Genomic DNA, 126,534 nt, shown 5'->3' with positions numbered 1-126,534 from the left:
CCATTAAAAGTAATGGTAAATCCTTTCAAATCATTAAAAAGCTTCCTCCTCTTTCAAACGTAACTACTTCAGCTTACTTTCAGCTAGAGACACCATTCAACCTTTAAAATGTTCACAAGACATTCAGCTATTCCCAAATGATTCAGCTTTTTCAAATGTTTAGCCAATTTTGAATTATGACAGTTTGAAATACATTAAAATGTTTGCTCCTTCTTGATTTTTATGAATGAGCAGCAAGCAGAGTGGCACACTCTGCTTGCTGCTCTTTTTCTGATATTCAACTAATTTGTCAAACAAATTCCTCTAACGTTCATATAGTTTAACTTACAGAAACAAGTTATACCTTAAAATGTAGGAAAAATTGTCCTCTTTCAGCCAATGTAACTACTAAAGAGCTCACATTTACAGATTTTCAGCTATGAGCCTTGAAGCGAGAGCAGCCTTTCAAATTCTCTCACTAACTTCAATGGAGAGGTGAGTAAAATCAGTCAGAGAAAGCAAGAAGGAACAAGATTTTGAAACTGCCGATAGAGTCGTATTTCTGACCGCACAGACATATAAAGGACATCTGTGGTTTCGGCAGAGTCTTGGGTCTCGGAAAATATCCTTATATTTTGGATTGGACGTATAGGTTTGCGTCTAGGTCAACTTGTTTGAGGTGTGGATGCTAGGTAAATGTTCGTTTTTCTCTGCCTAGCTCGTTAGCTATCACAGCTGCGCCATCACCGTGGCAACCAAACAAACAAGCACCAGGAAAGCAAAAGGAACACGTTTTTGAAACTGCAGGTAGAGTCGTATTTCTGACTGCACAGACATATAAAGAATATCTCTGGTTTCGGCAGAGTCTTGGGTCTCGGAAAATATCCTTATATTTTGGATTGGACGTACAGTTTTGCGTCTAGGTTATCTTGTTTGAGGTGTGGATTCTAGCTACATTTCTCTTATTCTATGCCCTCAGCGCGTTAGCAATCATAGCTGCACCATCACCGTAACGACAGACACGCACCACTCAGTCTCTCACACAGGTGATTGGTACGTTTACTTGACCATGAGAAACACGATTACTAGCAATTGTCGGTTTATGCCAATAATAGGATTACTCCGTTTACATGTGTAATTAGTTATGCGATTACTCAATAAACGCGTCTTCTTTTTTATTAATCGTTGTATGCTCCACGGCCAAAACTTGCACCATCATCCTTCTGCAACAAAGTATCGCAGTCTCTTCCTGTATCGGCTCTACTGCTGTATGTTCCATTCCATCAACACATTGAATCCTACTAAGAAAGCCGAGTAAACACACTCAATGGTAGGCTACATCTGCTACTGCTATTACTATCCCAACTATAATTTCATCTGTTAAAACGATAATATTCTTGTTACGACTAGCTAGCCTACTTCTTCTTCTGTTTAACAGTTCAGCTTTCAGCTTCTCCCACATTGTAGGCTATTTTAGCTCTTTAGCTCTCAGCCAATTAAATGGATGGTCCGATGAGAATGAGTGGTGAGTTGGTGAACTGTCCTGGTGAGTTGCTATCATTTAGCAACGCAGCAACGATCTCTGGAGCTAGTCTACGAACAGCAGTGCACATATAAAAAAATGTTTTACTGTCAGTGAATAGCACCGAGTGAAAGTCAACGTTTTCTATCTGGTGACAGTGATCATTCAGGGCCTGACATTAAATTTTTGAGGCACTTGTCCTTTGGACAAGTAGCCCTACATTTACGTTTCACTTTTCCATGCACAAAAGTCACGTCCGGGTAAAGATTGTGCCTTTGACCAACGAAGATGAGCTGTAATATTATACAAATGATAACAATTGAGGTGTTATACAAAATGTATTTGTTACATTAAACATTTACACAATTTTTGCAGAATGAAACACTTTCTGTTATGTACTGTATTGCAGCTTCGTCCCAATATCTACAGACCGTGCAGCTAATTTAATGCTCAACACTTGAACGGGGGCTTATTACTTGAAAGAGGAATTACTGCGTCTTCTCAGTTACACTATCAGGGCTTGGAAATACTGTGACTTGCAAAAGTAGGCAAATGGCTAGTAGAACATAACATTTCATAATAATTTCAGTCAATCAAACAGCTGCAAGACCCAGTGAAATGTTATACAGCTAGCAAACTATCATTAACTAGCATTGCTAACGACATTGGCTAACTCAACTTCGGTAGGCTATCCTCAGTATTTGCAAGCTGGCCAGTGCAAGTACAGTAACATGGCATTTTATTTTGTTTGTCCAGTGGGGCAGGTACATTTCTCTGCCCTACAAAAATCATGTCGTTAGCTGTAGTTCAGATAAGTAGACTAGTACTACCGGTAAACTTATCTAGAAAGAAGACATCATGCTAGCTATGGGCTAGCTATGGGCTAACTTGCCAGTCCCACCTAGAAATCCCCCCAAGATCATCCCTAATTAAATACAGACATCCCAACCTGCAGAGACTCATTTCCGGGAGATGGGGGGGGGGGGTTGGCTTCTCCCCCCCAACCCCCCCCCCCCCCCCCCCCCCCCCCCCCCCCCCCCCCCGGGACGCAATCCGCAGGCATGATGTACCCCCTCAACCAGCACGTACACCCCCCCCCCGGGACGCAATCAGGACGCGCGATATGCACCTGTTTCGACCATAAATGACCATTGCACAGTCTCGCACTTGCTCTAATTACAAATTGTATAGTATTGTATTGAGATTGTATAGCATTTCCGGGCGTCCGGGAGCCGCTATTGAAATGCACACCTTGAGGACAGATTCCACAGATTTTACAGACTCCCAGAACTTCCGGAGCTAAATATTTTCCTCGACGTTGTAAACACATTTCCGATTAGATGTCCCATGTTTTGATGGTACTAGCAGAGACCATATTAGACATTCTCTGGTACTAGCCTAGTGTTTATTTCTAATCGATTTCAATGGTCTCTAAGCAGGCTTTGGTCGGTCGTCTCCCCAACGTGACGTCATGCAATGCATTGTGGGGGAAAGAAGAATCATTGCAAAATGTAGCTACTTTTTCGTATTATATTCCGTTTTGTGACACCCAACAACATCAAATACAATGGATAACAGTTTAAATGTTTATTACCAACAAGCAAATAGCGCAAATTCGTTGGAAAAATTAACCTGCCATATGGCCTTTAAATTTAAATATGTGGTCTATCTATACTAAGGGTACATAAACTAGCAATACTAAGTGGAATTAGAATTAAAATAAACTATACAATAAAATATAAAATAAAATATAAGTTGCTGTAATTTACAATATAAAAATACAAAAAATACAAATATTTCAAAAAATACAAATGTGCAAGACACAATTTTGTAATGCAGTGCAAAATGCAATGTGTTTTAAGACATGACGTCATTAAAGTCAGTGTGAACCCTTGGCCTTGTTGAAGAGGCCAACCGCGGAAGGGAAGAAACTGTTTTTGTGGCGTGAGGTTTTGGTCCTGATGGACCGCAGCCTTCTGCCGGAGGGGAGGGACTGAGTGTCCAGAGTGGGAGAAGTCGGCCACAATCTTCCTCACTCGCCTCAGGGTCCTCAAGGTGTGCAGGTCCTCGAGGGAAGGCAGATTGCAGCTAATCACCTTCTCAGCAGTGTGGAGCCTGCTGAGAGGGAAGGCAGCCTGCAGCCTGCTCTTGTCCTTGGCAGTGGCAGCAGCGTACCAGATGGTGATGGAGGAGGTGAGGATGGACTCAATGATGGCTGTGTAGAAGTGCACCATCATTGTCTTTGGCAGGTTGAATTTCTTCAGCTGCCCTAGGAAGTACATCCTCTGTTGTGCTTTCTTGGTGAGGGAGCTGATGTTCAGTTCCCATTTGAGGTCCTGGGAGAGGATAGTGCCCAGGAAGCGGAAGGACTCTACAGTGTTGACTGTGGAGTCACACAGGGTGATGGGGGTGAGTGGGACTGTATTCTTCCTGAAGTCCACAACCATCTCCACTGTCTTAAGAGCATTGAGCTCTAGGTTGTTCTGGCTGCACCAGGTCACCAGGTTGGCCGCTTCCCACCTATAATCAGACTCGTCTCCACCAGAGATGAGCCCAATGAGGGTGGTGTCGTCCGCAAACTTCAGGAGTTTGACAGACGGATGACTAGAGGTGCAGCTGTTGGTGTACAGGGAGAAGAGCACAGGGGAAAGGACGCAGCCCTGGGGTGATCCGGTGCTGATCGACCGGGAGTCAGAGACTTGTGTTCCAAGCTTACATTTACATTTAGTAATTTAGCAGACGCTCTTATCCAGAGCGACTTACAGTAAGTACAGGGACATTCCCCCCGAAGCAAGTAGGGTGAAGTGCCTTGCCCAAGGACACAACGTCATTTGGCACGGCTGGGAATCGAACTGGCAACCTTCATATTACTAGCCCGACTCCCTCACCACTCAGCCATCTGACTCCAGCTTAACGCACTGCTTCCTGTCAGACAGGAAGTCTGTGATCCACCTGCAGGTGGAATCAGGCACGTTAAGCTGGGAGAGCTTGTCCTGAAGCAGGGCGGGAATGATGGTATTGAAGGCAGAGCTCAAGTCCACAAAGAGGATCCTGGCATAGAATGCTGGGGAGTCCAGGTGCTGTAGGGTGAAATGGAGGGCAATGTTAACTGCATCGTCCACAGACCTGTTGGCTCTGTAGGCAAACTGCAGAGGGTCCAGTAGAGGGTCTGTGATGGATTTAAGGTGTGCCAGCACCAGGCACTCGAAAGACTTCATTACCACAGAGGTTCAGGGCGATGGGTCTGTAGTCATTATGTCCTGTTGGCCTTGGGTTTTTGGGCACAGGGATGATGGTGGAGGACTTGAGACAGGCTGGCACATGGCATGTCTCAAGGGAGGTGTTAAAGATGTAGGTAAACACCGAAGACAGCTGGTCAGCGCAGTGCTTGAGGGTGGCTGGAGAGACAGAGTCCGGCCCAGTTGCTTTCCGGGAATTCTGCCTCTTGAAAAGTCTGTTAACTTCACCCTCCTGAATGGAGAGAGGTGTCACTGTAGGTGGGGGGAGGCCTCCTGGGTGGGAAGGGGTAGTTCAGGACTGTCCAATTGTCTTTCAAATCTGCAGTAGAACTCATTCAGGTCGTTGGCCAGGCGGGAGTCGTTAGTGGAGTGGGTGGCTCTGGACTTGAAGTTGGTAATCTGCCTGAGCCCTCTCCAGACAGAAGCAGAGTCGTTTGCAGAGAATTGGTGTTTTAGTCTCTCTGTGTACAGTCATTTAGCCTCCCTCACAGCCTTGCTAAACCTGTTCTTCGACTCCTTGAAACTGTCTCTGTCCCCACTCCTACACACGGCCTCTTTCTCGGACCTCAACCTTCTGAGTTTAGCTGTAAACCAGGGTTTGTCGTTGTTGTAGCTCACCCTGGTGCGTGTTGGTATACAGCAGTCTTCACAGAAGCTGATGTATGATGTCACAGCCTCTGTGAGCTCATCATACATCAAACATAGCTGCATCCTTCTTCTTTAACTAAGTATGAGTTGTTTGATGTTTCTGATTTCATTTCAGGTAAGGTTAGTAGCCTAAGTCGATATTTTTGACGCTTTGCTAACTATACAACTTTTATTTTCCTGTAACGATTAGGTAATAGTCTCATAGCGTAGAGATAACCATTTACAGGAATAAATGTTTATAACAAAATTAAATATATCACATCCCAAATGCAGTAATGATGGACTCACCTGCCATTAGGCTAGCCTATTGTTTGTTGGTTAAAGGGGTCATTGATTGCGAAACCGATTTTACCTTGTCATAGTTGAATAACGACAGTTCAGTGGGTAAAATGGACATACAGTGAACGTCCATTGACACCTCTTTCCTATCTAAATCTCACAACTTGAAACTGCAGCTGTAAAACGATCGGTTTCGAAAAAGAGGAATTTGTGACGTCACAAATTCCGCATCACCTTTGTCACGTCCCAAAATTTACATACAGACCAGCCCTCTGGTGTTCTGGCCCAGGATCTCAGACACTAGTTTAGCTGCGCGCTGCTCTGTTTACTTCCACGCGAACAACAAAGGAGAAAGTTTGAACGTTTTTAAAGGGGTGATTGACTGGGTTTTTGGGGGGTATTTCACACTGTTCCTTAAGGTCTCCGAATAGGGTATGTAACATTGGTTGGGCTGAAAATGGCACGGGTGCTGTTCTATGCCCCCCGATACATCCAGTGAAATTAGGGTTGGGGGGGGGGGGGGAGAAGCCACCTCCCGGAAATGAGTCTGCAGGTTGGGATGTCTGAACATGCATATTTATTTGAATGAAACACAGTCAGGAACATGAAATAACGTTAGCCCCATTGACAATAAACTAGGCAAAATAATCACACATTCTACTTATGCTCTTGCGTTAGCAAGCTAAACTAGTTTACATGCCTACAGTCTAGGTGTTTTCGCTATCTAGCTGTTCTTGCATTCCTTGCAAATCAGCGTTAATAAAAAGCAGATGAGCTACAGTCTAGCTAACATTGACTAGACGGGCAAGGCTGATGTTTGTCTAGCGTAGAAGATCCCTGTGCAGTTCGACCCTCGACACATTTGCACGAACCATTTAACCAAGGACGGTTTTAAAAACCTGGGACAATGTAAAGCAGGATTTGCTATGAAGCTGTAAAGGAGGTACGTTCCGACCTTACGTTCATCACAACCGCAAGCTGTAGTATGATTTTGTCGGTAACAGTTATTAGCAATGCTAACGTATCCTGTATCTAGCACCTGCCTTTCTCCAGTTCTTTCAAATAGATAATCTAGACAGGCGTTAGCAATAGGCTAGACTGCTATTCTTTTTCTTGCAATTTTTTCGGAAGCTTCCCTTCTAATGCCGACTACAGCTAGTCTAGCTCTAGTCTTGCTAAGTAAGGTAGAGCTATGTTCAGAGGCGTTGTTAGACATAAAACTGTACTGGGGCAATCTTGCTGCGCACAATGCACTACTAGGCTATATAAACTCCCCTTGGACCACTATACAACAGTTGAGGGACGCAAGTTTGATATCACCTTTGGCAGGGACATCAATTGTTAATGCGAGCACGCGCATTTTTTTCACATTCATTTGGGAGCAAATAGTGTGTTTTTGAGCTTCATGTAATAATGTTTTTATGTTTTAGTCAAAATAAGATGATCTTTAGGTCTCATTTAGAAACTATCTCTAGTTTTGTAATGTTTTCTTAGCCTACCTCAATTCTGACTTGTGTGCCGCGTCCGACACCTGGACTTCTGTGTGCGTGCTGCAGTGGCTCTTCGGCCTGACATGGAATTCTGCATGCATCGGTTTGTGTTTTCGGTTAAAGACTTTTACAAGCCCTGATTGGGATTATCACTCTAAATGAATGCACTGACTAATAAAGTAAATTGTTAAAACTCAAACTTTAGATTTGTCTGGGGCACAGCAGATTTATACTGGGGCACGTGCCCCAGTAAAAAGGGTCTAACGACGCCCATGGCTATGTTGATGTGTTTAGAAACGTATTTAGCCTTCTACCAATGCTAGATACAGGAGACGTTAGCATTGCGAATAGGCTAACTGTTAGTTACTTACAGCTTGCGTTTGTGATGAGCATACGGTTGGAACAGCACCTCTTTTCAGCAACAGCGGCTTAGCAAATCCTTCTTTAAATTGTCCAAGGTTTTCATTCAAAAAGTCTTTGGTGAAATAGTTCGAGCAAATGAATAATTGAGTGTCGAACTTCACAGGGATCTTCTCATAGAAAAACATCAGCCATGCCCGTCGAGTGTCTGGTTCCTTGGGAAGATTATGAAAAGTGTCAGCATTCCCAGTAGCCTGGAACACTGCATTTACGATGGTCCATTTTCAAGTTACATACCCTATTCGGAGACCTTAACCCTTGTGTTCTCCTCGGGTCGTTCTGACCCATCAGTCATTGTGACCCACCGTCGTATTGCGACAACTTTACCGCATACAAAAACAAAGTGAAGCATTTTCTTTTAACCGTCGGGCTGTCTCAGACCCCCCACATTGCGAAGGTTAAAAGAAAAGTATTTTTATTTGTTTTTGTATTGGGTAAAATTGGGTAAACACAATGATGGTTCGTTATGAACCTTTGGGTCATGTGACCCGAAGGCAGCACGAGGGTTAAGGAACAGTGTGAAATACCCAAAAAACCCAGTCAATGACCCCTTTAAGTGGGTCTAGTAAGATTGACCTGGAGCAAAACCTTAAAAAGTGTATATATTGAACACTGACTGTAGTGGAAATCTGCACAGATTTTTCAACTGCTTAGTGCACCATAAGGTGGCCCTGAACCATCCCGAAGACTGCATCCAGCTAATTCCCCCATGCCATTCTGACATTTGTGAAGGCATGTGTGCAGGCATACTGTCATAGTGGTTTGCCACGCAAACACAATTCTCAGACTAGGTATGGCATTTGCTGGATCTGAGCTGTTAATTTCTATAGCCAGCCCCCTCACCCCTAGGCCCTAGTCTTTGAAACTATGGTTACTGTAAAAGTGCCTTTTTTAGGGAATTATCTTCCTTCCTGTTCACTTGTTTGTATGAGCAATCATGGAAAGGCTGAGTATATTTGCTATAGTGCGCAAATTATCGGTGGAATCCTCATACGTAGGATAGAATTGTATATTCAGGCTCATGGAAGGCTCAACACATCCCAAGTGACCACAAGATTAAAAAAAATCATTACTGCAATTTGTTATCATATTGGTCACATGTTAAAGGCATTCCCAGCTGTTCACTGTCTGTTGAGTAACTGTAAAAAAAAAAAACCTAAACAGACACGTTTTAAACGGTAAACCCTCTTGATTTAATTGATTGTACAGCCTTTTTCACAATCACAAAACAGTACAGAAATTTTAGGGTCTATTGGTTATCCACTGTATTATCTTATTCCTGTCTCAGTCTTAATAAACTAAGCAACTTAAGAGAGGACTTGACACAGTCACAATTATGAAGATTATCTTTCAAGGAACCCCCTCACACACACTTCTCTTTTTTATAATTCTCCGTCCCTTTTTGTATCTTTGATCGGGTGGCTTTTGTATTAACATTTTCGGTTTGTTAACACAATTGTGCACAGTTAGTATGATGAGGAATACATTAGGAAGTCCATACCCAATACTATTCCATTCAACCTATTCTGTATATCCATACTTTTTGGTGTTTGATTACCGTCTTTGTGTCATTCAAATCTTTGTCTTTTAGGACATGCTTAACTTGACTTCCCATAACCAAATACCTTTGGACTTAGTTGGAGATGCATATTATAAATGTATTATTAATTAGTATTAAAGTAGCACATCCAGTGCTGTTGTTTAGATACAGGTAAAACTATTTTTATATATGCAGAAGTTATGTTATCATATGCAAGGGCTTAATCCTGTAGGATATATAAATCAGCAAAACAACTAAAACCACTTGATCATTTTTGTATCTCTGTATCAAGTCTTCACATTTTGAATGTGAAGACTTCTATAATATCTTATTTGTGATAATAACATGTTACTGTTTGACATATTAATGGAATGTGCAGCTGACCACCCATCATATGAATGTGGAAAAATAGCCTTCACTGACACATTTTTAAAAGACAGGGGTGTTGCATTTTTGCAAAAAAAAAATCCCCAGTTGCATTCCGCCTGGTTACCATAATTTAATTATTTCACAATTTGCAGTCATATAAAACAGAATTATCAGAAAGCTGATGAAAAAAGGACCTGTTTTGTAGAAGTAGACAAGCTAAATAAATCAGCACCTGCATTTGGAATGGTCTCTTCCACTATTCTGCAAGCCTTCCCTGAATGAGTCATCCAGCTCTTCTCTTATTGGATAAGACCATTCCATCCCAAGGGATTGCCTTGCAGAGGCAGAAGGGCCTTGCTTCCATTCACAGAAACATTGGTATGCGAGCCTACAATTTCATTCACATAAAAGGCAAAATTATATTTGCCTCTTTTTATAACCAGATTTATGAAAGGTGCTTTTCATCTCTCTTTCTCTTTTTGCCTTTGTTTCTGAGGAGAAAGCAGACGTGCTTCCCTTTTTTTCTCTGTATCTGCCAGGCAAGAAGGAGAGATGTTGGGAGGGACTGCAGTGCGAAATCTGTAGCAGGATGCGAGGCAATGCTTATGAATGACTGTCAGTCCTACACGATCCTGGGGAAATTTTACATGAATGGCTTTTGGCTTAATGCAGCCGTACAGAGGCTTTCACTGTTGTTTTGATGAGACTGTGTCTGGTTGCTGTTCTGTGCTGCTGCTGCTGTGTGTTCAGTCAACTGCATGTGACTCATGTTCACGTTGTGTTTTTGCGTTAAGTAATTATTCACTAAGATAATTCAGGACAACTAGCTTGGTTTCTGTGGAAAGCTGAGAAAGAGTACATCAGAGATGCGTGGTATGATTTATTTGTTTCATAATGGATGGAAATTAGGTTGAGGGACATTTGACAAACAGACTAAACCAGAGATCTATTGTTTGATGTTTGAATTGCTCATTATAAAATGTGAACTGTTAAAGCAGAACACATACATGTATTATCTAGGTACATTTCTGAAAAACAAGTCTAAATGAAGGGCCATGCATAGTTAAAAAAAAAAAAAATAGCTGTGATAATGAAGATTCTTTTGTATTTAATATAAACATTTGTCATAATTCGCTTTAAATTTATTGACCAGAATTGACCATTTCAGTGTTCCTAATTTAATAGCATGGTACTTTAACCAGTAATATCATGTAGGCACTGAATCAACCAAATCTGTTGTACTAAAGAGAAACAGAAATATGACAGATAGTAGGCTATGCTTATCCATTTTATTCATCCATCTAATAGATACATAAGACCATTTGATCCACTTTGAATTTCATTTTGCCGTTCATAGAAACATATATTGTAGATCTTAGTTGTGATAAAGACTTAATTAGATAATTATATGTTTATTATATTTTTAATCTGATTATTTTGCAGGGGTATTCTTTCCTGTTTCACACCGATGGCAGAATTTTTAAAAGAGTAGCATTCCTGTAGTGAAAAGGAAATATCAGTCTGGGAAATTTAAAATTGATTGGTTATAGTGGGAGGATTTTATTTCCAACAGGAAGTGATTTGCAGTGTTCAGTGAGCCTTTTGTTGTGAAGGTTTTCTCAGATCTGTGAGTCATGCTGTAGCTGGGAGCCGGCACGCAACAGTCAGAGAGCGTTTGCGCGCGCTCGCTTGCAGTGTCCTCCATCAACATACCTCACTCTTTCTCTCTTTCTTTTTGTCTGGAGCTTGATCTCGATCTGGATCTCATCTTTGGAACCTAGCAAGAATCCTGGCTGCTTACGATACCTTTTTTTGTCTTTTCATCCATATTATGGCTTGGCTTTCTTTCAGTTTCTTTTCCACCAGTGGATTCTATTACTGCCTTGAATCCCCCTTACGACAGCCCCAGCGACAGCAGAAGAAGCAGGAGCAGCAGCCCGCCTCTAGTGTATCTTCAACAGAATTATAGTCGCCCTGGCCTGTGATTGTTACTAGGCGTTTGCTGCGTCTCCACTATGTTGAAGGAGAGGCTAGCTGTTTGGGCGCTTCATCTGCCAGTGTGTTTGTAAGGGCAGGCAACAAGGAGAAGGAAAAGGGTATGCTTCACCGTACCAAATACAACCGCTTCAGGAATGAGTCAGTGACATCCGTAGATGAGCTTATCCACGACCTTTCCATGAACCCCAAGTTCTCGGCTGCCCCCACATCCTCTGCAGAGCCCCCCTACTCCCCCCAGGCTGAGGTGCTCTCCCCAACCACTACCGCCTCTGAACCCGAGGATGGAGGCACCACCCTCTGCACCTTCATCAACAAGGTGTCCAACCTGAAATTCACCAATTCAGGCAGCCTGCTGAACATCAAGGGCCTCCCATCTGCTGTCAAGGACCTGGCTGTGTCCAAGTTCCAGGGGGGTGGGGGTTCCAGCTCTGGTTCTGGCAACTCTGGCCACAGTGTGTCAGCAGCTGCCTCGGGTGGCAGTTTCCTCTGCAGCTCGGCCTTCTCTGGACCTCCCTGCTCCCAGTCCCATCAGGAGCCAGGCAACATGAGCAGCAGCGGGAAGAAGGGCAGGCTGGAGGAGCTCCAGCAGGGAGGGGAGGACTGGAACCCTGGGGGCAATGGTAGAGGTAATGGACTGGTGAACAAGCCCTCCAGAGGATGGCTACACTCTAGTGAGAAGATCTCTGGACCCGGCGTGACATACATTGTAAAGGTGGGTCTCTTTTCTGTTTATTTTTTCTTTCTTTCTCTCCCCATTTCTCTATTTTCCCCTCAATGACTGATCCAAGCTGCGTGAAAAAGAAGACACTGTAGTTCGGTGCCACATCGCGTCGTGCCCTTGTGTGGGTGTCGATATGCAAGGGCTTTAGGTGGAGAGGAGGAACCAGAAAATAAACATTGAATAATTCAGGAAACAGGGAAGGTCATCATCTGAAAAAAAGCCTGCAAGAGAGAGAAGCCTTTGATGGCATAACAAAAAAACAGCTCTCTAACATGCACCCAAGGCTTCCATTACAGTACAGTTAGCATCATTTCCAATTTGGCTCATTGCCTTCCTTGTTACATTGTGTCATCTTCCATATCTTGCCAAGGGTATATATTAAAAAAAACACATTGTGTTTATTGAAAACTGATTGCAGCTTTGCCTCTTGTAGTGATAAAAGGCAATGCCTGACATGCAGTAAAAAGCTTGTCTCCATCTTGACTCAAAACCAGATCAATGCTAGTGTATGAAATGCCCAACCAATAAAACATAGAAAAACTTGTAGGCTGAACCAAGTGATACACAACTGTAGTAACAATAAAATAGAATGACAATTTAATCATGGTGCGGTTGAAACTATCTGCAATGGAATGGAACCCAATGCAATCGTAATTTAATAGTAAAACATTGAACCACAACAAGCAGTTAACATTTCTTTCACACAGACACAGACAATCTGTCAGAGAATTTCTGTGAATGGGATTTTAGAGACACAAAAAAAAAAAAAATTGTTTGTAATTTGTTTGTTCGTGTGTAATGTTGGGAAAGTAATGTATACAGTATTTACTGTAAAGCCTTCTGATGTAGCAGTTTACTGATATCACATAGGGGAAATAGGGCAGGTCCACAATCTTGTTACTCCATTAACAGTTTGGTTCTGGGGGCCTGAGTATGGTGCAACCCATTCAGTCAATACAGCGAAAGTGGTCACACAGAGAGGGTGGAAATGCGTCTGTCCTTCAGCTTTCCTATGGCCTGTGTTTGTATCGAGTTCAGCGTGCAATTGTGCTTGCAGCACTTTTAATTAATGTGCTCACACCATGCACTATTAGTTTAAGGGGACAATGATTGACAGTGACAGCATTTTCTCTCACACTCATCCTACACAGTCCCACTGTTGCTGCCAAAGCCTAAATGCCTATTTCTCTTAAATTCCTCTTTCTAATCTGACCTGCTGCACTTGATGAAGGACTGTGAGGTAGACTTGAAATGAAAGTGTACACATTCCTAAAGCTAATAAGCTATTGTTCTTTCATTTTGGGAAGCCGTTTGGGAACAATCGCAAATTCTGCACCATTGTTTATATTTTTCCATAGGGACTGTGTATGAGGTGTGTGAACCTACTGTCTGCAACACATAGATTACTAAAACCATTCATCATTTTCCATACTTCCTTTCCTTTTCCATAGAGATCCATGTTTCTCTCACTCTGACCGAGTGTTTGATTGTCTAAATGTGTACACACTCAAAGGACTATTCCCTCTGTCCATTATTGCCACAGAAGTGTTCCTAGTTAGATACTGGTCACTTAGCATACTGATTATTGATCAACCATCTCTGTATTCGCCATAGATTTGAAACTTGGATGCCATGATGATTCTGTGTTGAATCTACCATCTTACATTGAAGATGTGTTTGTCCACAATACACTAAATGTGTAAATCATACAGCACAGTTTTGTGTGGTCTGGTCTGGGGTAAGACAAAGGGAGGGCCATAATCTTTAAATACAGATAAGAGATGTAAACACCACAAGAGAGGAACCCTGCGAAATGAGAATATATTTGTCACTGACTGTATTGTGTGATAATCTGGGTTCTGGGTGAATGCACTTCACAAATTTGAATTAATTCAAATTTAAGATTAATTTGGACTGACAAAAAGTTATGTGTTGATTATGACATATCTTGCAATCTCTCAAGTTGATCTGTCCCTAATGTGTATAGGTATCCTTCTACTATTTATGGTATTCAGCTGGTTCACACTAGCCTGGTCCTAACCAGACTCTCGTACATTTAATTTGTACCGAGTTTGGCCTCGCTCCATTGACAAGCGTTGACTTCCTTGTAGGCGGGTACACTGGTGAAGTTTAAAACTATTGGATCTGCCCAGAGCCACTCTGATCTGCCATAACCAATCGCTAGCGTTCGCCTTAGCCAATTCCTTCACCACTACTGTAACAGAGCTAGCTGCCGTAGCTGGAAAATCAAACTGTTCCCGAACCCCGTGGGGAGGAGGGCCACAACATCATGGCCACCAACAAAACTCAAACTTGTTCTTGCTCTGGCTTTAGCTTATGGATAGTCGGCAGCGTTGCCACAACGGACCGAATGGCTTTGTTCGCATCTTTCTCCGCCGCCATTACGGAACTACAACACAAACTAGCGCACGACAGCCACTCCCTCTGCTCGCTGATTGGCCGGTAGAAAATTAACCGGAGACATCTGTCTTACTTACCTCATGGCCAGACCAAGTACAGAAGCAAAATCAAAATTGAGCGGAAGTACGTACGAGGGCAGAGCCAGGCTAGGTTCACACTTGATAGGCAAACAAATACACATTAAGTGTTTAGCGCTTTTATCAATCAAATACATAGTATGTTTTTTTAACCATGGCACTGTAGTCCATCCATACTTGTCTGTTGGAGAAGTCTGAATGTTCTGCTCCTTTATACACTTTCAACTTTCAATAGTGTTTGCGAGTAAAGAAGACCTCATTAAGTACAAATATTTTATCCAAAGTGCATATAAAAATAAAAGTACACCTTCACAGCTCTTTGTGATGGTGTGTCAATTTCTCTGTCTCGTACAAAGGCTAAATATATACAACATCCAGGGGTGTCTCAAATTGTTTTGTCTCAAATTGTTGTGTCTCAAATCCTGTTGTTTGTCCTGTTTGGTTTCTGCCACATTCTGAGTCTGACTGAAGACAAGGGAAACTCATAATTTTTTAAAATAAGGACAAACTGTTCCCTGCTAGTGATATTAGTCAGAGGAGGTGCTGTACTGTATGTGGGTGGATGGATGGATGCTCTACAGCATGGGATACAGAGACAATCTTAAATTAGACCCGGCTGAACAAACAGGTGTGCATCGGTTCAAATTCAATTTACCAGACCACAAGTCCAAAATCTGCTGTATCTAAGTTTGATGGAGCATGGCATGTAGGCATGGCCTGACATAGCCCACAGTATAGAGTTGCAGCAGGATTAGGACAAAGATGTCTTTCGAAGTCTGGCGTTCAATGCATGAGCCAACCAAGTTATGCTTAGCTAACAAATATTATGCATATGTTGTTCAAACCTATTTATATATTTGATTGCTTCCTTGTGTAATATAAATCTAAGGTAACACTTCATATTACAGGAGAGAGCTTTACTATAACCACATAAGAGTTGTGCTCAAAGGGGTGCTTGGTGGCACATAGAAAATTACAGTGTTTAATAACAGGCTGTTCCACAATGTAATATCATGTTAATTGGTAATAGAAGTAGTAAGTAATAAGTTGTTCATATTCTAACATTGGTTATTACTAGTGCACAGTGCCCGTGATGCAGTTGGTGATTAAGATGTCAGTGAAACCGTGATACAATTGGTGGCAAACATACAGATTCCTGGAGTTTTGGATAGATAGTGCAGTGCCCATGATGCAGCTTGTGATGACAGTTCTACTCAGTGGTTTTGGTACCTATATTTATCAGATCACAATTGAAATTCAAGTCATCTCTGAAGGACTTGTTCAACCTCCACATCTATTCTAGTCAAATTGCCAATGCTGTGGTAGCCTACATTCATGCATATTATTATTTAGCCTTCATTTGTCTGCTGTTTCCTACATTATAAATTGCTTATGTTATGTTGACTATACTACAGTATAGTCAATAGTATTCTCTATTAAATTGTCTTACCACCACAAACCTCTAAACATTTCATTAATAACAGAAGTCATTACATGCACAATGGTTGAGCCAGTTGTCATGATTGTAGGCCTAATTCACCATACAGCACTTTTACATTTGCAATGCGCTGGCAGTTTTGACAACAGTAAACCAATTAATTTAGTATATCCACTTTATATTGTTGTTCTGTTCGCTAGCCAGCCCCTTTGAAAGTAGCTGAATATCGGTTGTAAAAGTGAATTTGCTTCTAAATAACTAAACAGAATTTCCCCTATTTTCTTTACCATGCTTAGTTTCATTTCATTGGGTGTGCTTTGCCTTCGGCAAGGGCACAACCTTTGTTCTCTCACATATATATTTATTTATTATTATTATTTATTTTCGCCCCCCTAAGGATCAGTCAATATTTGGACTACATACACAACGGCGGTGTCAAAAGGTTCGTCTTGGTAGCGATTGCGTTGGTTGTATTTTTATTTACGTTCCGTTGCATGGTTTAAGTAGAAATTGCGTTTTTGTGGCGAAAAGTGAAGCTAACGGTGGCTAATTTGCTAGCCACAGTCACTGACGTTACTAACGTCACTACGTCACGAAAACACGCGTGACTACCTGTAGCAGAACAGTCGTTTCGCATCTGTTAACTTGGGGGATAGCTAGGCTAACTATAGCTTTACTGCAAGGCAGCTGCAGAAACGCCACAGGTAAAGAGGCCAGGGTGATAACTATTTACTCATTTTACTTTGTGATGTGAAACACAATTGTGAAATGTAATGTACAATATTAGCTGATATTATTAAGGAAGTAGTCCCACATCTACTTTCGGAAACGGTAGTCTACTATTTCACTGAAGCATTAGCATCATGACATTAGCCTCTGTTGCCCGGGCAACACATACTACAGTGGTCTATGATGCATCTGTTTTCAATCGTTAAAATAAACATTCCTCACAAATACATTTTCGTTGTAGGATTTATTATGACATTACATTACAAGTAAACGATTTGTTGGTGACATTATCATTACCTGTGGTTTCAAACCAGTGTTGCTCACTGCAATGCTGTAGCCTACGCGAGACACACTACAAAAACATCTACACAGCTGTTTAGGAAGTCAAACGGCGACAGAACATGTTCGGCACTCCCCTTACTTAAATCAAGTCTTTCAATAGGTGAAACTATCTGACTACTAACCTGAACTTCATTGCCACAGCCTAAACTTTGTCAATCTGTTCAAGAAAATAATTTGTAAAAATTAATAATTAATTTCAGCCTAAACCGTACAACGGAACGTTAAATCGAATTCAACCAACGCAATCGCTACCAAGACGAACACAGCAGTAGTCTAGTACTGTACTGTAGTAGAATTTACCGGGGCAGCTTCTCCACACAGGGCTATATCACATTTTGCGTTGTTACTGACAATGATCGCTACCAGTGAGCTTTTTTATGAATGAGCGATTTTCCACTAAATAAATGTCAAGCTTATTTACGTTTTTGGGGGCATATTTTCAGTTAGCAGATGGTACTGTTTGAATCGCGATTCCATCTTCTACTGCCGGTAACGTCGTAGAATAATCTTCAAAGGGGGTTCTTTATTCATGAATGAATGCAATATGAGTAGGCTACATGCCTGCAATATCACGAGAAGGGAAAACTTAAAAGGACGTTTAAGTCATAGAGATTAGGTACATTTTTACACCGGTCTGCCAAATGTATTCGTTGATTCAGCTATGAGGCTGCCTCTTGCAGGGGAAATGAGAAGACATCATATTTCATTCTACACTTCACTTGTATTTTGAGTTGTAAATAATCAATCAGAAAACAAAAGAATACGCTCACACGTCGAATTGATAGGCTCCCAATTTGATAGGAGCTCTGAAAAAGAGCAGTTCTGAGAATCAAAAAAAGATGCTTTTAAATCTATGTAATCTTTATAAATTATAAGTAGGCCCTAAGCATTTTTATATAAAATATACCAAATATCAGTTGTAAAAATGTCATAAAAAAACGGACCCCTGTGCAACTGACGCAAGCAAGCAAGCACACCCTACAATTTCCCCAGAAATTGTACCCTCTCTAGTTTTACTTTGTGATGTGAAACACAATTATGAAATGTAATGTACAATATTAGCTGATATTATTAAGGAAGTAGGCCCACATCTACTTTTGGAAACGGTAGTCTACTATTTCACTGAAGCATTAGCATCATGACATTAGCCTCTGTTGCCCGGGCAACACATACTACAGTGGTCTATGATGCATCTGTTTTCAATCTTTAAAATAAACATTCCTCACAAATACATTTTCGTTGTAGGATTTATTATGACATTACATTACAAGTAAACGATTTGTGGGTGAAATTATCATTACCTGTGGTTTCAAACCAGTGTTGCTCACTGCAACGCTGTAGCCTACACGAGACACTACAAAAACATCTACACAGCTGTAGGAAGTCAAACGGCGACAGAACATGTTCGGCACTCCCCTTACTTAAATCAAAAGTCTATCTAACTGCTAACCTTAACTTCATTGCCACAGCCTAAACTTTGTCAATCTGTTCATGAAAATAATTAATTTCAGCCTAAACCGTACAACGGAACGTTAAATCCAATTCAACCAACGCAATCACTACCAAGACGAACACAGCAGTAGTCTACTGTACCGTAGTAGTACAATTTACCGGGGCAGCTTCTCCACACAGGGATAGCGCACTTTGCGTTGTTACTGTTGTTACTTAATGATCGCTACCAGTGAGCTTTTCATGAAAGCGATTTTCCACTAAATAAATGTCAAGCTTATTTACGTTTTTAGGGGCATATTTTCAGTTAGAAGATGGTACTGTTTAAATCGCGATTCAATCTTCTACTGCCGGTACTGTAACGTCGTAGAATAATCTTCAAAGGGGGTTCTTTATTCATGAATGAATGCAATGAGTAGGCTAAATGCATGAAAATATCACGAGAAGGGAATAACTTAAAAGGACGTTTACGTCATAGAGATTAGGTCCATTTTTACACCGGTCTGCCAAATTTATTCGTTTTGATTCAACGATGAGGATGCCTTTTGCAGGGGAAATTAGAAGATCTATTTCATTCTACACTTCACTCGTATTTTCAGTTGTAAATGAGCAGCAAAAAAAATGCTTTTAAATCTATGTAGTCTTTATAAATAATAAGTATGCATTTTTATATAAAATATACAGAAATATCAGTTCAGTCATTCAAAAACGGACCCCTGTGCAACCGACGCAAGCAAGCACACCCTACAATTTCCCCAGAAATTGTACCCTCTCTAGTTGCAAATGCCGTTGTTAATCCCATTAGGTCAATCACAGTAGCCTACTGCACTCCGTTGGATTATAAAAAGGACACCTGCAAAATATTAACTTTGCAGAGTGGCCGGTTCTTGAGTTGAGACATTCGTAGGAAACTCGCTGCAGACCAGAGGACCCATCAGAGTGAAGGGGCTGTGACGCGAAGAGAGCAAGCCAAGCTGTGGCAATGTTTTTTTATTTTTTATTATTTGATGTCGAAATGCTTATCCAATCAACGTCAATCGCGGCACTGCACTCTGTTGGGTTATAAAGAGGACACATGCAGAATATGAATTTGTTCACACACACAGATTCCTGGCATTATTGGAAAGATACAATACAACGCCATTGTAATGTAAAGTGTAACCATACGGTCAGAAACCTGGATGCTTGACCATAACAGAGATACTGGGATGTAAACAAAAGATCGATTGCACTGAAATGTTCAATTCAGTTTTAGGATGTCTAAACCACGGAACAAGTCGGGAACACGAGTTGAAGATTTTAAAACTTAGAGAATGACTTAGGCAGCAGGAAAGGGAGCAATATTTTGATACTAAGGTGGTGAAGATTGGGACTGAATCATCAATTTATAGACCCTTGGGCACAAATGTTTGATGGGACCCTAGCCAAATTGGTTTGGTGGTCAGGCTTTTTTTCCTTCTTTAATAAATCCGACATAGCATACTGGACACAGAATAGCTCTTATTAATTTTCAGAATCAGAATGGGATTTATTCGCCATGAAAGTTTGCACAGACAAGGAATTTGCTTTGGCATACAATAAACATATAGGAACCTTAAATTTAAATATGTGGTCTATCTATACTAAGGGTACATAAACTAGCAAAACTAAGTGGAATTAGAATTAAAATAAAATATACAATAAAATAAAATATAAGTTGCCGTAATTTACAATATAAAAATACAAATATTACAAAAAATACATATGTGCAAGATACAATTTTGTAATGCAGTGCAAAATGCAATGTGTTTTAAGACATGAAGTCATTAAAGTCAGTGTGAACCCTTGGCCTTGTTGAAGAGGCCATCCGCGGAAGGGTTTTTGTGGCGTGAGGTTTTGGTCCTGATGGACCGCAGCCTTCTGCCGGAGGGGAGGGACTGAAACAGGGAGTGTCCAGGGTGGGAGGAGTCGGCCACAATCTTCCTCGCTCGCCTCAGGGTCCTCGAGGTGTGCAGGTCCTCGAGGGTAGGAAGATTGCAGCCAATCACCTTCTCAGCAGTGCGGATGATACGCTGCAGCCTGCTCTTGTCCTTGGCAGTGGCGGCAGCGTACCAGATGGTGATGGAGGAGGTGAGGATGGACTCAATGATGGCTGTGTAGAAGTGCACCATCATTGTCTTTGGCAGGTTGAATTTCTTCAGCTGCCATAGGAAGTACATCCTCTGTTGTGCTTTCTTGGTGAGGGAGCTGATGTTCAGTTCCCACTTGAGGTCCTGGGAGAGGATAGTGCCCAGGAAGCGGAAGGACTCCACAGTGTTGACTGGGGAGTCTCACAGGGTGATAGGGGTGAGTGGGGCTGTATTCTTCCTGAAGTCCACAACCATCTCCACTGTCTTGAGAGAATTGAGGTCTAGGTTGTTCTGGCTGCACCAGGTCACCAGGTTGTCCGCTTCCCACCTATAATCAGACTCGTCTCCACCAGATTTGAGCCCAATGAGGGTGGTGGAGTTTGACGGACGGATGACTGGAGGTGCAGCTGTTGGTGTACAGGGAGAAGAGCAGAGGGGAAAGGACGCAGCCCTGGGGTGATCCTGTGCTGATCGACCGGGAGTCAGAGACTTGTGTTCCCAGCTTAACGCACTGCTTCCTGTCAGACAGGAAGTCTGTGATCCACCTGCAGGTGGAATCAGGCACGTTAAGCTGGGAGAGCTTGTCCTGAAGCAGGGCGGGGATGATGGTATTGAAGGCAGAGCTGAAGTCCACAAACAGGATCTTGGCGTAGGATGCTGGGGAGTCCAGGTGCTGTAGGGTGAAGTGGAGGGCCATGTTAACTGCATCGTCCACAGACCTGTTGGCTCTGTAGGCAAACTGCAGGGGGTCCAGTAGTGAGCTGGCGAGCACATGTTGAGCCTCATTGATGCTAGCCTGTGGAGGCATGTAGACGCCGACCAGAATGAATGATGCAAACTCACGTGGTGAGTAAAAAGGTCTACAGTTAATAAAAGATGATTCCAGATCAGGAGAACAGTGCTGCAGAATCACTGTCACATCTTCACACCAGCCACTGTTAATGTAAAAACAAATACCACCGCCATTCGTTTTGCCAGAAAGCAGCGAGTCACGATCCGCTCTCAGCAGTTTAAAACCTGTTAGCTGTAGCGTAGAGTCTGGGATCAGTTCACTCAGCCATGTCTCCGTAAAGCACAAAACGGAAGATGAATGGAAGTCTCTGTTTTTCCACACCAGTACCTGAAGTGCGTCCAGTTTGTTGCTCAGCGTACGCACGTTGGAGAGAAATATCCCCATTAACGCTGTGCATGCCCCGCGCTGGCGGAGGCGCACCAATGCTCCGGCTTGTTTACCTCTCCTACGACGTTTCGCTGCTAGGACAAAGCCGAGGGTGGCTTTGACTATAATTCCCACTAATTCTGCCGCTGGAAGCAGAAAAGTGGGAAATAAATCCACAGGAGTTGTAGTCCTGATGTTTAGAAGTACTTCTCTTGTTAGAGAACCCCGGAAATCTTGGCAGAACACTAAATTAATAGACGAAACTAGACAAAAAAATCGCGCACCCAACGACCGCGGCTGCCATCATCGGCGCCATCTTGGATTTTGGAGGGCACTGTACCTCATTGGAAAATGTAGTAAAAAGTAACCATTGAAAGTAACTGTTACAATACCATGGCTAGCCTTTAGCCTATGTCAGACGGACATTCGTCCTGATATTACTGATGTACAGCTCAGTGCTAATACAGTGGAAACTTAGATCCTCTTCCTCCATACACCTGTCTGTCCCCTCTGCCCGTCTCACCATCATGGGGAGTAGAGCATTCAGCCGCTCCGCTCCCCGTCTCTGGAACTCACTACCACCCCAACTCTAATATTGATTAATTCCCCCATTTCAAATCACAACTCAAAACACCTCTTTACTACTGCCTATTCCACGTAAGGTAATTTGCACTGCTTCCTTCTGTTGTTTTTAATGTTGTTATATTTCAAATTTTTCTGCTGCTTTTAATGTTTTTTACATACCTCTGGACGGTGTCCTTGAGTGCCGAGAAAGGCGCCTTGGAAAATAAAATTGATTATTGGGTGTGCTCAAGCCTTTGGCGAGAGGCGAAGCCGCTTCGCGGCTTGGCCACCAATAACACATTATTTAGGCACTTATTAAGGCGTGGCTGCCGGATTTGGAGTGAATGAGTTTCTGTAGAGACTCGAAGGGGCTGAGAGGAGAATTGAGGCGGAATAGGAAGATGGGAACTGCGGGCCCACTCTGATTGGTCTTGCTGCGTTTCAGAGAGAAAATGAGTGTGTTGGGGGAGTGTAGGGTGATGTCAGAGACGCATGGGTGAGCAGAAGGGTCGAAAGTGGAGGAGGTGGACATGAATTCTGAGCACCTCAGAAAGCCGAAGAAAGCCAGGAGGAACATAGCCTCCAGGGTGGAGTCAGTGGAAGGGGAGGAGTAGCCAGACCGCAGTGTGGTGATGCAGGTGGCTAGTAGGTCGGCAGTGAGGGGGAGTCGTGCAGAGGGAGAGCGGGGTTCCAGGCGCTTCAGACCCTTCATGAGAAGGGAGGTCTGGCTGTTGGGAGAGACGAGAGAGAGAGAGTCGGCAATGGTGTTGTGGTGACCGGGGATGTGAGCGGCTCTGATTATGAACTGATGTGTGACTGAAAGCCAGGTGAGGCGACGGATGAAGGGCATGGCGGTGATGGAGTCTGATCGGCCTTTGTTGATCCAGGAGACGACAGCAGTGTTGTCGGAGTGGATGAGGATGGATTGGCGTGACCATTCATGGCCCCAGAGGAGGGCGGCGATGATGATGGGGTAGACCTCGTGAAGTGCAGATGAGAGGGCCAGTGAGGGAGAAGGGCAGGAAGGGAACTCAGAAGGCCATGGGGAGGAGAACCAGCGGCCGTTATAATAGCAGCCGAAACCAGAAGAGGGGGCGGCGTCAGTGAAGAGCTGCATGTCGTTGGGGTTGGATACAAGATCGTTATAAAAGAAAGTGATGCCGTTCCAGTGGGAAAGGAGATGATGCCAGAGCTCCAACTCCATGAGACAGGAAGCGTCCAATGTGATGGAGCGACTGTACGGATGAAGCCAGGAGGAGGAGGTGGGAAATGAAGGAGCGGCCTTGGGGGATGATGCAGAGGGCGTAGTTCAGATGGCCGAGAAGGGAGAGGAGTTGGCGCAGTTGGGGGTGATCAGGTAATTGGAAAGAAGGAGCGTGATGCGGTCCAGTTTGTCGGTGGGGAGTGAAGCTTTGAAAGCCACGGAGTCCAGTGTGATACATAGGAACTCCAGTGTTGTAGCTGGCCCTTCTGTCTTTTCCAGGGAGAGGGGGACACCCAGTTGTGAGAACACCGTGGTGAGAGCGTGGAGGCCTTGCGCCGGTGGGGATGAAGGGGGGCCGATGGTGAGGAAGTCGTCCAGGAGATGGACTAAGAAGGGAACCTTGGACTCATTGAGGAGGATCCAGCAGAGTGCTTCGGAGAGGCAGTCGAATAAGCGTGGGCTGCTTTTGCAGCCGAATGCCAGTCGGACGGCAAAGTAGTAGGAATCCTCCCAGCAGACCCCAAAGAAAGCCCAGTAGTCTGGGTGGATGGGAAGGACCTTGAAGGCGGTCGTGATGTCGGCCTTCGCCAGCCAGGCGCCGCGGCCGGCCAGGCGGATGGCGTGGTCGATGGTGGTGTAAGCCAGGGAGTAGTCCGGGCTGGGGATCAAGCTGTTTATGCTGGGGACGGGGCCGCGACGGGGAGCAGAGAGGTCGATCACAAGCCTCTGCTTGCCCGAGTACTTCCGGGTGGCGACGCCGATGGGGCTCACCCGGTAGACAGGGAACGGGGGAGAGGCGAACGGGCCAATCATGAAGCCCCGAGACACCTCCTTGGCCAACAGGGCAGAGACCACGGCGGGGGCCTCGAGCGCCGAGCGGAGGTTTGGGCAGGCAAACGAGCAAGCAGGCAAGGACACCAGGCCGGGGGAGAAGCCTAGGACCAAGCCGGAGGGAGCAGGAGGAACCGCACAGCGGCGGGGTCGGGGTGGCGGCGGAGGGCCGCAGCCAGGGCAGGGACGACGATGGGGGTGGACAAATGGGCAGACAGTCAGGGGGCCGGCCGGGGGGGTCAAGGGAGCAGGAGGAGCGGGAGTGGGCCCCACCGCAGAAGGAGCAGACGTGGAGGCTCCGGCAGGACGACAAGGAGCAAGACCCGGCGTTGAAATTATTGCAGATCATGCGCCCCTTCTGCATCAGGATGGGGCGGCCCCGGCGGTCGGTGCCCGCAGGGCCGGACATGAGGGGCTGGACGTGGTAGGTGTAGAAGCCGGAGCCCCCGAACTGCAGGGCGAGCTGCAGGACCGAGGTGAGGTAGTCGTCCAGCTCCGCACGGCGCCCGGGAAAGGAGGAGCAGACGACGTCCCGGTACAGGGAGAAGGCGTAGGCAAACTCCGCAGGTGTGAGCTCCCGGCGCCGGGCGGGGTCGGGGTGACGGAACAAGACGGGGCCGCAGGTCCCGTCAATGGTACGGGGGGCGGAAACCTGGGAGGGGAGGAGAAGGTCAGCCAGGTCCACATAGTTACCCAGCAGGATGGCGGCCCGGAGGGCAGAAGACATGGGGGAAGGCCGGGAGGCAGAGGGGGCCGCGAGGCGGACCGGGGGAGGCGCCGTGGCCAGCGTGAAGGGAGGGGCGGGCAGGGGACCGGCAGGAAGGGCAGCAGCCAGGGCGGGGGGGGCGGCCGGAGCGGAGCCATCTGCAGAGGAAAGAACAGAACACACAGTCAGGGGAGCAGGGCCCGGAGCAGGCGCGGCCAGGACTAGGCACGCAGGGGCAGGCACGGGGCAGGGGGGCGCCATAGAGGCGAGGAACGCCGCAAACAGCCCAGGAAGGTCGGCAAGGGCGGGAGCCGGGGCAGAGGAGGCGGAGAGGCGGGACAGGGGAAAGAGGGACGCGGGCAAGGCAGGGGGCAGGAAGGCGCCGGCCGCGACCCCACGCCCGGCAGCGGGAGAGGACCGGTGCGGGGAGGCGGGCGAGGCAGGAGGCCGGGAGCCGCGGGGCTCGGCAGCCGGCAGCCGGAGAGGGGCGGAGCGGGGAGGCGGGCGAGGCAGGGGGCCGCGGGGCGCAGTCCAGCGCCCGGCAGCAGGAGAGGGGCGGAGCGGGGAGGCGCGCCGGCCCACGGACTCCCCGAAACAGAGGGCGAACAGCCTGGCCTTCGGATCGGACCGGCTGCAACGCAGCCCCCGAGCCCGGAGGAGGCGCTGCAGGCCGGCGACGGTCCAATCGGAGGGCAGCTCCGGGAGGCCGGGGCGAGGGACTGCGGGGCGGAGCCAGGCGGAGCAGGAGACGAGGAGCGGCGCGAAGAGCCGGCGGAGGAGGAGAAGCGGGGCCCCCCGTGGTCGCGAGAGGTGAGGCCGGGAAGGCTGAGGAGAGGGCGAGGAGGAGAAACCGGGGCAGGTGCAGGCAGGTGCAGGCAGCCGCCGAGACCGGGAGGGACGCCTGGAGCGATCCCTGCAGGGAGGCGAACAGCCGGAGCCGGGAGAACGGGTGAGCCGGACCGCAGCGGAGCGGGAGCAGCAGAGGCGGCGGCAACGAAGCAGGTGGCAGTCGGCAGGCAGAACAGCAGCAGGGTGCACGAAAAGTCGAATGACAAAAACATGCTAGCACAAGGATCAGAGCAACGGAAGACACTTTATACAAGCCTCGTAATTGATACCGGGAGTTTGGTCGCATTCTTCCGTGCTTTCGCTAGGCTGATGCGTATGAAGTTGATTGGAGTTGGTGCGCATTCTTCCGTGCTTTTGCGATTTGCTTGATTGGAGTATAGGAGGAGTCTTGGTGCGCTATCTTCCTCCCGAACTTTAGTTAGTTAATCTAACTCCCTTTGATGCATGGAGCAGCCATCTCTTATTGTAAGTAAGACTTAAAAGCACATTTCATACAAGAATTGTAGCTCAAGGTGTTTTACATAGAGATTTAATAACAATAATACACGTGATAAAAGTAATAATTAAAATGGAAAATCTATAAAAACAATATAACTAATAAAAGTAGTAAAACCCTTCTGAGATAAAATTACTTAAATGCTTCGGTAAAAAGGTAGGTTTTAAGCAGTCTTTTAAAAATGTCTAGCGTGTTTGCTTCCCTAATATTTATGGGTAATTTGTTCCATAGTTTTGAGGCGTATTGGCAAAGGCCGAATCACCAATCTTCTTATGACTGCTTCTGGTGACCTCTAATAGGCCTGCATTTGATGATCGCAGTGTTCTAGCTGGTGTGTAGTTTATAAGGGAGTTAGCAATCTAGCTAGGTCCTTGTCCGTGTAGAGCTTTGTATGTGAGGAAAAGGACCTTAAAGTCAATTCTGAAGGTAACGGGGAGCCAGTGTAAAGTAGCTAGGACAGGACTAATGTGTTCTCTCCTTTTAGTTTTGGTTAATAATCTAGCTGCAGAATTTTGAATGAGCTGTAGTCTTTCAGTGGTTTTCTTGGGAAGACCAGTGAAAAGTGCGTTACAGTAGTCCAGCCGGCTGGATATAAAAGCATGAATTAACTTCTCTGCATCATTTTGGTTTATGAATGGTCGTACCTTTGCTATATTCCTCAGGTGAAAGAAAGCTGTTTTGGTCACTTTATTAATGTGAGAGTTGAAATTCAAATCTGAGTCCAGGATTACACCGAGACTCGTCAACTCTGGTTTAAGACAGGGGGTTAGGCCTCCAAGATTCTTAATAAGCATCTCTCTTTTGGATTTGGGGCCACATAGTAGGACTTCGGTTTTGTCTTCATTTAATTTAAGAAAGTTATCATTCATCCATTTGTTTATTGCCAACAGGCAGTTGGTAATGGAATTGATGGCCGTTGCATCGTTGGGTTCAGTGGAAATATATAGTTGTGTGTCATCCGCATAGCTATGGAAATCTATGTTATGTTCTCTGATTATGTCGCCGAGTGGTAACATATAAAGAGAAAAAAGTAATGGACCTAAGCAGCTTCCTTGAGCAACCCCGTAGCAGTTCTCATGTTTCTTGGACCTATGGTCACCTAAACTAACATAAAACTTCCTTCCTGTGATATATGATTTCATCCAGTTCAATACACTATCCGTGAACCCAATAAGCTTTTCCAGTCTATTGACATTTAGTCATTTAGCAGACGCTCTTATCCAGAGCGACTTACAGTAAGTACAGGGACATTCCCCCGAGGCAAGTAGGGTGAAGTGCCTTGCCCAAGGACACAACATCAGTTGGCATGACCGGGAATCAAACTGGCAACCTTCGGATTACTAGCCCGATTCCCTCACCGCTCAGCCACCTGACTCTATTGATTAGGATGTCGTGATCAATTGTATCAAATGCTGCACTGAGATCTAACAGGATAAGGATAGAGACTTTATTTGCATCAGAGTTTAGTCTGAGGTCGCTAATTATTTTGGTGAGAGCAGTTTCAGTACTGTGATATTTCCTGAAACCTGACTGCGAGACTTCCAGGATGTTATTTTCTTCAAGAAAATAATTTAATTGGACTAAAACTATCTTTTCCAGTACTTTACTAATAAATGGAAGGTTTGATATTGGTCTGTAATTTGCAAGTAGACAATTTTGGTTTCTTTAATAGTGGCTTTACAACAGCTGTTTTGAAGGCGTCTGGGAAGACGCCAGTTCTAAGGGATGTGTTTATAATCTCTAGCACCGGACCTGAGACACTATCAAACACTCGCTTAAAGAATGTTGTGGGTATAGGATCAATATCTGAGGTTGTGGAGTTACATTCGCTGACAATTTTGGAAAGTTCACTAAGTGTGATACAGGTAAATGTGCTCATGGTTATGTTGCAGAATCTACTGATGTCAGTTGCGACCCCACTATTAATAATACTAGCTCTGATCAAAGTTATTTTGTTCTTGAAGAACAAAGCAAGCTCTTCACATTTAAAACTGCTGAGGATGGAGGTGGGGCAGGGACAGTGTTTAGCAGCTGGTCAATGGTGGAGAAAAGAACTCTGGAATTTCTGGCATTTTCTGTAATAATGTTGGAGAAATATTCTCTCCTTGCTAGACGGATGGTTTTGTTATAGGTGGTTAGTGTATCTTTGTAGATATTGTAGTGGATAGTGATCTTTGTTTTCCTCCATTTTCTCTCTGCTGCACAGCAATTTATTTTCGTTTCACTAAAAAATGTATTTCTCAGCCATGGGGATGTTCTGCTTGTGCACTTCTTTTTGGTTTTCAGTGGTGCAACAGAGTCTAACACAGATAATAGTGCATCATTGAGGTTCTCTACCATTTCATTCAGAGAGCAATCATGATTAGTCGGCTCATATAGAGCAAATTGTTCAGAAAATGTCATCATAGCTGTATCGTCTAAAAATCGTCTATGGACTAAGAATTCTTTTTTGTTTTTTTTGTTGCATCCTCCACATTTTTTTGATATCCTAGAAACTTGGTGAAAGCTGTAATCGGGCGTACACGCTTCTATCAAAGTTGCTGTTGCCGTGTCATTGTTTAGCCAGGTTTCTGTTAGACAGATGCAGTCTAAGTTGTTTTCTGTGACCAGATCATTAACTAGAAATGTTTTGTTATTTAGTGATCTAACATTTAGAAGGGCCAGTTTCATCTGTGGGGTATTAACAGATAAAACAGGGGTAGATAAATCTGTTGGAAGAATATGGATAGTTCTGTGACTTCTAACACTAGTTTCAGGTTTGTAACCATGCATTTTACCATGCCATTTTCTGTTTGTGATGATGACCAGTATGTCTAATGAAATAGCATGGTGGCTGTCCTAGCGTAGCTTTTCTTTGGGAAAGTCTATGTCAATGAGCTGTTCCATCACAAGGGAATTCATCCGGGGGGTGCAGATCTGTGCAGGGCCCATGTCCTTGCAGGAGGCTTGTGAGGTTGGTTAGGTACCTCAGACTTTCCGAGAAGGATCTTGGCCCTTTTCAATCGGCGTTCCTGTCTGTAGCCTACTTCTGTTCTTCTGTGTACTTTTGAAGGATCATCAGTCGCAGCCCAAGTACTGTTCCAATTCAAAGTCAGCATCTAGCCAAGTACAGTCCGAATACCTGGAAGTGTCCTTGGTCCACTGTCAGGCCCGACCTTAAATTCCTGAGATATCTATGCGTGCTAGCAGGAAACTTCCTGGTTACTAGGTAGGAAGTTTTGTATTTAGGCCCATTTAAACCAATTTATTCTACTCTACGATTTGAAGCTTTCACTCGTTTCCTGCTAGCACGCGTAGATATCTCAGGAATTTAAGGTCGGCATAGCAACCGACGCATCCTTGCATCGAACGGCATTGTGACGTCAGATAGGACAGTTTTTGGCACTAGGACAGTTTTTGGCCTGACACCACCCGTTTTATTAAGGACGCATCGGGAGGTGACTTGTGTGGACTTGGACAGGTAAGTATCCCAGGCTGCATTTCATACCAACCAGCACCAATAATGGCTGAGGAGGAAACTCACAACTATATAGCAGTTATAATTTGGGAAATACTGTGGTTGTGTCACAGAATGTAGTTTTAAGCAGTGATGGGCAAGCTACTTGATATGTGTAGTGAGCTCAGCTACTAGCTACTCTACAATAAATTCAGCTTCACGACACAGAAGCTACCACTCGTAAAAATGTAGCAAGCTAAGTTTCAAAAATCTGTAAAAAGTAGCTTGATACATTAGTAGCTACTTTCAGTAAAAAAAACTGCATGCCAAGTCAATGCAATTTTAGTGATCAACACAATTGTCAGTCAGATAAAGGCTAAAATATGTTAAGATTTATTTATTGAACAATAGCCTAATACACAATGCTAATACACAATTGCTGTTATCTAGTCAGACTGGCCACGCAGGCGCTGTGTGAGTGGAGATGAGACGATGACAGCCCTCGCTGTACTCAGCTCTCGTGAAATCGGTTGTAACGTGAACTGCAGAATGTGAGATGCTTTTCAGTGCTTTGTCAACACAATAATCCACCAACTTTGTGTGATCAGAAATGTCCAGGAGAAATTAGCTTTCGAGGACGCTACTGCGCTACTTGATCAATAAAAGTGTCAGGGTGTGAGGTGGGGTAGGACCCAAATGCAAGGGAGTTGCGAGGCAATGCGATAAACAGAGGTTTAATTTCAGAAAACGGGACACAGATAGGGTACTCACACAGACAGGTAGTAGTAGGACAAGACAAAGACACAAAACAGAAACCTACAGTTAGGTCCATAAATATTTGGACATTGACACAATTTTCATCATTTTGGCTCTGTATACCACCACAATGGATTTGAAATGAAACAATCAAGATGTGCTTTAAGTGCAGACTTTCAGCTTTAATTTCAGGGTATTTACATCCAAATGGTGTAGGAATTACAACACATTTTATATGTGCCCCCCCCCCCCCCTTTTTAAGGGACCAAAAATAATTGGACAAACTAACATCATCATAAATCTAATTGTCACTTTTAATACTTGGTTGCAAATTCTTTGCAGTCAATGACAGCCTGAAGTCTAGAACCCATAGACATCACCAGACGCTGGGTTTTGTCCCTGGTGATGCTCTGCCAGGCCTCTACTGCAACTGTCTTCAGTTCCTGCTTGTTCTTGGGGCATTTTCCCTTCAGTTTTGTCTTTAGCAAGTGAAATGCATGCTCAATTGGATTTAGGTCAGGTGATTGACTTGGCCATTGCAGAACATTCCACTTCTTTGCCTTAAAAAACTCTTTGGTTGCTTTCGCAGTATGCTTCGGGTCATTGTCCATCTGCATTGTGAAGCGCCGTCCTATGAGTTCTGAAGCATTTGGCTGAATCTGAGCAGATAATATTGCCAGAAACACTTCAGAATTCATCCTACTGCTTTTGTCAGCAGTCACATCATCGATAAATACAAGGGAACCAGTTCCATTGGCAGCCATACATGCCCACGCCATAACACTACCTCCACCATGCTTCACTGATGAGGTGGTATGCTTTGGATCATGAGCAGTTCCTTCCCTTCTCCATACTCTTCTCTTCCCATCATTCTGGTACAAGTTGATCTCGGTCTCATCTGTCCATAGGATGTTGTTCCAGAACTGTACAGGGTCTTTTAGATGTTTTTTGGCAAACTCTAATCTGGTCTTCCTGTTTTTGAGACTCACCAATGGTTTACATCTTGTGGTGAACCCTCTGTATTTACTCTGGTGAAGTCTTCTCTTAATTTTTGACTTTGACACAGATACGCCTACCTCCTGGAGAGTGTTCTTGATCTGGCCAACTGTTGTGAAGGGGTTTTTCTTCACCAGGGAAAGAATTCTTCTGTCATCCACCACAGTTGTTTTCCGTGGTCTTCCGGGTCTTTTGGTGTTGCTGAGCTCACAAGTGCGTTATTTCTTTTTAAGAATGTACCAAACAGTTGATTTGGCCACACCTAATGTTTTTGCTATCTCTCTGATAGGTTTGTTTTGATTTTTCAGCCTAACGATGGCTTGCTTCACTGATGGTGACAGCTCTTTGGACTTCATATTGAGAGTTGACAGCAACAGATTCCAAACACAAATACCATACTTGAAATGAACTCTAGACCTTTTATCTGCTCCTTGTCAATGAAATAACGAACTCCCATGAGGGAATAACATACACCTGGCCATGGAACAGCTGAGCAGCCAATTGTCCAATTACTTTTGTCCCTTAAAAAGGGGGGGGCCACATATAAAATGTATTGTAATTCCTACACCGTTCACCTGATTTGGATGTAAATACCCTGAAATTAAAGCTGGAAGTCTGCACTTAAAGCACATCTTGATTGTTTCATTTCAAATCCATTGTGGTGGTATACAGAGCCAAAATGATGAAAATTGTGTCAATGTCCAAATATTTATGGACCTAACTGTAAATACACAGAACCAAACGACACACAGGTGGACACAATGAAGCTAACGAGACAGGTGAAGACAATGACAGGGAAACACTAGGGCAGGGCAAAAAACTGAAACCGGGGGGGCACAGCTGTGGCCGTGACAGTACCCCCCTCTCAAGGGACGTCACCGGACGTCCCACAAGGCCGGGCAGGGGGTCGAAGCAGGTCCGGAGGACGACCCGGAGGCAGGGCAGAGGGTCGGGGCAGGTCCGGCGGTCGGCCCGGAGGCAGGGCAGAGGGCCGGGGCAGGTCTGGGGGTCGACCCGTAGGCTACTAGCTACTCTACAATAAATTCTTGTCCCTGTTTATACTTGTTGTCTCCACCTTTGTTTTGTGAATCCTGCCTCCTTCTGTCTCCTTGCACTTACATTTACATTCCCCCGAGGCAAGTAAGGTGAAGTGCCTTGCCTTGCCCAAGGACACAACGTCATTTTGCATGGCCAGGAATCAAACCATCAACCTTCTGATTACGAGCCCATTCTCTAACCGCTCAGCCACCTGACTCCCAAGTGTGTCCTCCCTACACCTTGTTACATACTGCAAATGTTTACTCCTCGACAGGTCTGCAAACGCCTTTGTAAACCGAGATTTGTTAAAACGTTTGTTAACCGAGACCGTAGGTGTATTATGGGACCTTTGATCAAAGACGTCCGCTTCCAAAGTTTACAAACCTAAAAAAATAACACAAATACTTTATTTGAACAGAACAACTCTCTGGCTGAGATATCACAGAAATTAACTTTTTATGACAATTTAGGCTACTTTGTTGCCGAGCAGATGCCACGTTGTTAAGGTCAATTGCTACATCTCCAAGGCAACCGCTTGTTGCTAGGTCCTTAAAAACGTTTATTTACCTCCGCGAACTTTCAGGAGCTATACAAACGGATTTATTAACTTTTGAAAACGTCTTCTATAGGAACAGTGTATTGGTCCAATTCTTACACTAGTACAGGGGTACTCAATTAGAAACCCAAAAGGTCCACTAACCAAATTTCCATTCAGTCCAGGGTCCGGAACAATTATCTTTTATTTTTCTGTTCCTTACCTCAGAGTTCTGGGAGTAATTTTGTTCAAAGTGTCCATGATTTGTGTCATAGTGACCATAGCCGCAGGAACATAGGATATTTTATCAGGGGGGTGCTGCTGGGGGGGGGGTTCTTAATTTTGCGGGGCGGTAGGGATGGACTGGGAGTAAAAATAGGTCATGCATATTCTGTTTGATGTGATGCTAGTTCGTGAGAACGCTAGGATACTAAATGCGAGCGCGCGTAGCACGCAACACCATTTTTTTTGCCTTTATTTGAGCACAAAGTAGTTTTTTGAGCTTTATGTAAAATGAACATAGACGTTTTTCAATTGGTAAAACCTTGTCTAGTGAAGGTGATGTCTTTTTGTCTCAATGTTTCAGCCCCACCCTTACGTTTCTTAGCCTGGTTTTCCATTGTTATTCTTCTCCCGGTGCTCCCGATGGCCAGTCCGCTACTGCGGGGCTGGGCTGTGCCACGGTGGTGAATTTTAAAGTCATATCATTGGAAATTCTCGCGCTGTCAGGGGGTGCTACAGCACTCCTAGTTCCCACGGCCATGATAGTGACGTTTCACATTAGCTACCACTATTGACAAGGGCAACCGTCTCATTAAACACATCGGTTTTGTGCGCCCCACCGGCAGCACAAATGCATACTTCTCTGAAATTAGGTATTTTTGGATTTGGATTTTCGCCGGGTTTAGAGCACGCCATGTTTTTCGCTAAGGAAGAAACAGGTACTGTTAGCAAATCGATTATCCTGCGTTGTTGCGAATGACACACACAACCTGACCCACAGAGGTTGCAACCAACTTTCAGTGAGTGAGTTGTCATGGTGATTACAGTTATTAAAGCTCCTGATTGAACCTTTGTATTGGACAAGTAAGATAGAAACCACATTTAGTTGGAACAAAAAGATGTGCCGGTTAAAATGGAAACGTTCCGTCAAAATGAATTAATTCCATAATAATATATCGGTTATAGGTCCGGGTCCGGATAGTGAACCGCCTGGGTCCGGAACCGGACCGCGGTCCGCCAATTAGTGACCCCTGCACTAGTATATAAGAAACACAGATATTTCTTCCTTTATATAGAAGTTATAGTTCTTGTAGTGGATTTGATCAGTGAATCCTTTCTGCAGCAGAAGTCCATGCGGGAAGTCAGCTGGTGTATAACGATGTTAAACCAAGTTTGACACCCCACTTTGTTGTTTCCCACCACAAATCAATTAGCCTATGGTCTGGGTATAGGCTATTATTAAAAAAATACAATAGCCATTTACATTTAGCAGACGCTCTTATCCAGAGCAACTTACAGTAAGTACAGGGATATTCCCCCCGAGGCAAGTAGGGTGAAGTGCCTTGCCCAAGGACACAACGTTGTTTGGCACAGCCGGGAATCGAACCAACAAGTTTCTGATTTATAGCCAGACTCCCTAACCGCTAACCCCCCAGGGGGTCAGATGAAATTGAATTTGAAATTTGAAATTGAATTTGTTTGTGCCTGACTATAATGTACTACAGCACTTTTAACCCACATAGCCTAACATAAATCCCATGGCATCTATCTAATAATGCCAGGAATCCCAGTGTGTCTCTGTGTGATTTTATAATGACAAGGGCATTCTTAGGGCAACTAGTGTCCCATGGTTATCTCAAGAACAGGCACTGTGCAGAGTTCGAATTTTGCAGGTGTCCATTTCAGAACCCAAGGACGTGCAAGTCCCACGTTTCACATTGTTTGCATAAGCACTTCCACATCCACCCAAAAAAAATCACCGGCAGGAACATTTTCAGCCATGTTCAGCTGGCACTAAATAAAGCGTTAAGCTGCACTGTAGTACATGTAAAACTGTGAAGATTAAATGATGTGTATTGCTCGGATGAGTGGTTAGTGAAAATTAAAAAGTCCTATAAAGTGCGTCACTTTCTATGACAAACTCAATAAAGACAAGCGAACTCAGCAAAAGATTGTGAATGGCAATCATACAGCCAGGTGAGCCGGGTTTCCTTTTGGGATGAAATGCTGGATAACTAACTAAGACAAAGACAATTTTTTAAGTGGATACTTTATTTCAGTATAGCTGGAAAGTTATTAGCTACAATTGCTGCTGAGTAGACTACACAAACAACTTACTATGGTTTTGCCTGATTTCCATTGCCTTAGGCATCAAACAAGGATTTACAGTTTTGTACATTTGCCCACTGACAAAGAAATGATGATAGTAGGTTTATTTGAACGGTGAGAGACAGAATAACAACAACAACATACAGAAAAATGCATGTCAAATGTTTTATAAATTGATTTGCATTTTAATGAGTGAAATAAGTATTTGACCTCCTCAATCAGAAATATTTCTGTCTTCTAGGTGTCTTTTATACAGGTAACAAACTGAGATTAGGAGCACTCCCTAAGTGTGTGCTCCTAATCCCACCTCGTTACCTGTATAAAAGACACCTGTCCACAGAAGCAATCAATCAGATTCCAAACTCTCCACCATTGACAAGACCAAAGAGCTGTCCAAGGATGTCAGGGACAAGATTGTAGACCTACACAAGGCTGGAATGGGCTACAAGACCATCGCCAAGCAGCTTGGTGAGAAGGTGACAATAGTGATGGGGGAAATTAAGCTTTCCGAAGCAACAAGCTATTTGAAACTATTGTGTCAAAAAAGTATCGCTTTTTCGAAGCGTTCGATACGTCTTCTCCATAGGGACATCTGCTGTTCATTTAATGGTATGGCGACTGTATCGAGAGATCTAAGGAATCGAGTGACTTCAAGTCCTCGAAACGTTAGTCTCACAATCGTCATTAATTTGATAAATAAAGGTTATGTGACAAATGTTTCGATGTGCAAGTGTCCAAAATATGTTATCATATATCTTGTTGTATTATAAACAACAAGATACTTTGCTATTTTGCTACTTTACGTTCATAAAATTTATTTTTAGGTTCTTATAGTAATTACACCAACAGCTAAGAGTATGGCCTTGTGGTAAGAGCGCTGCCCCTCAGTCCGACACAGTGAGATCGAATCCTCGCATCCCGTTTTAGTGGAAGTATATGCTAAATGAATACATTATTATATGATAATGTAGGCTAGCGGTTAAGGTTTTGGAACATGCTTTTGCAACCGGGAAAGGGATGGCCACATTTGAAGGTTGGTAAAACTAGAGAAAGATGTATGTGCTTGTGTACACTTACTCTCTCACATCTCACATCTGTATCTATCTCTGTCTATATAGCTCTGTCAATCTATATCTCTGGCTCTGTCAATGAATGTATTCTATAGCGTCCGTAAATAGGCCTATGTCTCCTCTCTATAACCTACGAATATTAGTGATTTCTGATGTCTTTTAAGCGTTTGAATAAAACGCTGTTTGTCTCAGCTGCTTCGACCCTTCGACAGGTGATCATGTGGTTTTTGCCCATTTGAAGCCACGTTCGACACGTTTGTGTCTGTACCAATTGTTTAGAAAGGTCGATACCGCTTTGTGAGCACGGCTTTGAGCGTAACATCACTAGGTGACAACAGTTGGTGCAATTATTCGCAAATGGAAGAAACACAAAATAAATGTCAATCTCCCTTGGTCTGGGGCGCCATGCAAGATGTCACCTTGTGGAGTTGCAATAATCATGAGAACGGTGAGGAATCAGCCCAGAACTACACGGGAGGATCTTGTCAATGATCTCAAGGCAGCTGGGACCATGGTCCCACCAAGTCTCCAAGAAAACAATTGGTAACACACTACGCCGTGAAGGACTGAAATCCTGCAGCGCCCGCAAGGTCCCCCTGCTCAAGAAAGCACATGTACAGGCCCATCTGAAGTTTGCCAATGAACATCTGAATGATTCAGAGGAGAACTGGGTGAAAGTGTTGTGGTCAGATGAGACCCAAATCGAGCTCTTTAGCATCAACTCAACTCGCCGTGTTTGGAGGAGGAGGAATGCTGCCTATGACCCCAAGAACACCATCCCCACCATCAAACACAGAGGTGGAAACATTATGCTTTGGGGGAGTTTTTCTGTTAACCCTCGTGCTGCCTTCGGGTCACATGACCCAAAGGTTCATAACGAACCATTGTTGTGTTTACCCAATTTTACCCAATACAAAAACAAATAAAAATAATTTTCTTTTAACCATTCCAATGTGGGGGGTCTGAGACAGCCCGACAGTTAAAAGAAAATGCTTCACTTTGTTTTTGTATGAGGTAAATTTGTCGCAATACGACGGTGGGTCACAATGACTGATGGGTCAGAATGACCCGAAGATAACACAAGGGTTAAGGGGACAGGACAACTTCACCGCATCAAAGGGACGATGCACAGGGCCATGTACCGTCAAATCTTGGGTGAGAACCTCCTTCCGTCAGCCAGGTCATTGAAAATGGGTCGTGGATCGGTATTCCAGCATGACAATGACCCAAAACACATGGCCAAGACAACAAAGGAGTGGCTCAAGAAGAAGCACATTAAGGTCCTGGAGTGGCCTAGTCAGTCTCCAGACCAGGTTCTGCAACCAAATATCAGTGAGGGGTGGCAATAATTGTGTCCAGACACATAATGCCCATGTATTATTTCCAATAATACCCATGTATTATTTCACTATTGGAAGTGTTTATTGTTTGTCTTTACTTTACTTTTGTTCAGTAACCTTCGACATCTTATAAAAATATTATGGTTATACAAAATCGTTTTTTTGCATTTATTTTAAGATATTTTGTACTTAAAGTTCAGGGGTGCCAATAATTTTGACCAGGCCTGTGTACAGATATTCCTTCCTTTATACAGAAGGTGGATACAGGTTATACAGTGGATTTGTTCAACGAATAAGCGATGGGCGTTTTCATTCCTGTAGGAGACTCAAATCTTTTGATTCTTTTCACCAAAAAGATTTGTTCACTGATTCGCAAACGACATTCTGAAGATTCTCTTGTTTGCGAACGAGATCCAGTGATTCTCTCATTCCTATTTGCGAGCGAGAATCAGTGATTCACCTTCGCGAACAACATCTGGTTGTTCTTGTTCTGAACAAACAAACCTGAAGAACTGGCGGAAACTGTTTTAAACTGCTTCCTACTTTCTTTTAATTCCTTCAATCCGCCAAAAGCATAATTAGGCAGAGACTCCAACAAACAAATCTTTTTGGGGGAGGATTCAGTTCACTTTAAAGATTTGTTCAAAAATAACATATCATTCATGAACGACCCAGTACTACAGTGAATCCTCTCTGCAGCCAAAGTCCAGTCCATAGATAGATCTATAATTGCCGGAATCTCTGTGTTTGTCTGTGTGCCACCGAATCAACTGCGCAAACGGGCATACGACAGGAACAATGTTTTTACAAATTTAGCCTCTTCAGTTTGTTATTGGGGTCTTACAGTATGTGAATGCGATACAGAAAATACAATAGTTTTTACTGCATTGCATAGCACAATGGAACAAAATACAAATGTTAATAGCAAACACCTCTTAGGCATAACTGTACATGCAGCGCTGTATGGTGAATTATGCCTACAATTATGACAACTGGCTCAACCTTTATACATGTAATGACTTATGTAATGAACTAAATGTATAGATGATTGTGAGGGAAAGACAATTTAACAGAGAGCAAATATAATACATTTGGATCAACATGACATCATCAACTGTCATGCTGCATACAATTGTAGGCTACATAATCATTTGCATGAATGTACCAGAGCATTGGCAATTTGTTTAAAAGAATGATAAATTGCTTTATTATCTGCATGCGTGACTAGATGATGTGAATGTTGAACAAGTACTTTTGAGAATTTTAATTGTGATCAAAAAAATGTAGGTATCAAAACCACTGAGAACTAACTGTCGTCATCAGCTGCATCACGGACACTGTGTTGATCAATTCATGTTTTTTGCTTCCATCCTTGAGGCGACTTGTCTTCAATGATAAATGGCAATTTTGTGTTGTTAGTGATGAATCAAGTACAGGGGAAAATAAAATAAAATATTTTGATCATTTTCATCACCACCATTTTCAATTCACATGCATTTTCATAACCTTCATTTTTTTTTTTTACTTCCACTCCTCATATTCAGTTGCATTGTTTATGGAAAATATCTTAGAAATGGCCAACTTCCGGATTGATGCCATGCCGTGTAGACACTAGGCAATTTCTTCACCAGTGGACATTTGTGATCTAACTGTTAGCAATTTTCTTCTTTTAGTATTTGGGTTGCATTGAAGTCCTTCGATCAATGAGATCCTTGGATTTCAACACAAGATCACAAATAACAAGGTAAGCTTGCCTTTTCTGTATGTTTAGACAATTAATTATATGAAGCTGTCCAGTTCTACTGTGGTTATTTATTGGGTAACAGGCTGATGTGGAAGAGCCTGAGAGGCAGAGTGCGTCTGTGAGTATGTGTGTGTCACATTCAGTTTTCCACTTGGCTTCCTGGAGTCAGCGGCGTTAACATTAGCCCTGGACCACACAGCACTAGAGTTCATTGACCATAGAGAGAGTTGGGTCTCACCTCTTGTGCTATTATTAGACAGTGACAGTTGATGTTTACTTCACCTAAGGAAGACAGTGTTGAAAAAAGAATTGTCTGTTTTACGGAACAAGAGTAACTGTGCTGTGGGGGGATACCCCTTCCCACTCCAAAATATGGATTATATTTTCATGTTATTTCCTGACCTGAACATAAAGACTCACCCTGGATATTTCCCCTTTATTGATAACACGCCATACTGTGTTGCTGTTGCTATATAGCTGCACGTTTTTCTCTGTCGCCATCCACGAGTCTCGGCCTACTACTCCCACCGTCCTTCTCCAGGCTGTTGCTATGCACAAGGAATGATGCTCATCTGAGGCAGAAAGTCAAGGGCAGAGTACACCCATTCTGTAATATCCCTAGCTCTTATTTTAACCTGCCCAAGACGGTCTGTAGGTATAGTATGTGCAATGGCTGTGGTGGCTGTTCTGAGCCCCTCCCCTACCCCACCCCCCCAGGGAGGCCATCAGTCTGGTGTGTGAGGCGGTTCCTGGAACCAAAGGAGCGCTGCGCAAGAGAAAGGTACCCATGACACATCTCTGATAAAAGGGGGGTTGTGGGTAGGGTGGGGGGTACCTAATACGGGGGGGGGGGGGGGGGGTGAATGCAAGTGTGAGAGAGATGCCTAAACAGAAGTAGAGGATGAGATAGTCAGAATGAGAGACAGAAAGAATCACTATTTTTTTTTAAATCACTCATTATATAGAAGGAAGAGAATGTGTGCGAGAAGTAAAAAAATTAATAATAATAAATAAATAAAGGATAAGAGAAAGAGTGTGTCCTTTCAGCAAGAGAGAAAAATTGAGAGGAAGTGAGGGAGGGAGAGAGGTGTAGGACTGTGTGAGCGTAGGCGTAGCTTCAGCCCACGATTCACACTGCACGCTCAGTGACTCATGTAGTGCAGAATATAGCTAATCAGACAGAGAGAGAAAGAGAGAGACAGAAAAAAATAAAGATCTGGATAGGGATGTGGAGGTCTGGATTGAGAGAAGCCTCTGTTTGATGATTTTGTGTTGGACCATGGTTTGTGAAGATTTTGATCTCTATTAACACCCTCAGGGAGAGAAGAAAATAAAATGGTTAGGTGACATGTGTAATTGTAATAACCAATGAGTGGGATTAACATTTTTTACGGATGCCATGGATTTGAGTTGATTCTTTAAATCTTAATAGTTCAACTCATTTTCAGTATACTCACAGTTCCAGTGTTAATTGCATAATTTCTATGCACTCTTTTCTCTCTGTCCCTGCCCACACCGTACACCTCTGCCCCCGCCAATACCCTACATCCCTTACCCTACCCATACCCTACACCCCTACCTCTTCCCATACCCTATACCCCTATCTCTGCCCCATATCCTATAGCTCTGACCCTACCCTTGCCCTACACCCCTACCTCTGACCTTACCCATACCCTTACCTCTGCCCATACCCTACTGTGCACCTCTGACCCTGCCCATATCCTACACCACTGATCCTTGCCACTATCCCTGCCCTACATCTCTGCTCCACTTATAACTCTAACCTTGTCTCTGCCCACGCTCCCCAGCCGCCATCCAAAGTGCTGTCCAATATCCTAGGAAAGAGCAACCTGCAGTTTTCTGGCATGAGCATCAACCTCAACATCTCCACTAACAGTCTCAACCTGATGACCCTTGACTCCAAACAGGTCAGCTAAGTGACTCACTGACTCATCGATTCACTCACTAATACTTAAGTAATGCTTAACCCTCGTGCTGCCTTCGGGTCACATGACCCAAAGGTTCATAACAAACCATCGTTGTGTTTACCCAATTTTACCCAATATAAAAACAAATACAAATAATTTTCTTTTAACCATTCCAATGTGGGGGGTCTGAGACAGCCCGACAGTTAAAAGAAAATGCTTCACTTTGTTTTTGTATGAGGTAAATTTGTCGCAATACGACGGTGGGTCACAATGACTGATGGGTCAGAATGACCCGAAGATAACAAAAGGGTTAAGTCACATTTAATATAATGTATTACACTACGGTTTATTGTAGTAGTAGTAGTAGTAGTAGTAGTTTATTTTACAGATGACTGAAGAGCAGTTAATTGTGTACTTGTGAATTATTTGTGTTTTGTGAACTGTGTATTTTTAAGTGTCAGTTAAATGAATACTTTCTATAAATGGTCAATATTTTAAATAGTTCATTGGTTATGTGTTTTTGTTAAAGAACCTCCAGTACATGGTATTGATTAGGTTATGATGTAATAAAATGATTCTTAAATTAAGCTTTACTCCTACTTTAAATTCGTTTTCTAAAGTGTTTCAAATGTACATATTTCAAAACATAGTTCAAATTAGGGGTCGACCGATATGCGTTTTTCAGGACCGATGCCGATACCGATTATTACAGATCAAGTAGACTGATAACTGATATTTTGAACCGATATATATATATATATGTTTAGTTTAAAAATGAAAATTAATGTCAAAATTAAGAATAAAAAGGCCTCTGACAAATACTCTCTTTAAATTATTTTAACCATATCTTTAATTCTGAGAACTGTTAATAATAACAACATTAATATTATTCATAATCATAATAAATATAGCTGCAAGCACCGATGCGGGTTCCTCCGCAAAATGGGAAAATATTATAAACATGTACACTGTTGAAGATGGAGAGTTGGACAACAAGAGGGCAAAACTACTTCATGTTTGGCCAACAACAATAGGCTGAATGGGGATTTGAACTCATGAGCATAAGGTTACAAAGTCAGTCTCTCTATCCTCTCTGATACACAACAACTGTTGAGATTGTATGAGTAGAAAGGGCAGAGTATTAGCTTTGGTCAGCTTTGGGACAAAGGTTAAGAAATGGTTGACATTTCAAGGTAAAATTGCATAAAATTGCATAAAATTGCACATGGTACATCAGAATTATGTCACCTTGAAGCCAATAAGGTTTGAAAAACCATCAGTCAAAATTATATTTGATTTATTGACACAAAGATATTGAGGCAATGTGGACATTTACATAAATACACCCCTTTCAGACATTTTGTACTGCATTTCTCATTCCATTTCATCCTATATAAAGACACATCTGCCTGGCCCGCACACTATCCCCATCCATGCTATTTCCCTTTCTCCCAGCGCAGGTCACGCCAAAGGAGAAATGCTGCAGCAGCCGCATGAGGTTTAGATGCAGTCCAAAAATTGCCTCCCACAATCAAAACATATTAACCACAACTCTGTTTCCAAACTTTCTCAAAGATCACTTGAAAACCACAGCTATTGACTCTCTTAGTAGACCTCTTTCCATAACCTCAGTCAATCCACAATCAAGAATAACCTCGTTGGCAAATTGGCTAGGCCATAGCCTACAATCAGCTCCTTGCGAGTAGTGATGTGTCGTTCGTGAACGATTCGTTCATTTTGAACGAATCCTTACAAGGACTCGCGAGTAACGAGTCCTCTCAAAGAGTGATTCGTTCATTTTCTCGTGGCCGTGCATCGGGACTGTTGCAAAGGCTCGTCCAAGTAAACAGAAATGATTCGTTCATTTCCCGACTCGGTCTTCGGGTACGAGTCTTTGGATAATTTTCCACGTGACCTGCATAGGCTCTGTAGTTGTAGCAAGAGGAAACGCTAGAGGGAACAATTCGTTCATTTCCCGACTCGGTCTTTCTACGAGTCTTTGGATCATTTTTTCATGTGACCCGCATTGTATTTTTTAGTAGAGGAAACAGTTTCCTCATTCCCTTTCGCGTGGCCACTGTTTTAGTAAGACGTGAATGATATTCGCTCAAGTCATCATACTGACTGGTTTTGTTATTTTCACTTTACATTTACACTTACAGTTTAGTGCAGTGTAATTGTTTGCCGTGATAATTAAATGCTAGTTTGATAATAAATGACCAAATCATATAAACTGTCATGATACATTATTTTAATGCAGGAATTTCTTTTAAAATAGTATCTGCTGGTGCACATGTCATGCACTAACCTACATGAGAATATGATACGTGTTTGCAGTGGACGGATAGCTCCCCCGCTATTTTCCACAAGTGTTTTTTGACATGCCGCACTGCATGCTGGGTACCCAAGAGCGCTGGCGCTGATTATCTACTTGTGCTCCGACTGCGTGATATGACGAGATGCTAGTGACGCGCTAAGGTCTCGGAGTCTCCTGCATTAACAAGTTCTGCCCGATTAGCAAGCTATTTTTACTAATGTTTTGTTAGCGATTAAATGGTAATGCAAGCTAGCTAAAACAATGTTAGTTAGCTTGGCTAAACTGGTTTTCATAGCAACGGAAATCAACAAATCAGATCAGTCGAACTTTATTCAGAAAGGGGGGGATGGCGCGAACATTAAAAGTGTAGGGTACAGTAAAAGTGAAATGGAACGTCTTTCTGCCTTGAAGCTGCGTGCGCATCATCATCAAGACCTCATCTATATGTAAAGATAACATCCAAGCTAACAATTTCGCCAAATCTGACTGCAGCTTTGTATACCATTTGTACTGTGTTATGGTTGTTTGAGTTAAAAAACTTGCTAAATGAATTAAATGTCTGTTAAATGTCAAATCCAACTATAAATGTATAAAAGAGTTTCAATCAAATCTAAATTCTTTTTAAACCTAGAGGTTTAAAAGGCTTTGCCTAAACTGACATGCACCAACTCGAAGCACTGAGTTTCAGCATCCATTTATACATTTAGTCTCTATTTTTTACTCTACTCTTAAGGCATGACTATGTTTAACCCTTGTGTTATCTTCGGGTCATTCTGACCCATCAGTCATTGTGACCCACCGTCGTATTGCGACAACTTTACTGCATACAAAAACAAAGTGAAGCATTTTCTTTTAACCGTTGGGCTGTCTCAGACCGCCCACATTGCAAAGGTTAAATGAAAAATATTTTTATTTGTTTTTGTATTGGGTAACATTGGCTAAACACAACGATGGTTTGTTATGAACCTTTGGGTCATGTGACCCGAAGGCAGCACAAGGGTTAACTTAATGTCTGCACCTCTCTGTCACCAACTGTCTCTGGAGTGGGGGTGGGGGCTTCACAGGGTGTCTGCGGGTATAAACAAGTTAAATGTAAGACTTTTTAAGACCTTTTAATACCACTTCCAAATGAAATTAAAGACCAAACTTATGATGGAAATACAATTCAAAAGTGGAAATATACAGTAATCTTTCCAAGTAAACACTGATGTCTGTTCAATATGAACAGTATGGTAAAATGACAATAATCGGTTGAGTTTAAGAACATTGACTAAATGTGTGTAATGCGAAAGGATAACACAAAATGTAATTGCTGTCCTAAATTATATTTTTTATTACATTACGGTGGAAATGGTGGAGCAGAAAGTAGCAATTCCATGAATCCCATGGAAACAAAGGCAAATGTGTGAGATGTACTGATGTGGAGCACAAATCATCCAAGAAGCACTAATTCTCTTGAGTGTTTTTCATTCAGATGAATAATCATTGGATTCAGGTCAAAAGTCTATCACTTGAACTGATTTCATCACTTAAGACACTCAAAGTCAGAAGCTTGGCATGCTGGGACATGGAAAGGATTAAACATTCAGACTTTCATCAAGGTAGAAAATGTTGGTTTGTCCTTTTTCATCAATGTCCTCAAAAAAGCAATCTGCAGAGCCAGTAGACACAGTAGTCTGTGGGGTGACTGTCTGTCTCTGGAGCACGTGCAGGCAGGGCAGGCAGGGCAGGCCAGCTGGATGAAGCTGTCCTGGGGTCAGAGCTGAAGAGAAGCTGTCCAGCTAAAGAGGGGTAGTCCAGCAAGGAGTCTGTGTTGCTCTCAGCATCCTCTGTTGCACTCTGTTGAGCAGGCCTCTGCATGACCCTCCAGACCTGTCAAAGTGAAGAAAGGGTCCATGTCAGTTGTGAAAAATGAAGCTTTTCCCATCTACACTTGATACAGACTTCATTTTTGACTGTGAAATGCAGTGGCATTACTTGAACTTGAATCCAAATGTGTTGACCTGATGGAGACCCATGCAAAGTCACTCAAAACACAGGTTCGATTCCTGGCTCTGGCAAGAGTATTTAGCTCTAAACTGGTCAATATACACATCTGACCAAAGACCAGCTCGACCTTTGCCTGTAATCAGTGATTCTGACTGCCAGAGACCTTTAAATAGGCTGACTGAGTGAAACTAGCCTGGCTAACGTAGGTCGCTTTCTCAGGCAAATGACGAAGGAAACAGGATTGCTTTGAAAAATCCTATACTGGCTATCTTCAGCAGGCTATTGTCTACAAAAAGCAGTCCTCCCTGACGTTTTTGGAGTAGAATTGAGTGAAATACAGTCACTGCCAGTGAGCGAACCAAGTCTACCCTTACAAAAAAGAAGTATACTATTATCATGTTACTTAAAGTATACTAGCAGTGTACTTATTTATATACTATTTTTGTACTTATTTATATACTATTTTTGTACTTATTTATATACTATTTTTGTACTAAGTAAACTGAATTGGCCCACTTTTTAGGTCATTTAGTACACTTTAAAGTACACTTATGGTGTATTTCAAGGTTTACTTTTGAATACTGTAAAGTAGCCTGTGTAGTGCACTTTCAGTTCATCAAGTATACTTCCTTAAGTACTTCAAAGTATACTTTGGAATACTCTAAAGTAGCCTGTGTAGTGCACTTTCAGTTCGTAAAGTATACTTCCTAAAGGACTTAAAAGTATACATTGGAATACTCTAAAGTAACCTGTGTAGTGCACTTTCAGTTCATGAAGTATACTTCCTAAAGAGCCTCAAAGTATACTTTGCAATACTTTCATGTGCACTTTCAATTAATGTAAGTACTTCAAGAAGTAAACTTAATAAATGTAATTTTACTATTACTTACTAATATATTATAATGTTTTGAGCCCCTCAAACGCCTCAGATTATAAGTCACTTAGCAAGAACGGGGACCCTTGCAAAGTTACACTGCAGATTCTTAGCTGAAAGAAGCTATTCACTGCGCAAGCGTTAAAAGAATCCAGCTCTTCTTATGAAACGTAATAGTCATTTAACTCATGGTTACAATGGTAAACCACCACAACAATGACTACGCAACAAAACACTACATTCTAAGCAGACACATTTAAAAAACTAAATTGATGAAGTTAAATTTGTATTTCGAACAAACGGCAAATTTATCAGCACATTTTAACACTATTTACCGCCTTTCATCATGGGAATTGACCAGCCAATGAGCCACGCTATCTTCATTTTTGCACGTCGTTATTTCGTTCTTCAGTCAGATTGACAGTATAACCTTCAAATGCATAATGCAACCCTTCTGTCTGCTTCTTTCTCAAGGAGCTTTTTCGTTTTTTCCATTAATACTCCAATTGATAATTATTAGTATAAGATTGTAGGGCTTCAGAATGTTTTGGCAGTAATTAAGGTTACAGCTTCAGTACCAAAAAAGATTCAATGTGCAATGCATAATAGATTTTCATAGACATCAATAATTAGAATGAGATGGATCTAACCTGTAATGTACTTTTAAATTATTTTTGACTGTTTTTGCTGTATAATAATAGAAAACGTACATCCTACTCCAGAAGAAATGTATACCATTTTCTGTTTCTAAGCATACTTCTTAAAAGTATATCAAAAGTGAACTATTTTCAAAGCATACTTAAAAGTACATCAAAAGTGAACTATTTTCTAAGTATACTTCTTACAAAAGTGAACTATTTTCAAAGCATACTTAAAAGTATATCAAAAGTGAATTATTTTATAAGCATACTTAAAAGTATATCAAAAGTGAATTATTTTATAAGCATACTTCTTAAAAGTACATCAAAAGTGAACTATTTTCTAAGTATACTTCTTACAAAAGTGAACTATTTTCAAAGCATACTTAAAAGTATATCAAAAGTGAATTATTTTCTAAGTATACTCCTTAAAAGTATATCAAAAGTGAACTATTTTCAAAGCATACTTAAAAGTATATCAAAAGTGAACTATTTTCTAAGTATACTTCTTAAAAGTATATCAAAAATGAACTATTTTCTAAGCATACTTCTTAAAAGAATATCAAAAGTGAACTAAAAGTGTACTATCCATATTTTAGTATACAGTATACTTTAATATACTTCTTTTTTGTAAGGGTAACTCTGAGGCTAACGTCAAAACAATGCACTCACTCAAATTGCTTTTCCACAAATCACAAAAATAATAGGACCATCTGGCTAAAAGCACAATTCCCACATCTCTTGAGGCTGCCCTGCCCTTTTCGGGGGTAGAATTTATCGAACTGTAAATAAAATGGTGAACATGATGCAACCAAAACATGGCTGCCGCCTAAGCCTATGCGGTCTCCCTGGCGTCCGAACTCACTCCAATTACAAAGACTTTCACGACCCAAATCAAAATTCTGAGCCTACAGGTCTGTGGGGAATCGCTTTTTCTCCGAAAGGCTGCCCTAGAATTTGCCGAGATGCAAAATGATTCACTAATTATAAACACAAAGGGGAAAAGCTAGCTACTTTTCGAGTTCGGTTTTCCGTCACTTCAAACTCACAATCTAAAAGGTCTAAAAGTGCTCAAACCTTCACCATCATTGAAGAGTAGTGTACTTTCACGAACCCAATCATTGATTCTATCTTAAAATGTGTAAAAACAGGTGACATGACTTACCGAACGTGGCTGCCTCCAACACGGCTATCAGGCGATTCCAGTTGAAAACAACAATGGCCCCCGAAAAAGAATTTATATTTGTAATGGCGAGCTGCGATTGGAAGCAAAATGAAACAGGAACTAAAAACCGAGGGTGGGGGCTTGGTCAGCACACAATTTTCAGAAAGCATGTGTGTGTGTATCGCCATGCTCGCGCTTGTGTCAAGTAGGGTGACCACCTGTCCCGCTTTGCGCTGTATCGCACAGCATTTTCAATATGTGACGTGCGGGGCATGGGGTGATAATGCTGTGTGACACAACGCAAAGCGCGACAGGTGGTCATCCTAGTGTCAAGTGGCAGGATGAGTCTGAGAATTTGGAGCATGTGCGCTATGGAGCAATTCAATTGAATTAAATTATATATTGACATATCAAGGTGAAATTGCGTGTGGTACTTCAGAATGATGTCATCTTGAAGGCACAAAGGTTTGAAAAACCATCAGTCAAAATTATATTTGATTTATTAACACAAAGATATTGTGGCAATGTGGACATTTACATAAATACACTTCTTTCAGCCATTTTGTATTGCATTCCTTATTCAATTTAACCCTATAGAAAGACATGTGTTCTACAAATCTGTAACAATTTTCAAGTTGATTGGATCTATGGTTCATGAGAAGAAGGGTTTTGAAGGTTGTACCAAATGTTGACAGTACAGCAAAATCTATCATGGCGGACCTTATGGGTTCTTGAGGCTTTGTTGCTCCCCATGAGAAATAAGGCATGTATACCAATTTTCAGGCATTTTGGAATAATGGGGCGCTGGGGAAATCACGTACACTTTGGGCGTGGCTTATAGCGCCACCTATGGGCGTACATGGGCCATTAGCGGTCTGGGAGTAGTGAGTGACCTGTTGTATCATTGGGCCAAATTAGAAAAAATCGTGTCAAGGACTTTTTGAGCTATTGGGCCATTTAGCGGAGAAAAATAAGAATAAGAATACTAACAAAAACAATAGGTTTCCTCCTACCGGAGGAACCCTAATAAGTTCAGGGAGCATCCACCAGCATTCTGTAAACATTTTGTAAAACTTAAAGAAGTAAATTTAAACCACTTTATCGGCAAATCGGTTTTGAAAATGACCGATAACCATAAAAATGCTTAATAACGGCTCAGATCATCGGCGTGGTCGACCCCTATTACAAACATTTTCCTTCAAAACATTCTTTGTGCTTTCACATGCACTTCATAATAAGAAACAATTAGAGCAGTGGGCCAACTAGGTACTTTTGATTTTTATGGGTGTTTTTATTAAAGCTATTATGTGTAATTCAAGAGGTTAGCAGTTAGCAAGCTAGCATTGAAAGCATAGAGCCATCCCTCGCTTTGGAGGTGTGTCTAAAGCCACGCCTCCTCTATCACACATACATAAACATGTCCAAACATGTCCAAACTACATGATCTAAATACTTAATTACATTAACAGTAGAAGTGCAGAGCAGAGGTCATTAGACCCCAGTGAAGATATAAAATGTTTTATCCTTGCACTTGATCAAATTCCAGGACCTTGCTTTCTTGACTTTTCCTAAATATGTGTGTATATCACAAGTAGGGGAAAACCTTGCCCGGGGTGCCAAATGTGCTAGGACCGCCAATGTGCACAAGTCTGTCATTCAGACAAAGATTATATAGCCTAAATAAGATATGGAATAGTAAAATATGTATAGTTTATATATGGACTATAATCATGTGCTAAATGATGACAACTATTTTAGTGAACTCTATGAAGTGCATTAGCTTCACATGGGCGTTTGTGTGTTGACTGCTAAACGCAATTCTTATGTCATGACATAGTGGAAGAAATAATTGTAATCGTAAAATGCTAATATGTTTTGTAAAGTGGATAAACATAACTAATAAATACATTTTGCATATTGACACATGAGCGAAACCAATCATATTATATGATAGTTTGCAACTATTTTGCAAATGGTAGGCTGAACCATTTAGGAATATAAGAAGGTAGGCCTAATAAAAGGTGATGACGGCCTTGTATGATCATTGGATTCACATAGTGTTACCGATCGTTCTTGAAGGCTTATAATTTATAATAGTTAGAAACACAGAGAGACTACAGGGCTCCGTGACTCCTCGATTTGGCCGGCCACACTTTATTGTATCCACTCTCTTTACACACAACTTCCTCCTTCACAATCAAATTCCCCCTTTTCTAATTCCTGCCTAACATTATGACATACCACTCAATAAAATATCTTGCAATAGCATTTCTGAAATATCGAGAGGTATAAATGAGTAAATGGGCATTTTACCACCTCTTAAAATCTGGCTGCAATGAATGCCAATATTTTTTACAAGGAGTGCGTGAGTGTAACAATAAGATAAATGAAATGTGCTCTTGAGCTGTAAGTAGACCTATCAGAATGGAACTGTGCACGATGCAATACCCGAGATTAGCCTTATTCTATTAAGTCCGTAGATGTAAAGGGAACAAAACGTAGGCTATTCTAAATTGTGCTACTGCCCTTGCTTAACCCGCCATCCATACTTGAAACTGTAGTTTCCCAATTTTACAGTAATAGCCTACATGAAACCAAAATACACAAATTCTCAACCAGTATGATATTATCCACTGTCTATTATAGGCTACACTGCCTGTCTTGTCATAAAAAAAGCATTTGGTTAAAGCACATGGTTACCACATGTAGACTAACATCAAGTAAGCCCATAGCCTAGAATTTCCAAACATATCACACATGGGTCTTATTTTTGCAATACTTGGACCGTGTCCTGACAATTAATGAAGAACATAACATGTTTTGCCAGTATAACTGGCTCAAATTAGACCATTGAATGTTTATGATGTCCCTGTGTGTTTATATTTCTGACTGGGGACAACAGCGCAATCTTGTCAGCCGACTATAAAATGTTGATAGTGTTGGGCTACTATAGACCAACTGCAGTCTAACCCATAATGTTATGTTTGTTATATAATATAATGATACACTAGTGATTAACTGAGTGACACAAGAACGCAGGTAGAGACATGGGTAGCTATTTTAACTCTGCTTTTACTAGCCAGTAGAAGAAATAGTAACAATGCCATGAACCGGTGCAGTAGAGCGCCACCTAATGCATTGGAATCACAAAACATGCGATTGACACTATCAATTGTCTACATAACATTTCCTCCCAACATAATAGGGTTGTTTAAATAATTAAGGTCTCTCAATAACATTACTTTGCATTAGCACCGGTTAATCTATAAACTACAGAACAGTCTCTTTGAAGGCAACTTGTGTTATTGTTTGAAAGTCTCTATGTTGCCTTATAACGGTCAGGTGCTTTAGGGATCCTTGAAGGATAGCGCTTAGTCTCTACTACGGGAGCATGTGAGAACTCTCCCTGGTGACGTGCTGAGCATGGTTCCGCTATCACAGTAGCTTCCGTTTCCTCCTGTTCGGGTTGAAGTGTACTGCGGCCTGTTGTGGAAGGAGTGTCCAATTGTGCCTCCTGGTCTAGATGTGTCTTACGTGTCAACATCTGGTCAGTGTGGCGTTTCCCCACTTCTGCTTCTACACTGACACTGTATGAAACTGGTCCTGTTTGAGACGTCAGGACTCCCGGCATCCACTTCTCTCCCTTCCGGTAATCGCAAACAAGGACAGTGTCACCCACAGCGAACTGTCTGGAGTGCGCCTGCCAACGTATCTGTTGAGAGTCTTGTGTATGTCACTCCGCACTAGCTACACTGGGCTTGATGAAGTCCAGTCGAGAGCGTAGCTTGCAGTTGAGAAACAGCATAGCCGGTGACTCTTTAGTCATGGCGTGTGGGGTGTTCTGGTTTGTCAACAGGAATGTGTCCAATCGCTGCTGAACTGGGATGCTTCCTCTAGATGCCATAAGAAAGTGCTTGAATGTCTGAACGAAACGCTCGGCGAGCCCATTAGTGGAGGGATTCCATTAATTAATGTGTTTCACTCCGTTCGATCTCAGAAATGTGGCAAAGTCCTCTGAACAGAACTGAGGACCGTTGTCACTGACAAGGATGTGCGGAATGCCATGGCGACTGAAAAGGCCCCTCAGTACTTGGATAGTCTTGCTAGAGGTTGTACTGTCCATGATGTGAACCTCTGGCCACTTAGAATGAGCATCTACAGTGACCATGAACATGTGACCCTCGAACGGGCCAGCAAAGTCAATGTGAATTCTTTCCCATGGGCTAGCGGGCCATATCCAGGGGTGGAGAGGCAAGAGGCATTGGGCTTTCTGTACCCGCTGGCAGGAGTGGCAGGACTGTGACTGAAGCTCAATCTGGGCATCAATGCTGGGCTACCTTACATAACTGCAAGCGAAACTCTTCATTCTTACCATACCAGGGTGTGCGACGTGTAGCTCTGCCAACACACGGGGGCGGAGCTTCGGAGGTACAATCACCCGAATGCTCCACATCAGACATCCTTGCTGGACAGTGAGCTTGTTGTGTCGGCTCAGGAACGGTGACAGCTCACTTCTGGTGTGTTTTTCTGCTAGTAAGCGTCCCGTTGTTACCATGTCCAAGACAGTAGACATTGTGGGGTCAGCCATGGTGTCTCGTCGTATCTCCCTGTTGCTGACGGGCAGTGTTTCCATCTGGCGGATGTATAATACATCCACAGTGTCGACTTTGTTTCCATGTTTCACTTCGAGTGGCAGTCGTGAAAGTCTATCTGCATTAGCACGGAACTCAGTTTTCTTGTACTTGATGGAGAATTTGTGGGCTGACAGGATGAGCGCCCATTGCTGAATTCTGGATGCCACCATAGAAGGAACACTCTTTTGAGAACTCAAGATCGTAGTCAGAGGACGATGGTCGTTGAGTGGCATGAATTTCCTACCATAAAGTTACTGGTGGAACTTCCGTACTCCGAAGACTATGCCAAAGGCCTCCCTTTCGATCTGGCATAATTCTGCTCTGCCTTGCTGAGAGTTCTGGATTTACATTTACATTTATTCATTTAGCAGACGCTTTAATCCAAAGCGACTTCCAAGAGAGAGCTTTACAAAGTGCATAGGTCACTGATCATAACAACAAGATAGCCACAAAAACATTGCGAGTAGCCAAAACATGAAGCACACAAAAAGCAAGCAACAATAATAAAAACAATATCACAGCGAGTACAAAAATTTTAATCAGTTACCACTAACCACAAGAGCAACAAGTCTCTAAGCAAGAGTCATTGTGATCCTTGAGGAAACTAACATCGGGTCAAGCGAACCATTCCTAAGTACTGTTGTACTCCCGGAACAAGTGCGTCGTGAGCCTTTTCTTGAAGGTGGAGAGACAGTCAGTGTCTCTGATGGAGGTGGGGAGTTGATTCCACCACTGGGGGGCCAGACAGTAGAAGAGCTTGTGTTGGGACCGGGCGGTCTTGAGCGGTGGGACCACCAGGCGGTTGTCTGAAGAAGACCGTAGGTGACGGGTGGGGGTGTAAGGCTGCAAGAGAGACTTGATGTAGACGGGTGCAGTCCCGTTCACTGCTCGGAAGGTCAGTACCAGGGTTTTGAATCTGATACGGGCCATGATAGGTAGCCAGTGGAGAGAGATGAGGAGCGGGGTAACATGGGAGCGTCTGGGTAGATTGTAGACCAGGCGGGCCGCTGCGTTCTGAATCCTCTGAAGAGGGCGGGTTGCACATGCTGGGAGACCAGCGAGCAGCGAGTTGCAATAGTCCAACTTGGAGAGTAAGTAAGTAAGACTTTATTTATATAGCACATTTCATACAAGAATTGTAGCTCAAGGTGCTTTACATAAAATCAATAAAAACAATAATACAAGTGATAAACAATTCAAACAAAAATAAAAATCCCAATAAGATCTCTGTTCAAGAGAGAAAACAACTTTAAACATGCATCTTAAAAGTAACATATACATTTGGTTCACCCCTGGTCTGTATATATAAAACCATACACTCTGTTAACAGATCCTTTCCCCAGGTCAAGAGTATGGGCCGTATTCTCTGTTAACAGATCCTTTGCCTCAGATCAAGAATACAGATTGTTTTACATATTTGTTTAAATACTTCACGCGACCAGAGTTCTTGTACGCTATCAGAGTTCGCCAACTCTGACCTAGACAAAGTAAAAATAGCAAGTCAAATAATGACCCAAATTTACTAAACCAAGATTCTACAATAAAATAACTAATAAAAGTAGGATTACAAGTAACACACATACATTTGGTTCACCCCTGGTCTGTATATATAAAACCATACACTCTGTTAACAGATCCTTTCCCCAGGTCAAGAGTATGGGCCGTATTCTCTGTTAACGGATCCTTTGCCTCAGATCAAGAATACAGATTGTTTTACATATTTGTTTAAATACTTCACGCGACCAGAGTTCTTGTACGCTATCAGAGTTTGCCAACTCTGACCTAGACAAAGTAAAAATAGCAAGTCAAATAATTACCCAAATTTACTAAACCAAGATTCTACAATAATATAACTAATAAAAGTAGGAAAACCCTTTTGAGATAAAATTACTTAAATGCTTCGGTAAAAAGGTAGGTTTTAAGCTGTCTTTAAAAAATTTCTAGAGTGTTTGCTTCCCTAATATTTATGGGTAATTTGTTCCATAGTTTTGGGGCGTAATTGACAAAGGCCGAATCACCAATCTTCTTATGACTGCTTCTGGTGACCTCTAATAGGCCTGTATTTGATGATCGCAGTGTTCTAGCTGGTGTGTAGTTTATAAAGGAGTTAGCAATGTAGCTAGGTCCTTGTCCGTGTAGAGCTTTGTATGTGAGGAAAAGGACCTTAAAGTCAATTCTGAAGGTAACAGGGAGCCAGTGTAAAGTAGCTAGGACAGGACTAATGTGTTCTCTCCTTTTAGTTTTGGTTAATAATCTAGCTGCAGAATTTTGAATGAGCTGTAGTCTTTCAGTGGTTTTCTTGGGAAGACCAGTGAAAAGTGCGTTACAGTAGTCCAGCCGGCTGGATATAAAAGCATGAATTAACTTCTCTGCATCATTTTGGTTTATGAATGGTCGTACCTTTGCTATATTCCTCAGGTGAAAGAAAGCTGTTTTGGTCACTTTATTAATGTGAGAGTTGAAATTCAGTCCAGGATTACACCGAGACTCGTCACCTCTGGTTTAAGACAGGGGGTTAAGCCTCCAAGATTCTTAATAAGCATCTCTCTTTTGGATTTGGGGCCACATAGTAGGACTTCGGTTTTGTCTTCATTTAATTTAAGAAAGTTATCATTCAGAGGACAAGAGAGAGGACAAGTGCTTGGACTAGCAGCTGGGTGGAGTGCTCAGACAGGTATCTCCTGATCTTCCGGATGTTGTAGAGGGTGAATCTACACGACCGGGAGACTGCAGCTACAGTTAGGTCCATAAATATTTGGACATTGACACAATTTTCATCATTTTGGCTCTGTATACCACCACATTTGAAATGAAACAATCAAGATGTGCTTTAAGTGCAGACTTTCAGCTTTAATTTCAGGGTATTTACATCCAAATCAGGTGAACGGTGTAGGAATTACAATACATTTTATATGTGGCCCCCCCCCTTTTTAAGGGACCAAAAGTAATTGGACAATTGGCTGCTCAGCTGTTCCATGGCCAGGTGTATGTTATTCCCTCATGGGAGTTCGTTATTTCATTGACAAGGAGCAGATAAAAGGTCTAGAGTTCATTTCAAGTATGGTATTTGTGTTTGGAATCTGTTGCTGTCAACTCTCAATATGAAGTCCAAAGAGCTGTCACCATCAGTGAAGCAAGCCATCGTTAGGCTGAAAAATCAAAACAAACCTATCAGAGAGATAGCAAAAACATTAGGTGTGGCCAAATCAACTGTTTGGTACATTCTTAAAAAGAAAGAACGCACTGGTGAGCTCAGCAACACCAAAAGACCCTGAAGACCACGGAAAACAACTGTGGTGGATGACAGAAGAATTCTTTCCCTGGTGAAGAAAAACCCCTTCACAACAGTTGGCCAGATCAAGAACACTCTCCAGGAGGTAGGCGTATCTGTGTCAAAGTCAAAAATTAAGAGAAGACTTCACCAGAGTAAATACAGAGGGTTCACCACAAGATGTAAACCATTGGTGAGTCTCAAAAACAGGAAGACCAGATTAGAGTTTGCCAAAAAACATCTAAAAGAGCCTGTACAGTTCTGGAACAACATCCTATGGACAGATGAGACCAAGATCAACTTGTACCAGAATGATGGGAAGAGAAGAGTATGGAGAAGGGAAGGAACTGCTCATGATCCAAAGCATACCACCTCATCAGTGAAGCATGGTGGAGGTAGTGTTATGGCGTGGGCATGTATGGCTGCCAATGGAACTGGTTCCCTTGTATTTATCGATGATGTGACTGCTGACAAAAGCAGTAGGATGAATTCTGAAGTGTTTCTGGCAATATTATCTGCTCAGATTCAGCCAAATGCTTCAGAACTCATAGGACGGCGCTTCACAGTGCAGATGGACAATGACCCGAAGCATACTGCGAAAGCAACCAGAGTTTTTTAAGGCAAAGAAGTGGAATGTTCTGCAATGGCCAAGTCAATCACCTGACCTAAATCCAATTGAGCATGCATTTCACTTGCTAAAGACAAAACTGAAGGGAAAATGCCCCAAGAACAAGCAGGAACTGAAGACAGTTGCAGTAGAGGCCTGGCAGAGCATCACCAGGGACGAAACCCAGCGTCTGGTGATGTCTATGGGTTCCAGACTTCAGGCTGTCATTGACTGCAAAGGATTTGCAACCAAGTATTAAAAGTGACAATTAGATTTATGATTATGGTAGTTTGTCCAATTATTTTTGGTCCCTTAAAAAGGGGGGGGCACATATAAAATGTGTTGTAATTCCTACACCGTTCACCTGATTTGGATGTAAATACCCTGAAATTAAAGCTGAAAGTCTGCACTTAAAGTACATCTTGATTGTTTCATTTCAAATCCATTGTGGTGGTATACAGAGCCAAAATGATGAAAATTGTGTCAATGTCCAAATATTTATGGACCTAACTGTATGTGGGCCGTGAGGGAGAGCTCGTCGTCCATGGTAACCCCAAGGTTCCTGGCAGAGGATGAAGGGGTCACCGTCGCAGATACCAGGGTGATTGAGAGATCCTGGGAGATGGAGGCTTTAGCCGGGATGATGAGAAGTTCTGTTTTGGCGAGGTTCAGCTGGAGGTGGTGCTCGGTCATCCAGGCAGAGATGTCTGTGAGGCAGGCCTCAATCCTAGCTGAGATCCCCGGATCGGTCGGGGGGAACGACAGGTACAGCTGCGTGTCGTCAGCGTAGCAGTGGTAGGAGAAGCCATGGGAGGTGATGATTGGTCCAAGTGAGGTGGTGTACAGAGAGAAGAGGAGGGGTCCAAGGACAGAGCCCTGTGGGACACCAGTGGAGAGCTGGCGAGGGCCTGACTGTTTGCCTCCCCAGGAGACCTGGTAGGATCTTCCTGACAGGTAGGATGAGATCCACTGGAGTGCAGTGCCAGTGATGCCCATCTCAGAAAGTCTGGAGAGCAGGATCTGGTGGTTAACCGTATCAAACGCTGCAGAAAGGTCCAGCAGAATGATGACGGATGACCTGGAAGCCGCTCTGGCAGACTGGAGGGCAGTGGTGACTGAAAGGAGGGCAGTCTCTATGCGAATGCGATAGGTCTTTCTTCGCCACTGGGCAGGACGTGAGAAATGACTGACCCCCCTTCGTAGGGTGATGCATCGCAGGCGAGCCGGATGGCTTGTTTAGGGTCGTAGTGAGTCAATACCTTATTTGAGACAAGTAACTGCTTTGCCTCCGGGAACGCAGACTCACAAGCAGTAGTCCAACTCCACTTCTTGCCTTTGCAGAGAAGTCCATTGAGTGGATTCATGATGGAGGATAGGTTTGGGATGAACCATCCGTAATAGTTTATCATTCCTAGAAACGAACGTAGTTGACTCACATTGGCGGGTGCAGGGGCATCAACGATGGCTCTCACTTTCTCTGGTGACTTGTGAAGCCCTGCAGCATCGATGGTGTGACCTAAGTATTCCAGTGACATTCTGAAGAAATCAGTTTTCTCGCTGAACACGCAGGCCGTAGCCCTCCAGCCTGGCAAGGACAGCATTCAGGGTTTTCAGGTGTGATATGTCATCCGGACCTGTTACCAGTATGTCATCGAGGTAACAGTGAGTGTTAGGAAGGCCCAGAAGGACTTGGTCAATAGCCCTCTGGAACAGTGCTGGAGCCGAGGCTATTCCAAAGGGTAAACGGTTGTAGGGCTGAACGATTAATTGCATTTGCGATTGGTCACGTGACCTACGGTCTTCTTCAGACAACCGCATGGTGGTCCCACCGCTCAAGACTGCCCGGTCCCAACACAAGCTCTTCTCCTGTCTGGCCCCCCAGTGGTGGAATCAACTCCCCACCTCCATCAGACACACTGACTGTCTCTCCACCTTCAAGAAAAGGCTCAAGACGCACTTGTTCCGGGAGTACAACGGTACTTAGGAATGGTTCGCTTGACCCGATGTTAGTTTCCTCAAGGATCACAATGACTCTTGCTTAGAGACTTGTTGCTCTTGTGGTTAGTGGTAACTGATTTAAAAATGTTGTACTCGCTGTGATATATTGTTTTTATTATTGTTGCTTGTTTTGTTTTTTGTTTTTCCACAGGTACACTTGCACTTATAGCGGTTCATGTTGTTTAATTGTAACTTGTTTAACTACATGCTCTTATGGTTCTTCCCTTTGGCACTTACTTTGGTTTTTCACAATGTGTGCTTCATGTTTTGGCTACTCGCAATGTTTTTGTGGCTATCTTGTTGTTATGATCAGTGACCTATGCACTTTGTAAAGTTCTCTCTTGAAAGTCGCTTTGGATAAAAGCATCTGCTAAATGAATAAATGTAAATGTACCTAACCCTAACCCTGTACGATGGCCTCAGGCTCGACATAACCTGACACTACAGACACTTTGCCAATTTTGCCTTTAAAAAAGATGCTGCGCAGTGTCAAAGTATTGTGCAAAACCTGCCTGGCTAACATTGCTACCTCACGGGGAAACACCACCAACCTAATTCGGCCCTAAAAAAACACAACAAAGCCATGTATGATGCATAGCTAAAATGCTGAACACCAGTGTGTCAAATAAGACAAATAACACCCGCCAGGATCACTGATCGAAATTTTTCAAAGCCTAACTCCATATTCATGTACGAAATTACTCAAGCAGTAACAGCGTTCATCACGAAAGATATGATGCCCCTCGGTGATACACAGTCACTATGGCTGTCAGCAGGGCCGGATTAACCATTAGGGCAACTGGGCACTTGCCCAGGGGCACATGACATCTAAGGGGCCCTGGACAATGTCAACTAAAATGTTACATCACGTTATGAACGCAGTCCTAACTTTCCTTAATGTGAGTACTTTATTACAACTTGTTCGATCAAAATGTTATGTTAAAATCACGTCAAAAACAGTGTTTGTGTAGTCTAGTAGTAGCTAACACAGTTACGTTGCCCTTACGTTGCCGCAACGTCACTCGATGACCAAACATACGTTGCCGCAACGTCTTTGGCGACGTTGCGGGACCGTGCATCTGTGGGACGCCAGGACGTAACCGCAACGTAATCTTGTGACGTTGCCAGTCCGTAAACGCGACGTCGTGGCAACGTTATTTTCCGACGTTGCCAGTCTGTAACCGCGACCTCCTAGCAACGTCATTTTCCGACGTTGCCAGTCTGTAACCGCGACCTCCTAGCAACGTTATTTTCCGACGTTGCCAGTCTGTAACCGCGACCTCCTAGCAACGTAATTTTCCGACGTTGCCAGTCCGTAACTGCAACGTTAACTAAGTAACCTATATTTCTCAATTCTACTGCTTATATTGGGGCGGTTCATATGCAGACCTCATTTGCCCAAAATGCTACTTGTTCTTGTATAATAGGCTACATGGTAGCCAACTTTAGGAGGACTATGTTTGTGTGATGTGTAGCCTAACTCCAGCTAATCATAAACAAGGCAGCATTTCCATGTAACATTGTCATTTTATTTCAAACAAAGTGCCAAACAGTGAATTAAAATCTTCTGCCAGTCCCCGCTACAGGTCCTGTCTGTTGGCCCTGACAATGAAGCACAAAATAAGTGTTCTATCAACATAATTGCACGTGTAAAAAGGCGCTATAGAAGTCATAAAAAAATCACATCTAAAATAATATACATCATCAAAAAAAGATGTGATTCTCGATTTTTGTCACATAGCCATGTGAAAGGTTGGATATGGAAGCTGCAATCATGATTCATTCACCTGGCTTGTTTTGAATGGGCTTCCGGGGTGTGTTTGAGTGTCTCCTCTATGAGGAGCTCCACAGCTTTCTCTCCCAGTCCCGTCTTCCACTTCATCACAGCGTCTGGAATTAGAAGTCATGAACTTATTGTCAGCACCAATGTGAACGTTGAACGCTGCGTATAAGCCATAGTTCATGGCATCTCCAAACACTTACCACTCTCTTTCGCAACTCCAGCACCTTAAGGCACTCCTCAAGGTCTTGGAGTTCAGCCTGTGTTTGGGCCACCTGTAGGTCCATCACTGGCACCTCTTCAGTGTGTCTGCCCTGTAGTCGCCTGAATAGGAGAGCCTCTCGCTGGTTCTCCTCCAATGTCTCCATCTTCCGGAGCATAACCTGTAATGTGTCTGTCATTAAAGACAAGTAAAACAAGTTTACAAGAGTTAGCATGATTGGCATACACTGTGGTTCTTCTAGATTAGCTGTAACAATGATGTAAATAACAAATGTTACCTTGAATGGTTGTATACAAAGCATATATTTTTTTGAGTGTCTTTAATTTGCACTTGCCTGGCTGCCAGCTGTTTTCCTGGGCCCCCAATTGGTTCACGTCCACCAGACCAGAGTTGACATCTAGGGGTATGGAATCTGGTGATGCAAAAGTTTTAAGTCATGCTTTTGCTTCAAAACATAGCCTTTAGGTTGCCATGGCTCATACAATTATTGTCACTGTTTTAAACGGTCATTCATTACTTTACCATCATTTCCCAGGGACACAGTGCTAGGCCGTGTGACGGTGGTAGGATAATCTGTACAGAAATGAAAATGGAATGTAGTTTATGTACATAGTTATAGCATATTGATATTAAATGAGTAGCATTGCACATATGTGATCGTTCGAAAGCAGGGCCCCACATCGTAGCGTCGCACATGTGTGATTCTGAACATTCCAACCGATTGTTTTCCGATAGACAAAAACTATATGACAAACGCTATAGTAAGGCTTCAAAATTTACAATTAGTAGGCTAACAAGTAACACTAGCAGGTAGTAGCATTGCTACGAGTATTATGCTAGGTTGCTAGGTAACGGAAGCTAATTAAAGATACCTAGCTGCCGTTTTGGAAAAATAACTGGTGGAAGCGTCGGAAATATTTAGAACTCACGCATCTAAAGGTTAAAACGAATAAACTTATCCAAAAACAGATGTCATGTACAAATTGGAAAAATTAGTGACATGATACTTTTATAGACGCCATTGCTGTGCATGCCATGGCCGACTGATTAAAACGTGATCAGCCACGCTAGCTCCACAGTCTTTGAAAATTCCGGGCTAAATAAACTATTTTGGGACAAGGTTTTTAACAGTTCTGAACGTTTATTTTCACTCATTCTTTTGTGGGTGATTTGTGAGACGCTAAACTTTGATAACATGTAGGCCTATGCATTTTCAGTATTTCAACATAACTTTCTGGAGGGTTTAACCTCTACTGTATTGTAGCTAGCGAAATCCTAACGTAAACAATGTGAATCATGGCCTAAATTTCAAACATATACGTATTAGCATGCCCCATCCAATTTCTGAAAATATGTTTATATATTTAAACTATTTCTGTAAAGAAACTCACCTTTGAAGTAGCTAATTGGGTGTGCTCAAGCCTTCGGCGAGAGCACAACCTTTGTTCTCTCACATATATATTATTATTTATTATTATTGTTTATTTTCGCCCCCCTAAAACTCAGTCAATATTTGGCCTACATACACAACGGCGGTGTCAAAAGGTTCGTCTTGGTAGCGATTGCGTTGCTTCTATTGGAATTTACGTTCCGTTGCATGGTTTGGGCTTAAGTTTTTGTGGCGAAAAGTGAAGCTAACGGTGGCTAATTTGCTAGCCACAGTCACTGACGTTACTAACGTCACTAACGTCACGAAAACACGCGTGACTACCTGTAGCAGAACATTCGTTTCGCATCTGTTAACTTGGGGGATAGCTAGGCTAACTATAGCTTTACTGCGAGGCAGCTGCAGGAACGCCACAAGCAAAGAGGCCAGGGTGATAACTATTTACTCATTTTACTTTGTGATATGACACACAATTGTGATGTGTAATGTACAATATAAGCTGATATTATTAAGGAAGTACATCTACTTTCGGAAACAGTAGTCTACTATTTCACTGAAATATTAGCATCATGACATTAGCCTGTGTTGCCCGGGCAACACATACTACAGTGGTCTATGATGTATCTGTTTTCAATCGTTAAAATAAACATTCCTCACATATACATTTTCGTTGTAGGATTTATTATGACATTAGATTACAAGTAAACGATTTGTGGGTGAAATTATCATTACCTGTGGTTTCAATCCAGTGTATCACTGCAACGCTGTAGCCTACGCGAGACACTACAAAAACATTTACACAGCTGTAGGAAGTCAAACGGCGACAGAACATGTTCGGCACTCCCCTTACTTAAATCAAAAGTCTATCTAACTACTAACCTGAACTTCATTGCCACAGCCTAAACTTTGTCAATCTGTTCATGAAAATAATTAATTTCAGCCTAAACCGTACAACGGAACGTTAAATCCAATTCAACCAACGCAATCGCTACCAAGACGAACACAGCAGTAGTCTAGTCTGTACTACTACTGTACCGTAGTAGTACAATTTACCGGGGCAGCTTCTCCACACAGGGCTATATCGCATTTTGCGTTGTTACTGACAACGATCGCTACCAGTGAGCTTTTTATGAATGAGCGATTTTCCACTAAATAAATGTCAAGCTTATTTACGTTTTGGGGGGCATATTTTCAGTTAGCAGATGGTACTGTTTGAATCGCGATTCCATCTTCTACTGCCGGGTAACGTCGTAGAATAATCTTCAAAGGGGGTTCTTTATTAATGAATGAATGCAATGAGTAGGCTAAATGCATGAAAATATCACGAGAAGGGAAAAACTTAAAAGGACGTTTAAGTCATAGAGATTAGGTCAATTTGTACACCGGTCTGCCAAATGTATTCGTTTTGATTCAACGATGAGGCTGCCTCTTGCCTCTTGGGGAAATAAGACATCCATTTCATTATACACTTCACTCGTATTTTCAGTTGTAAATGAGCAGCAAAAAAAAGTGCTTTTAAATCTATGTAATCTTTATAAATAATAAGTATGCATTTTTATATAAAATACAGAAATATCAGTTGTAAAAATGTCATAAAAAAACGGACCCCTGTCCAACCGACGCAAGCAAGCACACCCTACAATTTCCCCAGAAATTGTACCCTCTCTAGTTTCCAGTTGAAATCCAATGCGTACAAGACGGTGTTGAACACCTGCAAAATCTCTTCTGAAACCCCAGTTTCAGCGATGCGTTGAAATGGGCATGCGCAAAGTTGTTGCTCAGGGGCAGACTGAGGGGCAGGTTTGCTAAGGAAGAATTGTAATATTCTGTGATGACTTGTCTTTGGAAATGAAACTCTTAAGAGTCGCTTACCTTTTGGTCACATTTAACAATTTCACAATAATCACAAAAATTATTGGAGCACAAATTTGCATTGTGTGTCATACAGCTTTGGTGTGCTATACAAATAATGTTTGCTTAATCATGTTACACATCACACATTGATTGCTTTTGTACATGTTTATAGTAAAGAATGAAAGACTAAATTATATTCCAAATTCAGTCTTTTATTTATTAAAGCTATGTTTCTGCATATGAGAAAATTGATGACCAATGACATGCTGGGGCTCAGCTGCACATGAATTACATGCATTGTCTACATTTATACGTGCTGGGTGCAACATTTAATATTGTGTGTGATTGAAATTCATGTAGACTATACATTGCAAAGGTGTCAGAACTGAGAGCAGTCCAGTGTGATCTCTCCATCTCTGGATAAACCAATATTGCACTCGAGATCCGTTGTCCTGCGACCAAAGAGCGACTTAACCGCAACTTAACCCATGGTACCAAAATTAATGTATCCAGCCGACCAAGGTACAACGTCGCGGCAACGTTGTCCACGGGTCTAAAAATAAGGTAACAGCCGACCAAGGTACGACATTGCGGCAACGTTGTCCATGGGACCCAAAAATAACGTAACCACCCGACCAAGGTACAACGTCGCGGCAACGTTGCCCACGGGTCTAAAAATAACGTAACCAGCCGACCAAGGTACAACGTCGCGGCAACGTTGTCCAGGGGACCAAAAATTAACGTAACCAGCCGACCAAGGTACGACGTCGTGGCAACGTTGTCCATGGGACCAACTGGCAACATTCCCTTTATAACGTCGCTACGACGTTGCCAGAAGGTAACGTCGCGGGTTACCAACTGAGCACTTACTGGCAACGTTGCCGCAACGTCATGTGTTAGCAGTGCCGCCGCTCCCATAACGCTCACTACGCGCTGTGCGTAGGGCACCAACTCCTGAGGGGGCACCAAAAAATAGCCAACTGAAAAATCATCATAGTTATAATACCGATATTATTTTTGTATAGAAATATTAGACACGTATATTACAAAACAGGCAGAACAAGAGATGTAGCCTATTTAAATGCTCACAAAAAGTTACGATGGTGCCCCCCCCCCCCAAAAAAAAATAAAATAAAAACAAAACAAATGGGCTACACACTCAACTTCCCAAGCTAGCTGTGGGTGCCCTTTCCTCAGTGGGCTGACGAACTTTGACAGTAGGCTAGGTCAACTTTTCTAAGATGGGCTTAAAACGATAACAGGAGTCAGGGGAAGGAAAAAAGAAAGAAAGAGACTGCGAGATGGTGCCCGTGCATCACTTTCAGGTAAGTCCATGTTTAATCATTGTTAAATACGGGAAATTGTGCTGCTAATTTAATGGTTAGCCTATGCATACACCTCAAACTTGCTGACGTTATTGCTAATGTTAGCACACTCAAATATGTTAATTTAGCTAGGTGCAAGCTAGATTGAGATTTTACTGTTAAACATTATATATGCATTTTACAAGTAACTGCGCCAGCTAGCTGTGACTTTCTTACCTACTGTCTGCCAAGATTTTACCAATTGAAAAACGGCTTGTAAAATGTTTATTTTACATAAAGCTCAAAAAGATATTTTGCGCTCAAATAAAGGCCCAAAAAAACCCTAACCCTAACCCATTTAATGCTTCGCGCGCGAGCATTAATTTTGGACATCCGTAACTAGCATCACATCAAATACAGGGGGGGGGGGGTGAGTATATTCAATCTATATACTCACCTATATGAATAGGATACATATTAACAAGGTCATAGTCAGAGTAACACAGATAATCTAGCTTGTATCGTTGTGTTACTTTTGACCCACCCATGTGTTACTTTCGTCCGAACTGAAGGGGTCGAAAGTAACAATGTGCAACTTGTGTTCAAAGTCAAATTATACTGTAGCCGTTCGACATTTGTACAAAATACCACATGGTATTGATAGACCACACTTGTGAGTTATTGACCCAACCAAAAATATATCTGTCTAAAACATTGTCTTTTAAGATTAAGTTTTTCTAAAAAATGGTACTTTTGCCCCCGCTCTCCCCTAAGGTAGAATGTTACTAGGGAAGGACACTCGTACCTACTCTCCTCGTCCTGATTAGTCAGCTGTCAAAAAGGCGCTTGACGTCACCTAGCGCTTTTCTGAAAAGTTGAGAAAATTGAACTCAAAAAGGCGTCAGGCTCAGCGCTTTTTTAGAAGTTTTTAAAAGGCGGACGCTTTTTTTAAAAGGCGTCCGCCTTTTTCCTTTTCCCATAGGGTTGCATGTAAAAAGGCGCTGAAGACAGCGCTTTTTTCTGAAAAAAGAAGTCAAGTGTGAACACGGCCTTAGAGACTGTTACCACCGATCCTTCAGTCTCTTTACCCCGTTGCCTTGTTACCGCAGCATTCGGTCGCACACACGCAGACTGGACAACAGTTTCTATCCAAGGGCCATATCAGGCTTCTGAATGGACATTGATTCACTTCATACTAGTCACTTTACACACTGTCACTTTCAGCTACTGGTTGCACTATCAGTAACATTGCACTACTGTACTTCACTGTACTTCGCCATCAGGCTCCTGAATGGACATTGACATGGTCATTGATTCACTTCTGACTAGATACTTTACACACTGTCACTTTCAGCTACTGGTTGCACTATCAGTAATATTGTACTTCACTGTACTTCACTTAGTTTAGAATAGGTTTATAGGGTTAGCAATAGGTTATTATTAGTGCTGTCAAACTATTAAAATATTTAATTGCATTAATGTCATAGTTAACTCGCGATTAATCACAATTAATCAGACATTTTTATCTATTCTAAATGTCCATTGATTTCTTTTTGTCCCATTATTTTTTCTCATTTTGATGCTCTTATCAACATGGAAAAGTGGATCGGATTGCTTAGTGCAAATGTTTTTTTTTTAATTGAAACCAACATTGCCATCGCCTAGCTTTGACGAGGGGGCGGAGAATTCGCATCAGCTGTGTGCTTGGCCATCAAGTGGTATTTCAGACTGGACGTGCTGCGATGATAGCTCAGTTCACAACGACAAAACACACAAATCACTTTGGTCTTGTCAATGGAACCATTTGACAACTTTTTAAAAGTAAATGTTCCATTTAGAATTTTGTTGGCATCCATTTCGGCGTCTCGCGCTTGCCATCCACTCAAAACGTAACGTTAGCCTACTACTCTTTAGCCGGCTCGCAAGCCCAAACAAGTGTGTGCGGTGTGCCCGTTGTTTCCGGTCTAGTTAGATCTGGTGTGGTGTTGTAGTTTCTCTAACGTCAGTAGTTGCTGCAACAGCATGTGAAAAGAACTACAAAGTTTGCTTGGCCAAAAAGAACGTTAATCACGCGATAAAAAAATTGACACCGTTAAAATGGGTTTGCGTTAACGCTGTTAATAACGCGTTAAACTGACAGCACTAGTTATTATGTGTATTTAGGGTTTAGTATATTGTATTATTTATATTTATCTGTATATTCAGGAGGTTTACTTATTTAAGCTTAGCATAGATGTAATTTATGTTGAAGGATTTTAAATTGTGTCTATTCCAATATGTAATGATGGTATTCAATGACACAAATCTGTGTTCTAGAAAGAGTGGTCTGGAGTCGCAGAGGTCCGATAATATCAGCTTTAACCCTCGTGCTGCCTTCGGGTCACATGACCCAAAGGTTCATAACGAACCATCGTTGTGTTTACCCAATTTTACCCAATATAAAAACAAATACAAATAATTTTCTTTTAACCATTCCAATGTGGGGGGTCTGAGACAGCCCGACAGTTAAAAGAAAATGCTTCACTTTGTTTTTGTATGAGGTAAATTTGTCGCAATACGACGGTGGGTCACAATGACTGATGGGTCAGAATGACCCGAAGATAACACAAGGGTTAATGCAGCAGTTGGAAATCAACAAGTACAGAGCTCTGGGGTGTTCTACGTTTCCCTACCCGCAACAGATTGGGTTGGTTCACAAAGTCCAACTGACTATCTGTCCCTGCCCCAGCATATATTATACAGTGCAGTAAAACAAAAAACACAAGAAGAGGGTTGAGCTTGTTCTCCTGTGCAGCAGGGAGTTGTTCTTGCCTACGCGTCCCACCTGCTTGGGTGCCATCTCCACCCGGTTTCAAGGTTGTTTCTGAAATGGAGAGATTAAGACACAAAGAACAGCCTGCTTCCCACACCCTGTGTGAGACACCATGTTTAAGCCTGAGCACACTTCTAAGTTTCATAAGACATAACTTTAATAAGCACAATATATTCTTTAATGTTCTGTGTACTTATATGTTATGTTATGCCAGGTGCTTGCGTTGTCTTGTCTTAAGAATTTCAGTGCCCAATCTGACCTTGTGTTGTTCTGTGCATCTGACAATAAAATACTTGAACTTGAACTTAATATAATGATACACTAGTGATTAACTGAGTGACACAAGAACGCATGTAGAGACATGGGTAGCCATTTTAACTCTGCTTTTACTAGCCAGTAGAACAAAAGTAACAATGCCATGAACCGGTGCAGTAGAGCGCCACCTAATGCATTGGAATCACAAAGCATGCAATTGACACCATCAATTGCATACATAACACACAAAGTGTTTGACATCCTTTAAAGATGTTGTAAAGAAAATTCCATGATTTGCTTCTCAGTACATACGTGTTAAATGAGTTCCTGAAAGCATGTGCAAAGCGCAAAAACTGAAATGTGGAGTTAGACCGTTGAACAGAACTCTTCTGTTTTCGGCTCAAGTTTTGTATAGGCGGAGCCAAAACCCGACCTATCTACGTCAAATCACAGACGGTTGCATTCTGTTACTCAGCTGGTATGATGCAAAAACAAAGTAATTAACACATAAATCACTCAGAGACTGCAGGTAGGTCTGTTCTGATATCTGCAATTGATTTAGCTAGTGTTGCTGTTGTTGCTAAATTCAATAAATTCGAGGGGGTGAGCTTGGGCTCCTTCAGGCGACAGGCCCCCCAGTCTCAAGCAGAGAAGACTGCTGATTTTCTCACGATTTCAAAGCCTAATTTAACATACTTGTCGGTGGGGTTTTTCATTCGAATTTGGATGGATAGTTAACAACACATTCTTCTGTGGTGTGATGAACTTAAAACTAATTTTCAATTCCACTTTACAGCATCGTTATATAATAAATAACATTTTGCAAAATGATTGAAGGGCTAGACAACAAACGAAATAATCCCTGAATAGCAACACGGAAATAAATGACAGTTTGACGAAGGTACGTTCATATTCCGACCGTGCCTTTGCTCCCTGTAAGCAGCGCCATCTAGCGACCATTACGTGTCAGTAACAACGCCCCAGTCTGAAGACTCACAGGTCATTGGACCCCTAACTGCGCTTCTAGTAGGTTTAAACCGGCTCAGCGCTTCTAATGTAGAAGCACTGTCCTACCAAATGTAGGAAATTGTTTTTATTTTGTTTCCTTCTTTTCGTTTTTTTCCCCACTGTATTCTGTCTATTTTGGCTCAACCAATCATAAAAATGTATTGTTAAAAATACTACTTTTTACTAAATGCTAATTGATTAGTTGAGTGGTATAAATGTTTCTGGAGAATTGTCAACCTCTCGTTACATCTGGTTGTTGGCTAGCTAAATTGTTTTTTGTTTAGCTTTTTTGTAGAGGGGGTTAAATGTTGTTGGATTGCGCTGTTCACCTCGCTGATTTTAGCTAATTATAATTTAAGCTTTAAACTGCTAATATGAAAAAAATAACTATCCGGGAGAGGATGCTCCCGGACCCCCCTACTAACATTTCTTTACCTTCCCCAAAATATCTTATTGCCCTCCCTACTGGGGACTAAGTGGGCTAGAAACGGGCCTGATTGACAGACAGGAAGGACATCCTCTCATTACATTTGTGCCGAACGTAATGATTGGTCGATAATTTTTTGGTCCTGTCCCTTCCACAGAAGATATATATATATATATTCCCATTTAGACCACTTAAATTATTGTTTGCTATCAGGATGTGAAGAGACCTTCAGTATAACAAAAAATATTACACATCCTAGCTTTAAGTCAAACAGTCAAAATGTGTGCTGGAAGCTTCTAGTTTTCGAATTGGTTGTGTTTGTTTTTTGATAGATCATAGCCAATCACCATATGCAGTCCATTTCCTTTGCATCAGGAGGAGATCCAGTAAGTGACAGTAGAGTGTTTTCTAAACTGACAGCATGAGCTTCTGTATGAATGGTGTAATAGTCATAATTGGAAAGCCACTTTATATCTGCATGCTATCACTTGTCGGATGGATTCTGACCTAGTGTAGTGCCAATGTGATATTTTTTTGTTGTTGCCCCCTTTAGGACACAACAGATTTTGTTGCATATGTGGCAAAAGACCCTGTGAACCGAAGGGGTAAGGAGATCTCCTCTTTGTTCTTGTCCTTTCAGAGAATGTTTCATTCAGAAACAACAAACCAAATGTTTTTTTGGGAGGTGTGTCTGTGTGTGTGTGTGTGTGTGTGTGAGTGTGTGTATGTAGCGGGGGATGTTTGTGGGGGTATCAGAACCTACTGGGACATCTTGGCAATTAGCACATGTTGAACCAATACTGAACAGCCGACACCTGGCACATTCCCTCGTCTAGCGTGTCACATCCTGGAGTGTTCTGATGGGCTGGCCCAGGATGTCATCAGCACGATTGGCCAAGCCTTTGACCTTCGCTTCCAGCAATACCTCCAGTGTCCCTCCAGCAAGCTTTCATCCATGCATGACAGGTGAGATCAGCTGGAGACATTTAGGCTGGCAATATAATTGTATGTTCTTCTGGTTGATTTTCTCAATTTTCCATACAAATGAAGGAAGCAGAGGGTTAAGTAGAACAGGGTCACAATTAGTCAGCCACTGTACTCTGAGTGACTGGGGTAATTATTTAATTATTTTTCAGTAATGTTTGACAATTCCTATGTTTTTTGTGTGTCACTGTTTGCGTATGTGTGTGTCTCTGCCCTGTGTATCCACCTGTGTATGTGTGTGTGTACGCCTCTGCCCCTGTGTGTATATGTTCCTGCCTGTGTGTTTGTGCATTCATGCCTGTGTATGTACCAGGGTCCTGAACATGGATGACTCGCCTTGGACAGAGGAAGAGGAAGAGCCAGCCGAGCACCCCTATTACAACAACATCCCTGGGAAGATGCCGCCCCCTGGAGGCTTCATTGACACCCGGCTGACCAATCAGATGGCAGGACAGGACAGCAACCAGGTAAGATAAACACAAAGGATGGGATCTTGTCAAAAATACTTCAAAAAGAAAGTTTACATTCAAAAGATGAGGGAATTGCAAATCCTACATGTAAATGTACAATTGTCCATAACATTTTAGGAATAAAGACTAAATTGATGCCTGTGCTTGTTAGATGGGTCCAGGTGCAATGGTAGACCAGACATACTACCAGGGCCGACACTGTGGGGAGAACCGGGGGGACGAAAGGAGGTCAATATTCATTCAACAGGGTAATAAGACAATCCATCTCTTGAACATAACAGAGGTGGTTGGGTCACCAGAAACCTCCCCTCTGACCTTGACTTGTGCTAGTCCATTTAACCTTCCATTGCACATCATCTACCCGTGTCCAGGGTCATGTGACATGTACAGTCTACCAGAGGGGAAGAGTCAAGTACCAAAAACGGGTGATGGGCCAACGTACATCAACACACAGCAGATCGACTCCCAAGTTCAGGCAGCACTGCAGGCCAAGGCGGAGGGCATGGCAGGAGGCACCCCGAGCACAGCCAAAGACAGTTCCAGGAAAGACCTGTTCGATATGAGTAAGAGAACAAGTAGTTCTAACTGTTCATTTACTAACCCTCCAGGGCCTTTTGACAAACACACTCAGAGCATGCACCGGGTATAAAACACTCAGTTCAGTCAAGATACTCACGTGATTGATTTCACCATTTATTCATATACATGATAAATAGGTTTAACATTGGCGGAATGGATGTACATGGGGGAGCGCTCCCTGCCTTCACTGCAGCATGCATGACATGAGGCAGGGAGCAACGAGTTAAATCCCCCACGGGGAGCACAGACAGACCACATGGGGGAGAAGGGGATGGTGGTGGGTGGCAGCAGCGCAGAACACTAAGGTAATCGAGGATGCATGTGCGTGCATGTGTGCGACTTTTCAGCGCCTATGGGCTAAGAACACGGCGATGGGTGATATGACGTGCGCTGCCCGAGTGCCATGCCTGACCTTGCTTCGCTCATGTGTTGTCTTTCAGGAAATGTCAATTATAGAGGCACGCTCGGTTATTGTGTTCCTACATTGGCTCTTGCTCCTGCTATTTTGGTGTAAAATTACCATGTCAGATATAGGACAAAAAGGAAATGCTTAAATAAAGACATGGTTTTTGGTGCATAGTCCCCTCTGTTTAACTCTTTGGACATTCAAAGTGTTCACTCTTGCATAGTCTATTTGATTATATCCTTCCTTTGTCCTCTCTATAACCCAACCTCCCTTCAAGAGCCTTTTGAGGATGCCATTCTAACCCAGTCTCAGACCCCCACCCTGCACAAGACCACATCTGTGGACAACTCCAGCCCACTGCTGGTGCGTTCGGCAGCCTTCCGGGCCCAGGAGGAGTTGGAGGGTCAGGTGTGGTATCACGGGGAAATGAGCCGGCGTCAGGCTGAAAAACTTCTGTGCGAGGATGGAGACTTCCTGGTGCGGAAGAGCACCACCAATCCTGGCTCCTATGTCCTGACAGGCATGCACAATTGTCTGGTCAAACACCTGCTGCTGGTCGACCCAGAAGGCACGGTAGGACAGAGGGGAGGAGGACAAAAAAGGGAGGAAGGGGTAGGGGAAGATAAGATTAAAGAATTGGTGGAAAATGTGAAAGATTGAGCAAGTGAGAGTGTGATATAAGAATGTTTTTATTTTTTATTCCACAAATATGAAAGGGTGAAATATATATATTTCCACAAATAAAACGTAAAACGTTAACCAGCCTCTTAAATTACACCTCAATAAACACAAATAATTCTCCCCTTTTTCGAAAGGTACGGACGAAAGATCACATATTTGATAGCATCAGCCATCTGATTGGCCATCACCGTGACAACAGCCTGCCCATAGTGTCTGCCGGAAGTGAACTGTGCCTGAAGGAGCCAGTGGGAAGAAAACAGTGACTTGCAATGCCAGATGGGTAGTGTAGGAGACACTACAAGCCTCCCTTCAACCTGAAACTTGAAGATAAGATAGAAAATATACTATTGTTTAAAGGTTTCTTGCTATGACAGTATCTTGGAATAGGTGTGTGCACTGGAGCACTTGAGGAAGATTGCTGATTTATAGAACTGTTTTTATTTTGTTGTGATGATTAAAATGCTATATTTTTGAGAACACATATAGGTGCATTTGGACATATATGTTGATTTGGTGTCCTAAAACAAAAAGGACAACTTTCAGTAGTTTAGATGAAGAGCAAATCGACCTCAAGGAGGGATATAAAAAAATATTTTAGAATAAATCCCAAACTTTTGTTTTGTCTATCAAGCACAACCAGATTTACATGGTAAAAGTTAAAGGGAAAAAAACTACAGTTTGATAAAATGCTATTTATATAGAACTATTTTAGGATTTGTCCCACAGCTAGCGTTACAACTGACCAGGTCTGTATTGATTTTGCTTTTATTGGGAAAGACGTGAATGTGTTTGCTTTGCAGTAGTCCCAATGTGCTAGGGTCACGGCCACCCCCCCATAGTGCTGTCAACATGGCTTTAAAGGTAAATTAAACATTTTCATGAAGTACTTTTGTGCTACAGCGGTCTCATGACGCTGAAATCAACTGTACTTGTGAAACATTGTTTGTAGACCTTGATGCCCTTTTCGGAGAGGTGCTTGTGTATGATCACTCTGTAAAATATTTATGCTTTTCAAAACAATATTTCTTAATTGATTCTTCTAAATCCTTTTAACTGGGTGTGTAGTGAATTCGTTTTTGAGGCTTGAATCATGCAATGGATATTAAGAAATTGTTTATGCTAGCTTTTCTGGCTTTGTTGACTTCAAAGGTATTTGATGAATGGTCACAAATTAATTGCACAGAACTTTAGATTATCTGTGTTAGTTGTATAAGACCAATTCACCATGTGTTGAAAACATAATCACTGAAGAGGAGTTATAAAAATCCTCTTAATTTCACATAGAGCACCCTTTATTGGATTTGTAAAAAACACACAAAAAAGATCACTTCATGGTACAACACAGTTATGAATTATGAATATTCACGCCTCAATGTGTGGATCTCCTATCTTTGATTGTCACCACTGAGGGCCATCACAGAGGAACTATTAAAGGGTCTATGTTACTGTTGGACTGCCTGAAATATTCTGGATATCAGTCGCTGTGTTAGGATTACTCCTACAGTTGCTTATTTTGTTATATAGCTTGACACATAATTGATCTTATTGAAATACGGTTTTGAATGATAGTTGTTAAGACCTCAATTTCCAGTAATTGATACAGGGTAGCTAGAACAGTAGTTACTGTAGAATTTGCTTGGTTACAGTGACTAACTTGATAGCACTTGTATTATTGTGATACTTGTAATACAGAGGCTAAATGTTTTGAATCTCTCCACCTTGCCATCATTATTGGACAACAGAATTCTCAAACCATTATCAAACATGCTATTGATGTGTCGGGCCTATACAACTGAACCAAATTCAGTCCGTTTTCAATTACTTTGACAAGACAATTGAAATGTATCTTAGTGTACCTGTATTTTGCTTCAAGAAAAAGTAAACATGCATCTAGTTCTCACAATATACTGTTACTAGTTAAAAAAGGGTCTGTAATATTGTAAGATCACCATTTCACATCCTCCACGAACCACTTAATAATTAGAACTCTTGTCCTTTGTGACAACATATAAACTGTACACTTTGTTGAGAATTGACCTGTATTCCCTCCTCCCTAACAGTTGTATTATTGAATACTTAATTGGAGTTACTAGCTGTATATTTGGAGCTGCTATCAATCGCTGGTTTCTTCCAACATCACTTGCAATCTAACAAGGCTTTATGTCAGACTTACAGTAAATTACTATTTACTGTTTTTAGATCAAGTAATTTGACTTACTTGACAGTAATTTTACAACTGAGGCCTCAGCTCGGTTATAACCCCCTTTTACAACGACCTAGGTAAATCTTGGTTGAACTGAACTCTTGTCCGTTTTACACTTGTGAATCTATGTTACATTGCTGACTTAATATTTTATACACACATTCCGAAACTACGATTTAGTAAGTGACACCATCAAAACACAATTCTACTTAATTTTAAATGGCTGATTCGTTTTTCTCTTTTACTGCTGTTTGTTGAGTAGAGAATACCAATGGGTTGAGTTCTGCATTCTCTTTTATGTGATGACATCGTTACTCTGGGGTAAATTTCCCAGAGAAGTCAACCACCATGAACTTTGCTGAAGATGCAACCGTTGACTCTTCCTTATGTCAGGAGGAATTAAAATAGACTTTACCATTTTCAACGCTGATAGACCTACTGTTGATTTCAGAAAATCACCATCCTCCTGTGTGTGAAGTTGTTGTATTATTGAGTCTACCTTTAACACTAAGTACAACACCAACAGTTATGTGTTGATTCGCTACTGTGCGTCAAATGAACTGATGTATTATGAGTTGCACGGGGTATACATTTCAGAGTACACTCAACATCCATGTGAGGTCAAATAGATTTCTGTTGATGAAAATGTGCCTTTTATTTTTTACCAATGTTGTTTTCTTCAAAATGCAATCCTGAACTTTCATAGGGCATGCCCGTACGTTCACTAGAGGTTGTGTTTTGCTCTGCTGCGCATTGGTGCTTGAGATTCAAGATTTTTCTCTATATATGGTTTCCAAATTCTAAATATGATTTTTTGTCAGAGGGATCACCAAAAAAATACTATTTTGGAACTAGTAAAAACTTTCAAACAAAGAATTGAGTCCAAACAATGTTTACAGTTTTAATATTTGGTTGTATGAGTTATCATTCTGTATGACTGTTGGCAATAAAACCCTGAATGTGTATTATTTCTTCCCTTTCAATGTCTTTTGCATATCATGTTAAAATGTATTTTGTGCAGTTCTCCAAGGTAATGTTATTCCAAACCAGTAGAGGTCTATCATTCTTCTGTCATTTATTTAAAGTCTTCTATTTACACAGTGATCAAGAACTAATGCAGAAAAAGCTGGAACTTTTAACTACATATTTGGTGGAAAAATTCACAAATATTTCGAGCAGTAATGTGTATGGATACCTACCTGGTTATACAAAACCCCATGATGGACGCTATTGTAAACTCTTGTGGTTCAGGTAACCAAATCTAATTATAGCTAATATGGCAGACATCTTCACACAGCCACTGTTTCACCTATCTTCTTCATTCATTTTTGGGGTGGGATGAGGAGTGATGGGTAATTTCAAATTAGAAATGACTGAAGTTATTGGTTTCATTTGAAGCGTCACGTCACGTTTTACATCTAATAACAGTAATGATATTAACAAATAAATTAAACAATGCACAGGCAATTTAGTGATATTCCCACAGTTGTGGTCAGACCAACACGTCTCGAGTACTACAACAGTGCTTATTTGTGGTTAGATATAAACAGTAAATCTTGACTTCTATCTTAGGCCTCTGCCTATGAAGGAAGATACCCGTTTCCCTACCTCGCTACCTCGCTACCACATCAATTTCCCCCTGTGGGACTTGGAAAGTCCCATCTAAGCCGATGATTAAACATACTAGAGTAACTACAAAACATAAACAAAGATTGAGTAACATAATTGCTGACAGTGTTCCAGCCTTCAAATAAATAAAACACAGTAGGCAACAAAATCATACAATTCAAAAGTATGCATAGTGTTATCCCAGTGTGAAAAAAAGACTGAACACTATTAGACGGTAGAGCCAAAAATAAATGCATGACTGAGCAGTTTTAATTGTAATCTTATATATATCATGTGCGGCGATCAACCTTGGTTGGCTGGAGGACTATCCTACTGTCCAGTACTCACTGGACAGTAGGATAAGCTGAGAAGCTTAGCACTGTGGTCTTAATACTCAAACTACTATAATTGGTCCGTTCCATAAGAATAAATATTACAAGTAATAAGTAAAGATGAATATGTAATGAGTAAAACATGAATATATGTTGGTTATACTCTTCACCCCAGCCAGTGGTCATGACGACTAATCTAGGCTTAAATGTTTGCATGCACCCTTCAGAAGTAAGCTGCAGTTAATGTTACGCCCCTGAAAAAGGCGAGAAAGAATCACGTGACTGATACGGTGATGTTTCTGTCAGCCTAATGGAAATGTTTGGTACTTTTTTTTTTGGTGGAGGCACTAGTGTGTCAAGACATTCATTTACTTTGATTGCTGTGGTTGCATGTGTGAGTGTGTGAACATTTCAGAAAGGCTTCCTATTGGTTTTGGCAAATTGCCAATTCACTTTGGAACTGGACAATTATCATATCGGCCTATCAACGGACACCGAGGAGGCATAAAGAAAGGACGACGCGACAGGGACGGGGGGGGTCGAACGGACCAGGAAGGTACGGTCGCACACGAGAAAGAAAGAACAACCACACAGCAGAAAACGACCCGACAAGATGTTCACTGTGGACATTAATTCTAAGCCAAAGACTGCTGGTTTTCCCTTTTTTTTACATAATTATCTTTGACCCCTTCTTAAATGTAAAATTAAACGTAGTAGCTTTTTAAATTATATCTCTCGTCTTTTGTGGTCTTCTGTGTCCTGGGCATTTTGTAATAAGCGGAGGAGTCATACGGCTGACACCTCGTTTTTCTGGCGTAGATCGGCAGGATGCCCAGTGACATAGAAGACCACTCGGGCTCGCCCGATAGATCAAATATTCCAATGATGCCATGGTTCTACAGTTCTCCCTGGCTCCCAAAATTCAACGGGGAGCGGTGGCGATTCGGAGAATGGCGTGCTCAGGTGCAGGCTATGCTGCGCGCACAACCACTCTCGGACGAACAGCAAGCCGACTTAGTTTTCAGCGCCTTGGAGGGAGAGGCCCGACGCGAGGTGGCATTGTTGGATACGGCACAACGCAACACCGGCAAGCACATTCTTTCCGCTCTAAAGGAACTTTATGGAGAAACCCTTAATGCAGCGCAGGCAAGGGCAGCCTTTTTCAAGTGCCGTCAAAGCCCCGAAGAGAATGTGGGGGACTTCACTCTCCGGCTGAGGGAATGTCACGCAAAGTGGCGACAGCTTGACCGACAGGCTGCGGGCGAGTAAGATGAGGCCCCACTGGACCAGTTTGTGCTGGGCATGAAGACGGGTCTGGTGAGAACGGAGTTACAGCGTTACCTGCGTCGACAGCCTCTTCAAGGTTTCAAGGCAGTGACTGCAGAAGCCCGGGTCCTAGAGGAGGAGCTGGGAAGTGGCACTGAGGAAGCCCAGGCAAGTGCAGTAAGAGCCGCTCCTGCCCGCGCAACAACCATGATGGAAAGGAGAGAAGAACCAGCCGGACCGACCCATAAGCAGATGGACGACTGGAAGGAAGAGCTGCGCCGCGAGCTGCAACAAGAACTGTCAGAGCAGGTGAAGGCCCTTGGCACGCAGTTAGTAGAGCAGCTGCGGGGACATGCTGCCTACAACGGCCGACCAGAGGACAGCCCCCGGGAGCGACCACGAGAGCATTTAATCCCCCCTTCAAACCAGGCAGGCCCTAGCCATGCGACGAGTTATCAGTGGGACTCACAAGGCCGACCCATCTGCCTGGATTGTAGGGAGGCTGGTCATGTACGGAGGAATTGCCCCAAGCGACAGCGACCCGCAAAGGGTTTTCAGAATCCTCGACCGCAGCGGGCCGACCGGTGGGGGTGGTGAAGGACATTTCAACTCCCTCCCTGTGGCCTGCTCTAGTAGGTGAGTGTCCAGGGGTGGAAGTGGAGGTTAATGGCCAAATAATGCCTTGTTTGCTTGATACCGGTTCACAGGTGACCCTGATGAGCCAGACCCTTTTCAAACAGCGCTTGGGAAATGTGGGGTTGGAAGGGGGAGAGGAGTCACGCTAGTTGACACTGAAAGCTGCAAACGGCCTGCAAATCCCATACATTGGCTATGCCTTACTGGACTTTAAGGTGGGTGGTGTTCAGCTGCAAGATAAAGGAGTTTTTATTGTGAATGATGACTGTTTAGGCGCAGAACGGGCCATCTTAGGGATGAACATTATAACAGACTGCTGGCAAGAACTTATGCACGGCCTTCATCCTGGAGAGACAGCTTTCCACCTCGAGCAGAGCGGGAGTGGGGAAAAGCATTTGCTGTCTGCCAGCAAGCCAGCATGGGGCCCACCCCGCCTTTCCAAGGACATGTAAGATTCCCAAAGTCAGAGACTATTGTGGTTCCTGCAGAATCCGAACTCTTAGTGTGGGGGCGGACAAGTGAGGACTCATCTTGCTCAGGACGCACCCTATTGGTTGAGCCATTACCCCAGAATGATGCAGAATGGCGAGTGGGGAGGGCTTTAGTCACCACAAGGGGGGGTTATGTGCCAATCCGCCTGTGTAATCCCCATCCTTACAGTTAGGTCCATAAATATTTGGACATTGACACAATTTTCATCATTTTGGCTCTGTATACCACCACAATGGATTTGAAATGAAACAATCAAGGTGTGCTTTAAGTGCAGACTTTCAGCGTTAATTTCAGGGTATTTACATCCAAATCAGGTGAACGGTGTAGGAATTACAACACATTTTATATGTGCCCCCCCCCCTTTTTAAGGGACCAAAATTAATTGGACAAACTAACATAATCATAAATCTAATTGTCACTTTTAATACTTGGTTGCAAATCCTTTGCAGTCAATGACAGCCTGAAGTCTGGAACCCATAGACATCACCAGACGCTGGGTTTCGTCCCTGGTGATGCTCTGCCAGGCCTCTACTGCAACTGTCTTCAGTTCCTGCTTGTTCTTGGGGCATTTTCCCTTCAGTTTTGTCTTTAGCAAGTGAAATGCATGCTCAATTGGATTTAGGTCAGGTGATTGACTTGGCCATTGCAGAACATTCCACTTCTTTGCCTTAAAAAACTCTTTGGTTGCTTTCGCAGTATGCTTCGGGTCATTGTCCATCTGCACTGTGAAGCGCCGTCCTATGAGTTCTGAAGCATTTGGCTGAATCTGAGCAGATAATATTGCCAGAAACACTTCAGAATTCATCCTACTGCTTTTGTCAGCAGTCACATCATCGATAAATACAAGGGAACCAGTTCCATTGGCAGCCATACATGCCCACGCCATAACACTACCTCCACCATGCTTCACTGATGAGGTGGTATGCTTTGGATCATGAGCAGTTCCTTCCCTTCTCCATACTCTTCTCTTCCCATCATTCTGGTACAAGTTGATCTTGGTCTCATCTGTCCATAGGATGTTGTTCCAGAACTGTACAGGCTCTTTTAGATGTTTTTTGGCAAACTCTAATCTGGTCTTCCTGTTTTTGAGACTCACCAATGGTTTACATCTTGTGGTGAACCCTCTGTATTTACTCTGGTGAAGTCTTCTCTTAATTTTTGACTTTGACACAGATACGCCTACCTCCTGGAGAGTGTTCTTGATCTGGCCAACTGTTGTGAAGGGGTTTTTCTTCACCAGGGAAAGAATTCTTCTGTCATCCACCACAGTTGTTTTCCGTGGTCTTCAGGGTCTTTTGGTGTTGCTGAGCTCACCAGTGCGTTCTTTCTTTTTAAGAATGTACCAAACAGTTGATTTGGCCACACCTAATGTTTTTGCTATCTCTCTGATAGGTTTGTTTTGATTTTTCAGCCTAACGATGGCTTGCTTCACTGATGGTGACAGCTCTTTGGACTTCATATTGAGAGTTGACAGCAACAGATTCCAAACACAAATACCATACTTGAAATGAACTCTAGACCTTTTATCTGCTCCTTGTCAATGAAATAACGAACTCCCATGAGGGAATAACATACACCTGGCCATGGAACAGCTGAGCAGCCAATTGTCCAATTACTTTTGGTCCCTTAAAAAGGGGGGGGGCCACATATAAAATGTATTGTAATTCCTACACCGTTCACCTGATTTGGATGTAAATACCCTGAAATTAAAGCTGAAAGTCTGCACTTAAAGCACATCTTGATTGTTTCATTTCAAATCCATTGTGGTGGTATACAGAGCCAAAATGATGAAAATTGTGTCAATGTCCAAATATTTATGGACCTAACTGTATGTTGTCAAGATTGCCCCCAGGAACTTGCAGAACTCCACGGGGTGTCAGCAGAAGATGTGCAGGCTCAACGGGTGCTCCTCCTGCATGGCGAAGAGACCGGGACTGTCGAGGTCGCCATCCATCGCATTAATGCCCTCCAGGTCAATGACTCCGTAGTGTCCCCAGTGCTGGGTGAAGGTTTGACTGCAGGACAGCAGCAGAGAGTGAAAGGCCGGATGGACCAGTGGAGGGCGGTGTTCGCACAACACGAGGACAAGGGCCGTTCAACACCAGATTCCGACCGGCTCCTCACCACCCAGCCGGGAACGGTATCGGCCGGTGCCGCCCAGCCTCTATCCCGAGCTCCGCAGTCTTCTGAAAGGCATGCTGGAGACTGGGGTAGTACGGGAGAGTTCCAGTCCATGGGCAGCTCCAATTGTCCTTGTCAGAAAGAAAGATGGCTTCTGCGTGGATTATCGGAAACTCAATGCGGTAACACACAAAGACGCTTACCCATTACCACGCATTGAAGAATTACTGACCTGCTTAAAGAAGGCTGCCTGGTACTCCACTCTGGATTTAGCCGCTGGCTACTGGCAAGTCGAGGTTGATCCGAAAGACAGGGAAAAGACCGCCTTCACGACCCCTATGGGGCTATATGAATTTGACCGGATGCCTTTCGGTTTGTGCAATGCGCCGGCGACTTTCCAGCGGCTGATGCAGCGGTGCCTGGGGGGCATGATTCACGAATCCTTGTTGATCTACTTAGATGACGTGATCGTCTACTCCTCGGATTTCGACAGCCATTTGCGAGACCTAGAGACTGTGTTCCGACGCCTGCAGGAGATGGTGCTCAAACTACAACCCAAGAAATGCCGGTTCTTCCAACAAAAGGTCACTTACCTCAGCCATGTAGTTAGCCAGGAGGGGGTACAGATCCTACAAAGACCGCAGTAGTGGAGCAGTGGGAGGCGCCAAGCACTGTCCAGCAACTGCGGTCCTTCCTCGGTTTCGTCGGTTATTATCGTCGGTTTATTAAGGACTTTACCAAGATCGCAGCCCCATTGAACCCCTGCAAGGGGGTAGGACAACGAGCAAGAATACCCCAGTGGTGTGGAGCACCACCTGTGAGAAAGGCTTTTGTCAATTGAAGAGCGCTCTGGTGAGTTTGCATCAGTATACAGGCGGAACGGGAGGCTGAAATCGGCATATGCCAGAATCGGCATATGCCGATTTCAGCCTCCCGTTCCGCCTGTATACTGATGCGAGCCTGGATGGGCTAGGGGCCCATCTCAGGTACAGGACGACAAGGAGAGGGTAATAGCATATGCTAGTCGTAGCTTACACCCTACTGAAAGAAGCGACCAGAATTATAGCTCCTTTAAGCTCGAATTTTTAGCATTGAAGTGGGCTATAACTGAAAAATTTAAGGATTACCTCTGAGGTGCTACTGTCGAAGTATTCACTGATAATATCCCTCTGGTCCACCTCCAGACAGCCCGGCTTGGCGCTACGGAACAACGGTGGGTGTCACAGTTGGCCAACTACAACTACACCCTAAGGTACAGACCAGGGAAGAATAACCAAAATGCAGATATCTTGTCTAGGTTGCCCGGGGAGCAGGTGGCTGCAGTATGTCTGCTGCAAGGAGAGGGCGAGGCACAACAGGAAGCCGAGGAGGACTGGGCCCACCAGCAACAAGACCCTGACCTGTGTCGTTTATCGGAATGGTTGAAGCGGGGGTTCCCACCGACTGCCCTGGAGAGGGGGGAAATCAGCACGGCCCTACAAAACGAGAGAAGGGTCCCGGCTGGAGAACAAGGAAGGAGTGTTGTGGAGGAAGAGGGTGCAGCAGGGGACCGGGGAGCCTTGTCAACAAGTCTTGGTACCACAAAAGAGAGGACAGACTTTATGGGAAGAATATCATCGTCAAGCTGGGCATGCCAACCCAGACAAGACTGCCGCCCTCCTACGTCAATGGTACTTCTGGCCTGGAATGGCTAAGGATGGTGCCATCTGGGCCAAGAATGTCGTCAGTGCATCACCAACAAGTCTGGACCTGCGGTAAGAGCACCTTTGGTGTCTATTCAGTCAACCTACCCGTTCCAGATTGTGGGGATAGATTACGTGTCACTTGGTCGATCTGACGATAGCCACCCCTACATTCTGGTAATGACTGATTTATTTTCGAAGTGTGCAGTAGCTGTCCCTACCAAGGACCAGTCAGCCACGACTACCGCCCGTGCTGTCTGGACTCACCTGTTTCAGGTCTTTGGATGCCCAGAACAGATCCATTTGGACCGGGGGGGAACCTTTGAATCGGCCCTTTTCACGGAGCTGTGCCAACTATACGGATGCCGAAAGAGTCGAACGACACCGTACCACCCGCAAGGGAATGGATCATGTGAACGCTTCAATCAGACCCTTTTGGCCCTGTTGGGGACCCTACTGGAAGAGGAAAAGTCGCAGTGGCAAGCTAAGCTGCCAGCCTTGCTTCAGGTATATAACAACACCATACATAGAACTACCAACATGACACCCCATTTCATGGTCTTTGGACGCCATGCACGCTTGCCAATAGACTGGATCCATGGAGTAACAATACAGGGAGATACCCACACTGCCAATGGCTGGGTCCAACACCAACACCAGCTCCTGGGGAAGGTCTACCGCTTGGCCCAGAAGCACTCCCGGCAACAGCAAGGAAGGGACAAGGCACGTTATGATTGGCGGGCCCGTGCACCTGACCTTCTCCCAGGTGAGCGGGTTCTGTTAAGGCATTTCCGACGACGAGCACAGGGTAAGCTGACTCCCCGTTGGCTCCCCGCACCCTTTGTGATTACAGAGAGGGTGTTTCCAGACAGACCAGTGTACCTCATTAGGCCTGAGGGAAAAGAAGGGCCCACCAAAACTGCCCACCGTAACATCTTCATCTTTGGCCGTGCCCTGTAACTTTCCCCCAGGAACCTACACTGGCAGCGGAACCAGAACCACCACCAAGGCGAACTGCAAGCCAGCGCGACACTGGTGTAAGCCAGAAAAGGACCTACTGGCCCCTGACCTTCTATAGACGAAGACCTACACCTCCAAGAGAGCCTGAGTCCCCAGCAATCCCTGACGACCCTCTCTCTGGGCCAGATAGCCCTGTCCACACTGTGCCAGCCAACGTCGATCCTGAGCTGTCCGGACCCTGTGTGGCTGTTGCTCCCCAAGGTGATAATGACTTACCCCTGCGCCGCTCCACCCGTGCCACTCAAGGTAATAAACCCGACCGGTATAGTCCATGCTAGTCGGGACGACTATGGTTAAAGTGGGGGGGAAATTGTCAGCCTAATGGAAATGTTTGGTGCGGTTTTTTTTGGTGGAGGCACTAGTGTGTCAAGACATTCATTTACTTTGATTGCTGTGGTTGCTCGTGTGAGTGTGTGAACATTTCAGAAAGGCTTCCTATTGGTTTTGGCAAATTTCCAATTCACTTTGGAACTGGACAATTATCATATCGGCCTATCAATGGACACCGAGTAGGCATAAAGAGAGGACGACGCAACAGGGACGGGGGGCCAAACGGACCAGGAAGGTACGGCCGCACACGAGAAAGAAAGAACGACCACGAAGCAGAAAACGACCCGACAAGACGTTCACTGTGGACATTAATTCTGAGCCAAAGACCGCTGGTTTTCCCTTTTTTTTTTACATAATTATCTTTGACCCCTTCTTAAATGTAAAATTAAACGTAGTAGCTTTTTTTTTATTATATCTCTCGTCTTTTGTGGTCTTCTGTGTCCTGGGCATTTTGTAATAAGCGGAGGAGTAATAACGGCTGACATTTCCTCATTGAAAACCTTAGTTGAATGATGAAAATACCGCGATTTCCCCAGGCTCATGGATTAAGAGCACTTCAGGAGATGACAGGTTAACACTTTTACCCTTGTACACGTAACAGATTTTAACTTAACACAATTATGAATTTGATCAATTCATTTTAACTAGCACTGAACAATCTTTTTAACCTTAGATATTTTAACCTGTCACATTAACAAGAACACCACTACCCGTTCCCCACAACCTTAGGCCTGTGTACCGAGGGCCTAAAACTTAAAGGTCAGATTTATTCTTTTAAAGTGCTTTTCAGCTCATGACTATTCAACTATGAATATTCTATCATGTTCCTTGGTGGTTTATACTTGGGAAAAGGGTTTTGGCATTGAAATTACTAGTCAGTAATATCATGTTTACTTCAGTGCCACACATTACATGAAATAGCTTATATTTCAGCCTAAAACAGGTCAAACAGACCCTGAATACTACTGACAAGAGTTTGGCTTCGAATCAGTTTTGGATACTTTCAGTTTTTTATTGCTTTAAAGTGTTTTTCAGCTCTTGAATAGCGTTTTAAATGCATTCGCATTGTTTTGTATGAAACTTCTGGGTGAATCATATTGATATTGGTGTTTTGTACATGGGAAAAGGGTTTTGGCTACTGAATAGCGTTTTCAATGCATTTCAATGCACACAGAATATCTATTCCAAAACACCTTTACCATGTATAAACCACGCAGAGAAACGTGCTATAACAATTAAAGTAATAGGACAACCATTCTGCCAGAAGTTACAAGCCAAACATTGAAAATGCATTGAAAGCGCTATTCAGGGTCTGACAAGCACTTTCATGCAATAAAAAAACTGAGGGCCTCATTTATCAAGCCGTTTGCGCCTGTTTCCAGGCGTTAATTGTTCGCAAAGACTGACTTAACCAATGCAGGCTATTTACAAACAGGGCGCACTTGGATAAAATCGCAGATTGCCTGCCACATGAGCGAGAACAGGCAAGTTGCGCTTTCAATATGCGTTCGTGGGAGGGTCATGGGGAAAGTGGGAGTTCCACCCAAAAAGGTGGAAGGATACGCGTAAAGTGCGCCTAATTATATTTTCCGCGGTATTTACAAAGACTGCCAGTGTGCGCCTCTATTCTGCGGGGGAATTTCTCCGCCTCTTAAAAGCTGGTCTTAACCAGGAGCGCATTTTCCTGTGTGTACAAATGTACCTTATTCAATGGCAGCAGTGATCCAAGCAAGGCGAAGACATAGGCTAATTTTTTGTGTGGATGTTCTTTATGTTCGTATGCTTCATGTTTTGATTACCCACAATGTTTTTGGGGCTATGTCGTTGTTTATGATCATTAACCTATGCACTTTTTCCCCTCGGTTCTGCGCCTGTACGTTGGGGTTCACCCCGGTGGACGAGAGGGTAGCCTCCCTCCGCCTTCGAGTGGGGGGACGGGTCCTCACTGTTGTTTGTGCTTATGCACCAAACGGCAGCGCAGAGTACCCACCCTTTTTGGAGTCTCTGGGAGGGGTGCTGGAAAGCGCTCCTCCCGGAGATGCCCTCGTCCTCCTGGGGGACTTCAATGCTCATGTGGGCAACGACAGTGAGACCTGGAGGGGAGTGATTGGGAGGAACGGACCCCCGATCTGAACCCGAGCGGTGTTTTGTTGTTGGACTTCTGTGCTAGACACGGCTTGTCCATAACGAACACCATGTTCAAGCATAAGGGTGTCCATATGTGCACTTGGCACCAGGACACCCGAGGTCTCAGTTCGATTATAGACTTTGTAGTTGTGTCGTCGGATCTGAGGCCAAATGTCTTGGACACTCGGGTGAGGAAAGGGGTGGAGCTGTCAACTGATAACCACCTGGTGGTGAGTTGGCTACGATGGTGGGGGAAGACGCCGGTCAGGCCTGGCAGGCCCAAACGTAATGTGAGGGTCTGCTGGGAACAGCTGGCAGAATCCCCTGTCAGAAGGAGCTTCAACTCCCACCTCCGGGAGAGCTTCGATCATGTCTCGGGGGAGGCCGGGGACATTAAGTCCGAATGGGCCATGTTCCGGGCTTCCATTGTTGAGGCGGCTGACCGGAGCTGCGGACGCAAGGCGGTCGGTGCATGTCGCGGCGGTAACCCTCGGACCCGGTGGTGGACGCCGGAGGTGAGGAAGCCGTCAAGCTGAAGAAGGAGGCCTATCGGACTTTGTTGGCTGGTAGGACTCCAGGGCAGCTGATGTGTACCGGCAGGCCAAGCGGAATGCGGCTTTGGCGGTCGCGGCGTGGGAGGAGTTCGGCGAGGCCATGGAGAATGACTTCCGAACGGCTTCGAAAGGGTTCTGGACCACCATCCGGCGACTCAGGAGGGGGAAGCAGTGCACTGTCAACGCTGTATATGGTGGGGATGGTGCGCTGCTGACCTCGATGGGGGACGTCCTGGATCGGTGGAAGGAATACTTTGAAGACCTCCTTAATCCCACCAACACGCGTTCCGACGTGGAGGCAGAGTCTGGGGACATTGGGGGGGCCCTTCTATCTCTGGGGCTGAGGTCGCCGAGGTGGTTGAAAAGCTCCGCGGTGGCAGGGCCCCTGGGGTGGATGAGGTCCGCCCGGAGCTCCTTAAGGCTCTGGATGTTGTAGGGCTGTCTTGGTTGACACGACTCTGCAACATCGCGTGGACACCGGGGACAGTGCCTCTGGACTGGCAGACCGGGGTGGTGGTTCCCCTCTTTAAAAAGGGGGACCGGAGGGTGTGCTCCAACTTTAGGGGGATCACACTCCTCAGCCTCCCTGGGAAAGTCTATTAAGGGGTTCTGGAGTGGAGGGTCCGTCGGATTGTCGAACCTCGGATTCAGGAGGAGCAATGTGGTTTTCGTCCTGGCCGTGGAACTGTGGACCAGCTCTATACCCTCGGCAGGGTTCTGGAGGGTGCATGGGAGTTCGCCCAACCAGTCTACACATGTTTTGTGGATTTGGAAAAGGCGTTCGACCTCGTCCCTCGGGGGCTCATGTGGGGGGTGCTCCGGGAGTACGGGGTACCAGACTCCCTGATCGGGGCTGTCCGGTCCCTGCACAACCGGTGCCAGAGTTTGGTCCGCATTGCCGGCAGTAAGTCGAACTACCCGGTGAGGGTTGGACTCCGCCAGGGCTGCCCTTTGTCACCGATTCTGTTCATAACTTATATGGACAGAATTTCTAGGCGCAGCCAGGGCGTTGAGGGGGTCCGGTTTGGTGACCTCAGGATCGGGTCGCTGCTTTTTGCAGATGATGTGGTCCTGTTGGCTTCATCGGGCCTTGACCTTCAGCTCTCACTGGAGCGGTTTGCAACCGAATGCGAAGCGGCTGGGATGGGAATCAGCACCTCCAAATCTGAGGCCATGGTTATCGACCGGAAAAGGGTGGAGTGCAATCTCCGGGTTGGGGAGGAGATCTTGTCCCAAGCGGAGGAGTTCAAGTATCTCGGGGTCTTGTTCACGAGTGAGGGAAGAATGGAGCACGAGATCGACAGGCGGATCGGTGCGGCGTCCGCAGTGATGTGGGCTCTGCATCGGTCCGTCGTGGTGAAGAAGGAGCTGAGTCGAAAGGCGAAGCTCTGTATTTACCAGTCAATCTACGTTCCTACCCTCACCTATGGTCACGAACTGTGGGTAGTGACCGAAAGAACAAGATTTCGAATACAAGCGGCCAAAATGAGTTTTCTCCGCAGGGTGTCCGGGCTCTCCCTTAGAGATAGGGTGAGAAGCTGTGTCATCCGGGACGGGCTCAGAGTAGAACCGCTGCTCCTCCGCGTCGAGAGGGGCCAGTTGAGGTGGCTCGGGCATCTGATAAGGATGCCTCCTGGACGCCTCCCTGGTGAGGTGTTCTGGGCACGTCCCACTGGGAAGAGGCCCTGGGGAAGACCCAGGACACGCTGGAGGGACTATGTCTCTTGGCTGGCCTGGGAACGCCTCGGGGTCCCCCAGGAAGAGCTGGTGGAAGTGGCCGGGGAGAGGGAAGTCTGGGCCTCCCTGCTTAGGTTGCTGCCCCCGCGACCCGACCCCCGGATAAGCGGAAGATGATGGATGGATGGACTTTTGTAAAGCTCTTTCTTGGAAGTCGTTTCGATAAAAGCGTCTGCTAAATGAATACATGTGCAGGTTTGCTCCCAGCTAACACATGACGTCGTGGCAACGTCATAGCAACGTTATAAAGGGAATGTTGCCAGTTGGTCCCATGGACAACGTTGCCGCGACGTCGTACCTTGGTCAGCTGGTTCCGTAATTTTTTGGTCCCATGGACAACTTTGCCGCGAAGTTGTACCTTGGTCTGCTGGTTACATTATTTTTTGGTCCCATGGACAACGTTGCCGCGACTTGTACCTTGGTCGGCTGGTTACCTTATTTTTAGACCCTTGGACAATGTTGCCGCGACGTCGTACCTTGGTCGGCTGGTTACGTTATTTTTTGGTCCCGTGGACAACGTTGCCGTGACGTTGTACCTTGGTCGGCTGGATACATTAATTTTGGTACCATGGGTTAAGTTGCCGTTAAGTCGCTCTTTGGTCGCAGGACAACGGATCTCGAGTGTAATATAGTGGTTTATCCAGAGATGGAGAGATCACACTGGACTGCTCTCAGTTCTGACACTTTTGCAATGTAGCCATAGTCTACATGAATTTCAATCACACACAATATTAAATGTTGCACCCAGCACGTATAAATGTAGACAATGCATGTAATTCATGTGCAGCTCAGCCCCAGCATGTCATTGGTCATAAATTTTCTCATATGCAGAAACAGCTCTAATAAATAAAAGACTGAATTTTGAATATAATTTAGTCTTTCATTCTTTACTATAAACATGTACCAAAGCAATCAATGTGTGATGTGTAACATGATTAAGCAAACATTCTTTGTATAGCACACCAAAGCTGTATGACACACAATGCAAATTTGTGCTCCAATAATTTTGTAATACAAAATTGTTAAATGTGACCAAAAGGTAAGCGACTCTTAAAGGAGACATGACATGCTGTTTTTGGATGCTTTTATATAGGCCTTAGTGGTCCCCTAATACTGTATCAGAAGTCTCTTTCCCGAAATTCAGCCTTGGTGCAGAATTACAGCCACTACTTGTAGTCCCACAAGGAGCTTTCCTCAGAACGCGCTGTTTTGGTGTCTGTAGCTTTAAATGCTAATGAGGAGCGGAGGGGATGCACCTTGTGCTAATGTTTACAATGGATGTATCACAATGACTGTAGCCCCGTTGCTGTAAGATGCCTCGAATTTGCCCATTCTCATCTGATAACCCTGGTTTGCAGAGGTACACACTCAGTCATTTCAATGAGGGGAAAGGCGGATATCGCGCGCGCCATAACACCAACAGTAGAACGGTTATCCAAATAACAAAGAAGTGTACAACACTCACGTTACAGCATGTGTATTCACACACATACTTGATGCTATCTACCTTTCCATTAGCGACAGTAACTCAGCTGTTAGCTGCAGAGCTAATGTTACAGCCACATTCTAAGGGTAGCAAGCTAGGTAACCATATACAGTAAAGATACAAAATGATATAGCGTTAGTTAACTTACTTGTCCGAGGTTAGTAGCTGGACGAAGTAGAGTTAGTACTGATCCAGTATTTAATTTCAGCAAGGCCTGTTTTGTATTAGATCAAGTTGAGGATACAGTCGTGGCTGAAGTGTTTGGCGCAGACATACAAAACAAATGCGCCTACAACAGAAGTTGTGTAGGCGCATTTCCAGAGAAAATAAAATTAAGATACTGGGTCTTCCTTAGCAAACCTGCCCCTCAGTCTGCCCCTGAGCAACAACTTTGCGCATGCCATTTCAACGCATCGCTGAAACTGGGGTTTCAGAAGAGATTTTGCAGGGGTTCAACCGTCTTGTACGCATTGGATTTCAACTGGAAATTTGGTACTTCAAAGGTGAGTTTCTTTACAGAAATAATTTTAAATATCTAAACATATTTTCAGAAATTGGATGGGGCATGCTATTACGTATATGTTTGAAATTGAGGCTATTTAGCCTGTTTATGTGCTATCAGATTCACATTGTTTACGTTAGGATTTCGCTAGCTGGAGGTTAAACCCTCCAGAAAGTTATGTTGAAATACTGAAAATGCATAGGCCTACATGTTATCAAAGTTTAGCGTCTCACAAATCACCCACAAAAGAATCAGTGAAAATATACGTTCAGAACTGTTAGAAAACCTTCTATTGGTCCAGAAGACGTTCTCAAAAGTTAATAAATCCGTTTATATACCTCCTGAAAGTTCGCAGAGGTAAATAAACGTTTTTACGGACCTAGCAACAAGCGGTTGCCTTGGAGATGTTGCCATTGACCTTAACAACGTGGCATCTGCTCGGCAACAAAGTAGCCTAAATTGCCTAAAAAAACCCTAAGGCTGTGTTCACACTTGACTTCTTTTTTTCGAAAAAAGCGCTGCCTTCAGCGCCTTTTTACATGCGACCCTATGGGAAAAGGAAAAAGGCGGACGCCTTTTTAAAAAAGCGGCCACCTTTTAAAAACTTCTAAAAAAGCGCTGAGCCCGACGCCTTTTTGAGTTCAATTTTCTCAACTTTTCAGAAAAGCGCTGGGTGACATCAAGCGCCTTTTTGACAGCTGACCAATCAGGACGAGGAGAGTAGGGTACGCGTGTACCTTCCCTAGTAACCTTCTACCGTAGTTACCGGTGCCCCGAAAATAGACCAAGATGGACAAGGTACCGGTCGAACCACTTATAATTGCCGTGTCGTACTACTCAGAGTTATACGACATGAGTAATAAAAGATATGCAAATATCCAAATAAAAGAGTCCATCTGGGAACAGATCGGTAGGTCTTCGGGTTTTTCTGGTAAGTACATCGTAAACTCTCATTCATATACTGTATATTCTGTATACTGTATAGCTCTATAATTCTATATACTATATAGAGCTAATGTAAAATGTAAATATTCATTGATATCGTAACCCGACCTATTTCCGCCCCAGCTATTAAACAAGTGACAAACAGTTATAAACACTTATACAGTTATAAACCTTTATAGATCGAAAAATCTTTAAACAATCAATCTATACATTAGCGGTGGGTGTCGAGATTACGACTGGTAGCTAACTTGTTTGGATTTCAACTGAAACGTGTGTTCCGTTTTGAGTAGTCTTATGCCAGGTTCATTTTTATCATAGGACTATCATGCAGTAAGAAGTGGAAGTATTTGAGAGACAAATACAGGAAGGAGAAGAGAGAAGAGCAGGAGAAGGCCAGGAGTGGTGCGGAGGGGGGAGTCAAGAAGAAATTGAAATACCTTGACATACTAGCGTTCCTAGAGCCCTATAACCACGACAGGGAGACCACCTCCAATTTTGATCTGTCACAGTCAGCAACCGTTATGCTAAATAACATTTGTTCAGAGACAGGACAGGTAATTAAGTAGGCTATTAGGAATGTGTCTTGCAGAAAATCAGTGTGTGTGTATGGACCAGGGTGAGAAATTAGCTTTAAAATTAACCAGCTAATGAGATATAAATTCACCAGCCACTCAATAGAACAGTAAATCATTATTTTGTGTCTGAAAATCTACCAGCCACTCTCATATTTTACCAGCAATTGGCCCCGGTATGGACACATGATTAGGCTGGGGTTAATAAATGTATAAACCTGGAAAATGTTAATGTTCTATGTTAAGTGCTGTGTTGGGCTTTATTTTCATACAGGATCAAACTGAGGAAAGTTTAACACTAGATTTAGAGGGTAGCCTGATGTCAGAAGTAACCCCAGATAACCCGCCTCCCTCACCGACTGGTACACCAAGTCCTCACCTGGAGCCTTCACCTAGAGCTACGTCTAGTGGCAGGGGGAAAAGGAAGGCCTCTCCAGAGATGACACCATACCAAGCCCAAATACTAAATCGATTAGACCAAGCCCAGGTCCAGAAATACACCGAAAACGAACACTACCTCCTCAGTCTAGCACCCACACTTGACCGCCTTGACCCTCGAAAGCAAGCCATGGCTTTCAACAAGCCTTATTTGACATTGAATTCGGAGAGGAATGTAGTATATTCTATTTGTTGTTGTAATTATTATTGATTAAATTAAACCTATCATTATATTTACTTTACTTGCTTGTGTGATATTACTTCATTACAATTTACTATTACTTGCAGTCATTATTCCAACTTACACTGCACCAGATTAATTTGTTCTTTAAATGATAACTCACAAGACCACACCTCAACTGAATTAGTTTTGAACAGTTTACTAAAGGGAATGTGGGATGTGCAGGGGGCGGTTCTGCCAGGGGACTTGACCAGCTCCAGATGAGAAGTATTCGGTGAACTTGGTCCTCACAGTGATGGCCTCTCTGCTGGCATTGTTGCTGCCAACCCTGGCAATATTCTGCATTCCAGAAGATGGTTCTGCTGGACCAGTAGGTGCGTCTGGTGAGCCTCCCTGCCGCAGAAAGTTGTGAAGTACACAGGTGGCCTTTACAACTGACTCGGCCACCTGTGGTGACACACCAAGCACCCTCCGGTATATCCTCCATTGGGCTGCTAGGATGCCGAAGGTACACTCCACCATTCTCCTGGCGTGAGAGAGGCGGTAATTAAATACACGCTTTTCCCCGCTAGTGTGCCCAGGGTAGGGGCGGAGGAGATTTCTCCGCAAGGGAAATGCCTCGTCAGCCAGAAATAGGCCCCAAGTTCTCTGCTCCAGGTAGAAGGGCATCCCCAGGGAGGTTGAGGGTCCCCTGCCGCAGGGCAGACCCAAAGGCAGAGGCAGCTAATGTTCCTCCATCGCTATTTTTGCCGTAGGCACCGATGTCGACCACCCTGAAGCGGTAATGGGCATCAACTACAGCCAACAGGACAATGGAGAATGTCCCCTTGTAGTTGTAATACAAGGAGCCGCTTGATGGAGGTGCCTCAATAACAACATGCTTTCCATCCATTGCACCCACGCAATTAGGAAATGCTCACATGGTTTGGAACTCCTGTGCAATCTTCCTCCACTCAGCCTCAGTGGGAAAAGCCATGAACTCCCCAAACAGGCAGTCCCAAATGGCCTCACACACACTCCTAACTATTCCAGCCACAGTGCTAACTCCCACCCTGAAGTGGAATGCAATGGACCGGTATGAGTCCCCTGTTGCCAAATATCTGGGAAAAAACATGGTTGTTAAAATGTGTATGATGTACATAATGTAGGCTATACCAATTATGTACTTTACCCCCTCCTTCACATGGGTTCTCTCTCTCTAACACACAGACACACTCTCTCTCTTTCACGTTAGTTAATGTTACCCACCTCAAACAAATGCAAAGACGCTCCTCTGGGCTGATGGTCTCCCTGAATTTCGTCTGCATCTTTGAGATGGCTGGTCCAATCCTCATGAGGAGGTCCTCAAACTGGCTCTTGTCCAAACGACAGAACTACTTGAACCTAGCATCGTCTAGGCGGAGCTCCTGGACCAAGTTGCGGAATGCCCCCTGCGACTCCCTACTGCGGAGGATTTTATGCACCCATAAACGGCGCCTTGGCTGTTCAACACCACCCTCCTCCTCAAACGCCAAAGCTATAGCAAGTAATTGCATTTTATTCGCCATAATAGCTGTCATTAAATAACCAACGGAAAATAACGGATATCAATGTATCGCTAGAATGAACGATTCCCGTTGTTAAGGTTACAGAATTCTCGTTAGAAAGGCGCTTGACGTCACCCAGCGCTTTTTTGAAAATGCGCTCAAAAGGCGCTGAAGGCAGCGCTTTTTTCTAAAAAAAGAAGTCAAGTGTGAACACGGCCTAAAACAACCAAATATGGTTTTTGCACAGGTCCGCAAACGCTTCTCGTTTTAAGGAAGTATCTGAAGCCGACAGAAGACGAATTGATGTTGTTGATATGTTGCCTTGGAGATGTAGTGACGTCACCAGTGCAAGTGCAGCTGATTGCTCTGACCATATATCTATGGCTCTGACAACACGGCGTCTGCTCCAGATTCGACGTGTTTGATTTGGGATCTTCCCACGTATTGTTGTAGTATATAAAAAAACAAATGTTTACTCCTCGACAGGTCAGCAAACGCTTTGTCGCCTCGATTTGCGGCAACGTATGTTTGGTCATCGAGTGACGTTGCGGCAACGTAAGGGCAACGTAACTGTGTTAGCTGGGCTGTTACTTCATGCACGTCACTAAATTTAAGCTTGAGCTTTCTTTTTCCTGTAGGAAGATCCATGATAGAAACATGCAGGCCCATTGTTCTTTTAGAGGTGCGCTAATTATGCTTGAGGGCGGAGTATGCGCTGATTGCCTGATGAGTGTCAAGTTTGATAAATACTACGCAAAATGAGGAAGCATAGCGGGCGCTATTACCGAACATGGCAAAAACAGACGTAGTGTAAACTGCGCCATTGTTAGTAAATGAGGCCCTGAATGCCTCAAAAACTGAATCTAATGGCTAAATCTTGTCAGTAGTATGTGGAGGAGATGGAATAAAGTTTATTTGAGTCAGTGTGGCATCTTTTAGGCTGAAATCTAAGCACTGTCATGTGAACTAGTACAATGCACATGATTTTACTGACTAGGAAACACAGGATATCTATTCCAAAACACGTTTACCATGTATAAACCACCCAGGGAAACGTATTGTAATAAAACTTGCCTCCGGTATGGAGTGTAGATAGTCACTTCAGGCTAGTGCGAGTACACAGCTGAACATAGGAGAGGGAACACTCAGGGTACAACAAGGTTACTTTATTAGAATTCATAAAATAAGGTACAGCATTGAGCCAGGCACACAGATCTTCCGGCACACAAGTTAGAGCTACCCCCACCGGCCCAACCAAGGTGTCTGTCACTTGGACAGCCCCTCTTATATAAACACCCCCACGGGGCACGGCACACGTGTCACACTCTACAACCCCACGATCAGATCCCCTTAGGGCACAGCACGCAATGGCCACACGGTGCTATCACACCCACACTTCACCGCAACGTCACACGTGTCTCGGAGCCGCTGGTAGGGTATCTGTGCCGTACGGGTGCGCAGTTGCCTCCCGCGGTACTCTAGCTCGCTGCTCTACGCTCTAAAATTGTACATACCTAAAACTAACCGTGAGCGGTAGCATACACAGAACGGACAATTGTTAGAGATTAAAAGCGCTATATTTAACTCTCCAGGGGTTTGAGACCCTCCCCTGGGGTCTGCGCTTTGTGAGGCTGCTCCAAGGACAGCCGGAGAGCCTCCTCCACAGGCTGGGAGTGGACAAAGGTACGCCTATAGCCCCGTCTATCTATGTCGCCCTAACCCGCCAGGAACCTGTCCGCCCTCGCTGTCTTCGCGCCGGCAGCCCTAAATGGTCTGCGAACGCAGCCACCCCCCGATTGCGTACAGTTTGCTACACTTCCATGATGTCCACCACAACAGCTCCCAGACCAACACAACACCCTACAGATCTTCTCCCTTTTATATACCTCTCGACACTCCCTTCCACAGGTGCAGCCACTTGCCTGATTGTCAGCGCAGCGCTTGACCGCTCCCCTAACTACCCCCGTCATTCACTACAGTATTATAACAGTTAAAGTAATAGGAAAATCGTTCTGCAAGAAGTTACAGGCCAAACATTGAAAATGCTATGCAGGATCTGACAAGCACTTTCATGCAATAAAAACCTTTTATAACCCTTTTTTTTCAACCTTACAAAACTTTTTTCCCAGGCTTCCAAGGAAATCTGTTCCCCCAGGGAAATCTGTTCCCCGTGTTCTCAGTGTAAAAGACTGATGTATAGATGCATCACTGTATTGCTTTATAAATGGCCACTCTAATATACAGGGGGGAACCACTGTCCTCAGGCCTCCAGGGAAATATGTTCCCGTTGTGTTCTCAGTGTAAAGGACTAATGTAAAATATTTGAAAAATATTTTTTACAAAAGGTTTTGAAATGTTGAAAATAAATTCTTTACACAAATAGGTTTGCATCATTGATGAGTACAGAACATTTTTTCAATCTTTTATATATATATTTATATTTTTCCTTTTCAACCTTACAAAACCTTTTTCCCAGGCCTCCAGAGAAATCTGTTCCCACAGGGAAATCTGTTCCCCCAGGGAAATGTGTTCCCCGTGTTCTCAGTGTAAAAGACTGATGTATAATGAAACTTGCTATACATAATGATCACAGTAACATACATCACCAGCATCGCTGTATTGCTTAATAAATGGCACATGTTTCAAACCTTTTATAACCTTTTTTTCTTTCAACCTTACAAAACTTTTTTCACAGGCCTCCAGGGAAATCTGTTCCCCCAGGGAAATCTGTTCCCTGTGTTCTCAGTGTAAAAGACTGATGTATAGATGAAACTTGCTATACATAATGATCACAGTAACATACATCACCAGCATCACTGTATTGCTTTATTAATGGTCATTCTCATATACAGGGGAAGCACTGTCCTCAGGCCTCAAGGGAAATCTGTTCCCCTTGGGTTCTCAGTGTAAAAGACTAATGTAAAATATTTGAAATATATTTTCTACATAAAGGTTTGAAGTGTTGAAAATAAATTATTTCCAAAAATAGGTTTGCATAATTGATGAGTACAGTACATGTTTTAAACCTTTTATAACCTTTTTTTGTTTTCAACCTTACAAAACCTTTTTCCTAGGCCTCCAGGGAAATCTGTTCCCCCAGGGAAATGTGTTCCCCATGTTCTCAGTGTAAAAGACTGATGTATAATGAAACTTGCTATACATAATGATCACAGTAACATACATCACCAGCATCACTGTATTGCTTAATAAATGGCACATGTTTCAAACCTTTTATAACCTTTTTTTCTTTCAACCTTACAAAACTTTTTTCCCAGGCTTCCAGGGAAATCTGTTCCCCCAGGGAAATCTGTTCCCTGTGTTCTCAGTGTAAAAGACTGATGTATAACGATACTTGTAATGGTGGAAATTCAAGTGGCACTGTGTAGATCCGAACAGTCAAGAGATGTGGTTTTAATACAATTTATTTGGACTATACAATTACGTAATATTAAACAAAGCTTTGCTGATCAGTCATAACGAAGGAGGTGCTAGCCACAGGTCGTTCGCCAGAGTGATGAAGAACAATCAAAAAACCCTGCCTTATATAAACTTTAGATCAAATGATTCCTCTGAACTCTGTTGATTGGTCAGCACTGCTCAGTGACAGTTTGACTTATCAAGTTCCCACGGTTCTTTAATGTGGCCTCTCTCCCCAAACCAGTAGATAGTAAAACCACAGGAGTTCACCAGTCAAATTGTCAACTGTCCTTTGTGTGGGCCACTTCAAACAAGTCTACAGGAAGGGTCAGAGCAGTTTGATCAGTTAACAATACAATTGAATCCACATTGTCTCCAGACCAGCTGTCTCTTCCTCCCCAGGTGTCATAAACTGCAAATGGCATCTCTACCAAATGGAGTTAACTCTTAATCAACTTTAGACTTCCGTTAAAACACATTCCTCATATATGAAACACACACATTATAACTGTATTCCAAAATTTCCACGACAATTCCACAATTTTTTGTTTTTTTTGTTTTACAATAGCATAAACCCAAACAATTAATCAAGAAAAATTAAATTCAAACATTAACATAAGAAATGCTAGTCTCAAGACAAAACCCATTGTACCCCGTACACCACAAAGTCCAGGTTGTCGGAACGGATGCCATCTTCAGTTGGCTTGTAGACAAACTTCTTTCAGTCAGTGTAGTCGACTTTCAACCAATTTCAAACGACGATCAAATTGCTCAGGGCAACTTTCAACGACACTGCACTTCGCGTACAGCTCGGAAATTTCCTTGGTACTACGCAGAACGCGTATCCTCTGCTTCCGTCTCCAGACAAGGTGCACGCTTGCAATGGTTAGCGTGTATCCACGTTGCTCTCCCCTCCGATCTTAACCACCGGATTAGTCGTCAGGAGAATCTGGTATGGCCCCGTCCACCTTGGATTTTACCAGGCGTTTCAGGTCCTTCACCACGATCCAGTCCTCTGGTATCAAATCATGCAGCGGTCCAGTCATAGGAATAGCCTCCTTCACCTGCCTGTGAATCTCACACAAAATAGACTCCAAAAAGGTTGCACAGTGATAAACAAGCACATTCTCACAGAGGTCAGTTAAAGGTAACTGACTTCTTGTCGTCTGACTTAGTCTTCAAAGTTCTGTTCTCTCATTCAACTGAAGTGATTAACACAATGTTGAATCCTATCAACACCAAAATAACTTCCATAAACAAGTGTGACCCATTATCATTACATAACCTCAAAGAAAAATCCCATCGAAAATAATCAAAATTAACAAAAGCTTGATCACTGAGCCCCTGAGAAGTCTAAAACTTCTTCCCATCAACAATCATTAAACAGTATCACTTCTCCAAAAATTGAACTCTACAAAATCCATCTATCAATACCCAAATAGTTTCTCTAACCTTAACTGTGAAGCTTATCGTGTTTAAATTCCTTTTCTCATAATACTTATCCCACATATGAAGTATTAACAAAATGACTATGCATCCATTACAAATCCTCTTGTATGCTAAAATAATGGATTCTTGATATCACACAAACTGTAGAGGCATGATCTTTCCATGTGTTAACTTAGCAAAATCTCAGGATAAATGTTTTATGAAGACCATACAACCTCCATTTTTTATTCTCATATCCTTCCTTTTTCCAAAACGCATTTTCTTGTGGATTAGTCCAAGTTCGAATCTCCATTCCACCATTCCTTTCTCCATCTGTCCGCTATATTCTGTAATTCTTATCAAATATACTCAAACAAAACAAAATTCTCACTCTGGGTTAAATACAGTCCAATACTTTCAACTCAGCAATATCATATCAAACCCTCACAATCCTATCACAAATCCAAACTACTGAAGCTAAATTCATAAAACCATAAAACCCCCATAGTCACTCTCTGTTTGGATCAGTCAGTCATCAGTCAGTCATAAATTCCTAAACGTCATCTCTTCCTCTCTAAGAAGCCTGCGCTTCCCTTAAAGAATCTGTAACAAATGTTGTATCAAGGTCACACAACAATTTTCCTCAAAAGAGTCCTGTAAGCCCAAATTTGTCAAGTTAGGCTCATCCGGACATAGCAACATCATCTCACTATCAAAGCATGTAATGTATACACCTTTGAATATTCCTATATTTACCAGCTATCTCAATTACTCTTTGTTAGTGAATCAACTCAAATAAACCATCGCGCATTTCAAAACTCGAATCAAACAAACAGCGCCCTCTGGAACAAAGCAAAAAAAAACTCTCAACCTTTTTTCTCTTTTTTGCTTTTAAACAACACAGATGGTTGGCGTTTACCATCTATTCACTTAATTTTGTATAACTTATCCAATCCAATTAGAACTAATTTATGAACCAGGGGTCCAATTTCTGCATTTTACTGAGTACCATCACACATCACAGATTTTCCGCTCGTAAATACAAGTTCTGGTCTGAAAGGCTTCTACCTCCCAGTTTGGCTAGGAATTTAGAACAAATGTTAAATCATACATTCGTAAACCACCAAACTTCGAATTCATCTAAACGGACACATCTTTCACCATTAATACTCACATAAGTATGCAGAATTACACCCTCTGGGATCACCTTTGTAAAACTCATCATAACGGGACTTTTTTTTTTGTAGCCCCCACCTTTCCTCGGAATTTCTGAAACTCATTTAAAATGTCCTCAAACAAACAAAACCTTGTTAGCAAATGTCTCAAAATACTCATCACCCAACATATTTCAAAAATAACCAAATTAATATGTAAAATTCGCTCCAAATGTATCTATTTCTCTAAATTTGCGTCTTTGTAAATTTCTCAATTTCCATCTGCGCATGCGTCATGCGGTTACTCATCCTGGATCTCAAATATCAAGCTGCAATTCCTTTACTAGCCTGTACCCGCCTGTCGGTCTGTTAGTTTGTTAGCCAATGTCGTTGCCATAGTTGCAAATTCAACTTCCTGGACTCTCCTTTGTCTCAGGACAGAACAAAATGCACTTCCTCCACGTTTTCACCATTAACCAACAGTCACAGCCTGGATTTTCTTTACAAGTCTATCAACCATTAGTACTATTTCAATTTCCACATAACAATTAGGCTCCGAAATCTACATATGCACCTAATATCACTCGTCAGAGAATGACAGTTTACCCATGTATTAGCATTCTGGTTGGACAAAGCTTCAACTTCAAGTCCATTTAAATAGGTAAATATGAATACCACCAAACCCAACACATTTCAACAAATCATCTCAGCAGCAATAAACACACATATGTAGTACCTTTGCCCTTAACAACAATCGCAATTCAGTCTCTCTAACTAGTTCCCCTTGTATACACTTCAGTCCCTCGGACTGGCTCAATCTTTCTAATCACTTCTTCATAACCCTTTACATATTTCTTTAAACAACAGTAACATCTGTGAACTTCCACAAAATTAAAAATAAAACCATCGAACATTTCCAGACATAAACAAAAATATTCCTTAAACAACATAACATTTCTGTTTGAACACATAACTTTCTATAAAAGTTTCAATAACCCCGGGATTGTAATTCTTAAAATGAATACCGCTTTAATTGCCAAAACTGGCCTTTTACCAATTATCCTACCCAAAAACTAAATTTCCAGCGCGTTATTCAATAACGAATCAAGCTCATAATATAGAAAATCGGTCTGTACATAATTTCCAAATCAAGAGTATGGCAACTCACAATATTTTCTTAAGTTTGACAAAGAAACAGAAACACAAATCTGTTTTCCAACCAATATACTTCTCAATTCAACGTCAAATTCTCTATAAAATGAGTGATTTTTTTGTTTTGTTTTTTTGCACTCATGTGTGGGCCACTGCACGCAGAATGAGCTTCACTGAAAGAATCAACTTCCGCTAGGCTCAAGCGCATGCGCCTCTTTTCAAGTGGAGAATTCAGTCAAAGAATTAACATTAGCATTTTCAAAACAGAATGTCTCCGTCTTCAAAAACAAATGCCTTCTGGCGGTAATCAGACCGATGTAAAGTCTAACATCAAATATATAACGGTTAACACAGAGTTGTAAAACAATGTCTGACCTCATGTTCATATTCTGTTCTCGCATTCCCGCAAAACCTCATGCGCCTGCGCATCCTGCCGCAACACCCCTGGCTGCGGATGAGGCGAAATTTGTTTGCGGAACAGCCAGAAAATCTCAATCGTGAATCTGTGGGGAAATAGATGAAAAATTCCCCACACTATTCTGTCCTAATATTTCTTTATCCCTCTACCTATCTCCATCAGGCTAAAATCTATTATTTTCTCCACTTCAAAAAAAATCGTGTGTCTATTTCTCCCCACGAACCTATTTCGCAATACAATAAGGTCCTTAAAACAAAACGACCCCACAATCGAAAATCCACATTTATCAATCCATATTTGCATTTGCAATAAACTATCGTTACCATACTTTTGTTTCATGTAATCGATGTTTGGACAGGTCAATTCTGCCTCCAGACCATTCATTTTTAGAATTACAATCCATAAACGATAACCAACGACGGAAAATAAAGACACAATTACCCCTTTTCTAAAAACAATTAAATTCCGACTTCACAACTTGAAAATAATGAAAATAACTGCACAATCATAAATTACAAATATTCAAACCGAAAATTAATTAAAATTTTGATTTTTGTAATTTGTATATAGCTTGAATAGTAGACACCATTAGTTACTCATACTTCTTTTAACCTCAAAAAACATATAAAACAAAAATGAACACGTGTGTAAAAAACTCAAACCTTTGTTTTGAAAATCCCTCAGGATACATCCTTTTCTTTTTTGTTCTCCACCTTCAGGGACTCAAACCCTTTGTAAACACTCACTCACACAGCTGATTTCCTCACAAGTATACTTTTCTCTCGGGACTTAGAATCACGTTTAGGCCGTTAATAAATAAGAACTGCACCAATGCCAATACAATTTCTCAAACTATCACTAACCCAACATATTCTAATCCTTAGGGTCTCAAAAAGACACATAACACGATATAACATGTGAATTTATCTCCCTCTATGTGTTTGTTTGTCAACAACACTAACTCTATGTGTGTCCGTCGACACACTTCTGCAGACATTTTTTACGACTTTCACGTAAAAGATAGGTTCAACAACCTTACCTTATTAATTCGTACGACTTTACACGTACAGGACAGTTTTACCTCTGCCCAATTACTTACTTAATCGAATTATTGACAATAGCCTAAAAAAAAACACACATTTAGACAATTCAATATCACACAGTAACCAAAAGAATATCTCACCGGTTCTTTTGAAGATCCCGCGTCAGCCACAAAACGTCCCACGGGTGCCCCCCCTGGCCCTGCTGTCTCACGCATGGCGGAAGGAAAGGCGGCTTTTTGCCGGAAGATCAATTCGCCGAGGGGAGCCGCCTGCTGAACGCCGTAGACCAATGAGGATCCCCGTACTCGGCCACCAAGTGTAATGGTGGAAATTCAAGTGGCACTGTGTAGATCCGAACAGTCAAGAGATGTGGTTTTAATACAATTTATTTGGACTATACAATTACGTAATATTAAACAAAGCTTTGCTGATCAGTCATAACGAAGGAGGTGCTAGCCACAGGTCGTTCGCCAGAGTGATGAAGAACAATCATAAAACCCTGCCTTATATAAACTTTAGATCAAATGATTCCTCTGAACTCTGTTGATTGGTCAGCACTGCTCAGTGACAGTTTGACTTATCAAGTTCCCACGGTTCTTTAATGTGGCCTCTCTCCCCAAACCAGTAGATAGTAAAACCACAGGAGTTCACCAGTCAAATGGTCAACTGTCCTTTGTGTGGGCCACTTCAAACAAGTCTACAGGAAGGGTCAGAGCAGTTTGATCAGTTAACAATACAATTGAATCCACATTGTCTCCAGACCAGCTGTCTCTTCCTCCCCAGGTGTCATAAACTGCAAATGGCATCTCTACCAAATGGAGTTGACTCTTAATCAACTTTAGACTTCCGTTAAAACACATTCCTCATATATGAAACACACACATTATAACTGTATTCCAAAATTTCCACGACACACTTGCTATACATAATGATCACAGTAACATACATCACCAGCATCACTGTATTGCTTAATAAATGGCACATGTTTCAAACCTTTTATAACCTTTTTTTCTTTCAACCTTACAAAACTTTTTTCCCAGGCTTCCAGGGAAATCTGTTCCCTGTGTTCTCAGTGTAAAAGACTGATGTATAATGACACTTGCTATACATAATGATCACAGTAACATACATCACCAGCATCACTGTATTGCTTAATAAATGGCACATGTTTCAAACCTTTTATAACCTTTTTTTCTTTCAACCTTACAAAACTTTTTCCCCAGGCTTCCAGGGAAATCTGTTCCCTGTGTTCTCAGTGTAAAAGACTGATGTATAGATGAAACTTGCTATACATAATGATCACAGTAACATACATCACCAGCATCACTGTATTGCTTTATAAATGGTCATTCTCATATACAGGGGGGAAGCACTGTCCTCAGGCCTCCAGGGAAATCTGTTCCCCTTGTGTTCTCAGTGTAAAAGACTAATATAAAATATTTGAAATATATTTTCTACATAAAGGTTTGAAATGTTGAAAATAAATAATTTCCAAAAATAGGTTTGCATAATTGATGAGTACAGTACATGTTTTAAACCTTTATAACCTTTTTTTGTTTTCAACCTTACAAAACCTTTTTCCTAGGCCTCCAGGGAAATCTGTTCCCCCAGGGAAATCTGTTCCCCCTGTTCTCAGTGTAAAAGACTGATGTAAAGATCAAACTTGCTATACATAATGATCACAGTAACATACATCACCAGCATCACTGTATTGCTTTATAAATGCCCACTCTAATATACAGGGGGGGAACCACTGTCCTCAGGCCTCCAGGGAAATCTGTTCCCCTTGTGTTCTCAGTGTAAAAGACTGATGTATAGATGAAACTTGCTATATCATAACTTGCTACATCATGTGGCCTGTTTGAGGCCGAAATCTAAGCACTGTAATGTAATGTGAACTAGTACAATGCACATGATTTTACTGACTAGGAACACAGAATATCTATTCCAAAACACCTTTACCATGTATAAACCAGCTACAGAAACATGTCATAACAGTTCAAGTAACAAGAAAACCATTCAGCCAGAAGTGACATGCCAAACATTGTAAATGCATTGAAAACGCTATTCAGGAGCTGAAAAGCACTTTAAAGCAAAAAAAAATGAAAGTCTCAAAAACTGAGAGAATACAAGAGTAGGGAACGTACCAAGGAACTCGGTGTAGGGTGCTTCTTGAATAATGCAGCAACAGCCAAAGTCCAGAACCCTAATCCGTGGAACTGCAGAACCGGTCTCAACCAGAAGGTTCTCTAGCTTAATATCTCGGAAACCTTTTTCCCAGGCCTCCAGAGAAATCTGTTCCCACAGGGAAATGTGTTCCCCGTGTTCTCAGTGTAAAAGACTGATGTATAATGAAACTTGCTATACATAATGATCACAGTAACATACATCACCAGCATCGCTGTATTGCTTAATAAATGGCACATGTTTCAAACCTTTTATAAACTTTTTTTCTTTCAACCTTACAAAACTTTTTTCACAGGCCTCCAGGGAAATCTGTTCCCCCAGGGAAATCTGTTCCCTGTGAGAATACAAGAGTAGGGAACGTACCAAGGAACTCGGTGTAGGGTGCTTCTTGAATAATGCAGCAACAGCCAAAGTCCAGAACCCTAATCCGTGGAACTGCAGAACCGGTCTCAACCAGAAGGTTCTCTGGCTTAATATCTCGGTGGAGGACACCCCAAGAGTGAAAATTGACCATGGCCTCAACCAGCTGCCTCAGAATGATCTACAGAAAGAGACAGAGAGAACGATGAAGGACAGTTGGGAGAAGGAGAGCAAATGGTGATGTTTACTTTCACAAATAGCTCTTTGGAGGTGGATGGCTCTGATGAACTTGTCTGCCCACACTCACCTTGGCCTGATCCTCTGGGAGATATCCTCCTCTCTCCTGGATATAATCAAACAGTTCCACGGCGGGTACAGGCCTCTCCAAAACTATAATTAGCTCTTGGTCCAGCTCGTACCAGTCCAGCAGCTCCACTGCTGCCTGATCGTCTCCTCCACCTCCAAACCTGGCCTTACCCCTCACCTCCTCACCCCTGGCCTTCTCAGCCATGTCCGCCCCACCCTGTCCTACAATCAGTAGGAGCACCACCTCCAGGGGCAACTGGCAGAGCTTCACACACAGGGTCTTAACCCTTGTGTTATCTTCGGGTCGTTCTGACCCATCAGTCATTGTGACCCACCGTCGTATTGCGACAACTTTACCGCATACAAAAACAAAGTGAAGCATTTTCTTTTAACCGTTGGGCTGTCTCAGACCCCCCACATTGCGAAGGTTAAAAGAAAATTATTTGTATTTGTTTTTGTATTGGGTAAAATTGGGTAAACACAACGATGGTTCGTTATGAACCTTTGGGTCATGTGACCCGAAGGCAGCACGAGGGTTAAACAGAGAACACAACAACCAGTTAAAGTTAATGCTGCAATAGGGATGTTATCTGTTGGAAGACTGTGGTTTTGGATGACACAGACAATTCAGAATGAGAATCTAAGATGGAATATATGAATTCTGAGTAGGTTAGTAGGGCTAAAAGGGGAATTGGTCCACTCACCTCAGGTGTATTTATCACCTTACCAATGGGGGTCAGATGGCTGAGCGGTTAGGGAGTCGGGCTATTAATCAGAAGGTTGTTGGTTCGATTCCTGGCTGTGCCAAATGACGTTGTGTCCTTGGGCAAGGCACTTCACCCTGCTTGCCTCGGGGAGAATGTCCCTGTACTTACTGTAAGTCACTCTGGATAAGAGCGTCTGCTAAATGACTAAATGTAAATGTAAATCAATGGGAACATGCTTGACTGCCACCTATTAAAAGAGATGGGTGGCGGAAATAGAACATGTTGATTTATAAAAATTATATACTGTTCTGTGTGTGAGTGCGTGTATATTTTTGTATGTGTGTGTTATGTCATTCTTACAGGCAGATTGTCATCTATATGGAGTCCAGCGTAGACTGAGCCGAAGGCACCTTGGCCAAGACAGCTCAGTTCCACGTACTTCTCTTCAAATGATCCTAGAGAGTACACACACACATTCATGTATACTGAATACCGTATTTCTTAGAATAAACGCTGCGGCGTTTCTTAAATAACATTCATTTTTGGTGTGGCGTTTATTCGAGGGCGGCGTTTAATTAGTAACAGTGCGTTTACACTGCAGCGACGCGAATCGCTTGCCATCGCTCGCCTTCCCACAGTTCACCACGAGCGGGGGCGTATCAAATAGATTAATGTAGAATTGTAGTTCTCTAAAGTCACTGTTGTAGTTGTCATGGCCAAGTGTGCAGACTTGGGTTTACGTACTTGCAACATCGATCAAAATACAACTTGTATACAAAATACAAAACTGTTTAATAGACATACACGTTGACATGTGTAAAAACGTTTTATTATAGTACTCAAAGTCTCTGCTAATCTGTCGATACGACCAGGGAGTTCCAGCCGGGCTTATAGTAGTAGCCCGGCTGGAACTCCCTGGAACGTAACTTTGTTTGAGAGTACAAAGTACAAAAAAAACACCAGGAACACCGACAACGTCGGCAAACCTGCAGATGGCCTCATTCTTTTTATTAATGTCTTTGTACAAATACAGAGACGTATCGTACAGGACTGGATATGCAGCCACACAGGCGATTAGTTTGTCCTCCATCTTAAAAACTGAAAGCTAGAAATGTTTACCATGGTTGCTACGTTACGAGAAACAAGAAAACACTGCCATTGGCCATCGCTAGCGAAAATCGCTCCTCATTTGCATAAAGTTGAGAAAATCTCAATTGTGGGTAGCAACTTGCGTCGCTACCCACAATGCACCACGCAAGCGATTCGCCTGGCTCCATTGAAAATGAATGGAAAACATGTTGTCGCTCGCATCGCGTCGCTGCAGTGTAAACGCACCGTAAGAGAGATTTCGTGAATTGTAGCTGCAGTGCAGCCATAGACAACTTCGTTGCTGGCATTGTGACAAATGAATCATGCAGCTAAAAACAAAGGTTTCATTTAGGCTACTACCGCTGACCTCCGTGTCTATTCTTTGTTTGTCTATGAGTGCGGCAACTCCCTTTCTCATTGGCTATCAATTAGGTGTGCGTTGGTAATACAACTGTCTCAAATACAAGTGTTCTACATTGTGTAGAAATCTGAAACAGCATGCCTAAACCTTCATACACCTTCATAGAAAGTTATGTACATGTGTAATAAATACTGAATTGAATTTAACCAATTAAATAACCGTTTTCAGAATTTTTTTGGTGCGGCGTTTATTCGAGGGCTGCGTTTATTACACAGCGTTCATTTTTGGTGCAGCGTTTATCGAGGGCGGCGTTTATTCGAGGGTGGCGTTTATTCGAAGAAATACGGTATTTTTGTCTATCCATCTATCTCTTTTTTTCTGTCTTTATTATGTTGTATGTTTATATCTAGCTACCTTAGGTATCGTCTTTAAAGCAATGTAGCAATGATCTGCAGTGAGCTTGTAAAATGCAGACATGTAGAGTTTTGTAGAATGTTATGCTGTTGTCATGGAATCAATTATGATGTCATAAAGATGTAGGATTAGCCTTGTGCCTCTTGAAACATGGCAAATTTAATAAAATCCACAAGAAAGTAACATTCACATCAGGTTAGATAATATTGTAAGAAATAAAATAAGCATAGAGGTAGCCTACAATCAAGCTCCCTAGGATATACTCGTGTAGGGCCTGTGCCATGAGAAGTGGGACTAAACAGGTTGCAATATTTATTTAAATAAAACCCGTTCTCAGACAAATTAGTAGCCTATGTATTTAACATGTACTAAGCTCCTTAGCTACTCTTTGATACAACTTCCCCACCTTTCTCTTTTTATCAACATGTTTTTAATTGCCATCACTTTTTGTCAACACTATCAGACACCTAAACCTCACAATAATTCATATTTTTGTCTGATGGTGGTGATGGGACAATGACGGACTTGACATTCATCGTGAAGTCATCATGTTTTGGAAACAGGTATTTAAAATATACAGAAATATACATTTATTCATTTAGCAGACGCTTTTATCCAAAGCGACTTCCATGAAAGAGCTTTACAAAAGTGCATAGGTCAATTATCATAAACAACGAGATCCCCCTCCAAAACATTGCGGGTAGCCAAAACATGAAGCATACATTGTGAAAAGGAAATAAGTTCCAATGGGTAGAATCAGAAGAGCAGTAGCATGTAGTTAAACAAGTTACCATTAAACAACATGAACCTCTGTTTTCTGAAGGAGCTTTGGATAAAACAACTTAGGAATATAATAGTAAATGTTCACAGACTTGCAGGTGAGCAGCAAGCACGGTCACAGCCTCTATGACCAGTAGGGGTGTGATATTTCCTCTTGTACCAATCGCAGTGCAGTTCTTGTTAAGAAGTTTGCTGGAGGCAGACCTTGTTGAAGGCACCCGACCAAGAAGGACTGGACTACTCCTTCATGCGACATTGCAACGCCCCACATTCAGGCGCTGCTGCCTCTCATCCTTGAGCATGGCCTGTGAGGAGGAGCTGAACTGTCCGCTCCTGTTCACACGCGTCAGCCAGAAACTGTAGACGTTAGCAAAGTAGTGGCACGTGCCATGGTCCCTGGCACTCCACGAAAGGCTGGGCACGAAAGTCTTGGAGGAAGCTTCTTGATGATGTCAGAGACTGCCCATCCCCCTCATCATGAGCGCCTGTGTGCAGCAGGGTTCATTACGTATGCGTTACAAACAGGCACTTCCACACACAGGCTTGCATAAGGCGACTGGTAGACACGTTAAGGCCCTAAATACATTGTTATTCTATACGACCGATTCTATACCATACGGAAGGAGTACCTCATCCACAGACTCCTCCATTTGGGGGGGCACTGGGGTGTGCTGGTGTCCTGACTGTGTGTAGCTACAGCCAGGGAGGTCACTTCACACACCACACAGCAGCTGATGTGCTCCTTTATCTCTTCGCCAGCCACAGGCATCATGGGCACAGCTGCCGTAGTGGGAAGCCAGTAGGACTTGTCGTTGCGGCTGACATAGTCACAGGTGCCCATGTTGCAGTAGGAAAAGGGCATGGTGCTGAACAGGCGCATGCTGGAGCCTGCCTGGCCTGGTGAGGGGTACACAGGAAACACCTGATGACTCCCCTCGTATGGTTACTGGTTAGATACACTGTCCTTCGCCATCTACGTTGGCTAGAAACAGACATAAGTGTGTTTTTGAGTGAGTAGTGCTGTAGCGCCACATACCAAGGTCCTGTGTGTGAGCTTTTTTCCTAGCCCTCCAGGTACTAGGAGGTACCAGCACTACCTACAGACACCAAGACACACATTACATTACATTTAGTCATTTAGCAGCCAACACACACACCTCAGTGTTTGCCCCCACACACTGCAACAGATATGAGGGGTAGCAATGATGTGAGTGTGTCATATGTAAATAGATCACTGACTGGAGACATATCTACTGAAATGCATGGGAAAAGTTGTTTTTGTGAATCTTTCCCAATTTTATTTGGAACTGACGCTGTGATGGGGAATCAGAATCAGAATTTGGTTTATTCGCCATGTATGTTATACAAACACAGAATTTACTGTGGCAGGGAGGTGCAAACACAAACATATACGAATCTTAAATTAAGTAAAGGTACAGAAGTTTTACTATTCATAAGAACTAAACAATCTAAGAATAAAACAATTTAAATATAAAATAAAATATATATAAAAATAAGAATAAGAATGAGCAGCATGAGTGGTCAACATAGTGCAATCAGATACTGGGTTAATTAATGAATGAATGTCAAAGGGAGTCCTTGGCCTTGTTGAAGAGGCTAGTAGCAGATGGAAAGAAACTGTTCTTATGGCGTGAGGTTTTGGTCCTGATGGACCGCAGCCTTCTGCTGGAGGGGAGTAGCTGGAACAGGGAGTGGCCAGGGTGGGAGGGGTCGGCCACAATCTTCCTCGCTCGCCTCAGGGTCCTCGAGGTGTGCAGGTCCTCGAGAGTAGGCAGATTGCAGTCGATCACCTTCTCAGCAGTGCGGATGATACGCTGCAGTCTGCTCTTGTCCTTGGCAGTGGCAGCAGCGTACCAGATGGTGATGGAAGAGGTGAGGATGGACTCAATGATGGCTGTGTAGAAGTGCACCATCATTGTCTTTGGCAGGTTGAATTTCTTCGGCTGCTGTAGGAAGTACATCCTCTGTTGTGCTTTGTTGGTGAGGGAGCTGATGTTCAGTTCCCACTTGAGGTCCTGGGAGAGGATGGTGCCCAGGAAGCGGAAGGACTCCACAGTGTTGACTGGGGTCCACAACCATCTCCACTGTCTTAAGAGCATTGAGCTCTAAGGTTTTCTGGCTGCACCAGGTCACCAGGTTGTCAGCTTCCCACCTATAATCGGACTCGTCCCCGTCAGAGATGAGCCCAATGAGAGTGGTGTTGTCCGCAAACTTCAGAAGTTTGACAGACGGATGACTGGAGGTGCAACTGTTGGTGAACAGGGAGAAGAGCAGAGGGGAAAGGACGCAGCCCTGAGGAGATCTGGTGCTGATGGACCGGGAGTCAGAGACTTGTGTTCCCAGCTTAACGCACTGCTTCCTGTCAGACAGGAAGTCTGTGATCCACCTGCAGGTGGAGTCGGGCATGTTCAGCTGGGAGAGCTTGTCCTGAAGCAGGGCGGGGATGATGGTGTTGAAGGCAGAGCTGAAATCCACAAACAGGATCCTGGCGTAGGATGCTGGGGAGTCCAGATGCTGTAGGGTGAAGTGGAGGGCCATGTTAACGGGTCATCCACCGACCTGTTGGCTCTGTAGGCAAACTGCAGTGGGTCCAGGAAAGGGTCGGTGATGGATTTGAGTTGTGCCAGCACAAGGCGCTCAAAAGACTTCATAACCACAGAGGTCAGGGCGACGGGTCTGTAGTCATTGAGTCCTGTTGGCCTTGGCTTTTTGGGCACAGGGATGATGGTGGAGGACTTGAGACAGGCTGGCACATGGCATGTCTCAAGGGAGGTGTTAAAGATGTTGGTAAACACCGGAGCTGGTCAGCGCAGTGCTTGAGGGTGGCAGGAGAGACAGAGTCCATCCCAGCTGCTTTGCGGGGGTTCTGCCTCTTGAAAAGTCTGTTAACTTCACCCTCCTGAATGGAGAGAGTCGTCACTGTAGAAGGGGGGAGGGGGGAGGCCACATGGGTGGGAGGGGGTAGATCAGGACAGTCCAATTGTCTTTCAAATCTACAGTAGAACTCGTTCAGGTCGTTGGCAAGGCAGGAGTCGTTAGTGGAGTGGGGGGCTCTGGGCTTGTAGTTGGTAATCTGCCTGAGCCCTCTCCAGACAGAAGCAGAGTCGTTAGCAGAGACCTGGCGCTTCAGTCTCTCTGAGTACAGTCGTTTAGCCTCTCTCACCGCCTTGCTAAACCTGTTCTTCGACTCCTTGAATCTGTCTCTATCCCCACTCCTAAATGCTTCCTCCTTCTCTGACCTCAACCTTCTGAGCTCTGCTGAGAACCAGGGCTTGTCGTTGTTGAAGTTCACCCTGGTGCGTTTTGGAATACAGCAGTCCTCACAGAAGCTGATGTATGTTGTCACAGCCTCTGTGAGTTCATCCAGACTATTGGTAACAGTCGTGAACATATCCCAGTCAGTACAGTCCAAGCACGCCCGCAGATCCTCCATAGCCTCACTGGTCCACAGTTTTGATGTCCTCACAACAGGTTTAGAGAGCTTTAATTTCTGCCTGTATGCAGGAATCAGATGGACCATGGCATGGTCAGAGTGACCCAGTGCTGCACGAGGGACGGCGTGGTAGGCTCTACTGACTGTAGTGTAGCAGTGATCCAGAGTGTTCTCTTCTCTGGTTGGGCATTTGATGAATTGTCTGTATTTAGGGAGTTCGTGGCTGAGATTACCTTTGTTAAAGTCGCAGAGTACGATAACAAGGGAATCTGGGTTTGCTCGCTCCACACTCAGAATCTGGTCGGCGAGCATGCGTTGGGCCTCTACAACCTGTGGACCCGGCGCCATGTAGACTCCGACCAAAATGAGTGATGCAAATTCTCTTGGCGAGTAAAAAGGTTTCCAGTTTATAAAAAATAATTCCAGATCCGGAGAACAATGTTGCAGAATCACTGTCACATCTACACACCAGCCTCTGTTGATGAAGAAACAAATACCACCGCCTTTGGTTTTGCCGGAGAGTGCAGTGTCCCAGTCAGCTCTCACGAGTTGAAAGCCTGCCAGATGTAGTCCGGTGTCCGGGATCAAATCGCACAGCCATGTCTCCGTGAAGCACAAAACCGAAGATGAAAGAAAGTCTCTGTTTTTCACCATCAACAGCTGAAGTTAGTCCATTTTATTGCACAGTGAACGTATGTTGGAGAGGAAAAAATTTGGAAGCACTGTTCGGATTCCACGTCTGCGTAGCCGAACTAGCGCTCCCGCTCGCTTTCCCCTTCTTCGGTGTTTCACTGCATGGGCAAAGCCTAGCGCGGCACTGGCTAGAATTCCCACTAAATCTGCCGCTGGAAGCAGAAAAGTGGGAAAGGACAGGAGTTGTCGTCCTGATGTTTAGAAGTACTTCTCTTGTTAGAGAACCCCGGAAATCTTGGCAGAACACTGAATTAACAGACAAAACAAGACAAAACAGAGCGCACCTAGCAACAATCATCAAATCAAATTTATTTGTATAGCCCTTTTTACACGCAAGCATGTCACAGAGGGCTTCACATACGCCCATATAACTGCCCCTCAATCATCGGCGCCATCTTGAAGTAAGCTGAAGATGAGGAAGCCAAAAGCTAACTTTGTACTATATTGATATTTACATTTAGTCATTTAGCAGACGCTCTTATCCAGAGCAACTTACAGTAAGTACAGGGACATTCCCCCGAGGCAAGTAGTAAGGGGGGGGGGGCTGTGAGTGAGAGAGAGAGAGAGAGAGAGAGAGAGAGAGAGAGAGAGCTGGCTGACATTCAGCGGCCGAGGTGAAAAATAGGAAGGCAATCGGAATGAGTTTTTTATCGCCGTGTCAGCCGACACCAACACGGAGTCGACTGGCTGGAAGGCGCATACGATAAACATGTACGGATCTTAATCGAGAAAAAGCGATCAATGAAATGGAGAAAGTGCGGTAAGAAAAGAAAAGCCAAGCGGGCGGGCCGAGCCCCTCTGCGGCCCGTGGCGTTTCCGCGCCTTTTTTCCCTGAGAAGGATGCGGTTCGCCGCGGTTCGCCGCCGTGGACGGGTGAGTCTGCCTTGCCCAAGGGCGCAACGTCATTTGACACGGCCGGGAATCTAACCAGCTACCTTCTGATTACTAGCCCGCTTCTCTAACCGCTCAGCCACCTGACTATGTTCAATGACATGTACTAAACAAGGTGCATGAAAGATCAGTGAATCAATCAATCAACAAACAAATTAATAAATAACAAAAGGTCACCTTTGTAACCTGGGACCCCTCTACCCCCTGGTGGACCTTGGTCCCCATCTTGCCTTGGTTCCCCTGGCTCTCCTGCTGTGCAGTACAGACCTGCCGAAATCCCAGAGCACAGGGTATGGGTTCCGAAACACCAACTGAATGACCAGCAATCAAATCAGACTGGTCTCTTACCAGCCCATACATCACATCAACTACATAAGCAGTAAGAACATTTGGTCAACTTTTCTCAAATGTGGTTACCAAGGCTACCATCTTGACCCACAAGAAAACAGCATCAACCAGTATGAAATGTAAACTGATTCATATTGATATTGTCAGCTGTATCAACAGTGATCTGGTGAGAAGAATCCTATCATTGTAGCCTTTTTACAGTTCTGGTGCCACCTGATGTTTCAACTGTGTTACGGACCCGTGTCCTTCATTTGATTGAGTTCGGTTTGTGTCCGTGTAGGAGTGTTTGTGTTTCTGTTTCGTTCTGTTCTTCTCTTTGTTTTCCCCATCAGCTGCTTGCAGGGTGTGTCTGTCCGGTGTGTTGGTGGTTGGATATCGGCGTGACCAGCGGCCAGCCCCCAATCGGTCCACCTCCAATCAGCGGTCCAGCAGCCCATGTAAAAGAACGGCGCGGTTCGCTGTTCAGGAGGGCAGTGTTGAAAGTTGATCGAGAGCTGTTGTTTGATTGTGGTTTGAGCGAGGAAAGAGGTTATATGGTCTGTGAGACCTTTGGATACGTTTTAGTTTGTACTGATAAGAAGTAAGCGCTAAAACCCTGTTTTTATTCAGTTCTGTTCAGGCCGATACACAGTATTGTGCTTTATGTTCGATATTTGTTAACTTGCACGGGGGGGGGGGGGGGGGGGCTTTGGAATAGGCAAGCTGTCCATTGGCTTACACACCATCATGCAGTAACCTCCTGTTTTACACACTAGGGGCCTGTTGCACAAAACTAGGATAAGGGATTAAGCCAGGATATCTTGGTGATCCTGGCTCAATTGATCCGTAATCCGGTTGCACTAAAGATGGATAGGGGGCAGGAGGATATGTTATGGTATAAATTACCATGGAGATTTATTCTGTGGAGCTAGCCTGCTCCAGACCAGGCTAAATTCCAGGATCTATTTAATCTCATCCCTAATGTCAGTCAGCAGTCACCACAAATGGAAACCAATAGTTATTTCACTGCTCACTATACATTGTTATCACATATAACTAGACCCACTGTCATTATTTAAACGTTTGTGATCATTAATTTCAATGATTTTGGATAAAAAATGATTTTTAGATGATGTTGCTATCATTAGATAATTTACAGTTTCCCATAGACTATAAGGCTATATATAAAATGATAGAATATTAGGGCCACAGAGGGGAAAAAAACACAAGTCATAATATTGTAACCAGTTGTTTTAAAGGAGGACAGTTGTTAAAATGACAGATGTGGGGCATTTCGTGAAATTGTACTTCAGTATGGTTTCATAAACAAAGACATGCTGATGTGCCAGAATATTAAGTATCACATTGTCATAAGTATCAAAACTGTAAAAACAATATGTAGCTTTTCTGCAGAAAGAACCAGCCTCATAAATTTATGACTTTATCCTTTTTCTTCTGTGTGGCCCTAGTACTCTGTCATATAAACAAATACACATTCCATATGAATATAAAAACACAATGTGTAACATTATGTTCCTTTATTGAATAAGGACAAAACAAAGCAGGTAAACCATCAGCTCCTTTCGAAACTGAAGTCACAGTGACTCTACAAGATGGAAAGCACAGAATCCAAGCATATACAAAATGATACATACACATTCAAAGGTCTGTATATAACACACCCTGCATGTCTGCACACTAAAATAAATGCAGGACAAATCCATACACATCAACTGAACAGACAAATGAATGGATGCAGTAGCCTCCCTGCAGCCTTGTATTACACACAGTATACCGCACAAACATCATAAGAGGCCAAATTCGTAAAAAAACGAACCCAAAAAAACCCAAATTCCTCTGCCACCGCAGGACATATTTAACCAAAATTGAAAGCACACATACTAACTAAAATAATTCAACACATATTGGTCCCTCAGCAGCCGACCACTGTCGTCATCAGGGAAGATTGCCGGATTGTCCCAGTCCATGGCTGGTGGCACTCTGGGGGCCCTCTCCTTCCTCAGGCAGGCCACATTGTGGAGGACAGCACAAGCCACAGTAATATCACATGCCCTAACAGGGCTGACCCTTAATTTGTGAAGGCAGTGAAAGCGTGCCTTCAGGAGGCCAAAGGTCATTTCAACTCTGGCCCTGGTCCTGGCATGGGCATGGTTGTAGGCCTGCTGTGCTTCCTGGGGGTCTGTGAAAGGTGTCAGGAGAAAAGGCTGGCAGCCATACCCCCTGTCTCCCAGCAACACACCAGAGAATTCACCTGTCAACACAAAATCTCATCATTACTACCTCATAAACACAGTGATATTCTTGACACAGCCATGATGGTTATAAATAGGGGTTGTGTGGCTTACCTTGTGATAGGCACTGATAGATTTCAGAGGCCCGAAAGATTCTGGAGTCATGGACTGAGCCAGGCCATTTTGCCACAACATTGCTGATCACACAGTCAGCATTGCAGACCATCTGAAATCATAAGATGAGGAATATTACACCAATCAATGCACATCACTGGCAATGCAGAGTGTTCGTCAATGGACAATATCAAAAAGTTATGTTCACCTGAACATTAATGCTGTGAAAGGATTTCCTATTCACAAAATCGGCCTCATGGGCACCTGAGGGGGCTTTTATCCTTATGTGTGTGCAGTCCACTGCACCAATGACATTGGGGAAACCTGTCACACAAAGTAATGAGTATCCTACTATGTGTTAACAGTTGTCCTGTAATTTGTAGATCCTCTTACCTGCAATCCTATAGAACTCCTCTTTGATGTCACAGAGTCTTCTGTGGCCAGGGAAGGAGATGAAGACATCTGCTAATGCTTTGATAGCCAGACACACACTCCTTATTGTGCGGCAAATTGTGGCCTTGTTCAGCTGTTCTGCATCCCCCACTGAGTACAGGAAGGCTCCACTAGCAAAAAAGCGCAAGGCCACACAAACCATTTGCTCCACACTCAGTGCATGGCTCCGTGCAGTGCGGTGCTTAATCCTGGGACCCAGTAGTCTGCATAGATACCTGATGCCATCTGCAGAAAACCTGTATCTTTCATATAGATGGTCATCAGGGAAGGCCAGTGGGTCCAACCGGTCCCTGAAGACCCTTTCTCGCCTGAAGGCTCTCCTCAGCACAAGTGCTTCTTCATCCACCACATCTCGCACGAATGGGCATGCCATTGTCAGAGCAGAAAGGAACACACAATTTTGGGCCTTCATATAGGCTAGTGGCCACACCTGGTGCTGGGGGGGTGGGCAAAAGAGGGCGATGCCTTATAACGATGACTTGGTTGTACTGATTGCTGGGAAAAAAAAAAAACCTTAGAAAGATGCCACCGTCCTGTGTGCTCACATTAAGAGCTCATATGTCATGGCTCACTTGACTTTACGAGAATATACCTAATTTTTATTTTCAGCTGTGTCATCTTCTTGGAGCTGGGGGAGGAAAGAAAAATAATGATTAATACATTTGTGTTACAGTTAGCATACAGTGTACATTGAAGGCATATCTCACCTCCCTCTCAAGTTTTTTTATTTCAAGGTCCAGTTTCCTAATTGTCCTCTTTTTTATTTCGGACTCCAGTGCAAGATTTTCCATCTTTTTCTTCTTGTACTGAATGTCTATGTCTGCCAGTTCTATTTGGCGCCGGAGGTGGTTGCCATACAACTTTCTGATAGCTTGTGAGCTCTGTGAACACAATACAATTAGCGCAGCTGGAATTTGGCAGGATGTGGTGTCCTTTTATTAATACGCACTATGTTGCCAGGCTGGTTTTCCCACTGTATAGCATCTGGGTCCTGTAAAAGAAATTAGATTTTTTGATTTTGATGAGGACTCCTCACCATTGTAGAGTAAATAGTACTTTCACAGTCTTAACATGATACCTCATGCCTTCTGGAATCCAGAGAGATGGTCTCCTCCTCATCATCGTCTCCATCATGTGCTGTTGCTGCTGCACTGGGGCCTTCACCCTATCACATTTAATCGGATTCATATTGAAGCTAGTAGACAAGACATGCCAGGCCTACAGTATGCCTTTGATGGAGTACTCACTGGATCAGCATCGTCTGGTGCTTGTGCTTGTGGCTCTAACAGGAACACAGTGCTGCCAGACACTGCAAGGCAATAGGTAAACCAAAGTCAGACAGTCCAAATTGATTCAATATGAATGTGGTTGTATCCCATGTAGAGATGGAAGGACATACCTTGAATGAAGCGGGTGGCATCTTGGGAGGAACCTATGCTCGTCTCTTTCCCCCCAGGGATCCCCTCTAAGACGGGCCTGCCTTTATTTAGCTCCAAGGCCATGTCCTCTGCTGGGGTAAGGTCAGCCTTTGGTGACCCACCACCCGTGCCTTGTCTGTGGGTATTCTTTTTCACTGCTAAAACAGTACAGACAATGTGTGAGCAGGCACCTTCTGGGTACAATATATGCTTGTGCTTTGTTAAATATTAGTCAGGGACCATACCATTCTGCAGAATGTTCTTGTATTTGATTTTGACCTGCTGCCATGTCCGTTTTGGCCCGTTCATGTTTAATCTACACACACACACACACACACATTTAATGGAGTCACACTGCAAAAAATTACTTGGTATTTTTGTCTTGTTTTCAGTAAAAATATCAAAAACTTTATCATAGCTTTATACAGTGTGATGGAGTTACTTTACACAATTTCACTCATATCTGCAGTGCATTTCAATTAAAAATGTAACCGTTTCATAATTACAGTACAACTGCATTTTTGGAGATGTGAATTAAATATTTGAATTGTAATTGTGATGTTTCAGCGGAGCGGTGAGTGTGTAATTGTGCACTACTTACGCATTCAGGCATTCAATACTTTGCCACGCTTTTTCTCTTTGCTTTATCACTGTGGCGGTGTTGCCTTTCTTCTTAATTATATCTTTTACCTCCTCGTATGCCTCCATGAGGATTTGTGCTTCCGACGGGGAAAAGTACGCGGCTCTAGTTGCCATGGTAAATCAGTTAATCTGTGATCTGTGGCGGGGTCTATTTGAGTGAGCCGTGAGCGCGCACCTATCCAGGATTGGTTTCACCTGGCTTAATGAATCCGTGTCTGCTCATCCTGGCTTGGTCTTTGTGCAACCAATTAAGCCTGGACGCACATGTTTTGGCTTCATTGAGCTCAGCTGAGTCATTTATCCCGGATGTCTTAATTCTACTTTTGTGCAACAGGCCCCTGGTTTGATTTTTGAATCCTTGGGCCTATACGGCCTCTTGGGCATATGTTGTTATATGCACTTACAAAATAGAATATATTGACTCCTTCAGTATGTTGTTGTAATTTCTTTATTTGTTACCGTGATTACTCATATCCTCCGGCCCCTGACTTTGCCTCAGTTTCAAGAACCGGCCCCAGCTCAACTAATTGAAGAGCCCTGACGTATAGGGACTCTCACCCGTTTGAAGAGTACTCTAACCTCCCCTTGACAAAGACAAACATACAAAAACGGTTGATTTCCCACCACTGTTTCCACCACCTCGGTTTGACTAGGTATGATGAAACATAGTAATCGTCTAAATTTGGTTCTCAGTTCCGAATAGCAGTACTTTTTTAACAGGTGTCTGCTTACCTTTTTTATATTGAGGCGCGCCCGACGATTACGTCTGCCTCCTCGTACCGGTGTATGGGTCTCTCTCCCGATCTGTCGGTCGGGCCGGAATCCTCTGGACTCCCTCTTTTCAGCATTGGGGTCACCATTTGAAGGACTGAAATATTTTGTGTCTATTCCAATATGTAATGATGGTATTCAATGACACAAATCTGTGTTCTAGAAAGAGTGGTCTGGAATCGCAGAGGTCCCATAATAACAGCTTTAATGCAGCAGTTGGAAATCAACAAGTACAGAGCTCTGGGGTTGAGGGTTGAGCTTGTTCTCCTGTGCAGCAGGGAGTTGTTCTTGCCTACGCGTCCCACCTGCTTGGGTGCCGTCTCCACCCGGTTTCAAGGTTGTTTCTGAAAATGAAGAGATAGAGACACAAAATACAGCCTTTTTCCCACACTCTGTGGTCGAAACTCAATGTTTACAATGTTTAAGCCTCAGCACACTTCATAAGACAGAACTTTAATAAGCACAATGCATAACTTTAATAAGCACAATATATTCTTTACAACGTCGTTGTTAGAATAAGCTTCAAAGGGTGTTCTTTATTAATTAATTAATGCAATATGAGTAGGCTAAATTCCTGAAAATATCACGAGAAGGTAAAAACTTAAAAGGACGTTTAAGTCATAGAGATTAGGACCATTTTTACACCGGTCTGCCCAATTTATTCGTTTTGATTCAACTGAGGCTGCTACGATCACCATTCCCTCTTGTAGGGGAAATGAAGACAACTGTTTCATTCTACACTTCACTCTTAGTATTTTGAGTGGTAAATGAGCAGCATAAAATATACAGAAATATCAGTTGTAAAAATGTCATTAAAAAACGGACCCCTCTGCAACCGACGCAAGCAAGCACACCCTACAATTTCCCCAGAAATTGTACCCTCTAGTTATTTTAATGTAATCTTTAAATTCAGGCTCGTCACATTACGTAACTTTGTTCTGAACAGAACTGGGTGTGCAGACACATACGATAAGTTTCTCCTCCATCTTGAAATTGTAAACCCTAGAAATGTTTACCATGACTAACAGTTGCTACGTTACAAGAAACAAGAAAACAATCCAATTGGAAAACGCTAGCGTTTTCACTCTCCTCATTTGCATAAAGTTGAGAAAATCCAACTTGCAACTCGCAATCCAATTTTCCGCTCCGCCAAAGAACTTATATTGACTTTTGCTTCTTCTCTTTGGCTCCGCTCTGCTCGCCTTCCCACAATGCCCTACGCGAGGGTCAACGCCCCGTTTCATTGAAAATGAATTGGAAGCCGACGCCCCGCGCCGCCCGCCCAGCTGTAGTGGACACACACCGTAAGTCATGATCTCCTGTTTTAATGTAACAACAAATTCACAACTTGTTTGACACAAACAATGACAACTTGACTGCTGTTAGAAAATGTTTCCCAGATAATTAGCATCAGTTTTTCATGAGTATCTGTAACTTAACCAACAGTTTTACAGCCTGTTCACTGACACCTGCTCAGAACAAGTAGTCTAGGCTGTCATATTTTCGTTATCATGATGACTGACATATTGGCACATTATATACATCTCTCTCCAAATAGGTATAATAATGTTATTAGCAATAAATACATTTAAGGGTATTGCATCGTCTGTTATTTGTCACTTTTAAAATCATGTCATATTTTATAATTATATCCTGGCCATGGATTCATTAATCATTGCATATGTCTTTCAAATATGTCAGGTAAAAAGCAATTAATTAATTAATTTTGTCACTCTTGCCTGTCTTCAAAACTTGAGAGCTCTGGATGTTCAAAATTCATACTCAAGAACTCAAAGCCTATATTGTGTCTCTATGATTTTTGCCATCGGTCAGTCCACTCATTTGCCCATTTATCCCTGTCTGTTAACTTTGTCCAGTTAGTGCTAGAGTGCTCAAGATGCAGACATGATACTTGGTGAAAAGGATTATGGGCATTGTCCCCAATGAGTGTGCTAAATTTCACACCTTTTTACTATACGATTCTAGGAGCTACCATAGACTTCAATGGCAGAAGATGCATAATAATAAGAAAAGGTGCAAACACAATAGGTTGCCTGCGCAGCGTTGCTGCTTGGCCTCCAATAAATCTAATATATTCATAAAATAGCATGCAAGTTGGTTCTGTGGCTTCAGGTAGTTTGCAGAATTTAATTATAAAAATGTTGTCAAATGACAGTGGAGGTGTATTGAGATATGTGAAGTAGGTAATTATTGGCTGCAAATAAACAGATTAAGTTGGTTTTGAAGACATATTAGATAATACATTTACATTTATTCATTTAGCAGACGCTTTTATCCAAAGCGACTTCCAAGAGAGAGCTTTACAAAGTGCATAGGTCACTGATCATAACAACGAGATAGCCACAAAACATTGCGAGTAGCCAAAACATGAAGCACACATTGTGAACAACCAAAATAAGTGCCAAAGGGAAGAACCATAAGAGCATGTAGCTAAACAAGTTACAATTAAACAACATGAACTGCTATAAGTGCAAGTGTACCTGTGGAAAAAAGCAAGCAACAATAATAAAAACAATATATCACAGCGAGTACAAAAATTTAAGTCAGTTACCACTAACCACAAGAGCAACAAGTCTCTAAGCAAGAGTCATTGTGATCCTTGAGGAAACTAACATCGGGTCAAGCGAACCATTCCTAAGTACCGTTGTACTCCCGGAACAAGTGCGTCTTGAGCCTTTTCTTGAAGGTGGAGAGACAGTCAGTGTCTCTGATGGAGGTGGGGAGTTGATTCCACCACTGGGGGGCCAGACAGGAGAAGAGCTTGTGTTGGGACCGGGCGGTCTTGAGCGGTGGGACCACCAGGCGGTTGTCTGAAGAAGACCGTAGGTGACGGGTGGGGGTGTAAGGCTGCAGGAGAGACTTGATGTAGACGGGTGCAGTCCCGTTCACTGCTCGGAAGGTCAATACCAGGGTCTTGAATCTGATACGGGCCATGATAGGTAGCCAGTGGAGAGAGATGAGGAGCGGGGTAACATGGGAGCGTCTGGGTAGATTGTAGACCAGGCGGGCCGCTGCGTTCTGAATCCTCTGAAGGGGGCGGGTTGCACATGCTGGGAGACCAGCGAGCAGCGAGTTGCAATAGTCCAACTTGGAGAGGACAAGTGCTTGGACTAGCAGCTGGGTGGAGTGCTCAGACAGGTATCTCCTGATCTTCCGGATGTTGTAGAGGGTGAATCTACACGACCGGGAGACCGCAGCAATGTGGGCCGTGAGGGAGAGCTCGTCGTCCATGGTAACCCCAAGGTTCCTGGCAGAGGATGAAGGGGTCACCGTCGCAGATCCCAGGGTGATTGAGAGATCGTGGGAGATGGAGGGTTTAGCCGGGATGATGAGAAGTTCTGTTTTGGCGAGGTTCAGCTGGAGGTGGTGCTCGGTCATCCAGGCGGAGATGTCTGTGAGGCAGGCCTCAATCCTAGCTGAGATCCCCGGATCGGTCGGGGGGAACGACAGGTACAGCTGCGTGTCGTCAGCGTAGCAGTGATAGGAGAAGCCATGGGAGGTGATGATTGGTCCAAGTGAGGTGGTGTACAGAGAGAAGAGGAGGGGTCCAAGGACGGAGCCCTGTGGGACACCAGTGGAGAGCTGGCGAGGGCCTGACAGTTTGCCTCCCCAGGAAAACTGGTAGGATCTTCCCGACAGGTAGGATGAGATCCACTGGAGTGCAGTGCCAGTGATGCCCATCTCAGAAAGTCTGGCGAGCAGGATCTGGTGGTTAACCGTATCAAACGCTGCAGAAAGGTCCAGCAGAATGATGACGGATGACCTGGAAGCCGCTCTGGCAGACTGGAGGGCAGTGGTGACTGAAAGGAGGGCAGTCTCTGTGGAGTGGCCAGTCTTGAAGCCCGATTGGTTGGGGTCAAGCAGGTTGTTCTGAGAGAGAAAGTTAGACAGTTGGTTAGATACAGCACGTTCAATTGTTTTTGAAAGGAAGGGTAACAGTGATACCGGTCTGTAGTTCTGGAGAACGGCAGGGTTAAGAGAGGGTTTTTTGAGTAGAGGGGTAACTCTAGCCTGTTTGAAGGCAGAGGGGAAGGTGCCAGAGGTAAGAGAGGAGTTTAGGACATGGAGAAGAAAAGTTGTGATGGAGGGGGAGATGGTTTGAAAGAGAGGGGAGGGTATAGGATCAAGGGGACAGGAGGTGGGGCGATGAGAGAGAATGAGGTCAGAGATCTCTGCCTCAGACAGGGGAGAAAAGGAGTTTAGACATTTAGTTGGGTCAGTCATGGAGGGTGAGAGGGTAGGAAAGGTGGGTTTAGGGAACCGACTGCTAATGTCGGCGACTTTTTTCTCAAAGAAGGAGGAGAAGTCGTCTGCTGTCAGGGTGGAGGGAGGGGGTGGGGGAGGTGGGTTAAGAAGGGTGGAGAAGGTAGAAAAAAGTTTGTGGGGGTTTGAAGCAGAGTTAATTTTGTTCAGAAAGTAGAGGGTTTTAGCACCAGTTATGTGAGAAGAGAAGGATTTGAGGAGGGAGTGATACTTATCAAGGTCCAGACCGCCTTTGGACTATATATACCCAATTACTCTGAAAGTACTAAGTCAATGAAAGGAATAGTTAAGATGAGTTCAAGACAAAATCAATGTATTTATTACACAAATGTGAGGTGCAGGTGTCTGTTACACTCAAGTTGAGTATCACAGAAAACTGGACAATGTATACAGGAAATTAAGAGAGTATATGGTATCACAATATGGGAGGATACAAGACAATTAACATAGCCTTTGCAGGCAGTGAAAAAGGACACTATATGCCAGATAGCTAGATTTTAGATAGATTTTGTTTTGGTCTTTAGATAGGGCTCCTAGAAATGGCCTTGTCGCTCCTTCTATTTTCTTCATTCAAATTTGCATGGCATTATACACTTATACAATATTGTGACCTCTGACTTACATCAACGACACAGGCCTTTCCTAATCACACCTTACAAAGACCCAACTTATGGCTATAATAAAACAGTATGATGACAGTTTATCAATTATACAAGAAACATAATTAATAGATAGGCATATTTCTCTGATGGACATAACCAAGGGTTATGTGCTCATGAGCTTAATATTGCAAGGTATTGTTTATTTTATTTAGAACATTTCAAACAGTTTAGAAGTAATAAAGTAATCACTATCTTTAATTGATCATTAACTGATCAAAGGTGTAAGGATAGACCTCTTCAGTTTATCCACAGTCTTGTCCATACTGAGATGGAATGTTGGAATCTCTCACATCCACAAAAACTTTGGCCCGACGGCGGAAGCTCTCCGTAAAGGCCCTACGGACGTATCTGTCTGGAACACCTTTGTTCTTCGGTATAAGCGCCAAGGCCACTGTGGAGCTTGTTCCCGGTATGCGATGCCCATTCACCTGAATTTGGAGGTTATAGTAATACAGATTATGTCTTTTAAACAGCCCCTGTTGATCAATGCGAAGGTTTTTTTTTTTTGAGACGATGAGCTGGGACTTGGCCTGATCGACCAAGTAACTATTTCTCCATTCTGCAATTAAATCACTTATCTCGTC

At 43.4% G+C, this 126,534-nt stretch overlaps 4 protein-coding genes across 5 annotated transcripts; 1 reads left to right on the top strand and 3 right to left on the bottom strand.

Moving 5' to 3' along the window:
- The first annotated feature begins 9,840 nt into the window (after positions 1–9,840).
- On the top strand, positions 9,841–76,584 carry shc3 (SHC (Src homology 2 domain containing) transforming protein 3). Of its 2 annotated transcripts, none has more exons than XM_062484461.1 (12): positions 9,841–12,196; positions 39,754–39,824; positions 40,542–40,605; positions 41,633–41,752; positions 70,628–70,681; positions 70,849–70,900; positions 71,132–71,261; positions 71,593–71,746; positions 71,901–71,997; positions 72,121–72,312; positions 73,012–73,307; positions 73,550–76,584. In XM_062484461.1, exons 1-12 carry the CDS (start codon positions 11,585–11,587, stop codon positions 73,676–73,678), a joined length of 1,971 nt encoding a protein of 656 aa, XP_062340445.1. In that variant the 5' UTR covers positions 9,841–11,584; the 3' UTR covers positions 73,679–76,584. The 2 variants fall into 2 exon arrangements, with proteins under 2 accessions (XP_062340445.1, XP_062340447.1); XM_062484463.1 differs by having other exon boundaries at positions 73,012–73,373; positions 73,417–73,553.
- A 19,695-nt stretch (positions 76,585–96,279) lies between these two features.
- LOC134039092 (serine/threonine-protein kinase pim-3-like) lies at positions 96,280–107,825 on the bottom strand. The gene is made up of 4 exons (XM_062484841.1): positions 107,706–107,825; positions 106,640–106,894; positions 106,336–106,513; positions 96,280–96,296 (listed from the first exon to the last, which is right to left on the bottom strand). Exons 1-4 carry the CDS (start codon positions 107,823–107,825, stop codon positions 96,280–96,282), a joined length of 570 nt encoding a protein of 189 aa, XP_062340825.1.
- Positions 107,826–110,171: 2,346 nt separating this feature from the next.
- LOC134039091 (collagen alpha-2(IV) chain-like) lies at positions 110,172–115,456 on the bottom strand. Its single transcript, XM_062484839.1, is given in 6 exon segments — positions 110,172–110,382; positions 110,384–110,488; positions 110,610–110,886; positions 111,026–111,086; positions 115,205–115,294; positions 115,445–115,456. Coding segments are annotated over 6 exon segments (693 nt in total). The 3' UTR covers positions 110,172–110,234.
- A 1,541-nt stretch (positions 115,457–116,997) lies between these two features.
- LOC134038978 (putative nuclease HARBI1) lies at positions 116,998–119,447 on the bottom strand. The gene is made up of 9 exons (XM_062484729.1): positions 119,421–119,447; positions 119,252–119,338; positions 119,123–119,164; positions 118,881–119,054; positions 118,766–118,801; positions 118,114–118,668; positions 117,929–118,044; positions 117,721–117,832; positions 116,998–117,626 (listed from the first exon to the last, which is right to left on the bottom strand). The coding sequence occupies exons 6-9, from the start codon at positions 118,583–118,585 to the stop codon at positions 117,256–117,258; spliced, it is 1,071 nt and encodes a 356-aa protein (XP_062340713.1). The 5' UTR covers positions 118,586–118,668; positions 118,766–118,801; positions 118,881–119,054; positions 119,123–119,164; positions 119,252–119,338; positions 119,421–119,447; the 3' UTR covers positions 116,998–117,255.
- Positions 119,448–126,534: the final 7,087 nt, after the last annotated feature.

This window comes from Osmerus eperlanus, chromosome 18 (genome assembly GCF_963692335.1).
Source record: "Osmerus eperlanus chromosome 18, fOsmEpe2.1, whole genome shotgun sequence".
NCBI lineage: Eukaryota > Metazoa > Chordata > Actinopteri > Osmeriformes > Osmeridae > Osmerus > Osmerus eperlanus.
This window is presented reverse-complemented; position numbering and strand designations above follow the sequence as displayed.

What these genes read in the sequence shown, in the direction of transcription:
- LOC134039092 (XM_062484841.1), bottom strand. Translation starts at nt 107,825, where the DNA reads ATGAATGTGTGTGTGTACTCTCTAGGATCATTTGAAGAGAAGTACGTG. An exon ending in ATATAGATGACAATCTGCCT is followed by an intron (nt 106,895 to 107,705) that starts GTAAGAATGACA and finishes AAGCTCTGCCAG; the next exon opens with TTGCCCCTGGAGGTGGTGCT. An exon ending in TCCCAGAGGATCAGGCCAAG is followed by an intron (nt 106,514 to 106,639) that starts GTGAGTGTGGGC and finishes CTCTTTCTGTAG; the next exon opens with ATCATTCTGAGGCAGCTGGT.
- LOC134038978 (XM_062484729.1), bottom strand. Translation starts at nt 118,585, where the DNA reads ATGAAGGCCCAAAATTGTGTGTTCCTTTCTGCTCTGACAATGGCATGC. An exon ending in GGAGTTCTATAGGATTGCAG is followed by an intron (nt 118,045 to 118,113) that starts GTAAGAGGATCT and finishes TTTGTGTGACAG; the next exon opens with GTTTCCCCAATGTCATTGGT. An exon ending in CTATCAGTGCCTATCACAAG is followed by an intron (nt 117,627 to 117,720) that starts GTAAGCCACACA and finishes TTGTGTTGACAG; the next exon opens with GTGAATTCTCTGGTGTGTTG.
- shc3 (XM_062484461.1), top strand. Translation starts at nt 11,585, where the DNA reads ATGCTTCACCGTACCAAATACAACCGCTTCAGGAATGAGTCAGTGACA. An exon ending in ACAAGATCACAAATAACAAG is followed by an intron (nt 39,825 to 40,541) that starts GTAAGCTTGCCT and finishes CCACCCCCCCAG; the next exon opens with GGAGGCCATCAGTCTGGTGT. An exon ending in TGGTCGACCCAGAAGGCACG is followed by an intron (nt 73,308 to 73,549) that starts GTAGGACAGAGG and finishes CTTTTTCGAAAG; the next exon opens with GTACGGACGAAAGATCACAT.